The sequence below is a fragment of the Myxocyprinus asiaticus genome, chromosome 46 (assembly GCF_019703515.2).
Source record: "Myxocyprinus asiaticus isolate MX2 ecotype Aquarium Trade chromosome 46, UBuf_Myxa_2, whole genome shotgun sequence".
NCBI classification, from domain to species: domain Eukaryota; kingdom Metazoa; phylum Chordata; class Actinopteri; order Cypriniformes; family Catostomidae; genus Myxocyprinus; species Myxocyprinus asiaticus.
The window spans coordinates 2,055,858-2,200,036 of NC_059389.1; the positions used below are offsets into that span (position 1 = coordinate 2,055,858).

Here is a 144,179-nt window from a genome sequence, read left to right on the forward strand (position 1 = left end):
TATGTATTTATTGCGCCCTCTTGTGGACTAAGGAAACAACGTTTCCAGGTAAAAAATTTGAATTTAGTATCTCTGCTCAATTGACAGCCCTATTACCATCATGCATCGCAACATGAGTTAAAATGGCTAATTAATTTGTGTTTTTTATTGCAGTATTTGCACTGGTGGTGTTGTGTTTTTGTTTCTATTAGGATTTGTGTCATGTGAGTGCATCTATTTCCAAAAATATGATTGTTTGAGTGTCACTGTCATTGTGGTTTAGTGTTGGATGTTAAGGGCCCTGCATGCATAGTTGTAATACTTGATTTAAAAGTCATCTGCAAGATTTCATCCTTTATTGCTGAGACTAAAAGCTCACAGCTTGCTACACCTGTGGCTCAAAGAGTCGAATAATCTATTGAAGTGCATTGAAATCTCAAGCCGTTTTTAGTCTTATTCGCGACATATTAAAATCTAGAATTGTTTAAAGCAAGCAAATGTTATTATTGGCATCTTACATACAAAGCAATTGCTATATTTCGCTATATTTAATTAATTAATAAAAAAAAAATCTTATTTGATTTGTACCAAACAACTGTGATTGGTCCATTCAGAGCAGCGCTGAGAAAAGTAACACCTTTAGGATCTTTATGTTGTCTGGTTTCTTGAAGTAGACCAGAGGCTATTTAGCTAGAATAGACACATCCTCTGTACAATTTCAAAATGTTAAATATTTAATTAAATATTCAAATGTTATTTTTATTCATTGCATTTAATTTACATGCTAACCCTTTAATGCATACCTCAGTTCTTTAGCGAGAAATTAGTACTATATTCATACAAATAAATATTACATCTCATTGATTTTCTGTGTGACAATGGTGAATATTCAGTATTCTATATGCATCTACACATACATATTATACATGTTATTTGTTACTCAAGGTGGCGATGTGCTTGTTTAACATTTGTCATTGATATTGAAACAACGTGTAAATAAACTATAGCACGTTTAACACATGAGCAGTATGATTTGACTATTGTCATTTGGGTGTACTACTGAAATTAAGTAAGTTGTGTGTCTATCTAGACCCAAAAAATGCCTGAGAAAATAAATATGTGATATGTAAAAATTTGACACTATCATTTTGTAGATCCATTTGTGATAGATATACGTGCCGGGTCGCTAAAGGCTTGAGTATTTATTAATGTTCGGCGAAACACCCATGCATTTAAGAGTTAATGTAATGTGTTACAATATGGGAATTAATGTATAAAATCATACCAAGGAAACAGATAAATACACAGCTTTAAGAAAAGTACAGAAATCCCCCCCAAAAAATGTTTTATTATTATAAATCTTATTTTTGTATTGTAGACAAACAATTTCACCTAAGAGAAATTAAAATGACTGAAATCTCATATAACCTTGGCAGAGACTGACATATATTTTTATTCATGTAAACAATACCTAGTAAATCTGAACCTAATGCTTTGAAGAGAATTGTTTGTTGACAAATAAAAAGAATAGAAAAGAATAGAACAGTATTATAATAATAAATCAGGCATAACAAAACAGAACAGAATAGTGTAAAATAGAATAATGCAGAACAGAATAAATAAGAAAAAGATAGAATTGGAAATTATATGGAGAGTTTAATAGGATATTTTTGTTACAGTTATTTGCAAATAAATAAATAAATAAATAAGTGAAAAATAATTGTTCATGTTTGTATTGTGAGTCATTAAAGAAACATATTTCACAAGGTGACAAGTGGTGCCGGTCCATTTTGATCTGTTCCCTGATAATTATTTAACCACCATGGAAGACTGTATATTCTCAGTCTGTAAATGTCCTATGTTTGTCTCTAAGGTGTAGTGTATAAAGGGCCCACGGCTCTGGTATGTACATGACTCCTGGATATTTCTTTTGTAACACCTTGTCGTTCCACAGACACGCGACCCAGATGGTTACTAACATGAGCGATACTGCAAAACTGTACAGCAGGAAGAGTCCGTTACTGTCTGGAATTAATCCTTTTCGTTTCTGGTGCACAACTGTAGCCATCATGGCAAAAAATGTGAAAATGAACGGGATGAAGATTTGTCCTTCCGTCACGAGATACCTGAGGATTAGAAAACAATGAGAGAGATCGCTAAGTGCAGTTTAAATCAGTAATGACCAGTTTTTCAATTTTTAAAAAAACACTTTTAAAAATGCATTGAGTTGCAATGTATGTAGGGAAATATTGTCGAAAGCAGCAAATTATCGGGGTGCGAGCAGTTTGAAAAAGTGGAAAAAAATGACCAAATTTGAAAAAACAGGTCTGTCAGAGGCGAAGTAATTTCATTACTAAGTACTCTAGTTACTCCTAGACCGTAAGTCCGATTCGCACAAAATTTTCCATGTATCATCTAGCAACCCTCATGACACAATGTTATCAAAGTAATTTTGATTCGTTATATCGTTTAGAAGATACAAGCCAAATAATTTTTTGGCCGGGGCCCAAATGGACTTATCAACCTATACCTTCTGAACAATTTAACAATTACAATTATTTTAATAACTTTTTGCCTAAGTGTCTAGGGTGTCTAGAAGATACATGCAAAATTGTGTGCAAATCAGACAAAGGGTTTAGGAGGAGTTCAAAAGTTGTTATATACAATATTTAATTCTAGCCCATACGGTTGCAGAGATATTGGTGAAAACATAAAAAAAGTGTATTATAGCGCCACCTAGGGTCAGATGGGTGTGTATGTGTGCACCTGAGTAGTTGGGGGGATTTGGGACCATTCTGCCAAATTTGGCATCTCTAGGACATACGGTTTTTGCTGTCCAGACACTTTTGGGCCAGAAAAACAACTTTTTCGGCTGACGTCACATAGGTTGCTCAAACGGAAATACGTCACTACATAGAAGTAAAATAGTGCCATTACATATTTTTTTTTCCATACAATAAACGTGAATGGTGACTAAACCAACCAGTCTCTAACATTCTGCTAAACATCTGTTGTGTTCCACAGAAGAAAGAAAGTATTATGGGTTTGGAATTACACAAGGATGTGTAAATGGCAACAATGATTTTTTAAAATTTTGGTGAACTAACCATTTATTTATAAATTAAACTATTTATTGAATATCTGTATCATATTTCTGTTGCCACTTTTTTTTTTTTTTTTTTTTTTTTAAAGAAAGATTTTTGAGGCTGCACATTATAGCGATTTTACCACATTTAAGGGGGTTTGAACGCCACCTTTCCTGTTTAATCAGTGTAACCCACTGCCTCAAGTGGCTTTATGGCTTTAATTAATCATTCATCTATTATCTAACATTATCATCAAAGTCTATAATAAGCAATGAAAGTAAATGCCATGCAGTGACCTGGCATGAGTTGGTGTTCTAATGTAAACACACTCTGGAAACAATGTTTACACTTGACACCGGAGCTCACGGGTGTTTCCTCTTTTTTAACTCCTCGCGGCATACGGTCACTGCCGCACAACACATGATACGACTGCTGTCCGTTTTTAAGAGCTGAGGTTATAAATAATTCTGCTGGGATGGAGAGTTGAGTTTTACTGTGATGAATAATGAATCAAGGAGCTGCTGTTGAAGAACAGGTCAGCGAGTCGTTGAGGATTTGGAGGGAACAGATGCTGGTATTACAGGGGTTTGGCTGTACGGTTATTCTGTTGACCCTAGGGATAAACTGACCAGTAATAAAGGGTAGTAGGACCCAATAGAAGCCAAGCAGAGAAGGGCATCATCCTCTCTTCTTTGACAATAGTGAAACAGCCAGTGAAATAGAGGAATAAGATGAGAAATAGTGGAAAACACCTGTAAAACAAGAAACAAAAAGGACAGAGGATAGAGCCATGAGGTAAACTCAACTACACCATTACATTTAAGCCTATTTAATATAGATATAGCAATATAGATATAAATTCATAAAATAAATTATTATACTTTCAATATTCTGTATACAGTATATACCTTATATATATATATATATATATACACACACATACCGTGGCAAGAAAAAGTATGTGAACCCTTTGGAAGCTGGTTTTCTTCATTAATTGGTTATTAAATGTGATTTCATCTTCATCAAAGTGACAAGTATAGACAAACACAATGTGCTTAAGATAACAACACACAAACAATTATAATCTTTCATGTCTTTATTGAACACATCCCATTAAACATTCACAGTGCTGTGGAAAAAGTAAGTGATTTAATAACTGGTTGATCCACATTTGGCAGCAAGAACCTCAATCAAGTGTTTCCGGTAGCTGCGGATTAGACCTGCACCACGTTCAGAAGGAATTTGGGACCATTCTTCCTTACAGAACTGCTTCAGCTCAGCTATATTTTTAGGATGTCTGGTGTGAACGGCACTCTTGAGGTCATTCCACAGCATCTCTATTGGGTTAAGGTCTGGGCTCTGACTGGGACACTCCAAAAGGTGAATTTTCTTTTTTTGGAGCCATTCTGTAGTGGATTTACTTTGATGTTTAGGGTCATTGTCCTGCTGCATCACTCAACTTCTACTGAGCTTCAGCTGGCACACAGTCACCCTATTATTATCTTGATAAACTTGGGAATTAATTTTTCTCTCGATGATGGCCAACAGTCCAGGCCCCGAAGCAGCAATGCAGCCCCAAATCATGATGCTCTCTCCACCGTACTTCACCGTTGGGATGATGTTTTCATGTTGGCATGCAGTGCCCTTTTTACACCACACATAGTGCTGCGTGTTCTTCCCAAACATTTCAACCTTAGTTTCATCAGTCCACAAAACATTTTCCCAGTAGCGTTGTGGAGTGTCAAGTCGTGCTGCAATGTTTTTGTTCGAAAGCAGCGGCTTCCTTCATAGTGTCCTGCCATGGACACCATACCTGTTTAATGTTTTCTGTATAGTAGACTCATGAACAGAGATGTTAACCAGTTCCAATGATTCCTTCAAGTCTTTATCTGTCACTCTAGGGTTCTTTTTGACCTCATTGAGCATTCTGCAGTGTTCCCTTTGAGTCATCTTGGCTGGACGGCCACATCTAGAGAGAGTACCCACAGTACTAAATCATCTCCATTTATAGACAGTTTGTCTAACTGTGGACAGATGAATATCTAATCTCTCAAGATAACTTTGTGACCCTTTCCAGTTTTATGCAAAGCAACAATTCTTGATCGTAGGTCTTCTGAGAGTCATGGTGCACGTCAGCAGATGCTTCTTGTGAATAGTAAACTCAAAATGTTTGAGTGCTTTTTATAAGTCAAAGTAGCTCTAACCCACACCTACAATCTCATTTCATTAATTGGATGCCAGGTTTGCCAACTCCTGACTCTAATAAGCTTTTGTTGATGTCTTTAGCCTAGGGGTTCACTTACTTTTTCCACAGCACTGTGAATGTTTTATGGGATGTTTTCAATAAAGACATGAAAGATTATAATTGTTTGTGTTGTCATCTTAAGCACATTGTGTTTGTCTATACTTGTGACTTTAATTAATTCATTGAAATTAAAGGGATATAATACATTTCTTTATATCTTTTTTTTCCTCATGAGGTCTACTTTTAATGCATGTAATGTTTTTGTGCGACAACCATTTTCCACCTTCTCTCTGGTCATTTCAACTAAATGACAAAATCATCACAAGACTTTACCACATTTTACTTTTATTATCTTTAGTTTTTCTGGTGTTTAGGAATAATATTATCTATCAAGACATTTTTACAGCTTAGTTTCAATAAATGCTCTTTTTGGACTGAATTCACTGGATGTTTTCATAGTTCAGTGAACTTACTGTATGTCTCAAAATATCAATGAAAACTTGATTCCTTGTTATATTCATAATTCAGTGCTGGAAGTATATAGAATATTTTACAGCTTACCACATACAATGTCCCAAACTCTCATCATAAAAGTGCAGCAAGTCAAAAGAGTCGATCTGTCAGAAAACAGAAATATTCTCACATGTACTGAAGTGAAATATACTTAAACTGTATTAACATTCAAACCATATTTCTGTTTATGCCGTGACAGCCAATCAGAATTCATGAAACTGATGATGTGAAACAAAGAATGTTTTTTGTCAAGTGGTTAAGTGCACTCAACAGGTACCAGGGTTTGTGGTTTGATGTTCCTCATGATCGGATTCTCTCTGACGGACAGGTGTAGCTGGTATCCACTGAGCAGCAGCCGATGGTTGATTGAGTCTCCGACCAGGTGTATACTGGCCCCCATCACAAATGTAATGATGCACAGGTAAACCGCAGAGCGAGGTAACGTCTTCGGGCTTCGCTCTATGAGCTGGAACAGAATGGTAGAGAAAGTTGAAACCGATGCATGACTTTGGATATGTTAAGAATAGTATACTACTACTCTTACTATTCCTGAAGTATACAGTATATATACTGTGCATAGTATGTGAACTTTTAGTAAGTACAGTATACTATAGAATACCCAGATGAGCTACTTTTGCCAAAAATATGCAGTATACAACAGAGCACACTGCACGAGATACCACTTGACCTAATGAACTGACAATATTATTAACAACTGTGATTTTTAACATTATCTGATCAGACTACCAGAAACGAGGGTATTTTAACAGAAAATTGCATTAAAAAAATGCCAAACATACATAGTTATTGTTGAGATGATACCTGTATGCTCCTCTGTGAATTCAACATGCAATGTAGTAGGGTCATGCTACAATAATGTAGCATTTAAAGTAACAAATTGTTTAAATTAGTTAAATTATTGCCAAAGCAAATTTAGTAATAAATAATTTTGTTTACTAAGTTTTAAAAGTTTATTATCCTTATTCACTTAATTAAATACCTACAATTTATTTTGACTTCATAATATTCATAACAGCAAATTTTCTAATTAAATTTTTTTAATTATTATCAAAACATTTTAATTTTTAACAAAACAATATTTTATATACATTTAATACGTTCAAGTTTTATTAACCCTTTAAGCACACCCGCCGGTGGGCCTGTGAGAATTTTTTTTTCTTCTTCAAAATATGAATAACTACCATCTTGACCAACACAAAATAGGTGTCATTTGAAAGCTTAGAAGCTCTACTTTACAATGCATGTAGGCATTATGACCAAAACTGAACAAGTGCTTTGCAATTTGCAGATAAATCAGAAGTGTTCCCTTTTGATAATTTATAAAAAAAATTGCACTATATATATTATTGTAATCAGTAAAAACACCAAACTGATCAAATAGTCATGTGTTATATGTTGTTGGAAAGCTCTTAAAGAGTAGAATACAACCAGCCTATTTGTTTTACTCACAGACAAAAATACAGTGAGTAATAGCTAAGTATATGTCTTTGACAATTATGTTTCATGTGAACAGGTGTTGCTTAATTGCTTATAACTTCATGAAAAATAAACAGAACACAAAATATCATACCATAATTTAGAGGAGGTGATTATCTTTCAAACGAGCCCACACACAAGGTAATCGGATGCATAGATCATTAGATAATCCACATGAAGCACAATGTGCACACAGCATCTGGCAATCTGGCATCTTGCAATTTGGCTGAAAACATGTTAGATGTCCTGGATCAGATGACATCATCTGAAACGATGTAATGCCATGGAATGCTTATCTAATCAGATTGAGTTCAGATGGATGAAAAAAATCATCCATATTTGGGCAGAGAGACATGTGATTGGTGACAGTATCATGTGGCCACCAGGAGATGGCGCCAAATACATGACACAGACTCAATGATGACTCAAATGACACAGAATGAAACTCATTCTGTGAAATCTCATTACTAAAATCATGTCTGCATGCTATGCAAACCTTTAGTCATTGTTGTGTTTGCATGTTTAATGAGTTATCATGTACAATTATTATGTTTTATATGTTTGGACTATTTATTTGTACACTAGGATAAATTATTTTTGTTTCTTAGGCTGATAGTCTCAGAACTGATCATAATCTATATTGTTAAAAAAATTGTTACGTTTTCTTTACAGTAATGCAAAACACTTGACACTCCTTTTTTTTTTTTTGTCGAGTTATAAGCCTTTAATTTTGGGTATGCCACTGAAACAGAAAATCTTTAAAAACACCTTCAGAGCTTAAAGGGTTAGTTACATTTTTGTTAAAGATTATTGAATTCAATTTGGCGGAAATTTGTATTGAAATGCGTAAAATCTTAAAAATAGGCTAGAATTTTTTTTAATGTATAGTATCATTAAAATAAATAATTTTAAGGTTTAAGCATTTCAGTTTTATAACAAAATTCCATCAAATTAAATTGAATAATCTTTCACAAAATAATATAGAAAAATTCAATATTTAAGTTTTATTAACTTCATTTTGTTAAAGATAACACAAAGATTCAATTTGAAGGAATTGTGTTATGAAATTGAAATGCGTAAATCTTAAAAATAGGCTAATATATATATATATATAAATAACAAAACAAAACTATATATATATATATATATATATATATATATATATATATATATATATATATATAATTTTATTTTGTTTATTATTTTTATTTTTATTTTTTTGTTACAACTTGATTTTTAAGAGACCAGGCAATTAATTTAGACCTCAAACAATTAATGCGTCAAGAAAACAATGTTAATAATCTCGACTGAAATCACCTCTGTATTTGTCACACTGAAAATAGAAGGTGTTTCTGTGAACATACCCAAATTTTAGATTGTATATACAACTCAAAAACTCAAAATCATGTCTTCAACACAGAACTGAGAATATTTTGAGAAGTTCTTATTGGTTTTTGATCATTTTCTTGATGCATGAAATCCATCTCATGAATCATATACCACCTGTAGTACTTTGAGACAGAGATGAACCATCAATTCACCCAAGAAATGGTGTTTTGGTTCATTCAGAAGAAATATTCTGCTGATGTGAAGGTCAGCGTTGCTTATTATGAACAAGTTACGGTAATGCATCATTTCAATGACACAGAGCTGTGCTCCTCGCAGTAACAGGTCATAAATATCACCGTGCTTCTGAATTTTCTGTGCCCTTTTGAGCTTTAATCAAATGTCTGAGCTGTTTGCGCGCCTCACATTGATAAATATGACACTGACAAAGCGTCCATCCTTACCAAAACCAAATATAAAAGCCATCCATCACTGATGCTGAAGTGCAAATTAGCAGGATCCAGCAGGTCTCTTTACATACTGAGAAAACTGAGTGGACCTTTCGCATTTTAAATGGTATAATGAGGCCACATCAGAACACCCAAGTAGACTTTTAGTCCAACAGAACTGGAACGCCCATTATTCATAAAGTTTTACATATTCCACTAGACATTTGCATGTTTGTTTATTACAGTTAAAGTACCATATGTTTTCGAGAACTAGACCTGGTGATAGTCCATAATAAGCAGTTTGACTAACCTTGAGCAACAGGAAGGGAGTAGTGATGATGTACAGCATGTGGAGATAATCGCCAGCGGTGGGTTTGTTCAGAGGAAACCACTCCATTGGGCAAAAGATCTAGAGAAACTCACACAAACAAACATCAAAAATCACCAAAAATATATGTCCTATTCTTTAAAAATTCAACACTTAAATGATTATGCATACTGTAAAAATACTGTGAAAGCCTGTTATGTGGTTAATTGTAAGTTAGCTTACCATATATGAACAAGACAATTCATGTACTTACAGTAAAATACTGTTAAATGTATATGTTTGTAAATAAAAAGTAAGATTCACCTGATAATTTACAGTAAAAACAATAAAAATATGTTCCTAAAAGTCCCTCCTGATGCATCTTATACAATTGTTTAATTATAAGTTATATATGGTGAAAAACTTTATTTGTTTTAACAAGACAATACATGTAATTTTGCTGGGAAATACTGTCATTTAAGTACAAATAATTTAAGTAATGCATAAAACATTTAGTATGAATTACCTTTTAGACAATACGTGTAATTTTGCTGTAAAAAATAAATAAATAAATAAATAAAATAAAATAAAAAAAAGTAGTAAATTAAGTAAAAATAAATTAAATAATAAATTAAATAAAAAGTGTAAATTACCTTAAAATATTTGGTGAAATCACCTGATAATTTACACTAAAAAAAAAAAAAAAAATAATAATAATAATAATAATAATAATAAAACATTCCAATAAAATCCTGTGTGACTGTCTTATTTATATTTAATCTAAATAGTTATTGTTATGTTATATGTATTCAATCAAATTTATGTGATGCTTAATTCTTAAGTTGTTTTGTTACCATGACAACAGGCCTGCCAAAGTCCAGCAGCCAGTTCTGTACCGTGAAACAGCACCAGAGGTCCAAATGAAACTGAGCGTTCTTCAGGCAGGAGTCTGTCTCCCTCCACATCTGTCTGTTTACACAACACGTATCACAAGATAATATAAAATGCATATATGCTTTGATGAATTGGGTCATTCCTGTTCTGCAGTACATTCTGACCTCATAAACTATGGTTGTGTTGTAATTTAAAGAAGTATTTCTATAAAAAAAATATGCTCTGGTCAAGTTCATACACTTACACTTAAAATATATGAGTCATAGTAATAGTGTCTCTTGCTGAGCAAACATCAATTTAAAGTGCAAGTGAAGTATACTAAGAGTTTAGGATGCAATACTGAGTAAGAAGGAAGTGCACAGGGCGGATAGAGACAGTCTTATGGACCGCTGTGGGAAACATGCTTTAATCTCATCCGATGTGTTGCTCTCAAATCCCCAATAAATATCTGCTGCAGGGCGCTTTGGGAGCCTTCAAAGGGGCTTTTGGCTTTTCAATGTGATTCTAAGGTGGATTCATCCCAAAGCAAATCTTTTAAAATATAGTTATATTATATATTTGATTCTTTTTTTTTCTTTTCTTTTCCTTTTTACAATTAGGCTACTGTATTTAGGTTGAACTACAACTTCCCCCTTAATACAGAAATACTGCAATTGTTTTACTGTAATATAGTCAAAAATTACTCACCATTGAGAGTAATGAAAAATAATCAAAGTAAAATATGAGTATAATGTTTCTATAAGTAAATATAGGTTTTAATAAATATATTTTTAAATAAATATACAATAAGTTAAAATATAAATAAATATATGGTTAAAAAAATGACCATACATACAATTTTGTATTATAGTGATGATAATTATTAGTATTATTAGTATTATTATTGCATAACAATAATGAGAATTTGTGATGGGAATGTGCTTAAATACAATTTTTATTAAATATGATTTAAAAAATACAAATTAAAATATTAATAAAAATACATTTGAATAAATATTACTATAAGTAAAATTATGCATTACAGTAGTAATTTATTTTATTTTATTTTTTGTATAACATTAATAAGAATTTTTGGAAGGAAATGTGCTTCAATGTACATTTTAATAAATATTATTATTTAAATAAATTTACGTTAAAATAAATATAACTATAAGTGCATTTTTAAAGTAATGAAATTTTGTGGGGGTGCTTAAATATAAGTTTTATATATGATTATTTGTTAAAAATAAATTAAAATAAATAGTTCTATAAATACATTATTGCATTACAGTAAATATATATATATATATATATATATATATATATATATATATATATATATATATATATATATATATTCATAATAGAAATTAGAATTTGAGGTGTTAGATTTCTGGGGATCTAATATTTATAAATATTATTTAAAAAATATAAATACATTTAATAAACAATTTTTGAAATATAATACAATGTATTATAAAAATATAATATATTAAAATATAAATAATAAGTTAAAATAAATTTTGTGTATCAGTAATGAGAATATTTGTGGGGTAATTGTCATGAAGTTAATGACACAATTAATTGCCCATAAAATGCGCTTAATTTTCTTCAATCAAACTATAATTCCTTATTTATTTTTTATTTTATTTTCGGGGTGAAATATGACCTGGACATGTTTTTGTGAGATTCCCCCGGACACTTCACAGTATGAATTTACCTTAACTCATCTTATCTTCACAAAACCAAACTGAACAGTTATTTCTGGTAGAAATATATTTAAATTAATATATCAAACGTCTGCTGTACAAATGGAGAGAAATAAAATACAAGAGTTTCAAACCTGGTCAGAAAAGCAGCGTGCATGGCAGAATTCTGTCTCTTGCGCATGATGGATGGCATTTCAGTTGCACCATGAAGATTTTCGGCTGTTCATCCACACTGGAGACGATTTATCTCTGTGACTCTCCCCTGACCTCAGCTGGCAGGGGTCAGATACGAAAGGAAAACAATTATTATGGTTGCATCAAACCATGTAAGAGCCCTGATCCCTCAAGAATGCCCTGCTTGCACAGTTGCAGAATACTCATTTCAGGAAGTGTCCGGTGTAGCTTTGTAACACAAGAAGATGAGCTGTGAGCCGTGGACATTTACCTTGACTTCTGACATGTGAGTATTCATAAAATGTAACAAAATAATGACTCTTTCAAGATATTAACAGTTGATTAAAAAATAGGAATACATAAAACATGTCGGTTCAAACACACAGTCCAGTAAAGATTATGTTTTGTAAGCTTCAATGCATTTTTATGGTGTCTGCGGTTTAGTTTGCAGATAAACCTTTAATCCAAATCCCCTCCCTTTCTGTGAAACGTTTCAGAATTTAAGCTTTCCGTTGAATATACATCACCGTGTGTTCCTAGTAATACACTTCAAAACCTCATAACAGAGATTTCAATATTTGTCTGAAACATGAAATCTTGACAGTTCAACATGTATTGTCTAATTTCCTCTTTATTTTTTAAAATATCTCTGATATCTCTGAGCTCCCCATGTCTATATAGGCCTAAATATTTTATGGGTTTTTTTATTATTATTTTTTTATTATTAAAATATAACATCACTTGTTACAAAAAAATAAAAATAAATAATAATAATAATAATAATAATAATAATAAAAAAAAAATATATATATGATCTTTAATTGCAGATGGTCATATAAACAAGGAGTTTTTTTAATAAGAAAATTATTTTAATTATTAAGATAATAAAAATTAATTTGTAATTAAAATTCATCACATTTACAAATGTACTATGGTAATCAGTTTGCTGCAAAATATTATAGTGACAAAAGTCATTATAGAAATTAAACTAAACGTTCTGAAAACGTCTTAAAATTGTTTGCTGGAGAACATACAGATTTATAATGGCTTACAGTAACAATAACTGTAGTAACTATGGTACACTAAACATAACTATATAATTTCTATTTTATTATTTTTACGATTTTATAACCGTAATTATATGGTAGCCATTGTATATGTATTAAGGAAATAGAGAATTGATATAACCTTCAATCAAATTCTCATAGAATAGCATCAGAGATCTATACTGATATAAAAAACCTCCGCACTTGTATCATACGAGAGAGCGGAACGTTCAACTAGGGTCGTGTCTAGAAGGTAACCCTCCAGTTACCTAAAGTCTCGCGAGAGCCGCATTGCATGTTTACACACTGTATTTTTTGTGTTTATTTAGAGTCCTACAGAAACCGTACACCGTCCCCTACCCCTAAACCGATCCCTACCTTAAACCCTACCATTAAATCGAAACCTAAACCTAACCTTATTAACAGCTAATGAGATTCTCGCGAGATTTGGGATGCCGGGGGGTTACCTTCTAGACACCGCCGTCACATTAAATCTGTTTTGGATTTTACTTATCAGCATGTGTCATTTGGTTTTCATAATTATGAAAGAGAAGGCAGTTGGAAGTATTATGCAATTAATCTCATGTTTCTGTTGGCAAAGTATCACATACATAAATACAAATTTAAATGAACTGGAACAATATCATACTACCACAATCTGCTCCAAACACCCTAAAGCGATTAGAACTGTGCTTCTGCTGTCGTTTTACCACATATGTTAATGTATTTTTTCTCTCTTTCTTTTTACTGATGTAAATGGCTTTATTTATTAATATACCCTTTCTTATCCCCTGGTAATTTGTATGCTGAGTTATATTTGTATATATGTATCCTTCAATAAAAAAAATAAAAATAAAAGACACCTCCGTCACGACAGTAAGTCACCGTTTGCGGATACCACACAAATGAATGGTGAGAGCCGTAAACTGACACCAGCCTGTCGCAAAATTGTCCGAGACTTCTATTATAAAGAAGCAATTTTATCGTCGTAAATTCCACACGCAGTTCATCCCAAAAGGATTGTTGAATGTAAAACATGTTGAAGATTAGAGGACAGGCGGTCAATTAATTAAATGATAAGCTGTTTATTCGGCATCTCCTCCATAGAAATCCATTCAAAAAACAGCATCTGGTCTCTTCGCCTGTATGTATATCTACAGTATGTCCTCGCCAGTGTTCCGCCCATAGAATACGGGACCACCGCGTTATGCATGGCTTTGCTATCCTTGTATGGAGTTATATATGTGCCACAATTCTGCACGCGCAAAATTATATTTTGGGCCCACAAAAATGTTCTGCATGCGCAAGATGAAATTGAGCCCACAAAAAGTTCTTTTACGCACCCAAGATGATATTTAGAGCGCACAACAAATTTTTTGCATGCACAAGATTATATTTTTAGCGCACAAAAAGTGTTCTGCACACACAAGATGAAATTTTAAGTGCACAAAAAATTGTCTGCACGCGCAAGATGAAATTGAGTGCACAGAAAGTTATTTTGCATGCGCAACATGATATTTTGAGAGCACAAAACATTTTCTGGACACGCAAGATGAAATTGAGTGCACAGAAAGTTCTTTTGCACACGCAAGATGATATTTTGAGCGCACAAAAAAATTTCTACACGCGCATGATGATATTTTGAGCGCACAAGAAATTGTCTGCATGCGCAAGATGAAATTGAGCACGCAAAGTTATTTTGCATGCGCAACAAGATATTTTGAGTGCACAAAAAATGTTCTGCACGTGCAAGGTGATATTTTGAGCACACAAAAAATTTTCTGCATGAGCAAGATGATATTTTGAGCGCACAAAAAATGTTCTGCAAGTGCAAAATTATATTTCAAGCACACAAAAAAATTTCTGCACACGCAAGATGATATTTTGAGTGCACAAAAAAAATTTCTGTAATGCAAAATTATATTTTAAGCACATAAAAAATTTCTGCACACGCAAGATGATATTTTGAGCGCACAAAAAATGTTCAGCAAATGCAAAATTATATTTTGAGCGCATTTAAACATTTTCTGCAAGCACAAGATGATATTTTGAGTGCATAAAAAGTTATTTTGCACGCGCTTGAACTCTTTTTAAAGGTTATATTTATAGAAGGGCTCTGATAGCGTCATACGGGACTTTTATTTTAAAGAAAAGAAAGCAGGAAGTCCATATGACGCTTTGCGTGTTCTTGCTGACTTCATTTCCGGGCGTCGCCACTGGCAGAGGTGAAAGGAAACAAACACATTAAGCAGATTTAAGGTTTAATTTCGACTTTAACGAGGAAATCTGGATTTATTCCGTTTTTATTTCCGAGAACTTTGACACGGAGGGACGTACATCTGCAAAAAACAAAACAACAACAACAAAAAACAGCATAAAAATGAAGAAGCTGGGCGAAGAAACTCCATTCTTATGAAGTGAAATTGAAATGTAACTCATTTATAGTGAATTAATAGTCAAATCCACATTGAAACTGTAATTATATAGAGTCAAATTAACTTCACAGCAGATATTACACTATTAAACATCTTTTGAATGCAGTATCTTATTATAGTAATAATCCTGGAGTTATCATAAAATAAACTAGTATTACTAAATGCTAATGGATTATAAAATATATTGTTAGGAGTTTTGTTGTCATTATAACATTAGATTAAATTAATATAGCCTAATCGATAATTATAATATATAGATTTAATTGCAATGGTAGTAAATAGCTCTTTCGGATTAAAGTGAAAAATAAAAAAATCAGATTACACACACACACACACACACACACACACACATATATATATATATATATATATATATATTAAATGTTGTAGAGATTTAGTGTAGTGGCAGTGAGACAAACATTAGTTTCATATGTGATCTATTTAGGTCATTTGGGTGAAAATCAGATTATATCCTGTTCACATTAGAAATTCAATAATCCAGCGGGATCCAGTATAATGTCTGTTGGTGGTACTGAAAGTGCCCATTAGTTTCCTATATGAGGCGCTGAGCACAAGTGGGTGTTTTTTAATGGGAGGCGGGTTGATCTGCTCTGAGATCAGTGGGCGAATCTTGCACAGATGGTGGAGGTACCGGCTCTGGCCCGGTTGGAGTCCCTGGCCCGGTATGTTCACAAAGCAGCCAGTGAGGGGCGAGTCCTGACCCTGGCTGCCCTTCTGCTGAACCACTCCACGGTCCAGACCCGATACCTGCTGGAGTTTGTGACCCAGGTGGCTGGACAGAGATCTACACCGCTCATTATTGCTGCTCGGAACGGACACGACAAGGTCGTCCGGCTGCTTTTGGATCATTACAAGGTGGACACTGAACAAACTGGGACTGTCAGGTTTGACGGGTGAGTTTAAACGGTTAGGTGATCTTCAAAGTCTTATTTTTTCTTCATATTTTACCCCTAAGGGATAGTTCACCCAAAAAATGCTGTCATTATTTACTCGCTGTCATGTGGTTCCAAATATGGCAATGTTTGACAGCCTCAGTCACCATTCACTTTCATTGTATGGAAAAAAAAACGCGATGAAAGTGAATGGTACGGAGCCCCTATTCTGAAATAGTTTTGCGTTCCCTCGCAATACATTTACCATGGTTTTACAACAGTAACCATATTATAACCTTGATATTTGTAGTAAAACCAACTTGATAATACAGGAAAACAACTTTGGTAATAAAAATAATAATTTTGTGGTTATTTAGATTTTACTTTGTAGTAAAACTATAGTAACCACAAGATTAACTATGGTTACTATATGGATGCAGTATACTATATTAAAACCAAGGTTTCTGTCAAAAATATAAATAAAAAATAACGGTTAGACTACAACAGTCATGGTTACTACAATATTACGATAGAAAAAAACATATTTTCCGCCAAAAACTATGGTTAGTACAGTCTACAATATTGGTAGCAATTTATTATAAGGTTAAATTTGTTAACATTAGTAAATGCATTAGGTACCATTAACAATGAACAAAATATTATTTACAGTATTCGTTAATGTTAGTTAATATAACAATGACAATTTTTATTTTTGTTTTTGTTAGTTCATAGTGAATTAATTAATGTGAACATACACAACTTTTGATTTTAAAAATGTTTTAGTTTATGTTGAAATTAACATGAACCAAGATTAATAAATGCTGTAAAAGTATTATTCATTGTTAGTTCATGTTAACTAAAGTTAACAAATGTAACCTATGATTTTTATTACCATATTTTACTGTATTATCACTATGGTTTCACTACAAATATCATGGTTAAAATATGGTTACTGTAGTAAATCCATGGTAAATTTTGTTCAGCGTTCCCTCGCAAATGACTTAATAAAATATAATAACTATATTCCGAGTGAACGCAAACTTTATTTGCGAGGCAGTTCAAAACATATTCAGAGTGAACGCAAACCTTATTCTCAAGGGAACGCAAACCTTATTCGCGAGGGAACGCAAACCTTATTCGCGAGGGAACGCAAACCTTATTCGCGAGGGAACGCAAACCTTATTCGCGAGGGAACGCAAACCTTATTCGCGAGGGGACGCAAACCTTATTCGCGAGGGGACGCAAACCTTATTCGCGAGGGAACGCAAACCTTATTCGCGAGGGCACGCAAACCTTATTCCGAGGGCACGCAAACCTTATTCGCGAGGGAACTCAAACCTTATTCGCGAGGGAACTCAAACCTTATTCGCGAGGGAACGCAAACCTTATTCGCGAGGGAACGCAAACCTTATTCGCGAGGGAACGCAAACCTTATTCGCGAGGGAACGCAAACCTTATTCGCGAGGGAACGCAAACCTTATTCGCGAGGGAACGCAAACCTTATTCGCGAGGGCACGCAAACCTTATTCGCGAGGGCACGCAAACCTTATTCGCGAGGGCACGCAAACCTTATTCGTGAGGGAACGCAAACCTTATTCGCGAGGGAACGCAAACCTTATTCGCGAGGGAACGCAAAACGTATTCCGAGGGAACGCAAAACGTAATTCGCGAGGGAACGCAAACCTTATTCCGAGGGAACGCAAACCTTATTTGTGAGGGAACGCAAAACGTATTCCGAGGGAACGCAAAACGTATTCCTTATTTGTGAAGGAATGCAAAACTATATATATATATATATATATATTTAATTCCCACCCTGTCCTCTAAGGGGCTCTGTAGAATGGTGACTGAAGCTGTCATTCTGCCTTACAACTCTTTTTGTGTTCCACAAAAGAAAGTCATACGTGTTTGAAACAATATTGCTGTAACTAAATGATGACAGAATTTTAATTTTGGGTGAAATATCCTTTTAAATTGTATTTTTTTATTTTTTTTTATAATACAATAGACACTACAAACATATTTCACCTAAGCATGGAAATTCAGTCATCATTTACTCACACTCATGTTGTTCCGAACTTGTATTACTGTCTTCTGTCAAACACAATAGATGTTTAGATGAATACGCTGCTCTTTTCATCACAATGAAATTGAATGGTTACAGATGCCATTTTTGAGCTCCAAAAATGATGTAAAAGCACCATTAAAGTATCATAAAAGTAATCTATACAACTCGTGCATTATATTCGTAGTCTTCTAAAGTCATGCAATAGATTAGTGTGAGGAACAGACCCAATTTTAAGCCATTATTCACTGAAAATCTTGTTTGTGTCTGAGTATATTCAAATATGGCACGTGAAGACGCGTGACACCAGGTTTGACATCAGTAGTGCGATTCTCATGAAAGTAAGCTTGTTTCTTAAAATAATCAAAAAAATTTTGGCCATTAAATCGATGTCATTATATTGAAAGGCGCATCTTGGACAGAAGTAAGTCATATGGGTTTGAAACAAACATGAGAGTGAATAAATGATGACAACTTTCATATTGGATAAAGTATTTCTTTTAAGGTTATTTATGTTTCATTACAGTTACGTTGTAGTTTACGTGCCTGTCACTTTTACAGGTATATCATTGATGGAGCCACGGCTCTTTGGTGTGCAGCTGGAGCTGGGCATTTCGAGGTGGTACGCTTGCTGGTCTCGCACAACGCCAACGTGAACCACACCACGCTCACAAATTCCACCCCTCTCAGGGCTGCGTGCTTCGACGGACGACTGGACATCGTACGGTACCTCGTAGAGCACACCGCAGACATCAGCATTGCCAATAAGTACGACAACACTTGTTTGATGATAGCGGCCTACAAGGGCCACACGGATGTTGTTTTCTTCCTGCTTGAACGTGGCGCGGATCCAAATGCCAAAGCTCACTGCGGTGCCACCGCGCTGCACTTTGCTGCCGAGGCCGGGCATCTGGACATCGTGAAGGAGCTTGTACGATGCCAAGCAGCTATGGTGGTTAATGGTCATGGAATGACGCCCCTAAAGGTGGCAGCAGAAAGCTGTAAAGCGGATGTCGTAGAGTTGCTGCTTACGCACAAGGATTGCGACGTAGACAGCCGCATCGAAGCATTAGAACTGCTTGGCGCATCCTTCGCCAACGACCGCGAGAATTACGACATTCTTAAGACCTACCACTACTTGTACCTGGCCATGCTGGAACGATATCGCGATCCAGAGAGGGTCACCACCAAGGAGTTGTCGGCACCTGTTGAGGCGTACGGAGGACGGGCGGAATGCCAAAGTTTGCAAGAGTTAGAGGCCATTAGGCATGATCGCGATGCGTTACACATGGAAGGCCTGATGATTCGCGAAAGAATTCTGGGTGCGGATAACATTGATGTGTCGCATCCCATAATATACCGTGGCGCCGTCTATGCCGACAACATGGACTTTGAGCAGTGCATCAAGCTGTGGTTGCACGCCTTGCACTTACGTCAACGAGGAAAACGCAACACGCATAAAGACCTCTTGAGATTTGCACAAGTGTTCTCGCAAATGGTGCATTTAAAGGAGCCGGTCCAGGCGTGGGACGTGGAGCAAGTTTTGCGTGCCAGCATCCTGGAGATCCGCCTCAGCAAGGAGCGTGTGCAGACCGCCACAGATGCAGAATTGCCTGCGGCCACCGACAACTACGAATCCAACGTGTTTACCTTCCTCTACCTTGTTTGCATCGCCACGAAAACGCAATGCAACGAAGAGGAAAGAGCGCGTATTAACAAACAGATCTACGACCTGATACGACTCGATCCGCGCTCCAGAGAGGGGTCCTCACTTCTGCACCTAGCTGCAAGCTCTAGTACGCCCGTAGATGACTTTCACACCAATGACGTGTGTAGTTTCCCCAACGCACAAGTGACAAAATTGCTAATAGACTGTGGCGCAGAGGTCAACGCAGTTGATCATGACGGAAATAGCCCGTTACACCTCATAGTACAATACAACCGGCCAATCAGTGACTTCCTCACCCTCCACGCCATCATTATTAGCCTCGTAGAAGCCGGTGCGCATACAGATATGACCAACAAACAAAAGAAGACTCCGCTTGATAAAAGTACGACTGGTGTTTCGGAAATCCTTCTGAAGACACAAATGAAGATGAGTCTGAAGTGTCTGGCGGCTCGTGCCGTTCAACAACATAAGATCTTGTATCGCGACCAGATCCCTAAAAGTCTAGAAGAGTTTGTCGAATTTCACTGACATTTAATTTTATTGTCGCCAAATCTGGTTTTATGTTTTAGAGTTTGATCTAACTTGTGAAATGGTGCTGAGGACTCTTGGATTGAGGTTAGACGTTTCTTTATTTATGAACTCGGCCCAAATTTCGTAATTGCAGAATATGCACATCCTAATTTACTTGTTGATCCAGTTGGAAGATCTGTTGAATACCACCTCTTGTGTTTTTTTTTCCAAAGGAAATGGCGGTTCCTGGGATATTGACACTTTAGAAGGTTTGGTTCTTTTTTACAAATCCAAGAGGACATTGATACTTCTATATTGACAAGCAGCGGCAAAGACTTTTATTTTGAAATATTGAATTCCTCGTTGGGTTTTTAAAAGCGCCAAGCTGGATTTTAACATACGTTGAACTTGGTTACGATAAATGAACGGCTCTTTTTAACAGCTGCTTTTTTTGTCAACTCATATTGTTTTGTTTTCTTAACATATTTTATTAGAGGTTTATTTAAAAAAAAAAAAAAGTCTAAAATGTCTATTTTATAAGGAATCAATGGCCATGTGTTGATGTCCTAAAGCTAAACTCTTCTGTACCAGGCAATTTGTTTTATTTGAATACTAAAATGTGCCTGTAACTAGAAGTTGAACATTTATTATTATTGGTTCCATTTTGTTTATTTTTTATTTTCATTTAAACATGAAGCCTCTGTAATGGCAATTAGCGAATAATTTTGACTTGCATTAACAAACACTTTGCTGGAGCTCAATTTGATTCATGGGGCCTTAATTTGAATGGTGCTGTGTGTGTGTGTGTGTGTGTTCCTGCTTTTAGCTGTGTGTGCTTGAATGCATGTTTGCATGGATGTGTTGGAATTTGAATGTCAAGGTTTTTTAAAACTTCTGTGTTTGCACCATATTTTACTCTTTAATAACTGGAGATTGCCCAATGTGTCATCGTGTTTTTATTTCCAAACCAAATCAAACAAGATTAAAAACAAAGATCAAAGACTTACGTCAGGTTCTGTGATATTTTTTTTTTAATGTATTTTGTTGACACTTGATTTAAAACTAAGAGGTTTTGAAATGGTCTGAAATGGTCATTTATATGCCTTGAAGGGATAGTTCACTCTAAAGTGAAAATTCTGTAATTTACTCACCCTCATGTTGTTCAAACCCATATGACTTACTTTCTTCTGTGGAACACAATAGTAGATGTTTGGCTGTGTTCGTCTCAGTCACTGTTCACTTTCATTGCAGCTTTTTTTGCGCATACAGTTAAAGTGAATTGTGACCCAGGCTAACATTCTGCCTTGTGTTCACTTTTGTGAAGACAACTAAATGATGACACTTTTTTTGGGGTAAATATATACTTCATTCAGTAGCATTCTAAGCACATTTTACATGTATTTTACATTTTATATTACAATGAAATGGAAAAAATCCCGCACACTATCCTGGCTTGCAAAGAGTATCAAAATTTATTCAGCAACGTTTCGGTCACTCAACCTTCGTCAGGCATTTACAAACAGAGTGCAACAGAACCAAATTTAAAATATGTCATGACCAATCAACACATCTGATGACCATGACATCACAACTAATGACAGTCAATAAAATAGAGAACATCTAGTAAACACCTAAAAATACAGGAACATTTTACATTACAAATTATATTTCTGACACACTTTGAGTGAAAAGCTATTTTCTATTTTTCGGGATCATGCGTGTAACTCCGTCGACTGTGAACTGCCACTGGTCCAAAAACATTAAAAAAAATAAGGCTGGGCATAGAAATGCATCAATTCTTGGACTACAAACCCTTCAGACATGTTTAGTCAGTTCTGTTCTCTGTTTTGTGTGCAGCTGTGTTGTGTTCTGTTGTCACTATCGCTGCTTTTAGATAAGCAAAACGAGTTTTCGCTTGAACGCCCCAATGTCGTGAGGGTGCTGTGTGAACTGTTGCTCTCGTGCCCTATCATGAACGCACACAGGAGATCAACGGTCAGTCAACATTTTCACTAAATAATACATTAGATTTCAGTTTGTTTCTCACCAAATCTTATCGTATACTTTCAAAACAATCATGAGTCTCATGAATAATTTATTAGACTTCTGAATTATACTTTTGTGTTCTTTTGAAGCTTGAAGAGGTGGTCACCATAAACTGCCATTGTATGACATCACTGAGCACAACATTTCTTCACAATTTCTCCCTTTGTGTTCAGAAAAAGAAAGAAAGTCATATAGTGTTATAACAACACAGGGGTGAGTAAACAATGACTGAATTTTAATTTTTGGGTGAACTATCCCTTTAAGTCAGATTGCGAATACCAGCGCATATATCTCCGAGCCGCCGAACACTCTGCACTCAACAGAGACGGTTTAACACTGTCAATCACATACTTATTTCAATAGACCACAACAGTGCCCGCCCACTTTTGCAGCCATCTTGGTTCCGGAAGTACTTATTTTTTGCATAGGTTTTTCATAGAATCCTCCATAAAAGAGTTGTAAGCTATGAATCAAAGAAACCAGGTCTGAAGTGAATCACAACTAAGGATGCACCGAAAAGAAAACCCTCTGGCTTTTATTTTGACATACTAAACTCTCCAGGAAGTCCTGTATGTGTCTGTTTATAGGCAAGTTTACGGTAGTTTAATTCGCTGCTTATTCAAATTCTGGTAAAATGCTCCTACATCTGAGATGTTGCTCGCGAGTAGCGCTCAAATATTGCACACCACGTGAAGAGTGTCAACAGAGCAACGCCATTCACTAACGCGCTGGCGCTGCGCGTGCATTTTATATATTTACTTATTAAACACAGCCTTTTGTGATTCGTAGAGCAATCGCACGTCTACAAGTGGCTTTGAATAAAATGCACGAGTCATATGAACTGCTTTAATGGTGTTTTTATGGTTCTTTTATGTCATTTTTGGAGCTTGACATTAAAGAACATGACTAAAGCCCAGTGCACACTCTACAATTTTGGCCATGATTCTGCCGTCTGAGACAAATTTCGGTTCACAGAGGCCGATTAATAGCCTTTGCGATGATCTTTAGCCTCCAAAGTTCTGGCAGTGTCAGAAATTTAGCATCGCAGTCGTATAGTGTGACTGCAATTACGACTTTCAGACGAGATATTCCGCCCCCCTCTCGCACCCCAATTCACTTGGAAAAAACCCTGATCCGCATCTGCACCACCATAGCAACATTCGTTTTTTTCTTTACATTTATCATGCATTTTCTTTACAACTTTATTTTAATTACCATTTTACTTTTAATAAATTTACTTTAAACGTCTGTAAACATCTTTAATTAAGATTCACTTCTATTCTGCAACGCTCCCGTAAAATGTGAGTCCCGTTCACTGATTGGGACCACAATTGGCTACGATGTGTATCGTACAGACTCGCATAATGTCGCACAGTGTGCCATGGCAATATCAATACGTTCATATCGTACAGTCTGACAAGCAACAATCTTAAAGGACTGTAAAAATCCTACAGTGTATAGCAGGCCTAAAACACAGTATCGGATTTGGATCGGGCTTGTCGGACCAATAATTGATCCGTCTAAAACGTCAGTATCAGAGCCGATTCAGGTATCAGCTTGGTGTCATCCCTAATCACAACATTACAAACTTTTTTTGAGGCAAAAAAAAAAACAAAATAAAAACGTCAACTACAATCCTAAGAAGCATTGCGAATGATTAAAAAAACGATGGGAATGTATAAAACTACTGGTTTTAGGATGTTGATTATAAGTATAGAAACAATATATTTTATGTTTATTGCTAAATATTGTGTTATGTACATATAGTTTAAGGGTGAAGGGAGACTGACTTGGTTACATCATTCACAGTGCAACCTGGGAGTGGCCAGTCGCTCCGAGACTCGTTTCACGCGCTTGGTTGGCTGCGGTTCTCTGATTGGGTAATGTAGTTGTTTACGGGGAATTCGGCTATCAAACTCGATTTTTAAACAATGAAGTTGACAACGCAGACGGATGGCTTCAACGGAAGCATACACTGATCAGTCACAACATTAAAACCACTGCCAGGTGAAGTGAATAACATTGATTATCTCATTACAATGGCACCTGTCAAGGGGTAGGATATATTAGGCAGCAAGTTGAACAGTCAGTTCTTGAATTTCATGTGTTGGAAGCAGGAAAAATGGGCAAGCGTAAGGATCTGAGTGACTTTGACAAGGGCCAAATTGTGATGGCTAGACAACTGGGTCAGAGCATCTCCAAAACGGCAGGTCTTGTAGGGTGTTTCCGGTATGCAGTGGTTAGTACCTGCCAAAAGTTGTCCAAGGAAGGACAACCGGTTAACCGCCCAAGACTTATTGATGCGCGTGGGAAGTGAAGGCTAGCTTGATCCCACAGAAGAGCTACTGTAGCACAAATTGCTGAAAAACTTAATGCTGGCCATGATAGAAAGGTGTCAGATCACACAGTGCATCGCAGCTTGCTGCGTATGGGGCTGCGTAGCCGCAGACCGGTCAGAGTGCCCATGCTGACCCCTGTCCACCACCAAATGCACCTACAATGGGCACGTGAGTGTCAGAACTGGACCATGGAGCAATAGAAGAAGGTGGCCTGGTCTGATGAATCACGTTTTTCTTTTAGATCATGTGGATGACCGGGGGCGTCATTTTCCTGGGGAAGAGATGGCAGCAGGATGCACCATGGGAAGAAGTCAGGCTGGCGGAGGCCAAGGGAAACCTTGGGTGCTGGCATTCATGTGGATGTTACTTTAACACGTGCCACCTACCTAAACATTGTTGCAGACCAGGTACACCCCTTCATGTCAGTGGTTTTCCCTGATGGCAGTGGCCTCTTTCAGCAGGATAATGCACCCTGCCACACTGCACACATTGTTCGGGAATAGTTCAAGGTGTTGCCCTGGCCTCCAAATCCCCCAGATCTCAATCCAATTGAGCATCTGTGGGATATGCTGGACCAACAAGTCTGATCCATGGAAGCCCCACCTCACAACTTACAGGACTTGAGGGATCTGCTGCTAACGTCTTGGTGCCAGATACCACAGGACACCTTCGGAGGTCTTGTGGAGTCCATGCCTCGATGGGTCAGAGCTGTTTTGGCAGCAAGAAGGGGACCTACACGATATTAGGCAGGCGGTTTTAATGTTGTGACTGATCGGTGTATACCATCGATGAACAACCTCAGAGCTCACAGTAGGTCTTTAAAGGTTTATAAGCTATCGTTGAAAATCAATTCGGCTATGGAAAAAATGAATGGGATTTTTTCTTCCAGAAGTCCCTCTTTTTGGAGAGCTCAACCAATCATCATGTAGACAAATTGGCTTTCAGGCCGGCAAAAATGATTTGAGAGCCCAGTGTCTAATAATCGGTTTATGAACAATGAGCTGTGAAGGTGTTTACATGCAACGCGAAATCTGAGTAATGGGCAAAAATGACCTGTGTCTATCGGCTTATTCTTGCGTCGTTTATGACCTAACACTGATAAAGGAAAACATGTCAGTGTGTTTACATGACCACACATGCTGAATCTTTGCTCCGGTGAAATCCAATGTTAAAGGTGTATGCTACTTCTATTGACATCCGTGCAGAAAATACAGATTGCGTTACTTGAACGAACAGAGCGATATTATGTGTATTGAAATGCAAAATGAGTAATGTAATTCATACAGATTATTTGTAAATGGATTAATTCGTCATTGCCACATTTTGGGGAAGCCATGCTTCCCATTTGCATCTCCATTATATCGGTTAAAACATGACTCAGAACGACTATTTTTCACTCCGACATAGCAAACTGTCTTTTTATTCTGGTTTAGACTCTTATCTCATGTACATGGTTCAGTTTTATATTAATTGCCTCCTTCATAAGTGCAAACAAAGATACTTCTGACACATTCAGTTGCAATCTGCAATATAATGTCAACATTTGCATTTGTCACATGAATTTAAACGACAGCAGATTTAAAATGAGTGGCTATAGAATTGCCACAGTGCCTTACACTATAACAGCGGTCAAGCCATGCCATATGACAATAAGGAGAATATTTGGATTTCTATAGTACATGCAATATGTTTAGAAAGTTGCAAGAGTGACTGTTTTATTCAAAACAGTGGTCATGCTATACTTTAAAACCATTTTAAACAACATTTATCTCATTCTTAACTCTTAATTTATTAACCTTTAAACAAATTTTCTTTTAAGATCATGAGAGACATAAATTAAGTCGTGTTTCCAAACTTTTGAGTAGTTTACATACAAGTTATCCTCAAGTATGGTAAAAAATAATAATAATAATTTCCATGTTTTACCCTAAAGTACCTTTTATTATTCTGAGGTTCTGATATGGGATAAATCAACATAAATAGATGTTCTCTCAGAAAACTCACACTGTATATAAATGTAAAATTATCACCGGATGAAAAAGCACATTTCAGATTCATTGACCTGTCCAGCTGATGTTGTGGCAACAAAATGCATCATGATATTAATAATTTTATGGTTAAATATTTTATCATTGTATTACATCATATTGCTGAACTCTCTTTTAAAAAGCACTTATATTTACAAATTTCAAGTGCAAAGTGTTTTTACAATGTGCAAGTGTCTCAGCCTTAATTTAACTGAATTATAAACAATATTCATTCCACAATCTGAGGTTTGCTGCATAGTTCACAAACATTTTGATTGGCACCATAAAGACAAGAAAATTCTCGCTGTAGTGGATTTATTTGTCTAATCTGACTTTTTCTCAACCATTTAAAACTATTCCTTAACCGTCATCCATTACACTTCGTTCTGTTTGGCAAATCGAAGTTTTAGACTAGTTAAAAGTCGAATAAATAGCGACTTCTGTCTTAATTGGCACAGCGATTAAGCAAGCTGATTGGTTCCTCATTAGAGTGCAGGAGGGCGTGGCAGTGTATAGGAGCAGCTGATTGGCTGATTGCCACACACCCGCCTCTGGAAAGTCCCTGAGTGATTGGCTGTGGAGGAGGTTGCCATGCGGTTGACATTACCAATCCTCGGCTGTCTTGTCATTAGTTGATTGTTCGCCCTTCTTTCTCTTTTGTCTGTGGAAGAATCCAAGCTGTGGACGACAGGAAAATTATCAATTATAATTGTTTGTTTTCCTCAAACGGTGGAAGAGTCTAATGAGATGTGAACTTATTCTCTAACATATGTTTATGTTCTTATGTAAACTGTTTGATATGTAAATTTAGCTCTACTTAAAAAAAAAGTAGCACAAAACATAGCGACACATTAATGGACAGACATAAGGCCTTTCTGGTATTTCAGATTTATATTTGGGGAAAAAAACAAGAGAGATTTGTAGGTTTGTTTCTTTGTGGCACTATTAAATAAAAACACTTTACCACCATTTTTGACACTTAATGCTATTTACAATCTCTGGATAGTGCACTATGGTAATACAATGCTTTTCTCGCAACAATATACACTACATAATCTCATACTATCCCAGTAAATGTGACAGAAAATGGTCCCAGACCTTCCAGAGCGCGAGCACTAGCAGGGCGAGAAGTTGCAGTCCACCCAAAGTGCTTCCAATAATCACCCAGATGGGAATTCTGTAATCTTCCTCCTTCCTGACCTCTAGGATTATCTACAACAACACAAACCAAAACATTACAGTCACGTTCTTTGAGGAACTTGATGTTCCAGATCTGACCTTCTATGTACAAATTAAAGGGATAGTTCACCCAAAAATGAAGATTCTCTCATCATTTACTCACCCTCATGCCATCCCAGTTGTGTATGACTTTCTTTCTTGTCTATAACACATAGAAGAATATTTCAGCTCTGTAGGTTTATTCAATGCAAGTGAATGGTGACCAGAACTTTAAAGCTCCAAAAAGCACATAAAGGCAGTTTAAAAGTAACCCATAAGACTCCAGTGGTTTAATCCATGTTTACAGAAGTGATATGATAGATGTGGCTGAGAAACAAATCAATAATTAAGTCCTTTATAACTATAAATCTCCACTTTCAGATTCTGGAGATTTATAGTAAAACAGGATTTAAATATGGATCTGTTTCTCACACAAAACGATTGCATCGCTTCAGAAGACATGGATTAAACCACTGGAACAATATGGATTACTTTTATGCTGCCTTTATGTGATTTTTGGAGCTTCAAAGATCTGGTCACCATTCACTAGCATTGTATGGACCTACAGAGCTGAGATATTCTTCTAAAAAACTTCATTTGTGTTCTGCAGAAGAAAGGAAGTCATACACATCTGGGATGGCATGAGGGTGAGTAAATGATGAGAGAATTTTCATTTCTGGGTGAACTATCCCTTTAAGATTCTTAGATCATGTGTATATAACTAATGCTGGTTTTACAGTCTTCTGGATCTTATGAAGAAGTGTTTGGGTTAGATTTCACCACAAAATTCTTAAAAAATGCTCTTTTGATTTTGGAGACAAATCTGAACATGTTCTTGACCGATTTCGTGAGATTGACGCCTAGTCGCCTTTTGCACTGAAGATCTCGTGTGTTTGAGCATTGTTAGCCACAAGAGGGAAGTACATGTACAACTTGAGATTTTTTCCAAAAGTTCCCAGAAGTACTTCTGGTCAATTTAACTTCTGACAGTCAAAGAGGACTCAAGAATGTATTGATCTGTTGTTCTGAACAAAACCAACACTTCATGGAAAAACTGATCAGTTTTATTTACTGTTTTGCAACACAATACACTACTTTATCTTCTAAACACTGCACAGAAGGTACATAAAAAATATTCACAAGTACATTTAAGACAGCTTAAATGCATAAAATCAATCATAACATGTGAATACTTCCAAAGCTGTTTGACTTTCTTCTGTGAAACACATAAGGAGATATTTGCCAGTTCCTATCGTGTTCCTGTTGTGTTCCACGGGTTGGAACAACATGAGGATAAGTAAATGATGACAACTGACATTTTCTATTCATTGACTGTGTTTTACAATGTTATGGTACTCACGTGTCTCATGGGTCTCTCCTCATGAAGAAATATCGGACTTGAGGAGCTCAGCTCTACTGCAGCACTCAGCATCAGCTCTAACCTTTTAAATTTCACCTGTACAATCAAAAGAAGAGTGAAAAGTCTTCCCTGCTTGAAAAACCAGCCAAAACAAGCTAGTATTCTGGAACAAGGTAGGTGGTTTGTTGCTGGTCCAAGGAGGTCTACCAGGTCAAAATCAGGTCCAACAGCTGGTAGTCCAACTGATCACCATCTAAGACCAGATAATGGCCATAAATGACCAGACTGAACCTGAGCTGGTATTTAAAGGGTTTCGAAGTTGGCTTATATATACCAGATGAGATACTCACAGCTAATAATGCATGAAGGTCAAGCCATCCTGCTGCGAATATGCTAACATCTCCTTGTGGAGGCAGGTTGATTCTACACTGCGCAAATAATGCGTCACTGGTGGTAGGGCTCTGAAAACACAAATACACTACATTAAACGACATGCACACTGCATCTGCCCATGCAATGGCATTTGGAAACAGAATATCCAAGAGAGGAAACTGTGAAACTCAATCCAAACTGCATCAAACATTTGCTAAAACTGTGAGAGTTAAATTCAAACAAATGGGTTTCCAATTTGGAAAAGCCAAAATAACTGCTTCACTGCAAAAAAATAAATAATAATAATAATAATAATAATAATTTTCTTAATTAGTATTTTTGTGTTGTTTTCTAGTAAAAACATCTAAATATCATTAACCTCCTGAAACCCCCGCATGACTGCTGTGTGCATTTTCCATTCCCCTTTTTGATTTGTAACTAGTAACGGCTAAGAAACATGGCAAAATAAAAAAATATGTTTTTGACCAAATAGTTTTACTAAAAATTGATGTCCTCATATGTGGACATCAGGACTAAGTTGTGAAATTTTAAATAATATCAAGCTATAGAAAGTCTGATTTTTTGTTAAATCAAATTGTTCATTATGTTTCCAGGAGTGTTGATTATTCATGTTTTTAGATGTTACAGACATTACATCAGAAATTAGCATAATTAATTCAGATTCAAAGTAATGTCCAGCATCATCCAATCACTGTCAATCATGTTAAAATAAAATGATACATTATAAATTCTGAATCTATGTACTGATTATCATTGTCACATGTCTGTCAAACATGTTGAGTGATCCAAACATCATCTGCAGCCTGAAACTGAACTTTTGATCAGATTTTAGGAGTGAATGCACTTAACTGCATAGAGAGCTATAGGATGCTCCCTTGCTCCCTATTTAGTGAATGACTTAACCTCCAGTGTGCTGTCTGTCTGCACTGGTCTCAGAACAGTTTGAAATGCACCTTATTTTCATCCTAACTCCATATAAAGCCTCTGAAAGACACATTTTACAGCTTTTAGATGCATCCATTAATTCTCCTTGTGATAATGTACAGTGAATATATGATATCTGAACTGAAACTGAGCCTATAGTCCACGAATGTGGACATTGTGTTTAACAGTGTGCCGTTTCGCGATAAATCACTCAAATTTTAGAAATGGCATATCGGATGAAACTAGAGACTCTAATCTTTTTACTCAAACAGGTTTCAATGTAAAACCTTCATTAGGTTTCTTACCAGATGTAGTTTTTTGGGCGTTTCAACCAAATTTAAACTCCTCTGCGATCGCCGCTACCACGTTGTTTGGTCACATGACTCCGTGCGTCGAAAGTTTAACCCTTTACTAACAGAACAGAGTCTCCTGAACTGAGATCAGTCGGTTTAAATTAAAGTAAATTATGTGTTGCATATAGCGAAGCCAAAATACAACGTCCACGCATGTGTACATGTGGTCGCACAAGGTTAATACAAGATAAATTTAAACCAGAAATGTGTATGCTATAATTACTTGTTTTTAGAGAATATACCTTGAAGTTTATTTTTCTTAATGCATTTGCAAATAGCTGTTTTTCTTTTTTTAAGCATAAATCTAACAATTTAGTGAGGTTTCTGCAAAGTTTTATGCAAAATGAGTTATAAAAAACTTGCCACAAATTTCCCACTCATTGCTGTCACAAGTAAATGAGCTTGCGATTCGCCGCAAATGTTTGCCTGAAGTTTGCAGCTCTTCACCAGTAGTGGTGATCCCGCAGCAAACTTTTGAAGAGTTTGCCGCAAAGCTCATTTGCATGTGAAAATAATGAGTGCCGAATTTGCGGCACTCTCGATTTCTCGAAGGGTGTAGATTTAACACATTAATTTAACAGTGTGTTTAGTTATAGAAAAAATAATATGTTAAAAAATTAACACAATTAATCAAGTCCTCAGACCGTAATAAGGAATATTCCTAAACATCGAAGCAATCCAAGCACCACCTGTTTTCAGCAGGGGGCAGTAAGCGAAATTCCAGCTGTACATGCAACAAACCACACTCAGGCTTGTGCGACACTAGCGACAGGACAAGATGAGGATGTATTCTTGTGTTCAAACACAGCTGGACAACAGCAGGGATCTCCAGATGTGTTTTTCTAAGATTCAACTTTATTTAACTTGTCACAGTGACCTAAAAACAGTATGTTTATGACACGATGCAACCAAAGTGAGATGCTCCAAAAGCGAAAAAACTGATTAAGAAAATTATTTTTTTTTGCAGTATAAAGCAGGTGGGATGGTTTATTTTCATCAGGCTTGTCACTACTAACTTCTGTTGCTTTGTTACCTGACAGATGGAAGTAATTAACCATTCGCAGAACTTTTAAAGGAGTTTGGACGTAGTGTAAGAAGCAAAGTTTACCATGTGTGTGTTAAAGGAGAGATCTTCCTGTGAGGAGGAACCAGAGGTGATGACACGAGGAACGTTACAGTGCGATCCAGACATCTACGAAGAGCAAAACACGTCTTAAACAGTCATTCTGGATACTAAAACAAATGAAGATTTACTCACAAAAACCTCTTAGTTACTAAAACAGAATTACTGATGGAACACACACACAAAAAAAGAGCTAAAACATCTCTGACAACTTGACTTATGAGACGGGCTTACAGGAAAATCCTGGAACCCCATTAAAGTAATCGTTTCTCATTTAACAATTTAATGAATATTTAATATAAATTGTGGACTGGGGCTGAAATTAAATAGATTAAATATGGTTAACATGAACAATTTAAATCAAAAGTCCACCTGGTCGATAACCAAGTCTGAGAGATGCAAGAGAGCGTTCGCATTTACAGTCACAGCAAAGACATTTAGAGTGAAGAGAAGCTCAGATACAGGGAACAGGCCAAGATTCTGGATCTGAAAAACAAATGGCTTGGATTTGGTTCCATTTAAGGAGAAATACGGTTTAGAATTCCAAAGGAAATATTTTCTGGAGACAAATACAGCATCTGAGAAACTGTGCTCAATTGCAGCTCTGAAAGAAGTTGCCCACCTGATAGGAGAGGTTGAAGGCGGGTCCGGATCCAAGGGGGACATTCTGTGCCAGCTCGGGTTTGATCTCGAAACGGGATGGGCTGGAATCTCTGAGAAAAGAGAGAAGCGTACATTCTTCATTTCTGACTGAAAGCATAAAAAACGCCCATGAGAAGTGAGCAAATGACTGAAACATTTCTACTGTGTTACCTTGTGAAAAGAATATCTGCCTCATATTTCAAGGTATGATAGATATCATTTATGTTGTCCTCTGGAGAAATCTCTTCACCATCACTGAAACCAAACAAACAAGAGTTCTCTAAGGGGCCGTTCACACCAATTATGTTTTTCACATTCTGGTCTTGTAGAATCACGTTACTATACCAAAGTTTTTAGAAAATGGCATTTACGTGGCTAGTAGTACGTATTGCGGTAAAATGAACACTAGAGGCACTAGAACAACAATTACTTTTATTCACTTTCAAACAAATCACGAGTAAAACCAGTTCATAAACACTTACTTTCGCCCTGTTCCTCACACAATGCTATCTTATGACATATAAACACTTTTACTATAGCGCATGACTCATTTTAACATTTAACTACATTTACAAGCTTGTTCGAGTGTGATCAAATTGCGTGGCAGCTCGACTGATAGAACGTTGCACTTGTGATGTAAAGGAGCGGGATACGAGTCCTGAAGAGCACGCATTTTGACACGTGAACCGAATGTGTCACAGAAGCAGCACAAAATGACGTGGTTGTATTTTTCACATCACATTTGCTTTTTCTGACACTATCGGTTAGGTTTAGGTTTAAGGTTTAGGGTAGGGAGGTCGGTTTTGTTGATATAAAACTCCATCTGTTTGGGAGGACATTTAACTCGCTTTTAGCGCCACACAGTGGACATTTCACTTTATAACTGCCGCCATATGTGTAATGAAACACATGTCGCTTAGCATTAAATTGTTTTTCTACACAAACACTATGCACTAGACGGACATCTTTGATCGTTGTGAAGCATCTTACTGTTTATTCAGTGTCTCGTGCAGGAGTGCTGAGTATTTTAGTCGCTGTGTCATGTTTAAAAGGACTTCGACTTTTAAAATGCGTTTCAAGACACCTACATTCAGTTCTATTTGTTGCGCTCGATCTAGCTGTTTTTAGCACAACAATGTGTTCAGTCTGAACATTTCATATAATTTAGTTCAAAGGTCATGGCCTCACCTGGACACCCTTAGAATGATCTGAACATAGTTCAAGAAGACCGACCTGCTAAATTCGAACTCAAGACGAAAATAGACCTGTTGAAAAAACAAACAAGCCATTAATGTAAACAAAACACTTCAAAAAATATAAACAAACACAATCTTCTCTTCTACTAAGTCTTTTATGGTGTCTGTGTTTCTCATTATTGTCTAATTTGAACAGTTGTGATTAATGGATTTTCTACTTTGTTCCAGATTTGAACAGAAGGTGAAGAGAATTTCAGACAGACCCCAGAGACGGGGCGGAATGCGAGTAGTCAAACGAAGCGTTTGGGGCGACGCCAGCACAGCGAGAGCAGAGGAAACCATTAGCAAAGAAAAACTAAAAGGGTCAGATCACAGAATGTGCCTGCAAACTTTTCGAGGAGAAATCAAAGCAATAAATGGTGATGAATCAAACTCATGTGGCGTATGAGAATCAGCCGATTGGCATGTGGAGAGATGATGGTTTATATCGGTCTCATTCTGCCAGACATAAACATCTGCACATGAAGAGAATTTGGGGATTTCACTGTTTTCCACTCTGTTGCTTCTGTCAAAGTCAGACTGGTCACTGATACTTTTTCAACAACCCCGGGCTTCTGTTTTGACACGGAGTTCGTTTTTCTCTCAACTTTGAACTTGTGACATTTTATCAAGAGGTCTGTGATTTTGACCACAGTTTTCACCAGCAAACAAGTACCAAAATGTACCATAGTGGTACTATGTTTTTTTTTTTTTTTGGACGTGTTACCATGACAATACCATGTTTTGTTTAGTTTTTTGGAGATGTTCCATAATATTCTTTGAAGTAACTTAGAGTACCATGTAAACATCATTGTACACTGATGAGCCAAAACAATATGACCACCTGCCTAATATGCTGTTGATCCTCTGCGTGCCACCAAAACAACGCCGACCTGCCAAGGTATGGACACTTGGAGGCCAGGGCAACACCTTGAACTCTTCATCATGTTCCTCAAACCATTCCCGAACAATGTGTGCAGTGTGGCAGGGTGCATTATCCTGCTGAAAGAGGCCACTGCCATCAGGGAATACCGTTGACATGAAGGGGTGTACCTGGTCTGCAATGATGTATAGGTAGGGGGCACGTGTCAAATTGACGTCCACATGAATGGCCGGACCCAGGGTTTCCCAGCAGAACATTATCTAGAGCATCTCACTCCCTCCACCGGCTTATCGTCTTCCCACAGTGCATCCTGGTGCCATCACTTCCCCAGGTAAACGGTGCAAACGTACACGGCCATCGACGTGATGTAAAAGAAAACAGGACTCATCGGACCAGGCGACCTTCTTCCACTGCTCCAAGGTCCAGTTCTGATGCTCGTGTGCCCATTGTAGGCGCTTTTGATGGTGGACAGGGGTCATCATGGTCACTCTGAACGGTCTGCAGCTATGCAGCACCATACGCAGCTGGGTGCGATGCACTGTGTTGTGACACCTTCTTCCCGTAACCATTCTTAAAATTTTCTGACTTGTGCCACAGTAGACCTTCTGTTGGTTTGGACCAGATCGGAAAGTCTTTATTGCCCTCGCCCATCGATGAGCCTTGGGCACCCAACACCCTGTAGCCGGTTTGTGGTTTGTCCCTCCTCAGACCACTGTCGGTACTCACCAATGACCTTGTTTCAGAGATGCTCTGACACAGTCGTCTGGCCATAACAATTTGGCCCTTGTCAAAGTCGCTCAGGTCTTTACTCCTGCACATTTCTCCTGCATTCAACATTTTTGACTACGAGAACTGATTGTTCACTTACCACCTAATCTACCCAATGATATTCACTTCACCTGTGAGTGGTCATAATGTTTTGTGTGATCGGTGTATAGTTATATGGTTATCCTTCAGTGGCATGATATGTGGGGTCAATGACATGATGCTCATTTTTTCAAAAATATATACATTAAAAATGCTAAAAAGTAGTCTGACCATCCAGAGACAATAAAGTAAAAGTCTCATTAAAAGTTTTTGAAATAAGAAATGTTGGCATAAGTAGTGCAGAATAATATTGTATTATTATTTCATAAAAAATAAAATAAAAATAAGAAGTAAAAATTTTGGGTAACACTTTACAATAAGGTTGCATTTATTAATTATACAAATTTTGTTTTAAAATATTAATATTTGAAAAACTTTTGTCCACCAACTGAAAGTCAGGTGGTGCAACCAACATGCAGGTAGCCATTCTGTTGTAATGTGACAATAAATAACAATAGTAAACAGATAAATAAAACAGAGATGATTCTGTTTTTATGAAGAGGCCCATTTTGTTCAGGTCAAATGGAGTAACCCTAAGAAAAATTAAAACATTTTTGAATTTGGTTGAAAACATTTTTAAAATGAATAATTAAGTATTTAAATACCTTTTACTTGATGGTTACACAACTTGACATTTTTTAAGTCATTAAATATATATATTTTTTAATATAGAAAATGTTTTACATATGTAAAATGAATGAAACCAACATAGACAAAGATTACTTTTCTGCAAACTTGACATGTGTTTGATTGTTTTTGGTAGTGATGGGGTCACAGATGTGGATATTCTCACCTGTGCTTGTGATCTCATAAACGGTGCACTGACATTACAGGTAAGGTGACGATTTGGATCGTCAGAGTTCAGACACTTGATTGTGACATCTGACGGAGCCTGAAAAACATGACAAATGTTTTAGGAGTGCATTTAGGAGCAATATTTATGTGGCTGTTTCAATTCAGTCCCTTATCTATCAGTTCCATTGTGGTTAGGATGCTGCCTTAGAAGGTAGCTGCCTATGTAGACAGCTCACTAGAGTTTAGAACAGAGCCACATATGCAGACTCAGTGTTTACCCGGAGTTGACATTTACTCTTGGGATTTTCTCCTTTCTCATGTTCGGACTCCTTCTATAATCCCTTAATCTCTCATAAATACAGATGAAGCTCAGGTTTAGACTCTGGATTAGGATCAGAGTTTCGTTTAAACACAGACCTTCACCATCAGACTGGAGAACTGAAGGTTTGGAGAATTGGTCACGTGCAGTAGCGTGTTGTACGCATTCTCTCCTCTGTTCTCCAAACGCGCCTCCACGAGGACTCTCTTTCGGCCAGCCTCCACAACACGCTCGTCGCTCGCTCTCGTCCTCTGATGAACACACAGTGGCCACGTCGCCCGCTCGCGCCGCCCGCAGAACTGGCTGAGAGAGACACAGAGAGACTAAAGAGTTTATCAGTAACTACGTTTCCAGCCATGTATTTTTGGCAAAAATGTTTTAGCGCATCAAAATAAAGCTGATGGAAAATCAAATTATCGCTCAAATTTCACAAGTGTCGACATAATATTTTTCCGTTTAACTCTAGCGCATAAACTTTATGTCGATACATCAAATGTCGCGAAAAACTGGTTTGGAAACACTTTTTGACGAGAAAATTGGCATTAACGCAAAAATGTAGTGTCACATGATAGAATTTGCCCCAATCGTTGCCTGTGTTAATCATGACGACAAGGTACAGGATCCTTGAAAGCCAATTTATTGTACGTGATTATGGATTGATCTTAACGGCATATAGATCCGATCACTGCAAACATGACACTTCCAGGAGTGCCAACACAAATATCTCGTATCATGCACCGGTCATCGAAAAGTGCAAGGAGAACAAATGAATGGCCACTGTTTGTGATTAATTTAATCATGGTAGACATCCGTTTATTTATTAAAGTTGCTTTTCCACACCATTCAAAGTAATAGACGGCAGTCACGGAATTAGCCCACAATACAAAAAATATACATACATATAATTTCTGTGCACAAAGATGTTTTAAATTAAAAATAAATACACAATACTAGGAGAAAACATATAACCCAATTTTATTAAATTATTGTTTAGCATTTAAAAAAATGCTGGCAAAATTCCCTGTATTAAATAAAATAAATGACCAAACAAAAATATATATATATTTTTAGACCTATATATGCCTTTTCTTTACACAAACTTAAATTAGCCGTACCCTGTTCTGTAGACGAATAAAGTCGTTTTTTCTGCACTTCAGAACTATTTGTCCAATGCGGAGCTCACTTTCAGAAAACGAGTTTTTGAACCTTTTAAAACGTTTAAATATTTTAAATATAACCCTCTTTACCTCGGATCACATTTGCTGAGCTAAGTGTTTTTTTAGGCATGACGTCATCACGCACACCATTTTTATCGATAAAAGGCCATTTGAATGGAAACAGGCAGAAGACGGCAAATTTTGCATACAATTTTTATGCATTTTCACTTTGTCGATAACAAAATAGCACGAAAAGTGGATGGAAACTAGGCTAGTGTGTGAGGAAGAGAAAGTGTGAGTGTGTGTATGAGGACACACCTGCGATCTAATAAGTCAGAGCTGCTCTGCAGAATAAGGTTTGAAACACACAGATCGTCATTATCACAACCATTCCAGAATGGAAGCTAAAGAGAGAAAAAAATAAACAAAGAAGAAACTCTTGAAATGCCACCGATCAACTGAAGAATGCAAAAATAGTGTGTATGTGTGTGAGAAATCTATCTATCTATCTATCTATCTATCTATCTATCTATCTATCTATCTATCTGTCTGTCTATCTATCTGTCTGTCTGTCTGTCTGTCTGTCAATCTATCTGTCTGTCTGTCTGCCTGTCTGTCAATCTATCTGTCTGTCTTTATATCCATCTGTCTATCTAGTACTGTATATCTATCTGTCTGTCTGTCTTTCTATCCGTCTGTCTATCTAGTATATCTATCTTTAAGTCTGTCTGTCTATCTGTCTGTCTGTTTGTCTAACTTTCTGTTTATCTGTCTGTCTGTCTGTCTAACTTTCTGTTTATCTGTCTGTCTTTCTATCCGTCTGTCTATCTAGTACTGTATATCTGTCTGTCTGTATATCTATCTGTCTGTCTGTCTGTCTTTCTATCCATCTGTCTATCTAGTACTGTATATCAATCTGTCTGTTTGTCTAACTTTCTGTTTATCTGTCTGTCTTTCTATCCGTCTGTCTGTCTAGTACTGTATATCTGTCTGTCTGTATATCTATCTGTCTGTCTGTCTGTCTTTCTATCCATCTGTCTATCTAGTACTGTATATCTGTCTGTCTGTATATCTATCTGTCTGTCTGTCTGTCTTTCTATCCATCTGTCTATCTAGTACTGTATATCAGTCTGTCTGTCTGTCTGTCTATCTGTCTGTCTGTCTGTGTGGCTGTCTGCAGTATCTGTCTTACCTCTGCTGTGAGACTGGTGGGCCACCCGTCGTCAAGCACCGGTCCCTCCTCTGTGTTCTGTAAGCCGATGTTAACAGTGAAGATCAGGGGTCGTGTGTAGTCTGTCACTTCCTGTACAGACATAAACACATCTCACCTCAGTGTCAAAACATAACCTTTATTAAATTCCAGACTGAACTTTCCAAACCATCATATCCCATTTTTAAAGGCCGACACTTCTTTGATATTTTATTTTGGAGTGTTCAAATACTTTTTTGGGTCCACAGTATATTGAGTCAGAACTGGCAGAGTGTTTATGTCCACCGAAAAATCAATATTGTGCTCACATGTACGTGGAAGTACACTTGCTGGCAGTATTCAGTGTCCGGCTGCATGTTGACGTCTCTGGGCTGCTGTAGTTCTGTGCTGTCTAACACAGCTCTGGGGAAATATCCACTCTCTTCAAAATCACAACTGTACCTCAACGCTGAACAGAGAGACAGACAGTGAGACACACATATTACATTTTTAAAGACCCTTTAAACCAAAGTGAAAGTGTTGCCAATAGATCACCTAATAAAGAGGAAATATTTTTTGCCTATTTGTCTGGGTTCTGATAATACTATACCCTACAGATGTGAAAGTAAATGTTGATATGTTGCCTGACACAGTTTTATGATGGTTTCCATGACTTCTCTCTCTAAGCGACAGGATTAAAGTGTTTTTCCTCTGGCTTGAGGCTTTATGCATTAGGAAAATACTGTTCCAATTTTAAGAAGTGACCTTTCGAACAAACATCTGACAGAAATTACACAAGCATAGAACACTGGAAAATACAACTAATGTGCATATATCATTCTGCCTTCTGATTGGCCGGCAGTGTTTTTGATGGACATACCGACTGTTTTTGGATCCAACATTGGTGTCCGTGCAGTGACGTTCAGACAAACATTGGCCAACATACACGACACCTCTCGCCCTCCTCGAATGCAGTCTTTATTAAACACATTAATCTTTGACGGCTCAAACTTCACACTGATCTCTACACGGACAACCGTACGAGACCTGTGGAAAAACAAGGAAAATGTTTTTATCAGAGGTTCCTCTTTCATATAACTCAGAACTCCATTAAGTCTCCAGAGATGTTTGTCTCAGATGTTTCTCCTAAAATAAATTCAAAACTAGTTACACTACAAGCCACTAGCTAACTTCACTGAAACTATCTAAATAAGAAAATATTTTTAGATACAGTTGTGCTCAAAAGTTTGCATACCCTTGGAGAATTGGTAATATATGTACCATTTTTAAAGAAAACATGAGTGAGCAGGCAAAACACATTTCTTTTATTTCTTATGGGATTCATATTCAACTGTAGGTTATAACAGAATGGCACAATCATAAAACAAAACATGGCAACAAACAAAAAAATGAAATGACCCCTGTTCAAAAGTCTGCATACCCTTAGTTCTTAATACTGTGTATTGCCCCCTTTAGCATCAATGACAGCGTGCAGTCTTTTGTAATAGTTGTCTATGAGGCCCCAAATTCTTGCAGGTGGTATAGCTGCCCATTCGTCTTGGCAAAATGCCTCCAGGTCATGCAAAGTCTTTGGTCGTCTTGCATGAACCGCACGTTTGAGATGTCCCTAGAGTGGCTCGATGATATTAAGGTCAGGAGACTGTAATGGCCACTCCAGAACCTTCACCTTTTTCTGCTGTAACCACTGGAGGGTCAACTTGGCCTTGTGCTTAGGGTCATTGTCATGCTGGAAAGTCCAAGAGTGTCCCATGTGCAGCTTTCGTGCAGAAGAATGCAAATTGTCTGCCAGTATTTTCTGATAACATGCTGCATTCATCTTGCCATCAATTTTCACAAGATTCCCCGAGACTTTAGAGCTCGCACACCCCCAAAACATCAGTGAGCCACCACCATGCTTCACAGTGGGGATGGTATTCTTTTCACTATAGGCCTTGTTGACCCCTCTCCAAACATAGCACTTATGGTTGTGAACATAAAGCTCTATTTTGGTCTCGTCACTCCAAATTACAATGTGCCAGAAGCTGTGAGGCGTGTCAAGGTGTTGTTGGGCATATTGTAACTGGGCTTTTTTGTGGCATTGGCACAGTAAAGGCTTCTTTCTGGCAACTCAACCATACAGCTCATTTTTGTTCAAGTACCGTCGTATTGTGCTCCTTGAAACAACCACACCGTCTTTTTCCAGAGCAGCCTGTGTTTCTCCTGAGGTTACCTGTGGGTTTTTCTTTGTATCCCGAACAATTCTTCTGGCAGTTGTGGCTGAAATCTTTCTTGGTCTACCTGACCTTGGCTTGGTATCAGGAGATCCCCGAATTTTCCACTTCTTAATAAGTGATTGAACAGTACTGACTGGCATTTTCAAAGCTTTGGATATCTTTTTATATCCTTTTCCATCTTTATAAAGGTCCATTACCTTGTTACGCAGGTCTTTTGACAGTTCTTTTCTGCTCCCCGTGGCTCAGTATCTAGCCTGCTCAGTGCATCCACGTGAGAGCTAACAAACTCATTGACTGTTTATACACAGACACTAATTGCAATTTAAAAAGCCACAGGTGTGGGAAATTAACCTTTAATTGCCATTTAAACCTGTGTGTGTCACCTCGTGTGTCTGTAACAAGGCCAAACATTCAGGGGTATGTAAACGTTTGATCAGGGCCATTTGGGTGATTTCTGTTATCATTATGATTTAAAAAGGAGCCAAACAACTATGTGATGATAAATGGCTTCATATGATCACTATCCTTAAATAAAAGATGATCAGTCATATTTTCAAAATCAATGCCAAAATTTCACAATTTCTGCCAGGGTATGCAAATTTTTGAGCACAACTGTATATACTGTAATAATAAGATTATATTATTTAATTCTGCAATCAGAAGTTCTGATAAGGATGGCATTCCCTTATGAAAATTAACCATGGTTTTACTACAGTAACCGTAGTTTAACCATGGTATTTGTAGTAAAAATATAGTAACTACAAAATTAACCATTGTTAGTACAGTCATACTACAATATTACTATACTATGGTTAATTTTCATAAGGGTTAAACAAATAGTGACAACATTAAACTGAACAAAAATGAATACTTAATATACACTAGTAAAACTATATAACGCATCGAAATATAATGATAAACAGCAGTAAATAACCAAATATTTAGCTCAAAAAAAGGCAAGGTCCCTTTAAGGCTGCACAAGGCTCAACTGAATCAGTGAATCATTTATGTGAACACATTCATTTACATGAACCGTCCGAAAGAAACGACTCACTAAAAGATTCCGATTTCCCAGCACCACGTGAGAGTGGACGGTTTAGGTGAGCGCGTTTGTTTACTTCATCGGCTCCATTGCTGCATTTGCAATATAATCGCACAAATGTAGCTTTTTGTAATGCTACCGCGCTGTTCGCTGGACAATATAGTTCGTTACTAAAATCAACCCACTTGAATAATTCTGACAAATTAATGTATATTTCAGGAAATACCTTTAAGCACAGATGGGAAGAAAAATAATGATCAAAATATTAATAACTACATTCTTGACCAACACAAAATAAGTATAATTTTAAAGCTAAGAAGCTGTACTATCCAATGCATGTCGGCATTATGATCTAAGTGCTTTGAAATTTGCAGATAAATCAGAAGTGTTCCGTTTTTATAATTTATTAATAATTTTGCACTACACATAAAAAACATCAAACTGATCAAATAGCCATGTGTCATATGTTGTTGGAGAGCTCTCAAAGAGTAGAATACCCCAATTCCAAAAAAGTTGGGACAGGATGAAAATTGCTAATAAAAACAAAAAGGAGTGATTTGTAAATTATATTCACCCTTTGCTATATTGAGAGCACTACAACTACACATAATATGAAGTTTTACCTTGTGAATTTCATTGTTTTTTTTTGTTTTTTTTGTTTTTTTAATGTACAGCAATTTCAAATCAGATGACTGCAACACACTCCAAAAAAGTTGAGACAGGAGCAATTTAAGACTAATAACAATTTGACGAGTTAAAATAACAAGGCGATGTGAAACAGGAGATGTTAAACAGGTGAGGCAATCATGTCTTAGTATATAAGGAGCCTCCAAAAACAGCCAAGTCCTTCAAGAGCAAGGATCATTCGAGACTTGTACATTTTTCAACAGATGCTTCAGCAAATAATCCAGCACTTTGAGAACAATGTTCCCCAAACACAAACTGGAATAACTTTGGGCATTTTACCTTCTAAAGTGCACAATATAGTTAAAAGATTCAAGGAATCTGGTCAAATCTCTGTGTGTAAAGGGCAAGACGAAAACCACTTCTGAATGCGCGTGATCTCTGATCCCTCTGACATCACTGTCTTTAAAAAACATAATTCATCTGTAATGGACATCATGAACATGGGCTTGGGATTTCTTTAGTAAACCTTTGTTAGTCAACACCACTCACCGCTGCATCCACAGATGCAAGTTAAGACTTTACTATGTAAAGGAGAAGCCATACATCAACACTGTCCAGAAGTGCTGCCTCTCTGGGCTCGGTTTCATCTTAGATGGAAAGTAGATCAGTGGAACTGTGTTCTTTGGTCCAAAGAGTGCACATTTAAAAAGGTTTTTGAAAAACACAGCCGTTGTTTTCTTTGGCCAAAGAGGAAAAGGATCATCCAAGCTGTTATCAGCATCAGGACTAAAAGCCAGTGTCTGTATGGGCCAGGGGTGTGTCAGTGCCCATGGCATGGGTAACTCACACATCTCTGAGGGAACCATTAATGCAGACAGATATGCACAAATTTTGGAGCAACATATACTGCCATCCAGCACCGTCTTTTCCAGGGACGTCCCTGCATTTTCCAGCAGGACAACTTCAAACTACATACTAGCCGAATAGGCAGAAAGCGTGGGTGCTAGTTTGGCGTGCCTGCAGATCTGACCATCTCCAATTGAGAATGTGTGGCGCACTATGAAGCGAATAATATGCCAATGAAGACCCTGTACAATTGTGCAGCTAAAGACCTACATAATGGATGAATGGAGGAAAATTCCACTTTCTAAACTTAAACTTGTGTCTTCGGTGCCCAAATGCTTAATAAGTGTTTTAGAATAAATGGTGATGTTTCACAGTGATGTTTTCCCAACCTTTTTGGAGCGTGTTGCAATCATCTGATTTGAAATGGCTGTCTGTCTATCTATCTGTCTGTCTGTCTGTCTGTCTGTCTACCTTTCTGTTTATCTGTCTGTCTGTCTAACCGTAAAACATCATATGATGTGTAGTTGTAGTGCTTTTAATATAGCAAAGGGTGAATATAATTTACAGATCACTCCTTTTTGTTTTTTAAATATCACATACCATTACTTAGAGGAGGTGATTAGCTTTCAAACGAGCCCACACACAACATAATTGTAGCAATGAGGGAGGTCACGAGGGCAGGATCTAAGAGCAGCTATTTTAATAAGAATAAAACTAAATACAAAACAGGATGAACACCGAAACAGGGCAAGACAGGAAACCAGGATGCAAAAACAAACAGGACTGAGGAGAAACATTAACAACTGACAAAGGTGAACAGAAAACAGGGCATTATATACATGAGGGATAATTAGGTAAATGACACACAGGTGGAAACAATAGGAAAAGCTGGTAGGGATCAGGACAGGGAATTATGGGAAGTGTAGTCCAGGGGGACACAGATGACAGAGGCAAAACACAGGGCAAACAACAGAGAATCGTAACAGTAATCAGATGCATAGATCATTAGATCCATGCACACAAAGCACAATATGTTCATAGCACATAATGTGCTATCTGGCTAAAAACACGCTTTCCTGGATCAGATGACTTCATCAGAAATTATGTATTACATTGTCCAGTGTCATGGAATGCTAAACCAATTATATTAGGATTCAGATCATTGCAAACAGAGGTGGAAGTCATCCAAATATAGGCAGAGAGGATTGTTCACTCTAATTACATATGGCCAAAAGAAGATGGCACCAAGTACATGACACAGACTCGATAATGACTCAAATGACACAGAATGGAACTGAATGAGATGTGCCCGCATGCCCGCATGCCTTGGAGAGAGAGAGCATACCGTTAGTCATTGTTGTGTTTGCATGTGTAGTTAGTTCTTATGTACAATTATTATATTTTATTTGTTTGGAGAGGCTTTTGGACACTTGGAGACATTTTTGGACACTAGGATAAATAATGTTTGTAATGCTATAACTTTTGATTGCTTTGTCGTATCGACACAAAATTTTACTCAGTTACAGTTGACATGACTGGGAACAAAACAAAGGCAGTTTTTCGGAGCTACCTTATTTACACCCTGATATATAATGTAATATCAGAAAAATAAGAAACATTTTTTTTTTTTTTTGGTCAAGTTACAAGCCTTTAATTTTGGGTATGCCACTGAAACAGGTAATCTTTAAAAACACCCACAGAGGGGCCTGGGTAGCTCAGCGAGTATTGACGCTGACTACCACCCCAAGTTTGAATCCAGTGCATGCTGAGTGACTCCAGCCAGGTCTCCTAAGCAACCAAATTGGCCCGGTCGAGTCACATGCGGTAAACTCCTCGTGGTCGCGATTACGGTTTCTCGCTCTCAATGGGTCGCGTGGTAAGTTGTGCGTGGATCGCAGAGAGTAGCATGAGCCTCCTGTGCTGTGAGTCTCCGCGATGTCATGCACAGCGAGCCGTGTGATAAGATGCGCGGATTGACTGTCTCAGAAGTGGAGGCAACTAAGACTTGTCCTCCGCCATCCAGATTGAGGTGAGTAACCGCGCCATCATGAGGACCTACTAAGTAGTGGGAATTGGGCATTCTAAATTGGGAGAAAAGGGGAGAAAAAAATGTAAATAAAAATTAAAAAAAATATATAAAAACTCACCAGAGCAGAACTGCGGCCCCTAAAGAGCCCACAGACAGATCTATGAGCCCATCTCCATTCATGTCCATCATTCCATGCACACTGCGGCCAAAATAACGAAGACCTGGGGAGAGATCGCTGCCGGATATTCTCTGTGAGAAACAGCAACAAGAATTTATAATTAAGTAAAAAGTACAAGAGTGAATATAGTTGCGGCTAAATGTCAATGGTAGTTTCGCATCATAGCTGTTACTATATTGTGTAGTTTACCATGACTGGAACATGGTATTGACCAATCAACATCCAGGAACTATCCATTTTATACTGAGTCTTGAGTCTTACCTGTTTATATTTTGGTTGCATGCTGTTTTGCCGTCCATAGCACAGATAGATTGCTCCCTTGTGGTCATCCTCCAGCGGCGCACCCACTACCAGCTCACTGAATCCATCGCCGTTCAGATCCGGAAGAGCAGACATGGCCGCGCCGAACCGGGAATCATGAGCCTGTTCAGACGGACCAAGAGTTCCATCTAGTATAAAATTTCCCTGTAGAAAAGTGAAAGTGAGAAACTTAGGGAGACCAGAAAGTATTAAAATACTCATAATATTTAATGCATACTGTGACTCTCACATGTGAGTTGATGGTGTAGCTGTAGACGCGCCCTTTCTCCCAGCCGCTTTGGAAGTACATGGGAGCGCCGACGAGGAGGAGATCCGTCAGTCCGTCATCGTCCAGATCGAGCGGAGACAATTCACTGCCGTAATACGACCCGATCTACAAATAACAACAAATACTCTATCAGCATCTGAGATCTGTTTAATCGGGTATTTAATAAGACACTAAAACAATGATATAATGTAGGACACTAATGAAACAGCTACTGTTTATAGTACGACAGTCACACTCAGTATGGTGTATAGAAGGTTCATGGCTAAATAATGTTTTGGTCGCTTCGGCCGGCAGCGTTTGAAACAGTGAGTGTTTATTGCATGCTCAAACACACATATGAGATGCACATGTGTGGCAGAGATGCCTGCCATCTGGAAGGGGGTGACTGAATCTAGACCTTCACACTGTGTCTCCTGTATGCACACATGTTCTGCATTAATTCACTGATCTGCCTTGGCAATCAAACGCACTAATGTTGCACGCGGAGAAGGAATGAACGAAAAAATGCAGACAAACAGATTTAAGAAGAAGAGAAGGAAACATTATGGTTTAGTCAAAGTGCATACTACAAGACACAAGTTTGTCACCCTATGCACATTTAAAGACTTTACAAAGCTTACTTTCATTGCAAGAAAACAAAAATGCATCTTATGCATTAAGCACTCGCAATATAGTTTAACCAGGTGCTACTTGCGCTTATATAGCGCTGCGCCATGGATATTTAAATTAAGTAATTGTCATTCTTTTCAGCGCCAGCACTTCTCATTTCTACGTAAATTAGGCTGATTGCACCTTATTCACAAAAGTCAGCACTATTTGTCTGCCACAATTAATGTTGCACTAATAGCACCTGTGGAAAGCAGTCAGTAAACTAACTTTTGTTTTAAAATGTTGTTGAAAAAAAGATGTTTGTTTACAGTTTCTAGCAATAAAATGTTTTCACTTTTTCAGATGCATTTTAAAGAGCTGATTCAGATGTCTGGATCACAGTGGTGTGGCGATGCTGTGCAGTCACAGTAAAGTATTCCAAATCACGATCATATGCGTTGTTTCCCGATTTGCGCAATTTGTTTTGTGAATCGGGTGCTATGATCCCAAAATTCAGTTCTCAAACAAAGGCTATTTAAGAGTTGATGCCAGATAACGTCTACAAATTTGAGGGAAGGGATTGCATTCGTTTTTTGTTTTTGCACTTTCTCGCAATTTTATTGGAAATTGCAATTCATTGCTTTTTAACTATTAGGAACAGTGTGCAGACTGATCCGCTAGTTCAAACAAAATTTGATCATAATGCAACGATCTGCTTCGCCAAGGTGCGAACAAAAAGATTCAAACAGATGGGTTTAGGAAGAAGAGGAAATGTTAAGGTTTAGTCAAAGTGCAAGTGACACAAGTTCGTCACCCTGTACACATGCAAATCCACAAAACTTACTGTATTTCAACACAAAAACCTGCCTCTTATTCACAAACCTCTCGCAATATTGTTTAACCAGGTGCTACTTGCGCTGATATAGCGCTTCACCATGCATTTTTAAAGTTTTTCAGTGCAAACACTCCTCTTTTCTACGTAAATTAGTCTGATTATAGATTGCACCTTATTCACAAAAGTGATAATAGTGCAATGAACACTATTATCGCCTGTGGAAAGCAGGGGGTAAACTGAATTTTGTCACCTGTTATCGGTACATGATTTGTGCAATTTCTTCATTGAATCAGATGTTACGATTACAAAATTCAGTTCTCACTCAAACTCATGCATATAGCTATGCTATTATAGAGTATATTCTTGATAACGTCAACAAACAAAATAAAGAAATAATTATTTTTTACGCTTTTTAACTTTCTCGCAATTTTATTGGATATTGCTCATCGTTGCTCTCTCGCTAGCTTGACCGCTGGATTTCAAACTATTTTGAAATTTAAACGTATCGCTGCATTTTACAAGTGCGCACACTTGAAGATTGTTGGCAGTGGGCAAGCGCTGCAAGTTGGCTACGAATGTAGCTTTTTGTTGCAGACTAGTCGCGGACTTTACACATGAAAGGGTGACATGCTTCATTCTAGTAGTGTACACTAGGCTTTACTTGCTGTCCGTGAAGGGAGTGCAGGATGGTGAGGTTTCCACTGTTGGTCAGGGTGAAGACGATGACTTTCCCTGTGTGGTTGAATCGAGGAGCTCCAGCGACATACAGCTGACCATGTTGGGCTGAGACCACAGAGGACACCATGTACCCTACAAGCAAATTAACACCTCATTGAAATAACACCCAAAATATAAGCTATCTGTAACATTACTTTATTCTGGAGAACATCCACAATTCAGGGGTGCATGAATAATGTTTTTTCTGGTTTATGCTAGTTTGTGCTTGTTTGATGCAGGTCTAGTTGTTACACTTAGGGGGTCAGGAATTGGCTGGTTAGCAGGTCCATGTTAGCCCCTGCTGGTAGATGCTGGAACTACATCACCTGATGGCAAAAAGCATGTTTCTCCATAGAAAGCCATTCAAAAGTAGCCATGTTTTATGAAGAAATAAAACATTTTCCAAGAACCATTTCAATTCAGATTATTTCATTGCATTATAGTACATTGTCATCTGGTTTTTGAAGGGCTCTTAAAAGCATGAAATTGATTTATATTTTTCCCTATCTATAGCCATTGATGAGTGATCAGTCACGTGACACTCGATCCCGGAACTGAGCGCCTATGAGCAAAGATGGTAGCCTCCATTTTGCAAGCTTCCTGGGAACCCTGCGCTAGCTGAGCACAGCCATAGATATGAATGGGGATGCTAACGGATAGCTCTCTCCAGGTATTTTATAGCTCTGTGGGTACACCAGCAGAGCCAAACAGTACAACACATCTGAGTAGTCGTTGAGTCCAAGCCTCATCAGGTGCAGCTGAAAACGGACTGATTGTCTCACCCAAATACGCTCCATGGTTCTTCAGTTCCTCTGGGAACTCTTTCAGGTAGGAGGACTTGGGCGGGATAACTTTACCATGACGGGTCTCCTTCAGAACTGCCCCATTCCAGTCATATGCCCCGACCGCACCAACCAGAATCCCGTCCTACAGAATAACAGGAGACATCTTCATTCAGAAATTTTCATTCAGACTATTTCTACTGAAGCTTCTTTGAGAGAATATCTGCATCTTCAATTGTTTACATACATAAATGAATTACTAAATCATCATATACATTTTAAGTAGGTATAATGCTATTCCTGATAGTGTAAGAGTACCATGGTATTACCATTATGGTTATGTAAAGCACAGTATTAATTTTTTTCATGGTAACACACATGCACTCTTTCGTAAGAGGTTTGGGTTCATATACCTGCAGGGAGTATTATGGGATGATGACAAACTGTTTGGCTGTGACTTCAGTGGTATAGAGAAGAAAATGCAAATAGAGAGTTTTCCAAACCTCTCCTGCGCTGTTCTGAGGGCTACTGCCAAAAAGTCTAATGCACTGCATTCACATCTGGAGCTTTAGAGCTCAAAACCCGAAATGAACTGCATCATTCCTGACCAATTACACCAAACCTTCAGTCCAAAGTTACTTCCTATTCATAGTTGGAGTGAATGTGCAAAACTAAGGAATTAGATGAGTGGTGCCTGCTTGTGAAAAACATCCATCCTAGGGTGTTCTAGGTGGTTGCTGGGGCATTGCTACTTGGTTCCTACGGTGTTCTGAGTGGTTGCTAAAGTGTTGCTATGCAATTGCTAGGGTGTTGTGATGCAGTTTTTCTTAGGCATTCTAGGTGGTTGCTAGGTGGTTGCTAGGGCATTGTTATGCAGTTGCTAGGGCATCCTAGTGGTGCTGGGATGCTCTGAGTGGCTGCTAGGGCTTTGTTTTGCAGTTGCTAATGTGTTCTAGGTGGTTACTAGAGTGTTAAGGGTGTTGTCTGCGTGTTACTTTGCGGTTGCTAAGGCGTACTGAGTGGATTTAGCACATTGCTGATGCAAGCCCTTACAACAATCAATAGTTCATGGCAAATTTGCTGCAAATCTGCATTTGAAAATAATGAGTGGCAAATTTGCAGCTAGTTTGCGGCTAGTTTGCCAGAACTAGATTTTTTGTAAGGGAGAGTATTGTGAGTGGTTATTAGGTCATTGTCATGAAGTTGCTAGGGTGTTTTAGGTGGTTGCTAGGGCATTGCTAGGTGGTTGCTATGGTGTTGCCTGGGTTTTCTGAGTGGTTAATACAGTGTTGCTTGTGTGTTCTGAGTGGTTGCTAGAGCATTGCTAGGGTATTTCTAGAATGTTGTGGTGTTCTGTGTGGTTTTAGCACATTTCTATGCAGATGCTATGGTGTTGTAGGTGATTGCTAGCAGGGGTGTTGTTATTAGTTTGTTAGGGTGTTTTAGGTGGATGCTTGGACATTGCTAAATGGTTGCTACGGTGTTCTGAGTGGTTGCTAGAGCGTTCTTAGGGTGTTCTGAGTGGTTGCTAGAGCATTGTTAGGGTGTTCTGTGTGGTCGCTAGAGCATTGTTGGGGTGTTCTGTGTGGTTGCTAGAGCATTATTGAGGTGTTCTGAGTGGTTGCTAGAGCATTGTTAGGGTGTTCTATGTGGTTGCTAGAGCATTGTTATGGTGTTCTGAGTGGTTGCTAGAGCAATGCTAGGATATTCTGTGTGGTTGCTAGATCATTGCTAGGGGGTTGCTAAGGTGCTGGGGTGGTTTCCAGGGCATTGTTTTTGCCAGTGCTAAGGTGTTCTGAGTGGTTTTAGCAAATTGCTATGCAGATGCTAGTGTGTTTTGGGTGGTTACTAGGACATTGATAGTTGGTTGCTATAGATATAGCTCACCTTAGCAAATACTACACAAAGCAGGCATCAACTTCAAGAAAAAGAAAGACTTGGACAATGTGCGGGTTACTGCAGAGGAAAGATATTTGAATAAATACAAATTGTGGTCATAACAGATTATAGACCATCTTGCATAATTAAAGGTATAGTTCTCCCAAAAGCTCATGTTGCTCCAAACTGTGCACATTTTGTTCTTCTGTGGAACACAAAAGGAGAACAGAAGGATAGCAACAGAATGTTAGTCTCAGTCACCATTCACTTTCATTGCATCTTTTTTCCACACATTGGTAACTGAAGCGGTCATTATTTTTGGGGTAAACGATCCCAACACAGCACAGAAAAGTCTCTGGATGCACTGGATCTAGCCCTGCATTCATGTGTGAATCTGAAAGCGGGCCTAAAACTCGCTGCCAAAGTTTTCCTCATGCGATGTCGACGTGGACACTTGACAGAGTTCCATGGCACATTTGCACAATAAACTCACTCTAATAGACTGTGTATTGTTCCGTTCACTTTTATTAGTGGTTCTTGCTAAGGCAAACCCCTGAACAAACCTCTAACTCTTAAGTATTAAAAATTCAATGTGTAACTTGTCCTGCATTGTTTGTGCTACAGATATGAATGATACCTCAAATCATGTGTCTTGTTAAGGAGAGGCAGGATATTACTTTACTTAGAGATTAGACTTTAGAGGCCATTACTATGTGGTTGGTAAGGTGTTCTGGTTGGTTGCTAGGGTATTACTATGTGGTTGCTAAGGTGTTCTGGGTTGCATTTTCCAAAAGCATCTTAAGCTAAGTAGATCGTATAAACTACTGGCGCCAGTGGTCTCTACGATCAGCTTAAGCTTGCAATGCTTTTGGGAAACGCAGCCCTGGTTGGTCTCTAGAGATGACTCAAATCACTCCTTCAATGTAAGTCTATTGAATTTTATCATCCATCAGCAAAAATCGAAATTCTGAGTTACACAAAATTTAATACTTAGTGTATTTGTGGTTTAGAGATTTGTTCAAATAACTAACACTAACTATGAGTAATAGTTTTGACTTTGCAAACACCACTAATGTACGGAGCCCCTTAGAGTACAGGGCGGGAATTTTTTTCTGAAATAGTTTTGAGCTATCGCGTTCCCTTGCAATAAGTTTTGCGTTCCCTCGCAATAGTTTTACGTCCTTCGCAATAAGTTTTGCGTTCCCTCGCAATAGTTTGCGTTCCCTCGCAATAAGTTTTGCGTTCCCTCGCAATAAGTTTTGCGTTCACCTCACAATAGTTTTGCGTTCCTTCGCAACAGTTTGCATTCCCTCGCAATAAGTTTTACAGTCCCTTGCAATAGTTTGCGTTCCCTCGCAATAAGTTTTGCGTTTCCTCGCAATAAGTTTTGCGTTCACCTCGCAATAGTTTTACGTTCCCTCGTAATAAGTTTTACGTTCCCTCGCAATAAGTTTCGCGTTCCCTTGCAATAAGTTTTGCGTTCACCTCACAATAGTTTTGCGTTCCTTCGCAACAGTTTGCATTCCCTCGCAATAAGTTTTACAGTCCCTTGCAATAGTTTGCGTTCCCTCGCAATAAGTTTTGCGTTCCCTCGCAATAAGTTTTGCGTTCACCTCGCAATAGTTTTACGTTCCCTCGCAATAAGTTTTGCGTTCACCTCGCAATAGTTTTACGTTCCCTCGTAATAAGTTTTACGTTCCCTCGCAATAAGTTTCGCGTTCCCTTGCAATAAGTTTTGCGTTCACCTCACAATAGTTTTGCGTTCCTTCGCAACAGTTTGCATTCCCTCGCAATAAGTTTTACAGTCCCTTGCAATAGTTTGCGTTCCCTCGCAATAAGTTTTGCGTTCCCTCGCAATAAGTTTTGCGTTCACCTCGCAATAGTTTTACGTTCCCTCGTAATAAGTTTTGCGTTCCCTCGCAATAGTTTGCGTTCCCTCGCAATAAGTATCGCGTTCCCTTGCAATAAGTTTTACGTTCACCTCACAATAGTTTTGCGTTCCTTTGCAACAGTTTGCATTCCCTCGCAATACGTTTTACAGTCCCTCGCAATAGTTTGCGTTCCCTCGCAATAAGTTTTGCGTTCCCTCGCAATAAGTTTTGCGTTCACCTCGCAATAGTTTTACGTTCCCTCGCAATAAATTTCGCGTTCCCTCGCAATAGTTTGCGTTCCCTCGCAATAAGTATCGCGTTCCCTTGCAATAAGTTTTGCGTTCACCTCACAATAATTTTGCGTTCCTTTGCAACAGTTTGCATTCCCTCGTAATAAGTTTTACGTTCCCTCGCAATAAGTTTCGCGTTCCCTTGCAATAAGTTTTGTGTTCACCTCACAATAGTTTTGCGTTCCTTCGCAACAGTTTGCATTCCCTCGCAATAAGTTTTACAGTCCCTTGCAATAGTTTGCGTTCCCTCGCAATAAGTTTTGCGTTCCCTCGCAATAAGTTTTGCGTTCACCTCGCAATAGTTTTACGTTCCCTCGTAATAAGTTTTGCGTTCCCTCGCAATAGTTTGCGTTCCCTCGCAATAAGTATTGCGTTCCCTTGCAATAAGTTTTACGTTCACCTCACAATAGTTTTGCGTTCCTTTGCAACAGTTTGCATTCCCTCGCAATACGTTTTACAGTCCCTCGCAATAGTTTGCGTTCCCTCGCAATAAGTTTTGCGTTCCCTCGCAATAAGTTTTGCGTTCACCTCGCAATAGTTTTACGTTCCCTCGCAATAAATTTCACGTTCCCTCGCAATAGTTTGCGTTCCCTCGCAATAAGTATCGCGTTCCCTTGCAATAAGTTTTGCGTTCACCTCACAATAATTTTGCGTTCCTTTGCAACAGTTTGCATTCCCTCGCAATAAGTTTTACAGTCCCTCGCAATAGTTTGCGTTCCCTTGCAATAAGTTTTGCGTTCACCTCACAATAGTTTTGCGTTCCTTCGCAACAGTTTGCGTTCCCTCGCAATAAGTTTTACGTTCCCTTGCAATAGTTTTGCGTTCCCTCGCAATAAGTTTTGTGAATCCTCGCAATAAGTTTTATGTTCCTTTAAAATAAGATTTGCATTCCCTTACAAAAAGTTTTGAGTTTCCTCACAATAGTTTGCATTCCCTCGCAATAACTTTTGTGAATCCTCGCAATAAGTTTTGCGTTCCCTCGCAATAAGTTTTGCATTCCCTCGCAATAAATTTACCATGGTTTTACTAAAATGACCATATTTTAACCTTGATATTCATAGTAAAACTCTAACACTACTACACAAAAACCATAAAATCATAATTTTGTGGTTATTTTGATTTTACTACAAATACTTTGGTATTTGTAGTACAACTATAGTAACTACATGATTAACCATAGTTAATCTATAGTAAAACCATGAATATATGGATACAGTATACATTATTAAAAGCATAGTTTCCGCCCAAAAAAACATGGTTAATTAACTTACTATACTACTATAATAAAACCATGGTTTCCATTAAATACTTAAATAAATAAATAAAAAACAACAAGAAAACGTTAGCCTCCAACAATCATGGTTACTACAATATCACTATAGATAAAACATGTTTCCCACCAAAAACTATGGTTACTACAGTCTACGATATTGGTAGCACTTTTATATAAGATTACATTTGTTAACATTAGTAAAAGCATTAGGTATCGTAAACAACGAACAAAATAATTTGTACAGTATTTATTAATCTTTGTTAATATTAGTTAATAAAAATACAATTGTTCATTGTTAGTTTGTTAGTTCATAGTGCATTTACTAATGTTAATATTTACAACTTTTGTTTAAAAAAATGTTAGTATATGTTAACATTAATCAAGATTAATAAATGCTGAAAGTATTATTCATTGTTAGTTCATGTTAACTAAAGTTGTTAACTAATGTAACCTTATTTTAAAGTGTTACCACAATATTACTATAGTACAATCATGGTTAAACTATGGTACTTGCATAGTAAAACCATGATACCCACAAAATTATTATTTTTATTACCATAATTTTCATTTTTCATATTATCATTATGGTTTCACAATGAATATCATGGTTAAAATATGGTTACTGTAGTAAAACCACGGTAAACTTATTGCGAGAGAAGGCAAAACTATTTTAGTTTCTCAGGGGCTCTATACTAATGAGACCTAGAAATTACTTCAAATTAGTTTGACTCTTTAAAACCTTCCAAAACAAAAACAGTGAAATCGAGTTTACCGTGTCTGTGTTTTTTATTAGCATCTTATTAGATTTTATGTACTGCAGCTTTGATTGACATTGAATTCTTTCTCTTATAAAAGATAAAAAAATCAATCCTTTAAAAAATTTCCAGCCCCAAGCAAATAAAGCCAAACACTTCCTTTACAAACACAGTCACATGTACAGCTTCACACATAAAACACGAGGGCACGTGAAGTGTGAGAGTATTTGTGTGTGGGTCCCTCGCTTAAAGAAGCCTAATTCAACAAAACCATATGTGTTCTCTGGAATTCATTCCTTCTGAAGTGAAATTTCTTTTCAAAGATGTTATCTTCCCTCTCAAATTGCCACTGTCAAGAGCAGCTCCAGAGATCCGACAGTGAAAGTTATGAAAGAAGTGTTATTTTTCTTCGGGTAAATTGTCCTTCTAACACAAAAGGTCTTTCGTTCATAGCCCTCACCTGCACAGAATTATTCCAACCGAGAGGTTTTGTATCAGACCAGGCATGCAAAATAGTCCTTTAAATTTCCTCAGGAGAGAGGCTAAACCATTTTCATGCTGCTCACAGCGTGTGGAAAAGCTTTAGACGTAAACAAACCTTAATTTAATTCAAACTAGAAGTATTTCAAACTTCTTTCGGCACCTTAAGGGAAATGCCATGGGAAAAGAATGGTAAACAAATCATTCTTTCAATAACTCTTTATTTTGACTGTAACGGCAATGTTTTTGCTCATTGCAAATGGATGAGTTTAAACTCAATCACAAAGGGAAAAGAGCATGATAACAGCATTTCACACACATCACTGAGGACTTGATCAATTCTCTGCACATTAGCAATGTTGCCTATATTTATATTTTGTCTGCTTGGAACATGTCGGGATGCACTCACTTCCACGATATGGGAGGAGAATCCAGCTTGGGACATCTGCAGACCGAAGGCCGTCCCATTCTGGTTTGTTCCTGCCAAAAAATACAATAGCAAAATCTATTATTTGTAGCCAACTTGCAGCTAACTTGTGAGAAATTTGCTACAGACAAAATAGTTCAGCACAAATCTTTGTCACAGGAGTTTGCTGGGACACTAATTATTTGTTCAGATATTTGTACTATATTTTACTATATTTTCTGAAAAATTAAAAATAAAAATGTGAGTAACACTTGCCCATGCAAAACTTGCCACCACGTTGTTAAAGTTGCTGTAAGCAATATTTTTCCTGGAAGGATATGCAAAAAATGTTCCTACTCCCTGAAAGATATTAATGAAATAAGTGTCCTGAGGTATCTCACTGGTCTCTGTAGACTCTGTAAAACAAAAATGTGTCTGCAGTCCACGGTCTCTGATGCTTTCTGCCTGTCAATCATTTTGTACATTCTCATTGTATTGTAGTTGCAGCGAATTATTGAGGCTTAATGCCATTTTTATGCCATGTTGCTCATAACAGTTGTCAGTTGAGGGCGCTATTTTGCTGCTGTTGTTTTTAACAGTTTCTGCATGTCGGTCTCAATAAAGCTCATTTGGCTGGCGATCTCCAGCACGTGCTGAGTGACTCCAGCCAGGTCTCCTAAGCAACCAAATTGGCCCGGTTGCTAGGGAGGGTAGAGTCACATGGGGTAACCTCCTCGTGGTCGCTATAATGTGGTTCGTTCTCAGTGGGGCGCGTGGTGAGTTGAGGGTGGATGCCGCAGTGGATGGCATGGAGCCTCGACACGCGCTACGTCTCCACGGTAATGCTCAACAAGCCACGTAAAAAGATGTGTGGGTTGATGGTCTCAGATGCGGAGGCAGCTACGCCACCATGAGGTCTTAAAAGCACATTGGGAATTGGGCATTCCAAACTGGGGAAATTCTTAAAAAAAAAACATAAAGCTCATTTGGTACCTTTGAAGTCCTTGGCGTCGAATGTTGTTTTTTGTGTGTTCTGCAAATTGTATATTTGTTTGTGTGTATAATAATAATAATCATAATAATAATAATAATTATAATAATGCGACTGCTTTGTGCTACTCTTTAGTACAGACAATGCCAGGCACATGAACAGACAAAACACACAGACTCAGACTGTTCGCATGTCTAGAAATACTGGGTTGCACGCGACATTGAGCGCAGATGATGAAATTTGTTTCATGCTGTAGACTTAGCGGCACGCCAAAAACCAAAGTATACTTTGCCCAAGTGCTAAGCAAATGGACCATGAGCCCATATGGTCATGTTCAACGGATGCGCACTACGTCATATGCCAACGATGTGATGTGCGTCACGCGTACTGTGCAAGAGACGTACCTTCACTCAGACAACTGAAGTACACTTTGGCCTTTAGGGTGTTATGGATGGTTGCCAATGTGTCCTGAGTGGTTTTTAGCATGACACTATGCAGTTGCTGCAGTGTTCTGGGTGGTTGATGATGGGCTCAATGAGAGTTGAAAATGAACGATTATTTCACAAATACTGCACACATACCCTCCAAACTGAAGATCTTCTCTCCAAGAGCATCAACGATGTCCTTCAAGGCAGACTCGTCGGTGACGCTGAAGAAGTGCTCCTCAGGATCGGTGGCGATGAACTTGATTTCTCTCAGAAAAGCTTCAGGATTGATTCCTCGCCGGTTATAGGAGCCAAGAACCTTCAACAACATTGGATATCCAAACTATGAGACAGTGGCTTCAGGAAATATCATCAGCTCTCAACACCTGTGCACGTTTTTGAAAGGAACATCAGTGATGGACCATGGCAAACATCTGAAGAACATATCTGGAAGTTTCTGGAAGTAACTGGAATTTAAAATCGACTCACAGCGATTCCATACAAGGTGATATTGTCTCTTTCGCTTTCCTCCACAGCGTTCTTTAGATCTGGGCTGTCGTGTGATTCCCCATCAGTGATCACAATCATGACCTTCTTAGCATCTGGTCGACCTCCATGTTTGAATGCTTGAGTTCTGATAGAAATGCACATTAACATGATCTCATCTGTATTCGTAGATATTCATATGCAAAGTGCGGTTCTAGCACAGTTTGAATACACATAAAATTTCAACGTATTGACAGATTTGTTGTCTATTTGTTGTGATATTGTACGTTTCAGTGTCTTTCCGAACGTACAAAATTGTACTTATGAATACCTACAAATACAAATGAGATCAATGTGGCCACACAGTAGGCCTAGTTGTTGGTACGCAATTTTGGTACACTTATTTGTCTGGTGTTACCCCATTACAATTGATATGGTACCATACCGAGCCATGTTAATTCCGAGCGCCGTTCGAGTTTCTTCGCCACCGCGCTGGTCGATGTCCTGTGCCGCAGCTACTACCTCCTCGACCGTACGAAACTCATTCAGACGAAACTCATGGACCACTCGCTCGCCGTACTGAATCACACCCACCTGAACAACAGATGGGACACAACACACCTGGTGAGTCTTTCAGAAGATGATATGAACTTGCTGTTAATTATAATACTATTAAGCAATTCTCGTAAGTTGCAAAATTACTTCAGATCTTTCCCATACAGCAGATAAATAAATATAATAATACTAATAATAATAATATATTTTAAATATAATAATAATAATAATAATAATAATAAAATACATTTAAGATAAGTAATAATATATATATATATATATATATATATATATATATATATATATATATATATATATATATATATATAAAAGCCCAAATTATATCTGGGAAACATACTGCTAATACATTAAAATATATTTAAATAAACATATTTAATATATACTTTTTAGGTAAATTTATATATTCAATTTTTTAAATAATTTATATAAATGTCTTTTTTAATACATTTTAGCTATTTATTTTCTAGATATATATTTTTGAACATTATATATATTTAATATAAATACATTTACAGTTTTATTAAATCAAAATATGTAAATATTGTCCAAATTATATTGTATATATATATATATATATATATATATTATATTTCATCAAGAATAGAAATTATCTTTTTTATCTTAATGTTTTGACTTTTTTCCTGCTTGTGTAGTACTTTTTTTTATTTGTTGGATGAAACAAAATATATGTTCTATTTAGAAAATATGTTTATTATATACACGTGTTTACAACATATTGGCCATATTTTTTTATTTATTTGTATTTTATTTATTTATTTAATTTTTTTGACATATGGGTTGTAACTACATGCATTTGTATAATGCATGAGACAGAATTTTAACTACATATTTAAAATGTGTCACAAGAGCGACTCTCTTTTTTACTGTTTATAATAACAGCTTTCTCATGCATGCAAACTGTCTGATGTAGTATATCTTTCCATGGGATTTTTCATCATTTTTATTTATTGCTTGAATTATCAAATTTGTTTGCAATGTATAGACTGAAGTGACTGACTCTCATAAATAAAACGTCAAGTACTTTTTGGGAACATCCATGTATAAATCATGATCATAACAGGTCAAATGGATTTTTCAGGTCGTAATTCCAACGCACCTGGATCTGTCCTGGACCGATGTAAAACTTCTGTAGGACATTTATCAGAAAATCCTGAACTTCATACCAGGGGTAGATGGAATTGGATCCATCAAGAACGATCACTATATCCATGTAGGTCTCACATCCTGTGGAGAAATTGTTACTGTCAGTATCACCTGATCTGTAATGCCGCTGGCTAATTGTGAACCTCAAACACAAGTAACTGTATCAATTACTCTTTATCAATCCAAAGAAACTGGATAGAGCACAGCCATCAGTCCTTAATATTTACTCAAGCAAATGGAATAAGGAATTGTTTGTAGTGGAGCACTGGAATACTATAGTTTACTGTTCTTTACTTTGAAATGCTGGAGCGATGCTGTGGGTGAATTTGAAGGTGCTGTTGACTCTTGAACAGATGCCGGTACTGTAGTAGGAACTTCCACATTCATATGACCACAGCGGACCACACGCCTACAACACAACATAAAACACTGTTCACAATTTAATCAGCTTTAGTTGGCAACAGTTTACATTGAAGTGTCCATGTTACTCTGTAATGTAGAGATGTGAACTACTTTGAGAAGTAATTTCAACATAAACACACTTACCACAAAACTGTTGTCCTTCGGGTTGGAAGCTAGGGTCATTCCCAACCTCATTCTGTCCTTGCGCTCCGACACGTTGTTCAGGGATATCTTTCCTTGAAAACAGCCGAATGGCGAGAAGGAGTCGAGACAAACAGAGAATGTTATGTTACATAATGTGCAGGGTGATGATAATAATAACAGGTTTTATTTATAGTACTTTTATGCATGTATCAGACAGGTGATATAATACCTAGATGCAGTCGTGTGCAGTTTGTGACGGGTTTGCTGTCAAGTGGACATCTGTAGACGTCACCTGTCTGGTGTGCACCACTGCTCTCAAAGGGAGCACCAACCAAGAGCCTGAAATACATATTATACTTCCTGAAATACTTATATATATATATATACAGTGCATATAATGCAAGCATTGTTTGATCATGTTTAAATGCTTGCTGTATAGCAACCCTAGTAACCGCATAGCAATGGCCTAGCTACCACCTAGAACAGTGGTTCTCAACCAGGGGGTCGGGACGCACTAGGGGGCCTCAGCACACTTCCAGGGGGGCCTCAAGGTCTCTTACAATTATTTAAAATATGATAGATTATTATAATTTTTACTGAACTTACTGAAAATGCTAAAATGTAATAACTTTCTTCAACAGCTTGCTTTATATGAAGAATATACAGTTCTAGACATTTCTGGAATCACAAGTTTTAAGGAAATATCTTGTAATAGATATATCTTATAATATAAATCTCTAATCACCTGCATGGGGGGCCTTCAAATTTTTTCTCCGACAATGGGGGGCCTTGGAGTCAAAAAGGTTGAGAACCACTGACCTAGAACACCACAGTAATCACATAGCAACAGCCTAGCAACCACCCATAACACCCTAGTAACTGCATAGCAACAGCCTAGCTGCCAACCGTATAGCAACGCCCTCATAAACACATAGCAGCTTAGCAACCACACAGAACACCCTAGTAACTGCATAGCAACGGCCTAGCTACCACCTAGAACACCATAGTAAACACATAGCAACCTAGCAACCACCCAGAACACCCTCATAAACACATAGCAGCTTAGCAACCACACAGAACACCCTAGTAACTGCATAGCAACAGCCTAGCTACCACCTAGAACACCATAGTAAATACATAGCAACTTAGCAACCACCCAGAACACCCTAGTAACCACATAGCAACGGTCTATCTACCACCTAGAACACCATTGTAAACACATAGCAACCTAGCAACCACCCAGAACACCCTAGTAACCACATAGCAACGGCCTAGCTACCACCTTGAAAACCCCAGTAACTGCATAGTAACAGCCTAGCTGCCAGCCACATAGCAACGCCCTCATTAACACATAGAAACCTAGCAAACACCCAGAACACCCTAGTAACTGCATAGCAACAGCCTAGCTGCCAACCGCATTGCAATGCCCTCATAAGCACATAACAAACACCCAGAACACCCTAGTAAACGCATAGCAACAGCCTAGCTACCACCTAGAACACCACAGTAAACACACAGCAACCTAGCAACCACCCTGAACACACTAGTAACCATTTAGCAACGGCTTAGCTACCACCTAAAACACCCTAATAACTGCATAGAAACAGCCTAGCTGTCACCCAGAATACCCTAGCAACCACATAGCAATGCCATGACAACCATCCATAGCACCCTAGCATCATGGGGGTGAACAACTAAAATCTAGTTTTATATAAACTCATTTAATGTATATTTTAATAACTTTTATATATTACTAGTAGTTTAAATAACTTTTTCTGTTTTTATTTCAGAAAAACTGCAGATATAAAAATTTGAGTTACAGTGAGGCAAATGGTACTTCAAACAATAATTTTATAAAAAACACATACAGGATCACAAGTTCAACATTCCAGCAAAGTTCCAAGACTCCAATCAAAATAATTCACTCCCTGATAGGAGGAAAAGAGTACATGAGCCGCCATCATGGACAGCATTTGATTTTTCCAGCTTCTGAGGTGCATTTGAGATGGAGCCAATACCAAAAACCAACTGCAGAACACAGTAATGCTTTCGCGTTCAAATCAAAACGTTGAGAAGTGCGACGACAAACCGCAACCCAGAGTTTGACCTGTGAAATCCATCCATGTCAATGTTTACATTCCTACACTGACACTGCGACCTCTGTGTTTTCAATCACAGGAATGTTTCTGTCAGTCAATTTGCAGTCTTGTCATACCCTGCTGAAAGAAAAACCAGCTTAAACCAGACTTAGGTGGTTTGCTGGTTTTAGCTGGTTTTCACTGGTCAGGCTGATCTAGTTCAGTGGTTTTAAAGGGGTTTTGGCCATTTGTCAGCTGGTCAGGCTGGAAGGCCAGGCGAACTAAACTAGCTAAGACCAGCAAACCACCTAAGGTTGGTTTAAGATGGTATTTTAAGTAGGGAAACCCAACTATATTATTTAGCTAAGTCCACTGTTTGTTTTTCTACACGTACCATGGTAATACCATGGTCGTCTTTAAAATACCTTGGAATACCGTGTGAGTATCATGGTAACTTAATATGGTAATCATTTATTTCCATGCTTTATTTCAAATAGCATGGTATTACCATCTGATACCTTCACTGTACCATGGTACCACCAGAGTATGTTTGTTTTGGGGATGTGCAGACCTCTCAGTTCCCACAATGCACCACTCTCTGAACGACTAGAATGAACTGTCACTCTCTGGCACCCACAGTGAAGGTTTAGTATTTCCTGAAGAATGTCTTGTTAAACCCAGACTTTTTCCCGAGCAATCCAACATGCCAGAGCTTTTAGAATAAATTGGAGATCAACCGTCGAATGACAGCTCAATCTTTTATTTAAACAGTTTCTCTCTTACCTTAAACAACCTATGAGTATCCCAACATACCCTTAAAGGAATAGGTCACATTTACTACCCCAATTTATTAACCCCAAACCATTTAAAACAGACCAGCCGACACTGTAAAAAATAATTTGTCAGGTAACTGAAAAAATGCTTCATGTGCTAACATCTTAACAGGGTTGGGAAGGTTACTTTTAAAAAGTATATTTAAAGAGTACATGCGGTAAAATGCGCTTTGTAACATATTCCGTTAGATTACTCAAGGTCAGTAATGTAATCTAAATACTTTGGATTACTTCTTCAGCACTGGCAGATTTGTTTTTTCACTTGTTTTGACCATAAACATGTAAATAAAGTAAGAAAATACACTTTACTGTACAAATATGTTCTCTGAAAAAAGCCTAAATATCTTATGCATTTTAGATATTTTTACAGAAAAAATAAAATAAAATGTAAATTCTCACTAAGAATACAATTTAAATATCCAAGGTCAAAAGTTATGCTCTAACATTCATTTTAAAATATAATCACGCCTGGTAACAGATGCATGTAAAGGCAAGAAATAGCATTTTAGCTTAGCATAAAGCTAAATGTTTACATGACCATTTATAAACTATTTTTGCTGCTCCAAACTTTAAAACCCCACAGCGTGTACACAACAACAACCTATTCTGATCATATGTGGATTCTGTTTATAGAATGAGGCAGAAAATATATTATTTGTAGATTTCTATCCGATGTTAAAGGCTACATTGGTTAGCATTTCTTGTAAAAATACTCTAAACGCACAAAAAACATCGATAAGGCATATAATCACGTATTTATTGGATTTATGTTTCATCTGTCAAAGCGTTTTGAACTGTTAATTGTTAAGCTGTAGAAACATGATGTAGCTCCTCTATTAAGCTCCTCTATGATGTCATATCAAGAGTCATTTCAATCGACGGCATTTGTGGCATAATGTTTATTTCCACTCAAAATAATTTTGACTCATCGCTCGTTTAATACACTTACAGTGGAAGTCAATGAGGTCAATCTGTAAACGTTAAAATACTCACTGTTTCAAAAGACATAAACAATATGTGTGTTAACATGATGTTAATGTGATAAAATCGTTTACTAACCTTTTCTGTGTAAAGTTATATCCAATATTACAATTTCATTTCCATGATGATGTAACACCAGTAAACCCTAAAATCTATTGTTCCACTGTAAAATTATGTTAAAAACATTATTACATCGGTCTTTAGAGACCCGGCACGCATATCTATCACAAATGGATGTACAAAATGTCCAGATCGTGTCAAATTTTCTTATTTCTTATTTTTTATTCTGATATATTTTGATGTTTTATTTTTCATATATCAAAGAGATGATCTAGAACAGGATTCATTTCTTCCACACTGAAATTTCACAAGACGCAACTGGCTGCCAAACACATATTGAGTTACACATAATCTACACATAAACTACATATATGCATTTTCTAATGCATTTATTGAGTTTAAATAGATGCACATCTTACATAATTTCAGTAGTTCACCCAAATGTCAAAAATCAAATCATTCTGTTCATGTGTTAAACTTGCTATAGTTTACTTTCACATTGCTCCTTCATCAAATAGAAAATGTCAAATGTAAATCACTAAAACATCAGCGCCCCCTTGAGTAACAAATAGCATGTGTAATATATATGTGTACACGCGTATGGAATACTGATAATTCACCATTGTCACACAGAAAATCAATGTGATATTGTATTTATTTGCATGAATATTGTATTAATTTCTCTTGTAAAAAAAATAGAAATATGTATCATATGCATCATAAATAGAATTTACGGAAGTGCAAAAAAAAAAAAAAAATCTCTAATGATCCAATACACTCTTAAAAAATTTTTTGGGCAAAATTATTATTATTATAATTTTTATTTTATTTTTTTGCATTTTTTTGCCATTTTTTTGTTACACTATTTAGAAAAGAAATGTTAAAGAATAAAAGAATGGATAAGGTACAGGACATAAAATGAGGTCCTGGGTCGCTAAAGACCCAAAGTATGCATTAAAGGGTTAAAATGTAAAATGTTTTGAAGGAAGCCAGAACACCCAACCAACTAGGCCTGAAAAATGTATTCAATTGAAAAGTCATTCTTACGAGTAAACAGGATGCAATAAGACATCAGGGGGGCATTTTTTGAATAGCATTGCAAGAATGAAAGCAATTTTGGATGCATGTTTAATCAAGTAATGAACATATCCAATAATAATTAATAATAATAATTTTCTTTATTTATCACACATTTGCACATATACGGTGAAATTCTTCTTTTTCACATATCCCAGCTAGGCTGGGGTCAGAGTGTAGGGTCAGCCATGATACGGCACCCCTGGAGCAGATAGGGTTAAGGGCCTTGCTCAAGGGCCCAACAGTGGCATCTTGGTGGTGCTGGGGCTTGAACCCCCAACCTTCTGATCAATAACCCAGAGCCTTAACTGCTGAGCTACCACTGCCCTGCAATATGAACACCCCTTGCGCTTGAGTAACATTCTACCAAATTAAAAAAAACTAAATTCCTCTCTCTCTCTCTCTCTCTCTCTCTCTCCTGCACAGTAAATCACATTCCGAGAGGAACGCCGCGACACGCGGTTTGTCTTGATCCGCTGTGATCCGCCAACCTGAGATGGGATGCACAGGAGGGGGTTTTGGAATTACAAGCCACAAAACACATACTTTCCGGTGCGCGCAAGTGCTGCGTGAACGCTCGCAGACAGGTTGAGTCAAGTGCAAATACTTTCCACTTACAGTATTTACCTGCGCACATCAAAGGCCATGAGGACCACGAGTTCTCCATCAACGATGACAAACCTCACGATTAACAAAGAGGAAGCTGGCGTCTGGATTTGGGGTTATGGTGCGATAGGAGTGTAGTTAATGATGTTTATTGTTCGTATGTCTGGGTTTTTATGACTCAAAACAATACCCTGTGTTTTAAAGGGCTGTAAACTGTGACAGTGTAATGTTTAAGACTAAATGATTGGCTTTAACATGAGTTACAGTAAAAAGCTAGCAGGGTTACAGTAATGGAGGACAACAGGAAGCTTCAGTTTCTCAAACTAATCGTCCACAATCACAATATACTGTAGATCTGCTGTAACTCACAAGGCCGTGATAAATAGAACTCATGTCATTGTTTTTTATGGTGAATATCGGTTTATCGGTTTTGTTTGAAGTTAAGTTTGGCATGTTAAGAGGAGCAGAGTTTGATTTATTTCTGTGAGAGCAATATGTCTTCGTGCTGGGAGAATTTCAAGGCCGATTCTGAGACATCGTCTTTGCCAGCAGACAGCAGAACCAGAATGTGTGTCTCAGTGTGTGCCATTGCATTTCATAACAACATTTCAACGGAAAAAGTGAATGGATAAAAGTATTCACGAAGACTCTCCTGCAAACGATTACTGAAGTTCTGCTTTCCCCTACTGCTATCAACAATAGCACAAATGAGATCTCTTTAATATCTCATGTGTTTCTCTTAAACTACAATGAAATTAAACGGACAGCAAATTGAGACTTTTGAGAGTTTCAGAAGAGATCTCAGCGATGTCTCAAGTTGTGCTCAGATTTACCAAGATACCAAAGTCTGCAATCAAAAGTCAGAGATCTCAATATTCGAATGTCTACTATTCACATTTATTTTATTGCAATATACTCTTACACTCAAAAAATATTTCGCCCATTTTCAAGAGTTATGCATTTCAATTTCACAACAAAATTCAATAAAATGTGTAATTTTTAACAAAATTAGATGAATACAATTTAAAATTAGGACTGTCAATCGATTACAGTTTTTAATCGAATTAATTACATAGTGTTCTGATTAATCAAATTAATTGCATATATAAATATTTGCTGATATAACAATAATTAAATAATGATTAAATAATTATATATAGGTATTTTTAAATAATTATGCATAACAAATACATAATTAAAAAAATCAGATAATTAAAATGCATTACATTATTTTGGCAGACGAGTAAATTGATAAGAAAATACAAAAAGTGACTTTTGAATCCAATGTATTGTTTATTTGCATATTATTGAACATAAGACTATCATAGTCTTACAGTTCACAGAAATCTATTTTCAAACTGAATTAGTCAGTCAGTCCGAGATTTATTAAAATGGCTTTTCTTTTTTCTTTTTCTTTTATCTCCTTTTCTTCCAATTTGGAATGCCTAATTCCCACTACTTAGTAGGTCCTCATGGTGGCACGGTTACTCACCTCAATCCGGGTGGTGGAGGACAAGTCTCAGTTGCCTCCGCTTCTGAGACCGTCAATCCGCGCATCTTATCACGTGACTCGTTGTGCATGACACCGCGGAGACTCACAGCATGTGGAGGCTCATGATACTCTCCACGATCCATGCACAACTTACTACACACCCCATTGAGAGCGAGAACCACTAATCGTGACCACGAGGAGGTTACCCCATGTGACTCCCCTCCCTAGCAACCGGGCCAATTTGGTTGCTTAGGAGACCTGGCTGGAGTCACTCAGCAAGCCCTGGATTCGAACTTGCAACTCCAGGGGTGGTAGTCAGCGTCAATACTCACTGAGCTACCCGGGCCCCCTAAAAGGGCTTTTGGAGCGTCTCATTTTGGTTGCGTCGTGTCATAAATGTACCGTTTTAGGACACTGTGTCAAGCTAAATGTAGTTTGAAACTTGTGTGTTTGGATTTGCGCTCCATTAAGCTGTGTTTAAAAGCAAATATGCGTTCTTATCTTGTGCGCTCTGCTGAAGGGTTGGTTTGTTCTCTGTAAAAGCTGCGCATTGCCTATACAGCTGGAGTTTCGCTTACTGCCCCCTGGAGAAAACAGGTGGTAGCTTAAATTGCTCCGATGGTAGGAATATTCCTTATTATGGTCCGGGGACATGATTAATTGTGTTCATTTTTTTTACACATTATTTTTACTATAATTAATCGCACTGAATTAACACGTTAAATCGACAGCCCTACTTAAAATATTGTTATTATTTGTATTTATTTATTGTAAAAGATTACGCTGTTCAATTTGATGGAATTTTGGTATGGAATTTAAATGTGTAAATCTCAAAAATATTTTCTTGAGTTCTAATGACTCAGTTGTATCTATTTTCATTTCTCTAAAGGAATTTTAGAATAAACATCGAGACCAAGTTGATACTTCAATGACACATTACTGAGAATTTGATAACGTCTCCTGAGCCACAAACAAACTCAAACTGGGAATATAAATTCAAGAATGCCGTCATAAGTTTTCATACTGAACTTTTGACAACTTTCATCTTCTCGCTGATCAATATGTTTCGGTTGACTGAATCAGAGAAATCTTTTCAGATAAATTAAATCCAATAAGAAGATCTTACCATTTCCGGCCCCTGGCCTCATGTTGTTGGACCGTATATCCGAACTGAGCCTCCTTCGAACCCTGGATGATTTTTGCGTGTCTTGTGTCGATGTTAAAGCAGCTCAGAGGTCCTATAAGAAAATAAAAATCATGCTTAATTGAATTCATTCTTCTTGCCTTTGTAATGGTATTTGGCATAAACATTTTGAACGGTTCATTGACCAAATGTCTAAATGCTACAGTATGTTTAACCAAACTGCTTTAATCAATGAAAAGGAACGCTGATTCTGTTAAAGCCCACAGTTCTTTTGTATGGAAAGTTAAGAAAGTACAATTTATCTCACATGTTCCAGACGATAAACAGCCTATAGTATATGACCACATGAAAGAACAGAAGGGAAAAATACAAGTGAAAAGCCATCGGCAAAACGGATCAAAGGGAATTCTGTCTTTTTAAAGCCCATTCCACTTCCCTCGGAATTTAGACGGCCAGTTGCAGTGGCTCTCAACAGTTGAGGCCTCTGGATTTCATTAAAATGTTTATCAGAAAAGGCCACTTGGACGCGAGGAGAGGATATGGTATTGCAGGAATGATGTCACATCGACTTTCAAGTTGAACTTCCTCAGAAAAATTCAGAAAAAGGGTCAAGATGGACATTTCAATCATAGTCTCTCTATCTTTCAACATTTGCTCCTGTGGAGAAGTTTTTCACGCTGAATTATTATGTCTTTCTTCCGTGAAGGAAAAAAGGACATATATTGTAGAATGTTAACGCTGCTCTTGTCCATACAACAAAAGATGTGAATGGGTATGGGGGCTGCCGAGCTCCAAACACTGCAAAAGTAATTTTTTTTACTGAGTATTTTTGTCTTGCTTTGCAGTAAAATTATGCAAATATTCTTAAAAACAGGATACATTTACCCGAGAAGCAAAATTATACTTGTCTTGTTTAAATCTAACTTTTAAGCTTATAACAAGAAAAGGCTATTTGCCAATGGGGTAAGAAAAAAACTCGATTCAAAGGGAAAACAAGTTTATTTTTCTTAACCCATTGGCAAATAGTTTTTTCTTGTATTAAGCATAAAATCCACCAAATTTGGTTAGATTTCTCCAAAAACAAGACTTAATATCTTATGCCATTTTTCATCTTTTCTTGTTTGAACGTTGTTAAGTTATATCTACTGGAAAGTAAGACAAAAATACTCAGTTTTCAGATAATATCCACTCTTTTGTCTTTTCGAGAGCTTGATAGATGCGGTCACTATGAACTGTTATTGTATGGAAAAGAACTGCATGAAGATTCTCCATTTGTTCCATATATGGTGCTGGGACAGCATGAGGGTGAGTAAATAATGACAGAATTTTCTTTAAGGGGTAAACTTTTCCTCAAAATCCACTTGTCGTACTTTTACGATAGAATGACTATAACGGAATCCATGTGCTCGAAATCCTCTGGACTGCTGCGAAGATGTGGTAACACTAGAATCATGATTCACATGGATGATTTAGTCATGTGTCTTTCAGTGTCTTCAGGGAAAGCTCTTGCTTTCACAAAGAGTGAACTCTAAAACATATTCTTTTCCATACATTGAAAGTGAATGGTGACTGAGGTTGTCATACGGGTTTGGAATGACATGAGGGTGAGTAAATGACAACAAAATTTCCATTTTGGGTGAATTAATCCTTTAAGAGCTCCTGTCAATCATAGATGGATGTAAACAGTCTATATCTATGCTGTAAACACAACCCTCCTGCAATTCCATCCTTAAAAACAGTGGTTCCTCAACTTTTCAGATCTTGGCCAAACATTCACATCTATGTATTTCTGTCAACAGTCAGCTTATGTAAATTATATATATATATATATATATAATTTTTATATATTCCCTTTTCTCCCACTTTGGAATGCCCAATTCCCACTACTTACTAGGTCCTTGTGGTGGCGCGGTTACTCTCCTCAATCCGGGTGGCGGAGGACAAGTCTCAGTTGCCTCCGCTTCTAGAGGCTCGTTGTGCATGACACCGCGGAGACTCACAGCATGTGGAGGCTCATGCTACTCTCTGTGATCCACACACAACTTACCACGTGCCCCATTGAGACCGAGAACCACTAATCGCGACCATGAGGAGGTTACCCCATGTGACTCCACCCTCCCTAGCAACCGTTGCTTAGGAGACCTGGCTGGAGTCACTCAGCATGCCCTGGATTCTCAGCGTTGGCTGAGAAAATGATGATTTTTAAAAATGCTTTTTATAGATCATTCTGAGGTGGATTTCTATTCACAGGTATGCATCCTTGCAATTATCAGTTTTTATTAAAAATAACTATCCAGTATAAAATGTCTCCAAAGGGATATATGATTCTGTGTTCAAGCATCAAGCGCCCCCTGCAGGAATAAAACTTTGTGTCTCACAATACACAGTCAGTGGCTGACAACGTGCAATTTTGGTCTGTATGTCTGTTACCCACACAAAACCTTCATATGAATTTAAAAAACATGAAATATATCACGAGTCATATGTGGAGTCAGTGGAGATGTTAAAGGCGTCCATAGAAATGATCAGTTTTTTTTTTTTCCGTAAATCTTTCTAAGATGTTTAGCAGATATTAATTGGATAGTGATGCTTTCCAGATGAAAGAAATCTCAAACAGACTTTTGGGAGATGTACGTATGCTGTCTGAGTTATGAATGAGCTGGGTCAATGATTCAATGATTCACTAATATGAAAAATGCAGACTTGTGGTCACTGGACGAAAAATTCCCAACACTTTTTGGATCGCACAGTCTTTATGAAGTAACTACATCTCAGATGGAAGAAATCAGGCTCATGTAAGACATATGCTCTCTTGTTTAAGTCCATTACATAAGATGATTCACTTTAAATGAACGTGTAACTGAGTCCATATTGTGTGTGTAATCCATGCACTGGATCCTGCTCATAAAAGCCCATCTGGATTTTCTGGGTGAAGGTCATGACACAGACGTTACATGCACATTACTTTATTAACACGATATTCACAGAACTTTGACAGATTCACTTTTTTGTGAACTTTAACTCAGCTAGTAGGGGTTAAGCACCTGTCAAGTGGGATTTCACTGCTTTGTTTTTTAAAATAATAAAATAACAAAAGATTATTCTGCAATGCTCATACCAACATTCCTTTTTTCAAGTATTTCCACTTTTAATGAGACTTTTTTTTACTGTCTCTGGACGGTTATAACACATTACATTTTTTTACTTTCTGGCCCAGAAAAAAATCTCAAAATGATTTTGAATATTCAGTCATTGAAAACATGCTCAAGGTGTAATCAAGTAATTGTTTTGTGTTCATTGAATTTACTATGTATTTTCAAATAATTTAATAGCTCTGGACAAAAAAATAAAATAAAAATAAAAATAGCATCATATCATTGACCCTTGTGTCTATTTGTATTTCTTGTAATAATTTTAGGAGAAACATCTGAGACAACAGTCAGTACTTTATATTGTATAATATTTTATATGTCAAATCAAGAAAAACACAGAAAGACACACATAGACATACAATTAGAGATGGAAGTGCATGCTTTATACGTATATTAAATATCTTTAAATCGCAACTCACATGTATTCACCCAAACTCATACTACACAGATACACACACGCTCGCACACTCACCTGGCAGCAGAGAAGTGATCCACAACAGCAGGATGTACTCCATAAGTTCATACGTGAATGAATCAGTCAGTCTATGTGTGTGTGTGTGTGCGTGTGTGTGTGTGTGTGTGTGTGTGTGTGTGTGTCAGGTCCTCTAAGTGAGAAAATAGAGTCCGATCTGATTTAATTCAGAACGGCAGCAGAACTACATTTGGGAAGGAGGAGCTGACCGCTGCCATGAGGAGGAGAAGCCATGAGGAGGAGAAGAGAGCGAGTGACCATACTCAAACACAGAGAGAGAGAGAGAGAGAGTGCATGATGAGGTGATTGAGATTTGAGGGCATTATTGTCAGTGAATCCTGTTCCATACACAAAGATATATTGGGAACACTTGGAATATAGCGCACGAGTCACATGGACTACTTTAATGCCACTTTTTTTGGTGTCGAATTGACCCCATTCAGCACATTCTTTATCAGCTTACTTTATCTAAAACACAACAGTGGCTTTTAAAAGTTCAACTTTGGACAGAAACACTAAACAGCTGAATGATTAGTTGTGTAATTTAATGCGGTGACTCAGTGTGTTTAAGAGATTCCAGACCGTTTTGATACAAGACTCGATAGAAAAACAAAGTAGCATCTAATTAACCAGCAAGATGGTTTTTGATAATAAAAAGCAGTGAGAGGTGGATAAAGAAACTTCCCTCTCATGATAAGACACATTCTTGTTTTCAAAAATGGGATTACAGCTAGTAAAAATCATGATTTTTTTCATCTGTAGCTACATTTTCTATTGCAAGTCTTTTTCGATATTTAATCATGTGCAGGATATGAATTAGAGATATCTACAATACATTTTTTATTAAAAATTATAAATTAGTGAAAATGCTAATTTATATAAAACATGACATCCTTACTCGCGGAAATACAAATTTTTCTATATAAAAATGGAATTACAGCTAGTAAAAATCATGATTTTTTTTTAATCGGTAGCTACATTTTCTATTGCAAGTCTTTTTCGATATTTAATCATGTGCAGGATATGAATAATTGATATCTACAATTAAATTTTCACTAGTGAAAATGCTCATTCTTGATATTGACAATGTAATTACAACTAGTGAAAATAATTTTTAAATTAGTAAATAGGTTTGTACCTGTAAAAACGTTAATTCTTGATATAAAAAAATACATAATTACTTGCAGAAATACACATTCTTAATTTCAAAAATGGAATTACAGCTAGTAAAAATCATGATTTTTTTTAATCGGTAGCTACATTTTCTATTGCAAGTCTTTTTCGATATTTAATCATGTGCAGGATATGAATAATTGATATCTACAATTAAATTTTCACTAGTGAAAATGCTAATTTATATAAAACGACATCCTTACTCGCGGAAATAATTTTTTTTATATAAAAATGGAATTTCAAATAGTAAAAATCTATTTTTTGTTATATCTGTAGTTGCATTTTCTATCGTGCGCCCTTTCGACAGTTGATCATGTACAGAATATGAATAATAGATATCTACAATAAAAATTTTACTAGTGAAAATGCTCATTCTTGATATTGACAATGTAATTACAACTAGTGAAAATAATTTTTAAATTAGTAAATAGGTTTGTACCTGTAAAAACGTTAATTCTTGATATAAAAAAATACATAATTACTTGCAGAAATACACATTCTTAATTTCAAAAATGGAATTACAGCTAGTAAAAATCATGATTTTTTTTAATCGGTAGCTACATTTTCTATTGCAAGTCTTTTTTGATATTTAATCACGTGCAGGATATGAATAATTGATATCTACAATTAAATTTTTACTAGTGAAAATGCAAATTCTTGATATTGACAATGTAAGTACAACTAGTAAAAATAATTTTTTAATTAGTAATTAGGTTTGCACCTGTAAAAACTTTAATTCTTGATATAAAAAAATACATAATTACCTTCGGAAATACATGTTCTTTATTTCAAAAATGGAATTACAGCTAGTAAAAATCATGATTTTTGTTTTATTTTTATCTGTAGCTACATTTTCTATTGCAAGTCTTTTCGATATTTAATCATGTGCAGGATATGAATTAGAGATATCTACAATACATTTTTTATTAAAAATTATAAATTAGTGAAAATGCTAATTTATATAAAACATGACATCCTTACTCGCGGAAATACACATTTTTCTATATAAAAATGGAATTACAGCTAGTAAAAATCATGATTTATTTTAATCGGTAGCTACATTTTCTATTGCAAGTCTTTTTTGATATTTAATCATGTGCAGGATATGAATTAGAGATATCTACAATTAAATTTTCACTAGTGAAAATGCTAATTTATATAAAACATGACATCGTTACTTGCGGAAATACACATTTTTTATATAAAAATGGAATTTCAAATAGTAAAAATCTATTTTTTGTTATATCTGTAGTTGCATTTTCTATCGTGCGCCCTTTCGACAATTAATCATGTACAGAATATGAATAATAGATATCTACAATAAAAATTTTACTAGTGAAAATGCTCATTCTTGATATTGACAATGTAATTACAACTAGTGAAAATAATTTTTAAATTAGTAAATAGGTTTGTACCTGTAAAAACGTTAATTCTTGATATAAAAAAATACATAATTACTTGCAGAAATACACATTCTTAATTTCAAAAATGGAATTACAGCTAGTAAAAATCATGATTTTTTTTAATCGGTAGCTACATTTTCTATTGCAAGTCTTTTTCGATATTTAATCATGTGCAGGATATGAATTAGAGATATCTACAATTAAATTTTCACTAGTGAAAATGCTAATTTATATAAAACATGACATCGTTACTTGCGGAAATACACATTTTTATATAAAAATGGAATTTCAAATAGTAAAAATCTATTTTTTGTTATATCTGTAGTTGCATTTTCTATCGTGCGCCCTTTCGACAATTAATCTTGTACAGAATATGAATAATAGATATCTACAATAAAAATTTTACTAGTGAAAATGCTCATTCTTGATATTGACAATGTCATTACAACTAGTAAAAATAATTTTTAAATTAGTAATTAGGTTTGTACCTGTAAAAACGTTAATTCTTGATATAAAAAAATGCATAATTACTTGCAGAAATACACATTCTTAATTTCAAAAATGGAATTACAGCTAGTAAAAATCATGATTTTTTTTAATCGGTAGCTACATTTTCTATTGCAAGTCTTTTTCGATATTTAATCACGTGCAGGATATGAATAATTGATATCTACAATTAAATTTTTACTAGTGAAAATGCAAATTCTTGATATTGACAATGTAAGTACAACTAGTAAAAATAATTTTTTAATTAGTAATTAGGTTTGCACCTGTAAAAACTTTAATTCTTGATATAAAAAAATACATAATTACCTTCGGAAATACATGTTCTTGATTTCAAAAATGGAATTACAGCTAGTAAAAATCATGATTTTTGTTTTATTTTTATCTGTAGCTACATTTTCTATTGCAAGTCTTTTCGATATTTAATCATGTGCAGGATATGAATTAGAGATATCTACAATACATTTTTTATTAAAAATTATAAATTAGTGAAAATGCTAATTTATATAAAACATGACATCCTTACTCATGGAAATACAAATTTTTCTATATAAAAATGGAATTACAGCTAGTAAAAATCATGATTTTTTTTAATCGGTAGCTACATTTTCTATTGCAAGTCTTTTTCGATATTTAATCATGTGCAGGATATGAATTAGAGATATCTACAATTAAATTTTCACTAGTGAAAATGCTAATTTATATAAAACTTTTACTAGTGAAAATGCTAATTCATATAAAACATGAAATCCTTATGGAAATACAATTTTATTTTATATAAAAATGGAATTACATCTAGTAAAAATCCATTTAATTTTTTTTATATCTGTAGCTGCATTTTCTATCACAAGCCCTTTCGACAATTAATCGTGCAGGATATGAATAATAGATATCTACAATTAATTTTTTACTAGTGAAAATGCAAATTCTTGATATTGGCAATGTAATTACAACTAGTAAAAAAATACTTTTTTAAATTAGTAATTAGGTTTGGACCTGTAAAAACTTTAATTCTTGATATAAAAAAATACATAATTACTTGCGGAAATACATGTTCTTGATTTCAAAAATGGAATTTCATCTAGTAAAAATCATGATTTTTGTTTTATTTTTATCTGTAGCTACATTTTCCATCGCAAGTCTTTTCGATATTTAATCGTGTGCAGGATATGAATTAGAGATATCTACAATTACATTTTCACTAGTGAAAATGCAAATTCTCGATATTGGCAATGTAATTACAACTAGTAAAAATAACTTTTAAAATTAGTAATTAGGTTTGCACCAGTAAAAACTTTAATTTTTGATTATAAAAATGACATCATTACTTGCAGAAATACACATTCTTGGTATCAAAATTGGAAAGTCAGCTAGTAAAAGTTTACATTTTTGTTCTGTAACTGCACTGATAATTTCACAATGCACTCCTATTCAAAAAATTTTTTATATCATTAATTATTTTTACTTGTACAAACCCGATACCAACAGCTGAACTGAAACGAGCAAAAATGTAAATTTTTCAAATTTCGATTTATTTTTAACATGTTAAATTTAGTAATTCAGATATTTGGAAATTAAAGTTAGATATAATTCAATTAAAAAGTACTTCTTACTGGTTACAATCACATTACAGATATCTGAAAGTAACATGAATCCTGTAGTACTAGTAGCACTTTTCGTACTATTGATTCGTTATGATGTATTATTCCTCTTTTGTAAGTCGCTTTGGATAAAAGCATCTGCCAAATTAATAAATGTAAAAGTCCTATTAATGACCTAATTAAATCCATTCAAAATTAGCATTTTTACTAGTTGTTACATTGTTGTAACCAGAAACATTGTAATTATTTCTATCAAAAGTTGACATTTTTACTAATAAGTAGTGCAACTAGAAGGAAATTAATTATACTGTAGATATCTGTAATTACATTTTCAACAGGAGCGAATGACTGAATATTGTAAAATTTGACTAGTGAAAATGCAGTTACAGATATCAAAAATGCGACTTTTACTACTTTAAATTCCATTTTTGATATCAAGAATGGGTATTTCCATGAGTAATGATGTCATTTTTTACATCAAGGATTAACGTTAGTGCAGACCTAATTACTGATATCAAAATTTTGCATTTTAACTATGAAAACTGTATATCTATATTCATATCCTGCAAATGATTAAATATCAAAAGGGCTTGCATTAAATATAGTGTGCGAGTCATATGGACTACTTTTATGATACGTTTATTATACTTTTATGGTGCTTATTTGTAATTTTCGGAGCATCCAGTTTCACTGTATTGAAAAGAGCAGCATGAACAATCTTCAGAACATCTTGTTTTTCCACAGAGAAAGAAAATCAAGAGTTTAGAGCAAAATAAGGGTGAGTACAGAAGGACAGAATCTTCATTTTTGAGTGAACTGTTCCTTTAACACTATATAAAATTAAGTCTAGTGTAATGTATGTGATTCATAGGTAATACATTTGTTTTACTGGAACAGATGTGACGTCATCAAAATATTCTGGAATATCGATCAGCAGAAGTTGTGGCTTTTAATCGCAGTCAGGCCACTATAAAGTCTTAACACATAAATTGTGGGTGTGTTTGGTCTCAGCTAATAATGTTCACAGCCAAGATGGCGCAATTAAACCTGCGTCAAATTAACTGAGACAGAAACCACGAAATGAGTCATATGTGTAAAAATAACATGTATAGGCCACATCAAACAAAAATGAGGCTGGTTTGAAATATTAGCTCATCTGGTAAAATACGCTGGCTACCACCCCTGGAGTCCGCTAGTTCGCTAGTTCGAATCCCAGGGCGTGCTGAGTGACTCCAGCCAGGTCTCCTAAGCAACCAAACTGGCCTGGTTGCTAGGGAGGGTAGAGTCACATGGGGTAACCTCCTCGTGGTCGCTATAATGTGGTTTGTTCTCGGTGGGGCGCGTGGTGAATTGAGCGTGGTTGCAGCAGTGGATGGCGTGAAGCCTCCACACGCGCTATGTCTCCGTGGCAACGCGCTCAACAAGCCACGTGTTAAGATGCGCAGGTTCACTGTCTCAGACGCGGAGGCAACTGGGATTCGTCCTCCACCACCCGGACTGAGGCGAATCACTATGCGACCACGAGGACTTAGAGCGCATTGGGAATTGGGCATTCCAAATTGGGAGAAAAAGGGGAAAAAAGAAAAATCCCCCCCCCCAAAAAAAGAAACACAGACGTGGGACAGGATGGAAGGATGTCATCAGGTAAGTCGATGCGAGGACGTTCGTTCTGATGGCATCGTTTTTGCTCATCCGGGCCAGACAGCTGGATCCGAACCACAGTGTGAAGACCAAACAGATGATGAGTGTGTTGTCTTTGCCAGATCAGGTCTGTTAAAGATTAGTGTGTGTAGGTGTTTTCATGTGTGTGCACATGTGCTTGTTGACATGTTGATTCGTGCAAGTTTATCTAACGCAATTTTTAAATAGTCGCAGATTTATAAATGTAGTTTAAGAGAATCGCTGAAATCATCACTTATATTTCGAGACAAAAAATTTGTGAGATTTTCTATGTAGTTCAAGGTGATTAAAAAACGTTTTATGTCACCTTGGACGTACAGTGACACCTAGTGGTGTGGATGCAGCATCATTTAAACGCAATCGTTTTCAGTTACCGCTTCCATTGTAAAAATTAACTATTCACAGTCAGACATGATTCATTTAATCCAATTTCTGAGATTGAGTAGTATTCGACTGGTCATGTGATCAAAACATGGCCGCCCCCATGAGGCGCCCCTGCCCCGTGTAGAATAAAACCGGTTACTGATATGAGTCTTCATCTCATGATTTTATACGTATGTTTCAAAATTACCATTTATTTCTTTAGGAGTCAAACTTGGAAAAATTACTGCGTGCACCTTTAAATATATATATATATTTTTTAATAACTGTAGAATAATAAAAGGGTAGTATTTGGGGTGAAAAGCCCCTGAATTAGTATGTACCTATAGGAAAAGTTCCCCAAAGGAGATGTTTAGCATAATGTTAGCCTCAGTCACCATTCACTTTCATTGTATGGAAAAAGATGCAATCAAATTAATGGTGATTAAGGCTAACAAAATGAAAGAAAATGAGTCAATAATGATAGAATTCATTTTCTTTTACCTAAAGCAGTTGGTGACAGTTGCATTTCTTCTCACAGCCACATGAGAGCGGCAGATATCTTCTGTAGTCTCTTCTGATCATAAAAGAAATAAACTGTCCTGTGAAGCTTTCATTCTAAAAACAAGACGTTTACTAAAGTATCACAGCTGGACTGTACCTACACAGACATGAATTCTATTACAATTCCATTAAAACACTTACTAGTGTAACCACATGCTTATTCAGAGCAGGGCTGTTCACAACACACCGTCACGATCCGTTCAGTACTGAAGTTGAAATCAAAATAGCAGATTTCACAAAAAGCTGGTTTAAGCTGTTCAGGCTTGTCTTCCTGCTTGGCCAAACTGATATTCACCTGGTAACTCATGCCCAAAACCAGTAAAACAGACCAGGCTGGGAGACCAGCTAAAACCAGAAAACCAGTTTAGGCCAGTTTAACCCTCCTATGGTTTTGAAAAAGGGCGGCTCCCTTTGGCATTCACAGTCATTTTGGGCCGGAAGGGTCAGATGTGGAAGCTTTTTTTTTTTTTTTTTTTTTTTTGATGATGATGATGATAATGATACCATTTCTTCTTCCCTGAAGTGAGAACAATAAAATGATGCATTTCTTTTGGGTTTTTATGCTATTTTGATCTTAATTACATGTAAAATTCTCAAATTTACCATTAATTTGCATATCAATTATTTTTTATTCAGAACCTACACTTCTATAAGTTGAAACATGAAGAAAATATGAGAATGTGACATAAATTGGAGGCAGATCGCTGCCATCTGGTAAACAAAATATAAATAACATGACTTGAAAACCATGTTATGCCAGTAACAGCCAGTGGATGACTGTAACCACTTACCTGTGTAGTCTGATGACTTGTTGTAACCTAATGTCATATTTTATCACAAGATATGCATTTGGATATATATATAGACATTATCAAACTATTATTTGTCAAAGTTTGGCATTTTAAATCGATTTGAAGTGTCTGTTTTTACAGTAAACGTCATTATGCTTGCAATCAAACCTGACCATGGTGTTACAAAGAGATTTTAACAATAATTTATTTCATATAATTTATTGTGTGTGTGTTCTGCATTGTGAGTGTGTTATCGTTTCACCCCGTCATTTCTGAGTTTGTGCGTTTAGTATTATGACTGATTTATTGCTTCTTTTTTTTACAAATGTAAAAAAAAAAGCCTCTGTGTTATAGTCTCACCAGTTCATTTTTGTGTGTTTGTGTGAGTTTGTAAGTTTGTGTGTGAGTGGGTGTGTATGTTTTGCACTGAGGATGTTTTAGAGTCTCACCCTGTAATTTCTGTGTTTTTTTTTGTTTTTGTTTTTCTGCATTGTGGCTGGTTTATTGTTTGAATTTGACAGATATTTGTTTTTTTTATTTTTCCCATTCTTTTTTAATGGTTGGTCAATTTTGACCACGAATACCAAAAGTGTTGCTTTGTTTTATGACCACTTAGACATTGAATCAAGCCCCCTTTTTTTTTATTTAAAAAAAAAAAAAAATTATGTTCAGTTGGCAAATGGAGGAAAATTCACCAAGTCTTGTACTGCTCAGATAAAGGAAGCCATTTTTATTAAATGAGGAAAATGTATTTCAGTCAAAAATGACCGTATACCATAGCAGCTTAAAAAAAAAAAAAATATATATATATATATATATATATATTTATTTGTGAAAAAAAAACAGAACATGATTAAGAGGGATTAAAGAGAGCTGATTTTATGTTGACAGTCAGACACATGTTGTTATGTAATCACTAGTGATGGAGAGAGAGAGAGAGAGAGAGGGTGGAGTCCTATATACGTAAAGCATGCGTGCTTGTGTTCTAAATCACAGCCACAGTAACAACAGCTCATTGCTCTTATGCAGAGTTAAACCCAGACGCACAATTTCTGTCTTTCTCATTTAACTTTTCTTCATTCTGGATCATTTGGAGCTTCAGTACAGCGGATCTTCATGACCAGAGTTAAGGTAAGACATCAGTTTGAATGAAGATGCTGGTTATAAATGGTGAGGTACTAGCTGAGCACCCTCATGGGGAGCCTGGAAATATCAGGCAATTTTAAAATGGCCTGGAAAAGTCATGGAAATTAATTAAAGTTATTAAAAATTCTGTAGTGAATATATTTTTGTATTTTTCTTAATTATGCTAGAACATAATGTGCACCCCAGGTCACTATTGGGCCATTCCTATGTAGTTTCTCTTTACAAACTAACTACTGTATATATCATTAGAAATGTTTAAGACTCAAGCTCAATTGCTTATGCAGCAATAAATCGATTTCTTAACGAGTAAATTTTGTTTTCCACTTTATCCTTATTTTTCTTCCTAGTTCTTAATAGATTTTTTTTATGTAACTTGTATTTTCTTTATCATTTCTATGTACTTTGAATTTCCATTGTGTATGAAATGTGCTAAATAAATAAACAGCCTTAAACACCATTAAAACAAATTAAAATTACACGAGAAGGAAAATTGTGCATGATATTAAGACTAGCTTTTATTAACCTCACTATATTTCTTAAGATTTATGCTTAAAACTAGAGAAAACAATATGCTAAACTAGTGAGAAAAATAAACATAATTGAAAGATCAAAAATGTATTAAAACTTGGGGGTTGTTGTTGCAATGTGTTTTGCTGTCCACTTCTGCATTTCGCGGCCCCCTTCATCATATCGTGGCCCATTTTGGCATATTGCGGCCCCGTTTCGGGAAAAGTCCCGGTTCTCCCGATGGCCAGTCCGCCTCTGCTTAACTTCAATATTTATGAACACCAAGTTAAGTGAACTTAATTGCACAAGTTTTGGAGATGCCATTACTCAATTCAACTGAGGGAATGAATTTACTCAGTCATTTGAGTAGAGTCAACGTATTAGGGTTTTCAGTGTACTCAGTCGAGTTAATTTGATTTAAAGGATGTGTATATATTTACTGGAAAACAAGACAAAAAATACTGACTTGGAAAATGATTTTTTGCATTGTATACAATGATCATTGTTGCTTAAAAAGTGTGGAAGTCCTGTGGATTTGCCCAAGTTTGAACTGTGATCTTTAATTGGAGTTTCTTCATTTATAGAGCTGCAATTTAACGAGTTAGTTCATGATTGTGCAGTTAGTGCTCCTCATGTTGTCTTGTTTGGAGATAGGAATATAATTCACTTCCCTTTTTGAGGGTGCGGATGGATTCCCATTGTGTTTGAATCCCTAAAGATTCGGTTAAAGTCTTTGTGTGTGCAAAAAAAGGAAACACGGGGGTAAAGCAGGAATTGAGCTGAAACAATACCAAACAATGTATACAACTCGCAAATGGGGAGTCACTTTCAGAGAGGTTACTGTAAATAACTCTATTGTAAATACTGTAAATGGCTCTGTTATATTCTCGCTGAAAAAAATTACTAGCAAGATTTATTTCGCAAGTACATTTTAATGGTATAAAATTAAGTAAAATCTACTTCACTTCATGTCATAATATTGATTAAAGTGAGTGAGTTTAATCATGTACCACATGCCATACAGGAGCATTCCACATGGAAGTTTAATGCATGCAGACCTCAACATTTGGTGCACAAAACACGATGACGGTGACAATCAACAGATCATTTTTTTAATCATGAACGGGTCATTTTGAGTAGAAAATGCAACCATGAAACCATGCAAGATCATTAATTATTCAAGCCCTGTGCGTTACATCAAATTGACTTATTATATCTACCAGTGAAATTTTTCTACTTTAGGATACATGATAAAGAATTGTAAATAGAGGTCGACCGATAGTGGATTTAGCCTATACCGATAAATAAGGTGGTAGAAAAGGCCGATAGCCGATCAATCGGCCGATAGTTTTTAAAAATCAATTTATAGAATGATCAAATCATTCTTTCTTTACTGTGACGGGCACATGCATCAGGCTACTCCCAAAAGCAGTTTATTGTGCAACCAAAATCTCAATAATAACCAGAACAATTCAGATTTGGTGCATAACGCGGGAATTTCAACTATAAACAAGCCCGAAACACACGGGGACTCTTATTTTGAAATTATGGGGACTGCTCTATATGGAAGTATTTACCAAATAAAGCTTTTTATAGCCGATATATTCACCAGATAAAGAGTTTTTATGTATGTATATATTTCACAGGATGAGGTTTATTGATGAGGAATTTAAAAGAAGAGAGAAAAAACTATCGGTACAGATTAATCGGTAAAACCGATATATCGTCTACCTCTTATTGTAAACAAACAATCGTAAGTAATATTTACTTATAAACTAGAGCACTAATTTTTACATGTTTGAATTGAGTACAAATGTAGAATTTACTTAATATTTTCAAGTTCACATTTAAACTAACTTACTCAATGTTGAAAGTACTTAATCTTCTCTGCTATATTTACCTTACCAGAATTTATTAACATTCATTTGGCAATACCACTTTTTTTTTTAAATAAATTTATGTTGACACATTTTTGACAGGTGAAAATCATAAATCTAATCTTTTAGGAAAGTAAAGGCTACTGCTGAGAGTACGCAATGAGGATTATTTGGCATTTGGAAAGAGTTTGTTGCGATGCTACCAGATCCTCACTTTCATCAAAATGAGTTGCACGTGTCTCTCCGTTTCAGCCACCAGATTCAGAGAGAACGACTCACTCATCAGACAGAGAAAATAGGTCATGTTGTACGTGCCGTTTGATTTGTGACGTCTGAACATGTGGGATGTGACAGCTGTCAAACTGCGCCGCCTACAATAAACCTCTGGCATACTCACAAAATATAAACACACCACAACTCAAACCTGCAAGAGGAAAATTATAACATTTATAGAAGTAGCTTCACGCCAAAATGAAAATTCTGCCATTATTTACTAACCCCTATGTTGCTCCAAATCTGTGTGCCATTCTTTCATTCATCTAAGGAGATCTTCGACAGACTCTTAGCCTAAGTCAACATGAACTTTCATTGCTTAATTTTTTACAATTTAAGTCAATTACATTTAATATGGGACAATGAAACATCTCTAGCTTTGGTTAAAGCTTACATAATATACTATTTTATTCTGCACCCCCCCCCCCCCAAACCTGATATGTCAGTGGTGTAACTGGTGTTTTACTGTGTCTTGAAAGGATTCTGTTTGTGTTTGTAGATGTCATGGCAGTCGACGTACAGAAGTTCAAAGTTCCGGCATGTTTATGGAAAAGCGGGAGGCAGGGAGCAGTGCTACGAGGGAATCCCTGTCACACACAGTGTCCATGACAATCACTTTTGTGCCGTTAACCCCAAATTCCTCGCCGTCGTCACAGAGAGTGCTGGAGGAGGGGCGTTCCTCATTATACCGCTTCATAAGGTACCACTTTAACACGACTAATCTATCAACCAACCAACCAACCAACCAAAGCATAATCATTCTATACATTCTAAAACAAACTAGTTTAACCATCCCAACCAATTGCAGAATAACCATACATGTTGCATATTAGGATAAAACCATTTACACTATTGAAAAAGACTATATACTGTATAATTATGCTTTGGTTTAGTTGGTTAAATTAGTTTATGTTGGTATATACAGTGTGGTTATGCTTCAGTTGGTTGGTTAATTAAGTTAGTTTGTTTTAGTATGTGCTGTATGCTCAGGCTTCCATTGGTTGGTTAGTTAAACTAGTTTGTTTTAGTGTACAGTGTGGTAATACAGTGTTTCCTCTATATGCATTCAGCAGCAGCTCAAGGCTGCTGTTGCATTGAGCACCGCTGCTGAATTTTGTCATGGTTCATTAATATTCTTGACACAACGAGAACAATATTCTTTGTTGTCATTTGTGGGGAAAACATTCATGATGCTTAAACACTCTGCTGAAGTCTCTTAGTAGATATAATTAAGTATAATTAGTAGGGATGTAGACAGTTAGCCGATTAACCAACATTAACAATTTGTTCGACTCATTCTATCAGTTAAAAATTAACCCGAGAGGTTAATTAAAGAAACAACAGAGAGGTAATTTGATGGGATTATCACGTAGGGCATGTTGTTCACATGAGGGAATTTATGTATAAATTTGTCATAAAATCTGGTTACAATAATGAACAAACACAATCTGTTTTAAGTAATAACACACACATTATTATATTGTTCTTGTACATATTGAATACATCATTCAAACATTCACAGTGTTGGTTGGAAAATGTATGTGAACCCCTAGGCTAAAGACATCAACAAAAGCTAATTAGAGTCAGGAGTTGGAAAACCTGATATCTAATTAATGAAACAAGATTGGAGGTGTGGGTTAGAGCTACTTTGACTTATAAAAAGCACTCAAACATTTTGAGTTTACTATTCACAAGAAGCATCTGCTGACGTGGACCATGACTCTCAGAAGACCTATGATCAAGAATTGCTGCTTTGCATAAGGCTGGAAAAAGTTACAAAGTTATCTGGAAGAGTTTAGATATTCATCTGTCCACAGTTTGACAAACTGTCTATAAATGGAGATGATTTAGTACTGTGGGTACTCTCACTAGAAGTGGCCGTCCAGCCAAGATGACTCAGTGAGGTGAAAAAGATCCCTAGAGTGACAGATAAAGACTTGAAGGAATCATTGGAACTGGTTAACATCTCTGTTCATGAGTCTACTATACAGAAAAAATTAAACAGGAATGGTGTCCATGGCAAGACATCATGAAAGAAGCTGTTGCTTTCTTTCTTTTTTTTTCAATTTTCTCCCCAATTTGGAATGCCCAATTCCCAATTTGCTCTAACTCCTCATGGTGGCATAGTGACTCACCTCAATCCAGGTGGCAGAGGACGAATCTCAGTTGCCTCTGTGTCTGAGACAATCAACCTGTGCATCTTATCACATGGCTTGTTGAATGCATTACTGCGGAGACCTAGCGCTTGTGGAGGCTTCATGCTATTCTCCATGGCATCCATGCATAACTCGCCATGCACCCCACCGAGAGCGAGAACCACATTATAATGACCATGAGGAGGTTACCTCATGTGACTCTACCCTCCCTAGCAACCAGGCCAATTTGGTTGCTGGAGTCACTCAGCACGCCCTGGATTCGAACTCATGACTCAAGGTGTGGTAGCCAGCGTCTTTACTTGCTGAGCTACCCAGGCCCCCCAAAGCCACTGCTTTCTAACAAAAACATTGCTGTGCACCTGAAGTTTTCCAAAGACCACACTGACACTCCACAACGCTAAACTAAGGTTGAATTGTTTGGGAAGAACACGCAGCACTATGTATAGTGTAAAAAGTTCACCGCATACCAACATGACAAAAATCATCCCAACGGTGAAGTACAGTGGAGGGAGCATCATGATTTGGGGCTGCTTTGCTGCTTCGAGGCCCGTACCATTGCCATCATCGAGGGAAAAATTAATTCCCAAGTTTATCAAGATATCCTACAGGATAATGTCAGGTTGGATGTCCACCAGCTGAAGCTCAGTAAAAGTTGGGTGATGCAGCAGGACAATGACCCTAAACATCAAAGTAAATCCAGAATGGCTTAAAAAAAAAAGAAAATTCACCTTTTGGAGTGTCCCAGTCAGAGCCCAGACCTTATCCCAATAAAGATGCTGTGGAATGACCTCAAGAGAGCCGTTCACACCAGACATCCTAAGAATATGTCTGAGCTGAAGCAGTTCTGTAAGGAAGAATGGTCCAAAATTTCTTCTGAACGTTGTGCAGGTCTAATCTGCAGCTTCCGGAAACACTTGGTTGAGGTTATTGCTGCTAAAGGAGGATCAACCAGTTATTAAATCAAAGGGTTCACTTACTTTTTCCACAGCACTGTGAATGTTTAATGGGATGTGTTCAATAAAGATATGAAACATTATAATTGTTTGTGTGTTGTTATCTTAAGCACATTGTGTTTGTCTATACTTATGACTTTGATGAAGATGAGATCACATTTTATGACCAATTAATGCAGAAAACCAGATAATTACAAAGGGTTCACATACTTTTTCTGGCCATTGTACTAGAATAAACTGGTTAACTTTGTGGGCAAAATAGTCATATTAAACTCATGTTGTTTAAAAGAGATCATGTGGAAATGCAAGACGTTACTCTTAATAATCCATACGCTTGCATGCACAGACACATTCATGTGGATGAGTTTAAGATGCACTGATATAAATGTGAGTTGTGGAGAGAGAGAGAGATAGAGAGCTGGAGATGTGTGTGACGGGTACAGACACTCAATCTCAAGAGAGACTCTGTTCTAGTTCTGATGCTGGTTATTTCAGGCCTCAAGCAAACACAAACTGAATTAAAACCACATAATAAATGTGTTCTTTATGAAACAACAAATGAAGTGTTTGTGGCTCCACCTTCTGGTTGAAATAAGAACTGCAGCGGTCATGTTTGTTTACATACAGAAATACTGTAAGTGACACAAATGCCCTCATGTGACAACTAGATCTTAATAACATTGTATAATATAAATATTCTCTCTCAGCCCGGGCGAATAGGCCCTCATTACCCGAAGGTCTGTGGCCACCAGGGCAATGTGATGGACATCAAATGGAGTCCCTTTATGGACAACATCATCGCATCTAGCTCAGAGGACTGTACGGTGAGAAATGAACCAAATTAACAATAACGACCAAGATGATTAACACTGATGATAATGTAGCTGTGACCTTTGAACTCTAGGTGCGAATCTGGCAGATTCCTGATGGCGGTTTGAGGCGGAACATGACGGAAGCTCTGATGATTCTGATTGGTCACAGCCGGAGGGCGGGGCTTATTGAGTGGCATCCCAGTTGCAGCGGAATTCTTCTCAGTGCTGGATATGACTGCAAGGTAACCACGTCAAACAATTGCCCCCTCAAATAACCAGTAGAAACCTGTCAAACTAACTTATAGTAATTGTTTTGTTGGTTTACTCAACAGATCGTGATTTGGAATCTTGAGGAGGGCGTGGCTGTGAAAATGATTGACAGTCATCCAGATGTTGTGCTCTGTATGTCCTTCAACACAGACGGAAGTTTACTGGCCACGAGCTGCAAAGATAAAAAACTGCGAATCATCGATCCCCGTTCTGGGAAAGTCCTTCAAGTGAGTGCAGCTGTTTATGTGCACCAATTTACGTCTCTTTTAATGAAATATATGATTACTGCTGTTTATCACTATGTTTTCAGTTCAGTTATTTACATTCAGTCACTTTAAAGTACTATAGTATAAATAATTTATTTGGGATGTGCACAATTAATCGACTAATCAAGTACTCGTTCAGCATCAGCTAATCGACTATTAAAAATACTACTTGAAAATCGCAAAGAATTTTTTTGCACATTTGCCTTTTGCACAATGCTAAATTATACTGTACTTTCCCTCTGAATGTCTCACCAAATTTTGCAGTTACAACTGAGTCATTAATGCATTGTGAATTGTAATGAAATGTAATTATAATTGAATTAATGCATATTTAGGGGCCAAGCACCGAAGGTGCTATGGCACCTATTGTGTCCATTAGTATTATTATTATTATTCTGGCTGGGAGTCTGTGGCAGCCCTATGAACTGTACATAGGAAAATGATGAAATTTGGCACAGTGATAGGGGTGGTCATGAATAGCCCCAATACCAAATTTGGGGCCTCTAGGACATACTCTATAGCGCCACCACCATGTCAAAAATGTAACTTTTCTTTTGCATGTATCTTTTGATCCGTTTGTCCTAGAGACACAATTCAACTGATTTGACTGATTACTCTCCTCTTGATGATTCAAATGGACCCCTTAAATGGACCCATTAAAACTCCTATGTCAGTGGCCGCCATCTTGGATTATGTCATTCATCATTTTTTCACTTCTGCTCCTTCAAACTTTGCCTGATTTACACACAAAATGGCTCAAAATAATCTCCAGATCGAGCTGCACAGAATGAATAGTACAGAATTTTGATATCTGACTTGGTTCAAAAGTTATGCAAACACATAGTTAACGAGGTGGCTGCGAAAAAGGATTTGAGACTGTATCTCGGCAACGCTGTGTCCTATCAAAACGAAACTTGGTATGCCTCATGAGGACTTTATTTGAACTTACTAAATTATTAGCAGCTTTTAGTTTGACATATCAAAGGTTCAAAATAAATCCAACAACTCTTTAATAATGCATTTAATAAATTTAAGTCACTACAAATTAATTTTGGATATTGTGTATAATAGTCATTTTAACAATATGCAAATTGTCTCATCTATTTTGTATTTTCACAATGTTTTTTGTAGAGACACATTGTTACAGGTTTTTCTCTGCCTAATAGTAAAGAAGCAGCTATTTTTAAAGGTTTCTAAATGTGTGTTTGTATAATTCATTAATCCACACAGGAAGCAGACTGTAAAAATATCAAAGTGAACCGAGTGGTTTTTCTGGGTAATCTGAAGCGTGTGCTCACGACAGGTGTATCGAGATGGAGCACCAGACAGGTGGCTTTATGGGATCAGGTGAGATTGAAAAAGTTGTTTAATTTCAGAATACTGTAAATAAAAACATTTATCTTCACAAGCATTTTCAAGATAAAAGTAAAAGTGTTAGTTTACTCAGAAATTTACATTTTTATTCACCCTCATGTTCGTCAAAACCAGTATGACTTTCTTTTCTTGTGCGGAAAACAAAAGGAGATTTTGTTTAATGGATATTGTGGGGTGTCTTAAAACAAGGAGAGGGTCAAGTGTTTGGTATCATTGTAAAGAACACGTTAAAAATGTTTTAATATATATATATATACTGTATATAGATTATGATAAATTCTGAGACTCTCAGCCTAAGAAACTGCTGATAAATCACATAAAAACTTGCCAAAAACTTTTTTTCTTATTTTTCTTATTTGACATTATATATCTCTGGATGTAAATAAGGTGGCTCAGAAAAACTGATTTTGTTTTGTTCCCAATCATGTCAACTGTATCTGAGAAAAATTTTGTGTTGATACGAAAAAGCAATCAAAAGTTATAGCAATACAAATATAATTTATCATAGTGTCCAAAAGCCTCTCCACACAAATAAATCATAATAATTGTACATTAAAGAACTAATTACACATGCAAACACAACAATGACTAAAGGTTTGTATAGCATGCAGACATGATTTCAGTAATGAGACTTCACAGAATGAGTTTCATTCTGTGTCATTTGAGTCATCATTGAGTCTGTGTCATGTATTTGGCGCCATCTCCTGGTGGCCATATGTAACATTGTGCTTCATGTGGATTATCTAATGATCTCTGCATCTGATTACCTTGTGTGTTGACTCGTTTGAAAGATAATCACCTCTTCTAAATAATGGTATGTGATATTTTATGTTCTGTTTATTTTTCATGAAGTTATAAGCAAAAATGCTGCATATAAGCAACACCAACATAATTGTCAAAGACATATACTTAGCTATTACTCGCTATATTTTTGTCTGTGAGTAAAACAAATAGGCTGGTTGTATTTTACTCTTCAAGAGCTTTCCAACAACATATGACACATGGCTATTTGGTTAGTCTGATGTTTTTACCGATTACAATAATATGTATAACGGAACACTTCTAATTTGTCTGCAAATTTCAAAGCACTTGTTCAGTTTTGGTCATAATACCTACATGCATTGGAAAGTAGAGCTTCTGAGCTTTCAAACGACACCCATTTTGTGTTGGTCAAGACTGTCATTATTAATACTTTGACGGCACCCATCTGAGTTTAAAAGGCTGAAAACAGACCCGAAAGTCATAAAAGTAGTTTATGCGACTCGTCCGTCATACTCCAAGTCTTCTGAAAGTGCACGATAGGTTTTGGTGAGAAAAAGTTAAAATCAATGAGAATATACAAATGATATAATAGATATCAATATCAAAATATTCATCTTCACAATCATTTTCCATACAAAAATAGTAGCAAAACAAGTTAGTCAGGTTTTATTTGTATTATATATAGGAGGACTTGTCTTCACCCATCACAGAGGAGGAGATTGATGGATTGTCTGGCGTTCTGTTCCCCTTTTATGATGCTGACACACACATGATTTATCTGGCTGGAAAGGTGAGTGAATTAATTCAATGGATCACATGTATTTAATAATATTGTACTATTTGTTTTGCCAGTCTACTACTAAACTAACAGCTGACACTAACAAGCCAAACCTCGACCCCCAGTGTTGATATGTAGTTTTGAAGTGCATTCATGTGTAATCAGGATTATCTCGTGATCTACAGGGTGACGGGAACATCAGATATTATGAGGTGAGCAGTGAGAAGCCGTACCTGCAGTTCCTGATGGAGTTCAGATCTCCTGCACCTCAGAAAGGACTAAGTTAGTCACACAACGTCATAATCACCACAATACATACTGCTTACAGTAACACTGAGGGGAGGTTTCACTAAACGGTTGCGCTACTTTTGCACAAAAACCTGCATATTATTCACTAATCACCTGCTTAATCTTGTTTAAGCTGGTGCGTTCAATAATAGCACTGTTAAATGAAGTTTCTGTGCAAACACTCCTCGTTTCTATGTATATTAGTGTCGTTATAGATTGTGCTTTATTAAAAAAAACACCTGTTTGTGAATTCTCTTCTGCATAGTGCATACAATAAAAAATGGTTTGTGAAACAGTATGCATATTACAGCACTAAACGTTTCAAACATTGTCACATGACCTTGATGTATTGCATGTTTAATACAGTTAGTTACGTCCAGTTACAAAGACATTTTTAATCCAATTTTGTGTAAAAAAAATAAAATAAATAGCTTTCGTATGTGCAAAAATAACTTTTTGCAAGAAAAATATTTAAAAAATAATTTTGCTCTGTTTGTCACATTAGAAATAGCACACTAAATAAATAAAATAAATAGCACAATGCCATTCCAAACATAGCCATCAATCTAATATCAATATTATAATATAGATAGATAGATAGATAGATAGACAGATAGATAGATAGATAGATAGATAGATAGATAGATAGATAGATAGATAGATAGATAGATAGATTTTTAGAAGAATATTTAAGCTCCGTATGTCCATACAATGAAAGTCAACAGTGGCCAAAACTTTGAAGCTCCAAAAAGAACATAAAGGCAGCATAAAAGTAATCCATATGACTCCAGTGGTTTAATCTATGTCTTCAGAAGAGATATGATAGGTGTGGGTGTAGCAACTCATTATGTAATAATAAAGCATAATGTAATAACTGCACATAATGTAATAAGTTAAATGTAATGAATGTTCATATTGTAATAATTTTCTCAAAACGTTATAAATATTACAACATGCGGGGCCTGGGTAGCTCAGCGATCGTTGATGCTGACTATCACCCCTGGAGTGCTCAGTGACTCCAGTCAGGTCTCCTAAGCAACCAAATTGGCCCGGTTGCTAGGGAGGGTTGAGTCACATGGGGTAACCTCCTCGTGGTCACGATTAGTGGTTCTCGCTCTCAATGGGGCGTGTGGTAAGTTTTGCATGGATCGTGGAGAGTAGCATGAGTCTCCACATGCTGTGAGTCTCCGCGGTGTCATGCACAACGAGTCACGTGATAAGATGCGCGGATTGACGGTCTCAGAAGCGGAGGCAACTGAGACTTGTCCTCCACCACCCGGATTGAGGTGAGTAACTGCGCCACCATGAGGACCTAGCTAAGTAGTGGGAATTGGGCATTCCAAATTGGGAGGAAAAAAAAAGATTTTTTAAATAAAAAATATTACGTTATGCAAGAGCGCATAATGTAATAAAAAATGTTTGCTAAATGTAATAGGTTATTACAATATGAGAAATGTATTACAATATGAAAACACTGAAAACATTCTAATAAAAATGTAAAAATTGTAATATCATAATCATTTTCAAAACAATAGTATCCTTTTAAGGCATAAAAAACATTGCAATTCCTTTACAAGAGTACATTTTATATCTAAATCTAGTCTTAAACTACCTATGAAATACACTGGATTGAAATATTCATAAAACATCATAAGAATATTAATAAGAATGATTATAAAGAAAAGAAGTATAATACGTATGATAAGAAGACGTGTATAATATGATGATAATAAATATAATATTTAGCAACAATAATAGCAATAGGATAAAGAATGCCATGAGCTTCTTTTTGTGTTCTCCTACAGATATTGTATACAGACAATTGTTATTTATTACAATACATGGTGCGCTACCAATTTGAGTCTTAATGACTAATAATTGAGTCTCAAAGAGCCGTTTTTGGAGAAATGCGATTATAAGAAATAGACTTAGATTAATGTATTGTTTCTCGTGTAATCGCCCAATCTGTATTTTAACCACAGGAAGATGTCATTAAAACAGCTTGTGGACAACCTGTCACCTAAAATTACATTTTCACCTAAAAGCTCATTATTAGCTCGACAAATTAACTCTATAGAGGAGCATATCTCTAAAATTATAAATGCATTATTAATATATGCAGAATATATATATATATATATATATAGGCTATATTATTATTATGTTTTGTGCACATAACGTTATTATGTTTTATATTATAAACATTATGTTTCACTTATACACTGTGTGCTGTTATTACATTAATACAGTGAGTTCGTAATGTAATAAATGTCCTGTAATATAACCTATAACATTATGCAAAAAAACTGTATTACATTATGCACTCAGACTTGTATTACGTTTTGAGAAAATTATTACATTATGAACATTTATTACATTTAACTTATTTCATTATGCTTTGTTATCACATTATGAGATGCTACAGTGGGTTAGAAACAGATCAATATTTAAGTCCTTTTTTTACTACAAATCTCCACTTTCACTTTCACATTCTTCTTTTGTTTTTGGCGATTCGCATTCTTCATGCAAACCGCCACCTACTGGGCCGGGAGGAAAATTTATAGTAAAAAAGGATTTAAATATTGATCTTTTTCTCACCCACACGTACCATATTGCTTCTAAAGATATAGATTTAACCACTGGAGTCGTATGGATAACATAAAGAAAAAGAGATCATAAAGATAATAATGTAAGCCGTTTTTTACTATAGATCTCTACTTTCACTTTCACATCTGAAAGTCATGTGGCGCCTGTTTAGTTTCACTCTCACACCTGAAAGTAAAAGTGAAAGTGGAGATTTATAGTAAAAAAAAGGATCTGTTTCTCACCAATCGTATCGCTTCTGAAGACATTGATTTAACCAGTGGGGTCGTATGGATTATTTTTATGCTGCCTTTATGTGCTTTTTTGAGCTTCAATGTTTTGGACCCTGTTGACTTGCATTGTATGGACCCACAGAGCTGAAATATTCTTCTAAAAATCTCAGTTTGTATTCAGCAAAAGAAAAAAGTCACACACATCTGGGATGGCATGAGGGTGAACAAATGATGAGAGAATTTTAATTTTGGGGTGAACTGCCCCTTTAAATGTGAAATACAGTAGTGCCATCTAGTGTCTATGTTTGGATGACCACTTGACAAAAATGATTGCATCTCTGAACTTAAATCACTGATCACACTGATCAATAAGATCTTGATTAGTTAAAGCTGAAGTGTGTAATTACTGCTCTGCTTCAACAAACAGAATTGCCCAAATTCACTGTTTATAACAGGGTTATGCATCATTCAGAATTGAATAAAGAATGCCATTGCAAATCCAATTACAGAATTTGAATTGAGGAAGCAACCCGGATATATAATTTGAATTTAAGGAAGCCTAAAATGTGTATGTGGTTTAGTCCCATTCACCCTCTTACCAGCATGCACTGGGGCATGAATATGGTTGCATTGTTTGGCCATTTGCATGGCTTAATTGGCATTGTTGTTGATTTTGTTGACACAGTAGGTAACATATTGTCTTGTGATGTCAGGATAAGTTTGTTCCTCTATTAAAATGATCAGTTTGCTGATTGTTACCCTTGTTGAGTTTCACATGCAAAGTGTTGAGATTTTTGTGTGTCACAAGTGCTCGTGTGATGATTAATAATGTGATATCACTGTTTTAAGACAGTAAGCACATCACTCCCCATGACATGTACATTTATAGAAATGTAAATGAAATGCTCATAATATTGTACATTTTAAACCCGTGAAAATAACGGATGCAATTGTCATAGGATTATAAGTTAACAGAAGTTACCCACGTTAAATATCTATTTGTTAAATATTTAAAATAATATGTGGCATGCACCATGTAAAAGTAATGGCAGCCTGACAATTAAGTTAATTTACTTCAAATTAAGTAGATTAATAATAATAATTTAAAAAAGCCATGCAAACTGTTAACGTATTTAAGTTTTACAAACACATCACTTTTTACATTATTAATAATCAATAATAAATATAATGTTTAAAATGCCACTTATAGAAATTATTACATTTATTTCACTATATTTATTAAAACATTTATTTATATGAAGTTATCAGAAAACAACATGGTGCGCCATTCCTGGTGCCAAAATAAAAGTCTATTTTATCTAATCTATCTAAATGTAAATTCCACTTCCTATTGTTCTAATTCAAATTCCAGCTCAACTTCCTGTGGGGAGTGGCCAATTCAATTCAAATTCCAACTCATAAATTGAAAGGGAGTCAGTTCTGAAATTCTGAATTTTGCTCCGGCCTGGTTTACAAACGGGTTTCGCAAAAAGCTCTCCCTGTCCTCCATTGTTTAGACAAACAGTTAGTTTTGCCCCAAACGTACTTTGTTATTTGGTCGTTGAGTCAGAAGTTGACATGTCACTCAATCAAATACAGCAATGTTTTGACAGTGGAATCATTCTTTGAATAGTTTTCATATTAAGCTGGGAAAAGAAATCCTAAAGAATGTGAATCCATAATGGATTTCTAATGTTCAGTTCTCTGAAAACGTTAGAGGAGTGAGTTACAGGTGAATGATTGTGTTTATGTGCAGGTGTGATGCCCAAACGTGGTGTTGATGTGGGCAAGTGTGAGATCTTCAGATTCTATAAGCTGGTGACTCTGAAAAGTCTGGTGGAGCCCGTCTCAATGATCGTCCCACGCAGGGTGAGAAAAGTCTCAAATCTCAAACATACACATCTCCCATCCATATTGTGATGACTTTCTGGGTGAAACGGAATATTCAGCTAAAAGTAATACAAGGTGGGACTTGAAGAATTTATCCATCAGGGTTGAGATAACTGTGAAAAATGGGCAATGATATTATTGGTCAACCCTTTAAGATCTGAGGGTGTTTTTTAAAGATTTCTTGTTTTAGTGGCATATCCAAAATTAAAGGCTTATAACTAAAAAAATAAAAAAATAAAAAAGAGGAGGGTCAAGTGTTTGGGATCATTGTAAAGGAAACTTTTCACATTTTTAATGATATAGATTATGATCAGTTCTGAGACTCTCAGCCTAAGAAACTGCTGAAAAATCACAAAAAACTAAAATAAAATAAAAATTGAGCCAAAAATTTACTTTTTTTCCCCCCTGATTTGACATTATATATCTCTGGGTGTAAATAAGGTGGCTCCCAATCATTGTTTTGTTCCCAATCATGTCAACAGTATCTGAGAAAAATGTTGTGTTGATACGACAAAGCAATCAAAAGTTATAACATTACAAATATAATGTATCACCTCCATGTGTCCAAAAACATCTCCAAACAAATAAATCATAATAATTGTACATAAGAACTAATTACACATGCAAACACAACAATGAATAAAGGTTTGCATAGCATGCAGACATGATTTCAGTAATGAGATTATCACAGAATGAGTTTCATTCTGTGTCATTTGAGTCATCATTGAGTCTGTGTCATGTATTTGGCGCCATCTCCTGGTGGTCATATGTAACATTGTGCTTCATGTGGATTATCTAATGATCTATGCATCTGATTATCTTGTGTGTGGACTCATTTGAAAGATAATCAAAATAATGGTATGTGATATTTTATTATCTGTTTATTTTTTGTGAAGTTACAAGCAAAAATGCAGCATATAAGCAACACCAACATAATTGTCAAAGACATATAATTAGCTATTACTCACTATATTTTTGTCTGTGAGTAAAACAAATAGGCTGGTTGTATTTTACTCTTTGAGAGCTTTCCAACAACATATAACACATGGATATTTGATCAGTTTGATGTTTTTACTGATTGCAATAATATTTACAGTGCATTTTTTTAAATAAATTATCAAAATGTAACATTTCTGATTTGTCTGCAAATTTCAAAGCACTTGTTCAGTTTTGCATTGGAAAGTAGAGCTTCTGAGCTTTCAAACGATACCAATTTTGTGTTGGTCAAGACTGTAGTTATTAATATTTTGAAGATAATTTTCTTTCTCACGGGTCCGCCGATGGAAAGGGTTAATAATAATTTTTCCCTGACTACATGACCTTGATTACATCAGCAGAAAAGAAAAAAAAATTGGCATTTTGGATAAATGGTTCCCAGTAAGACCAGGAGTTGTTCTGAGCAGATAGTTAAGAGTCAATAGGAAATTCATTCATATTATCGGTAATTGTCACGTTAGTTATTGCTATACATTTTACATAATGTTAAATTCTAATAAAATGTCATATAATCCTTGATAAAAAATATTTCTGGCTGTAGTAATTGTATATTTTAAAATATGTCAAAGAATTTCTTAATTTTTTAATTTAAAAAGAAATGGTAAATAGGATGTACCGTATATTTGTCTGTATATATATATATATATATATATATATATATATATATATATATATATATATATATATATATATATATATTTAAATGCATGAACAGTTTAGAAGTAAATAATGAGTTACAATATGGTTTTAGATGAAAATAATTGGGTCAAAACTGACCCGCTAATGCAAAAGCTGTATGCAGATTCTGAATGGATGAGTGTGAATATGAGTGTTAAGAGAGTAAATAGTCTGTTTAACATATCATGCCAAATAATGTCATGTAAACAAAAATTAATTTCGATGTTCTAACTTTTAAGCAGTTTTATATTAAACTGGCACAATGTGAAGCTTTTACAGTAACAAAATGCATATGAATCGTACATCATGTGAGATGATTTGTTTTCAGTCAGAGTCGTATCAGGAGGATATTTTCCCGATGACAGCGGGCACAGAATCGGCTCTGTCTGCTTCGGAGTGGCTCAGTGGAGTTAACAGAGGTGAATCGTCAATTTCATTATGCATACATACTTTTACTGATATTAACAGGTTTGCATGAGGTTTAGGGTATATAATATATCATTACATCTGTATTAAAAAACCATTGCATCTTGAGATATCCTTAGTGATGAAATAAAGGTGTGTTTATACAGGGCCTGTGTTGATATCTCTTAAGGATGCTTATAAGCGTCCAAATGCAGCTGATCTGAGAGCAGTTAAACAGGACAGACGGACAGTGAAGGGTATCGACTTACTGGCAAACATTTCACCAAACACAGACAAGGAGGTGTGTGCATTCACTTGATTTAAACTTCATAATGATTGAATCTAACTCTGTTTTGTACATTTGTGTAAAACATTTGGTCCATCCCATTTTAATTGTGCCCTCTCTGAGAAAACGCCCCACATTTAACATAATTATCCTATTAATGCACTTCCATGGTGTGTGTGTGTGTGTGTGTGTGTGTTTAGCTCCTAAAGATGGTCTTCAGACAACAGGAAGAGCTGAGAAAACACAAGGATGAACTGAGAGAAAAAGACAACAAAATCCAACAACTGGAGCTGCAACTCAAAAACATGAAAAACACATGATGACAAACAAACAAATAGGGCTGCAAAACCTCAAAGATCGTTTTTATAAAGAATGCACTGAGAAGATTTTCTTTTAATCCTTTTATTGAGATATTATGTATTTTATACTGAATTAATAATGTTATTCGGACTATTCTATTTTACATTACAGCACAGAAGATGGATATATGTCTGTACTGCTGAATTTAAGATACAGATGTACATATGAAGTCTGATCAGAAAATACTCTGAATCTTGAAAATGTTAAGAAATGGATTTGTTTATTCCTTTTTGGAGAAAGCATGTGACATTATTGAGGTAGTCAGCCAACAGATGGAGCCAAATGAGAGAGCTCCTCTAGTCTGAACGTCCAAAGATTTTATTTGTCTTAGTATTTAGTGCTTGCATGTACATACTGTATTATAGTGTCTGTTTTACCTTAATTAAAATGTTTAACAAGATTATCGTTAAATAATTTTTTTCCATTTATTTGTATTGTTCTCAGACGGCTAAGTGCTTCACAAATAAAAATGACTTGACTTGGTTTAAGTTGGGGGGGAATGACTGTGAAACTGATATTTTCCTGTCAACTATGGCAAGCCGAATTGACTTTCATTAATGTTCAGGAAATGAGTTATAGAGATCTTTAATACAATGTTCTTCTTTTCTTCATTTCTACTGAAAATGCTCATTTTTGATCAGTAAGTAGGTTTGTACTTGTAAAAAAGTTTCATTTTTGATGTAAAAAATGACATCATTACTCACAGAAATGCCCATTCTTGGTATTAAAAACTGAATTTTGACTATTAAAAAATGTATTGATATTTAAAATTGAATTTCAGCTAGTAGAATTTCACAATTATCTATCGTCTCATATTCAGAAAGAATGAACAGATATCTATAATGTCTTACTAGTTCAAAAAATCAATTTCACAAATTAGCAATGCACTAGTATTTTTCTTACTAGTAAAAATAATTTTTGATAGCAATAATTACATAGTTAATGGGCTACAAATATCCATTCCCTATATCAAAATTTAGCATTTTAACTTGTAAAAATGTTATTATTGATATCTATAATTCATATCCAGTATTGCAAGCTGAATTGGCATTTAATCATGTGCAGGATATGAGTTATAGATATCTATAATTACATTTTAACTAGTTAAAATGGTAATTCTTGATTATTAGGTTTTTAGGTTTACACTAATAAAAATGTACACAAAATTTATAAATAAAATGTAGTTAAATAAATAAATGTTAAATATTTATATTTAAAATAGTTAAATAAAATGTCAATATTAAACAAACATTTATTGATATAAAAAATGGAATTTCAGCAAGTAGAATTTCACAATTATCTATTATCTCATATTCAAAATGAATTTACAAATATCTATAATTTCTTACTAGTTAAAATTCCAATTTCACATATCAGCAACGCACTTCTTACAAGTAAAAAATATTTTTTCATCTCATAGCCGTGTGATTAAATGTTGAAAATGCTTGTCAGACCATTGAGAAATGTTTATATTGAAAATACATTTACACAAATCAAGAATTGTCTTTCACTAGTTGAAATTCCATTTTTGATATCAAGAATTAAAAAATGTTTCTAGTGCAAACCTAATTACTGATATCCAAATCAGCACATCACTAGTAGTAATCCCATTCCTGATATCACGGATTAACATTTTAACTAGTGAAAATTGCTTGCCATAGTCAACTGCCTTTGAGATAAATGACACTTCTAATGGATTTAATTCCATTTATTATAGACCTCCTCTGTACAAATGGCTTACATCTTTGCAACAGATGAGTTTCAGAACATTTGTGGTGCAGTTGTACAAATAGTGACTGTTTTTTTTCTTTATAAATAAATGATTCAGTTCAGGGTTTGTCTCAGAGTAGACCTCAAACAGCTGAAGTATAATGTCTCTCCTGCTCTCTCACTCTTTATCTGCTCATCTCTATGCCTCACGCCGGCTTCAAACGGAAGGGAAGACGATCTTTTACGCTCGAAGCTGCGAGGAAGGAAGGTCATTAGAAAAAGCTCTAGTTCACCCCAAAATCAAATATCTGTCTTTAGTTACTTACCCTCATTTTGTTCCAAACACTGTTAATTTATCAGTGGAACGAAAGCATTTTTGAAGAAACTTCACACAGCTTTTTTCGAGATGTCAACCGATGTATCATTTTTAACGATTAATCATCATTTGTAACTATCGGATATTGGCAAAAATCAACGCTGATAGTTTCCGATAGCTTGTTTTTTCTGCTGCTGTTGTTGTTGTTGTTGTGTTTTTCCTCCATGTTCCTCAATGGCCAAAGACATCATTCACAGTAGCACCATCTTTGAGTTTTGACAGGAATGAAAACAAAGCTGTGAGTGACTTAAACTCTTTTCAATGACATGCACTTAATAAAGCTATCATAAAGCTTCTAGATGACATCTAATTTTCCACAACTCCCCTTACGAAAATCGAGAGTTCATGGCAAACTTGCAAATTCACCACTGATAATTTGCACATGCAAATGAGCTTTGTGGCAAGCTTGCGACGAATTGTCCATTGTTGCCAAAGGTTTGCCGGTGGTTGACCAATACCGGCGAAGAGCTGCAAACTTATTGCAAACATTTGCGGCGAATCAAAGGCTCATCTGCGTGTGAAAATAACAACCCGATCTTGTGAAAAGTGTTGGCTATTTCATATGGTCTCGCACGATATTGGTCGCATAAACTCGTACGACTTCATCACGTGCAAATTCCCGGATGTCTAGTGCGGAAGTAAGCGTGAGTTCCTCGCACGAGGCGTTAAGGACATACTTATTAATATTATGCCCTTACCCAAACCCCTTATCTAAACTTAACCGATCAGTAGAGTGTGTAAACATGATAGCAAGCTGTTGTGTGTGACAGAAGCAAGTAATTGTCGCGTATTAGATGGAAACGATGTCCAGAGACGTCATTGGCTGTAGTGAAAGTCGTGGGAATTAAAATGAGTGCAGTCGCACGATATCATACGAATTAGCCAAATGTATAAACGTCGTACGAATCCTGAAGATTTCGCCGTGAGAGTGTGTTGGAAAATAATATGTGGCAAGTTTGCAGCTAGTTTAGATTTTTTGCAAGGGCCATGTTGTCTGGAGTTTTTGTCTAGTGAAATTTCTTGGAAAGAGATTGGTCAATGTTTTGTCAGCGGAACGATCCATAACCATTTTAAACAACTGTACAACCCATTGAAGAGACCGTACAGTAGGTCTAGATATCTATGCGTAGATACAGACATGCCAACGCGTCCACCATCTTGGAACAGTCAACATTCAACCACAATAGACAATCCTATTGTTTACAAAGTTTTCAGTGCATGCGCAGTACGTGGTGGCAGAAAGCCGATAGACTGCTGTGTTAGATTTGACAGATTAGACGATTAAACGAAAGTACCACAAAACCATCATAAATACACAAATATTCTTAGCTATACAATTATTAGAATGATATGAGTTAATAACATATCTGTAATAATGTTCACTTTATATGTTTGCCGCAAAGCAGTGAGTTGAAATGATCTTCTCAGTCCAGTTAGCTCTGTTGATGGCTTGAAGCCACAGGCATCTACGAGAACCCTCAAAATAATTTTTCAACAAAGGAATCTGATAAAAGTTTACTGTTTGCTGACGATTTCTGCCAGTGGTGACGTGGTCAAAGGATTGGTCTATAATACTTTTCACTTAAAATGCCACAACAATGTGCTGCCTACGGTTGTAAGAACCGCAGAGATATAAATTCCAAATGAAATGGGTTAATCTTTCACAGGTGAGAATGTCAAGCTCAAGCAATCAGGCTGTTGGGTTCTCTGATAACTTAATTTATTTTTTTCTCCCCAGTTTGGAACGCCCAGTTCCCAATGCGCTCTAGGTCCTCGTGGTGGCATAGTGACTCGCCTCAATCCAGGTGGCGGAGGACGAATCTCAGTTGCCTCCGCGTCTGAGACCGTCAATCCACGCATCTTATCATGTGGCTTGTGGAGCATGTGTGGAGGCCTCACACTATTCTCCGCAGCATCCACGCACAATCACCACGTGCCCCACCGAGAGCGAGAACCACATTATAGCGACCACGAGGAGGTTAACCCAACGTGACTCTACCCTCCCTAGCAACCGGGCCAATTGGTTGCTTAGGAAGCCTGACTGGAGTCACTCAACACACCCTGGATTTGAACTTACAACTCCAGGTGTGGTAGTCAGCGTCTTTACTTGCTGAGCTACCCAGGCCCCGGGTTCTCTGATAATTAATAATATTTATAAGAGCTTTAACCATTTCATTTCTATGTAAAGTCATTTTTATTATCTACAATATTTAGAATTATTTAACGTTAATGACAAACTAAATCTTGTGAAAATCAACTGCCAACAGCTGTTGCAGATGCACGGTCAAGACGCCTCTGTACATAAACACACAGTCTGCTTTCATGTGTTTATGTATGGACTTTGACCTTTCCAATATGGTGGACATCTAATGTATAGTGGCACACAGGAACAGCCGCTAATGAGGCATCTGTGTATGTATATCTATCGGTCTACCCCTCACAGCCTCATTGTCATTCTCACCAAAAATCAAAGATGGCGCTGCTGTGAATAAGGTCTATTGAACGACTTTGTTTCTACTGCATAATAGCTGACTCTAGAGACGAAATAAAAACAATCACTGACTCCGCATCCACTTGACTGTTTCTGGGGTTTCAGTTTGTTACAGTAAAGTACAAAGAGATTTTGTTGTTAAGTTAATCATAATTTCTTGTTAATGTTCATGTTGATTTTCTCTGATGGTGTCCTAAGAGAAAAGGAAAAAAAGTATGTTTTTATATTTATGCAGACACTTTTATCCAAAGCGACTTACAGTGCACTTATTACAGGGACAAATCCCCCCAGAGCAACCTGGAGTTAAGTGCCTTGCTCAAGGACACAATGGTGGTGGCTGTGGGGATTGAACCAGCAACCTTCTGATTACCAGTTCAGTGCTTTAGTCCACTACACCACCACCACACTACATAATACTGGGATACTCATACAGTATTTATTAGCCAATATGACTGTAATGCAATGTAGAAGATTGCAAGAGTGCATATTTGTTTCCCTTATGTGTTTGTGTGAGCTGGGAGCACAGATATTTCAAAATAAGAGTCCCCGTTGATTAACCCCCCGCTGAAAAATATTTATGCAACAAATCGTATTTTTTTATTTTGATTGCACAATTAACTGCATCTTGGGTTTTGAATCATTTAACATTCAGTAAATCAATTTTAAAAACTACCAGCCGATAAATCGGTTATCAGCGTTTTCCACCAGCTTAGTTATCAGTATTTGCCATATACTGACATTGCATTGTGAATTTGTGACTCGATCTGTTAAGCTCCAAAAAATATTGCGCATACAATTTGTTTGTTACATTCAAATCTGTTTATTTAATCTATTGCCTTGCATTTGGTTACAATGAAAGAGGTAACCAAAAACATCTGTGGCTATGTTTGAATATACATATTTTTCTGCAAATTTTAGAATATCGCATAAAATAATACAATAAAAAAAAAATGCTGGATGGAAATAAAATCTTCAAAGCCTCCAACATCTTGCACCAATTTCCCCAGAAGTGAAGATTTTGTTCTTTTGAACACATGGAATGGAAACAATTTATTCGTAAATTGTTTTGCGATATTCATACTTTTTGCATAAATTCAGTTTGGCTGGTAACTTGGATAGAAAGGTGATGCCAAAACTGTCACTGCGCTATTGTTTTATTTGGACACGAATGCTTTTCAGTAAAGAATATTTAAATATCTTTAAATATTACATTTCAGACTTGAATTTCAGTCTATTCCTCACTCAAAGATATCCTACAACTTCTACTTTTATGGCGCTTTTATGTTGTTAATTTGACCTTGAATGATTGTTTTATACGGTACAATAAAAGCTCACGTTTATGCTAATGAGAGTCAGAGACATGACAAAAATGTCCACAACCTACGCCCATCCGTTAAAACTTAACACTCGTCTGGGATTAACTACATTGTGTCTTTATAAATGTCTTGGCAGCTTCACAGACCGTAATTTCTCTCAGATGGAGTGCACACGAACACAACATTCAGATTTTATATGATCACTGTCGACTCTGACCAGCAGCAAAAGCCGATAACATGAGTGTAATCAATCCCCGCTGCTGTTAAAGATCTGTAATGTCTTTGTAATGAGTCAGTGAGATTTTAGTTATGAGATGGGGTCCAGATAATGGCTTCATCAGATTTGAGGGACAAAAAAAAAAAGAAACTATGTCATTAATGCATAAATACATGGAGACTTCTTACTGTAATTTTGTCTGCAAATTACAGGCATAAAATGGATTAGAAAAAAAGGGTACGCCCCGTGATCATTGGTAAGACGTCTTAAATGATGGGTTTCTACATTTATTCGGCAGGCGATTTTGATAATGTGATTGGAGTGCCATTAGACGCCTGGTAATAACGGAATTAATGACCGGAATGACTGGCGTATTACATAATTGGAAATTGTTCCACGTCTAAGCGAGACAGAGTAATGAAGTAATAACTTTTGGTAAACATCAGTCTTGGGCGCTGGGGGAAAAGATTAATGCCATTTTAGTGTTGGGGAAAAAATCTGCCTCATCTACAGTTGAAGTCAGATGTTTACATATTTCGTAGAAAACATTCCCTGTCTTAGGTCAGTTAGGATCACTACTTTATTTTAAGAATGTGAAATGTCAGAATAATAGTAGAGAGAATGATTTATTTCAGCTTTTATTTCTTTCATCACATTCCCAGTGGGTCAGAAGTTTACATACACTTTGTTAGTATTTGGTAGCATTGCCTTTAAATTGTTTAACTTGGGTCAAATATTTTGGGTAGCCTTCCACAGTCTTCTCACAATAAGTTGTTGGAATTTTATCCCATTCCTCCAGACAGAACTGGTGTAACTGAGTCAGGTTTGTAGGCCTCCTTGCTCACACATGCTTTTTTCAGTTCTGCCCACACATTATCTATTGGATTGAGGTCAGGGCTTTGTGATGGCCACTCCAATACCTTGACTTTGTTGTCCTTAAGCCATTTTGCCACAACTTTGGAGGTATGCTTGGGGTCATTGTCCATTTGGAAGACCCATTTGCGACCAAGCTTTAAATTCCTGGCTGATGTCTTGAGATTTTGCTTCAATATATGCACATAATTTTCCTTCCTCATGATGCCATCTATTTTGTGAAGTTCACCAGTCCCTCCTGCAGCAAAGCACCCCCACAACATGATGCTGCCACCCCCATGCTTCACGGTTGGGATGGTGTTCTTTGGCTTGCAAGCCTCACCCTTTTTCCTCCAAACATATCGATGGTCATTATGGCCAAACAGTTACATTTTTGTTTAATCAGACCAGAGGAAATTTCTCCAAAAAGTAAGATCTTTGTCCCCATGTGCACTTGCGAACTGTTGTCTGGCTTTTTATGGTGGTTTTGGAGCATTGGCTTCTTCCTTGCTGAGCAGCCTTTCAGGTTATGTCGATATAGGACTCGTTTTACTGTGGATCTAGATACTTGTCTATCTGTTTCCTTCAGCATCTTCACAAGGTCCTTTGCTGTTGTTCTGGGATTGATTTGAACTTTTCACACCAAACTACGTTCATCTCTAGGAGACAGAATGCGTGTTCTTCCTGAGTGGTATGATGGCTGTGTGGTCTCATGGTGTTTATACTTGCGTACTATTGTTTGTACAGATGAACGTGGTACCTTCAGGCATTTGGAAATTGCTCCCAAGGATGAACCAGACTTGTGAAGGTCCACAATTTATTTTCTGAGGTCTTGGCTGATTTTTTTTTAATTTGAAGGTAGGCCTTAAAATACATCCACATGTACACCTCCAATTCAGTACACCTCCTATCAGAAGCTAATTGGATAATTGCCTAAAGACTTGATATAATTTTCTGGAATTTTCCAAGCTGCTTAAAGGCACAGTTAACTTAGTGTATGTAAACTTCTGACCCACTGAAATTGTTATATATTCAATTAAAAGTGAAACAATCTGTCTGTAAACAATTGTTGGAATAATTACTCATGTCATGCACAAAGTAGATGTCCTAAACGACTTGGCAAAACTATAGTTTGCTAATATGAAATCTGTGGAGTGGTTAAAAAATGAGTTTTAATGACTTCAACCTAAGTGTATGTAAACTTCTGACTTCAACTGTATCTAACGTGAAAAGCAATGCCTGAAATATAATTAAGAATAAGTCATATTTTTGTTTATTATTTTCATTAAACTACCTCCTTCTTTTCAACAGCACAGTGGCTAAATGCAAATGAATGCAATTAAATAAATGCTGTCTGTAGTTGACATGAGGGTGTGTAAATAATTACAGAGGTTTCATATTCCTTTAAGATATTTATGAAGGTTGAAACATAATCTACGCAAGTACGTGAACGCAGTCGCTTCTAGCTACAAAAGCTTGATTTCGTGCATTTCAAAATGAGTCAGAACATAATTCATAACACAACACAAGTACACATTGCATTATCAGCGTTGCCACAAGGGGCACTATGGTGATATTAATGTGAACTGTGCGATTTTACGGTAAGTTTTCTCTTTCAATCCAACTACTGTCATGGCAGAGCAACAGTTTGAAGAGAATATTACTGATCTAGTAAGTAAAAATCAAGATATTTACAAGAACTTACCTAAATAATAGCATGTCCAGTTTAACAGCACAGACGTTTGAAGGAAACTCTATCATCCCCTTGAGCACTGAGGTTTGTTACCGCCACAGTCATGCAAAAATGCATGTTAAGCTCATTCCACTGAACTGCGCGGACATCATCGTGTGCGAACTAGCGTAAAGTAAGTTTCTTTTATTAGCTAGCTAGCTAGCTGTGATGCTGTTTGGTTCGTATAATCTGTTGATGAAAATGTTACGTAATCGCTGATTGTGGATCTCATCACATTAGCTCCAACGCATTCTCATAATATGCTAATTTATAGTTTAGGTCGATACATAATCTACACAAGTGTGTAAAAGCAGTCTCTTCTAGCTACAAAAGATCAATTTCGTGCGTTATTGTGTTCCAAAAAGTGTCAGAACACAATTCATAACGCAGCGCAAGTACGCATTGCATTCTCAGCGTTGCCACAAGGGGCGCTATAGTGATATTAGTGTGAACTGTCCGCTTTTACAGTGAGTTTTCTTATGAAGGCAAAATAGTACCTAAATGATTTCCATGTGCAGAGTAAGATTTGTAAAAGTGTAAATGAAGTTACAAGAGTGATAGAAAAAATTTGCATGCGCAGAGTAAGATTTGTGAAAGCGTAAATCAAATTGCAAGCATGAAAATAAATTGTATGTGCACAGAACGTTTTGTAAAGGTGTAAATCAAGTTGCAAGTGTAAGAATATTATCAATACTTCAATACTTTGCATAAGTGTAATTCATGTGTTGTGAATCTGTAATTGCGTATTACCTCAAAGTAAATTTGGTGTGTATTCTTCTGACTTCCTTGCTTTCGCGCTTACAATTTCGAATCTATTGCAAAAGTGTAAATGACTTGTGTTCGTGGCATGCATTTTTTCCAGAAATAATCTGAAATACAATTCTGTCTTCCCTTTTAATATTTCAGTTTGATATTTAAGAGAGGAGAGATACCCAGAAGAATGACGCTGAGCCATCTGAAGAAGAAACTGTCTGTCACGTTATTAAACCAATCAGGTCATAGTAAATAAAGTTTGATTGGTTACTAGAAGCAGATAGACCCGCCTTCCCCCTTCCACTTGCAAAACTCTTTTCAGTCAGAAATTTGTGCCATAAGTGTGAGCACAAGGAAAGGAAGACGGAACAGTGTATATCAGATTATTTCTGCCACAAACACAAGTCATTTACACGTTTGCAGTAGTTTATTTTACACATAAAGACTGATTCTACACGGTCAATCCATTTTGCTGTTCATGACACAATTTCATTGCTTGAATATCGCTGATTGCAGGTTTGCAATGTTTTTGACCATGTTTTGGTGCAAAAAATATTTGTAACAACTATAACATCCAGGTTAACAGAACAGACTTTTGAAGGTGACTCAATTGCCCCTGAAGCAATGTTGCTGCAACAGTAACGCAAAAATGCACATTAAGCAATGCGTTAGCCAACCCTTACGAAAATCGAGAGTTCATGACAAATTGGCCACAGATTCGGCACTTATAATTTTCACATGCAAATAAGCTTTGTGGCAAACCTGCAATGAATTGTCCATTATTGCAAAAGGTTTGCTGGAGGTTCACCGCTACCGGCGAAGAGCTGCAAACTTCTGGCAAACATTTGCGGCGAATCAAAAGCTCATTTGCATGTGGAAATAACGAGCGGCAAATTTGCTGCTAGTTTATATTTTTGTAATGGAAGTGCGCAAATGAATAACAAATGTTTCTTTTGTTAGCTAGCTAGCTGTGGTGGTTTGTGGTTAGTGTAATCTGTCGCTGATTGTAGCTCTTGAAAAGCCTTGCATTTGTTTAACTTGAATGAACCAATTAATGATAAGTACAATTTTTAAAGTAAAATTGATGATTATTGGTTTGCCCACACTCAGGTTTTTGTTTAACGTAAGGATGATATCGTTTAAAAAAAAAATAATTTTTTTTTTTTAGGAGAATGTGAATACCAAGGTAACCATAATGATTTTTGTATGTACTTCAACGATTACGTTTTTTTTATTTTTTACTGGTGGTTAACTGGAATTTAATTCTACAGAAGACTTTAGTTTTCTAGACGTGTCTCAAAAGTGCTCATGAAGTTCTCTACACAGTATAAAATCATTTATGAGATGCGAAAAGGTCTTATTGGGAATATTTTCAACCGCTGTGAAAGGGCAGGCGGAGTTCAACATGGGAGTTCGGCAAGGAATTTCACAATAGGTTGATATTTTTCGACTAGACAGATGTTTTGTTATGAATATTAGTCTCTCAGCAACCATTCTGCTAAAACCATCTACAGCAACAACAACATTTGGTAATAGACCAAATCACGCATAGCCATGACTGTTATGTTGCTGTTCTTTATTGTGAAGCGTCCTTGAGCTCTGGAAAGGCACTATACAAATTAAACATATTATTATTATAACATTGCCATGTTTTACAACACCAGATTCAATGCAACTGATTTTTTTTAATCAGTATTTTTGTATTGTTACATCTAAACAAGATCAATCTACTTGAAGAGCAAAATTGTATGATTTTTTTAGAGAAAATATCTTGAATCAAGTATATTTTTCATACCCCACTGGCAAATTTCTTTTAAGCTTAATTCACACTAAATTTTGCATGTATCATCTAGAGTCAATCATGAATAAAATATACCGAAAGAATTTTGATTTGTCAAATCGTTCAAAAGATACAAGCCATTTTTGGCAAATTTTTGGCCGTGTCTCAATACACTTATTAACCTGTATATTCTGAATGATTTGACGAATCAAAATTATTTTGTTGACATTTTGTATTGAGAGTCCCTAGATTAAACATGCAAAATTTTGGGCGAATCAGACAAACGGTCTAGGAGGAGATCGAAAAAGTATGTTTTTCTGAAAACCTTTGTATGTATCCAAACAATTTGCAAAGGACAGTTTACTCGTAATACAGCAGTGCCACAAATGTGAGTTAGCATTTCAAGTGTTTTAAGCATAAGATCAACATTTCCTTTGTCCTTTTAAGAACTAATTAAAGTTTTCCTGTTTATTTTTTGACTTCCTCCGTCTGTCCTGATGTGTAAACAGGCATCAACTTGAGAGTCACGTTTTTCTGTTATGGGAAGTGGTTGATTTATAACATTTGTGATTTATTATCCAAACTCTATCAGTTTTGGTTTATATACAAAAGTGAGTTTTCTGACTGAACTAACAGTGAAAACTACAGTATAAGAACTTCAGAGTTTTAGTTTTAGGATATCAGGTGAAATGTTGGAACGCCGGGTCGACTCAACAAACATCTTCGCCGCTGGACGAAAGGTCGCTCCCTGACCACACACAATGACATTGGATGACCAGGATGTATGATGCCTGAAATATCCTTTTCCAGGCATTGTGAACGAGTATGCTCACTGTGAATTAAAGAATGCATGGAAGGATGTACAATTAACCGTGAATATACATTCAGTGTTCAGCCAAGGACTTTGGGGGGAAAAAAGTCAAGATGTGTTTTCTACGATTTTCCCAGTTAAAGGTTCAAATCAATGTCGTAACATCTCTGAACTTTATGAAGCATAATCAAGGCTCTAAAAGACTTTTCACAGGATAATGTTGTCTATAACTGCTTTAAGTGCAGGACGAGGTGGCATCAAATGTGCTTTCATAACTTTGTTACTTCTCTTTTGTGGCCGGTAGCTCGTTCGAAGATGTGCCATCGATTACGGAAGACCTTTTGACTGATATTTTAACTGATGTCTGAGGTATAAAATGACTAGAGCTGGATATACGGTACATTTTATGATCCCAGCACACCTGAGAGAGAGTCTAACTTCATTTTGGAAAGTAATATCGATTCCTGAGCTCTGGGAGTACTGTGGGAACATTTTAAAATGACTGTAATTTTTATATATGTTATAAAATAATAATCTTTAATAAAAGAGTCCTTTGTAATTTAACATTACTGCGTCAACATTAGTCTGAAGACCTATTCATACTAAGAGTGAATATTAATGGTGAACAACATTTTTATTTTTTATTTTTTTCTGAAAGATTATGTTGAGGGTTTTGTATGTTTGTTAGTTGTTGTTTTTTCCTCTGGTGATAAAAACTTAAAGACCAATAAGGTTTGAGGTTTGGGTCACATGTGCTAAGCGCAATTGATGGTGCTAAAGCACCGAAAGCTATTTTGTGACATTAAAGGAGTCATATCATTGTTTTCTTCCTGTAAACTTATACTGTCCTTCACGTTTTTAACCACCAAAAAATGTCATAAATTTGGAAGTTTTGAGTTTGGTATGTTTTCATAGTGCAGTGAACTCTTCTGTTTGTAAAGATCAAGGAAAATCCAATTTCTCATGATATGGCAAAACCTTTTTATATTTCTGTTCATGTTAAAAGATTAGTTCACCCAAAAATGAAAAGTCATTCATTGTTTACTCACCCCTGTGTTGTTATAACACTATATGACTTTCTTTCTTTTTCTTAACACAAAGGGAGAAATTGTGAGAAAAATGTGCTCAGTGATGTCATACAATGGCAGTTTATGGTGACCACCTCTTCAAGCTTCAAAAGAACACAAAAGTATAATTCAGAAGTCTAATAAATTATTCCATGAGACTCATGATTGTTATGAATGCATACGATAAGATTTAGTGAGAAACAAACTGAAATCTAATGTATTATTTAGTGAAAATGTTCACTGACCGTTGATCTCCTGTGTGCGTTCATGATAGGGCACGAAAGCAACAGTTCATGCAGCCCCCTCGCGACATTGGGGCGTTCAAGCAAAAACTTGTTTTGTTTATCTAAGAACAGGTCCTCCACAGCGATAGTGACAACAGAACACAACACAGCTGCACACAAAACAGAGAACAGAACTTACTAAACATGTCTGAAGAGTTTGTAGTCGAAGAACAGATGCATTTCTATGCCCAGCCGTATTATTTTTTTTAACGTTTTTGTACTGGTGCCAGTTCACAGTGGACGGCGTTAACCGCGTGATGCCTAAAATAGAAAACAAGCCATCGATAGAATGTTCCGTCACTCGTCACTGCTGGTTAGGACAAAATCTCTGATTACCATAAAAAATATACCTTTTATCGAGTGTCGTGTGCCATCAGGTTTGGACACGGTGTGACTGTGGTAGCTTGTAGCCTCCTCTATGTTTCTGTTTGATTTCTGAGTACTCCGTTAAAAAAGATAAGGCTGGGCATAGAAATGCATCACTTCTTCGACTACAAACTCTTCAGACATGTTTAGTAAGTTCTGTTCTCTGTTTTGTGTGCAGCTGTGTTGTGTTCTGTTGTCACTATCGTTGTGGAGGACCTGTTCTTAGATAAACAATACAAGTTTTCTCTTGAACGCCCCAATGTCGTGAGGGGTCTGTGTGAACTGTTGCTCTTGTGTCCTATCATGAACACGCACAGGAGATCAACGGTCAGTCAACATTTTCACTAAATAATACATTCGATTTCAGTTTGTTTCTCATCAAATCTTATCGTATACTTTCATAACAATCATGAGTCTCATGAATAATTTATTAGACTTCTGAATTATACTTTTGTGTTCTTTTGAAGCTTGAAGAGGTGGTCACCATAAACTGCCATTGTATGACATCACTGAGCACAACATTTCTTCACAATTTCTCCCTTTTTGTTAAGAACAAGAAAGAAAGTCATACAGTGTTATAACAACACAGGGGTGAGTAAACAATGACTGAAATTTCATTTTTGGGTGAACTAATCCTTATAACATACTGTATGCAATTGCTATTGGAAAGCACAATGGATTTGCAATATAAAAGTTCACACATTGGTTTTAGATTACAAAACCAGACTGCATATTAGATTGTGAAAACAAAACAATATAATTTGTCACGTGCAAGTACAGATGATTCCTGCAAAAATAAACAACTGAACCTCAAGCTATTGCTGTGATTTATAGTTTCTGATATGTGGGGGTACGAATTTATTATGAAGTCCACCGAGAAGAAAATATTCTGTTTTACATGCAGATGCTGTTTGGCCAAGGAGGAAAATTACGCTGGCTGCAGAAGACAGTCTATCCATCACGGCCACGCCAAAACACAGATGAGATGTAGTTTGAAGTGTCCACAGAAACCAGTTATTACAAAATGTCATGTTAGTATTATAATGTGATATCAAATCTAGTTCTGAGGCAATTTAGCGAGTTAGTTTCCTAGTGAGTAAACAAGCCCAAGTAATTAACAAGTCTTAATGAAAAATGGATTGAAACTGCAATAGTTTTTATTGTCTGATAGTGTCTGCAGATTGAAGGGTCCACATTAGGTATATTTTAAAATATTTATATATATACTGGAACCAAATTATTCTAATCACATTTGATTCCCATGGTGGTTTTTGATCTCATGTTCATACAATAACAGTTAAGTAACCATGAACTTCAAAAAGGACAAGCAAAAATCACCATTTAAGTACCATAAAAGTAGTTCATTTTATTTATGCGCTTTATTCCAAGTCTTTTGTATTCATGTGATAGCTTTGTGTGAGGAGCAGGTCGAAATTTAAGCCACTATTCATTGAAAATCCTTCCCTCCATCAAAGATCTCTCGATCTCATTCTCCATCTTTGCTTATTCAAAGTGTCGCATTACGTTTGTTTACGTTTTTTTTAGCAGAAATGGGTAATTCTGTTTTCCTGTATGACTTATGAAGACTTATCACACAGGTTGAATGGACTATTTTGATGTTGTTATTTTGACTTTTTGGAGCTTCACCATGACCGTGAACTGTTGTAGCATGGAAAAGAGCTTCTTCGTGTCTCCTCTTGTGCTCAACAGAAGAAAGCGAGTCATGCAGGTTTGGAACAAAATGACTGTGAGTAAAAGATGAGAGGTTTTGTTTTTGGTTAAACTGTCCCTTAAGATTTTAGTCTTGAGACTGACCATTTTGAGATGAATCTCAATAGGTTTTCAAGGGGAAAACCAATATGGCCATCACTCATTGGTTTTCCATGTTGAGGTAGAATCAATCCAAAAGTTAGGACAGAAAATGGCACGTGTCCTCCCTCAGTCAGCAATAAAATCAACAATGAAAGGCTCATTTCCACACTTGCGCTTTGTTTTCCATTGTATGTGTGTTCACTGGCCGAGGTAATGACATTTCAAGCACAAATTCCCCCAACCCAGCGAAAGGTCAATGTTCCTAACACAGGTACTTGCTGAGATGCTGTACATGTGCAGCTACGAATATTAACGGCCGGGTCTGATAATCATGTGGAGTTCTCAGAATCAGGGTCAACAGACTTGTCATGGACGCCAACATCTGCAAAGCAGTTATGAAGTTCTCAGCATCTGCAGATGAGTGAAAATCTGGTTGCCAGCCAGAGGCAGAAAATGGCAAACCATGTGACCAACCGGACGGTAACAAAGTGATATTGCCAAAGACCATGAAAGTAAACAAACTTTGAAGTCGAATTATAAGGCATTTAATGCGTTTAATACATCATTGTATTAATGTTGGCTTGACAAAGCCAAACACTGTTATTCTACAAAGTTGGTTTAAGTTTTTTTTTTTTTTTTTAAATCCCTAAACCAAGACCAAACTTTCTGACTCTAACTCCTCTTAGAGCTTTCAAGCTACATTCACCAAACTTGGTACAACTCTTCAGACTATTTTGACTTAGTGTTTTTTGTCTTTTCCAACTGATCGGACTTACGGTTGTCCCATTACAGACTTTCAAAATGGTGTAAAAATCCCACAGACTTTCATTGATGGAATGTTCAAACAAGCCGATGGAATGCTTGTAAATTCAAACTCTAACTCTCAAAAAATTCAAATGTAAATAATAACACAAAAGACCTTTAATCTGCTTTGTATCTAGCTGGCTGGCTGTTTGTCTTACTATAATGTCTGAGTAACCATCAAACTTTCATACTTGGTCAAGCAAACATCAAAATTTGTCTTGTCAGGGGGCCTAGGTAGCTCAGTGGCAAAAGACGCTGGCTACCACCCCTGGAGATCGCTAGCTTGCTAGTTCAAATCCCAGGGCATGTTGAGTGACTCCAGCCAGATCTCCTAAGCAACCAAATTGGCCCGGTTGCTAGGGAGGGTAGAGTCACATGGGGTAACCTCCTCTTGGTCGCTATAATGTGGTTCGCTCTCAGTGGGGCACGTGGTGAGTTGAGCATAGTTGCCGCAGTGGATGGCGTGAAGCCTCCACACGCGCTATGTCTCTGTGGCAACACGTTCAACAAGCCACGTGATAAGATGCACGGGTTGACAGTCTCAGATGTGGAGGCAACTGGGATTTGTCCTCTGCCACCTGGACTGAGGCATATCACTATGCAACCATGAGGACTTAAAAAGCACATTGGGAATTGGGCATTCCAAATTGGGAGAAGAAGGGGGAAAAATAAATAAATAAAATAAATAAATATTTGTACACGACAAACTTTACCTATCTTTACATAGTTTTGTTTGATGTTGAATGTTTGGACAACCAGCGACAAAGGGGGGATAAAGTGACGTAATGTATATTAACAACTGAGATTGTTGCATATGTTCTTGATAAGCAGTCCACACAGGCTTTGCTGGTTAGCTTTAGCAGTTAGCCCCTGTTGGTAGATTCCATAAATACACCATTATCCATCGAAAGCATGCTCCTCCATTGCTGGCCAATTAGCAAGATATATTGAAACTCCTTGGCTGTGACCATGTGCATGTGACAATAAAATCTACATTTTTAGTCCATGTCTGCCCCTGACCAGAGCCTGATGGGACCTGTCCAACCGTCGAGTTTCGGGCTGGGTTTGGAACAGTTTATCATGTATACCTTCAAATTCGGGTTTGTAAGTAATGACAAAAATAAATGATATACATTTATTCTACTCTTACTGCTTCTATTTCGAAAGTTCAGTGGCAATGGGTTCAAAGTTGAAATTGTTTAAACTTTGAGCGCTTCGTCGACATACTGCACAACAAGCTAACCTCCCTTACGAAAATTGAGAGTTCATGGCAAATGTCATGGCCACTGCTAATTTTCACATACAAATGAGCTTTGCGGCAAATTGTCCATTGTTGCCAAAGGTTTGCCGGAGGTTTACCACTACCGGCGAAGAGCTGCAAATATCTGGCAAACATTTGCAGTGAATCAAAAGCTCATTTGCATGTGAAAATAACAAGCGACAAGTTTGCTGCGAGTTTATATTTTTTGTAAGGGCTACCACAGTGATCCCTCATCTGGGTCATTTATCAAAAAGGTTCTCCAGCCAGTGTCCAGAACGGAGCTAAATAAAATGTGATAATTGTGAAAATTGGAAACTGAAAGAAAATCAACGCGTTAAACATTTTAAATTAATCACATGTGTTAACGCATTAATTTTGACAGCTGTAATATATAGCCTAATATATACATATATACATTTTTTAAATATAAAATAGGCTACATTTATCTAATATACATTATTTTTTAACTTTAATGTGTCTTTTTTGGTGCACATGCTCTCACTAAGATGTGGGAACACACGAGTTAGAGGCTGTTCACACCTAACGTGTTGAGATGCATTTTTAAAACGTGACACGGTGTCTAAAAATCGTGGTAGTTCTGCACGAGACGCTGAAAATACAGCGAGATGTGGCGCAACGGTCAAAGACATCCATCCATTATAGTTAACATAGAAAAACGATTGAAAAAAGCTCTTACTCTGCGTGTTGACGCAGAATATAATGACGCAGCGTGTTCCGCCCCAACGTCCTGTTTCAATAAGAAACACGTCAACACAGAACAGAAAACTGCACTCATCATTCCACAAAAATACTAGTTTTTAAATCAAGTCAAGTATGCCATGTGGGACAAGTCACTTTGGATAAACACCTACATACTGCAGTATTATTACATAGGCTACCATAAATAAAAAAACATTTCTTTTTTTTTTTTTTTTGTCAGCTGGAGTTATTAAATAAAGTGGGTTGCAGCTGCTCAGCAGCAGGGATGTTACGGTGCATTACACGCTTTAAGACCGTGAAAATCTTTACATCAACATTTCTGCAGATGTTCAAGCATGGACTGTGTGAAATGTGCATCACATTGGCCCATATATCATGGAGTTCTTATACAGTCAGTCATGTTCACTGGGAAATGTAAGGCGGGATAATTTTTCAACATGGATCTCCATTTGTATGTCAAGGAGGTGAAAGGAAGAAATATATGACATTGTTAGAAATTTGAGTGTGAGGGCTTTTGAACTGAGTATTCCCTGAGTTTGCCTCAAGGTAGATTTCTTGGCAAGCTTTCCGTTGATTGCTTTATGATAAGACGTCTTGTGATAAATGAAAGCTATATGGAGGTAAATTGAAATCAAATCATTCCTGACCGCTAGCTCTTCTAAGCACAAGGAAAGTTGAGTCAGGAGCACATCAGAGTGGTTTTATCGTTTGATTGTGCTGCAGTGTTATCAGACAACTCGAGGGTGAATATTGCTTGAAGACAGTCTGTTGGGTAATGGATTCCATTTTTCAGAAGAGCCCGTCCGTCGGTTTGACCCTCTCTCAGCCTCAAACACATCAGCGAGGGATGTCTGGGGTATTACACAACCATCTGTGTTTTCAAGGATAAATGTGAAACTTGCACATTAATTTATTTTTTTTATTTTTTTTGCCTGTAGCACTTAAGTCAAGAGTGTTTCAGAGACTGATTTATTACGATTCACTTAATAGTTTAGGTTCATTAAGGACATTATGAACAATTCTTTCAGAACTTGAAAAAGAATTGGTCCTATAATTTGTTGAAGTGGTCATTTAAAGAATATTTGCTTACTATATACTTAAGTTATTAGACTGATTCAAGTCTCATGAGTGTTATACATTACCGTTAACATTCATTTCGAGATGAAATTAATAACTTGCTGTTCAGTGAGTAAGTCAAGAACAACTCTGACAGATTTACTCAGTGAGTCATTAAATGTTTCAAACTGATAATTTTTAAGTTCAAGACTGATTTTTGCATCTTTTTAACTGTTTGATTTAAAAAAAGAACCGGATCATAAGACTAAACGGAGCTGTAGAGGATGAAACTCGCTCATTAACTTTGCATGTTACACTCGATTAAATTGCTTATGCTTCATGGAGAAAGTCAGACAAAAGTCGTTTACATGTACATACTAACAACATGTTGAAGCATGGTGCAGGGGAATGACTGAACCATTGACCTCAATAGGCTTGTTTTTGTTGTATCCCCGAAATTAACACCAGTATGCACTTGGGCATGTGAAAACGCATCGTATTGAGAAATGCTTACAACCTAAATTTGTTGCTAAAAAAAACTGGTGTAATATGGAAAATATTCAAGCACCAGGGCATGTGAGCAAGCATTTCTTCTGTAACCTCACTGCAGTGATTAGCAATTTGTCTCATTCACATGGGGCCAATGGCTGAGCATTTAGCGTTAATAGCGTGAGGGCTGGCAAAGATGCTCGGAATGAGCAGGTGGGTGAAATTGCCCCCGCTTTCTCAGCGCCAAAACAAACCAGGAGCAGGTGGCTAATGGCAGATAGACAGACAGAGCTGATGCAACTTCATACATGGTTTAACTGACAGGAACATTGTGCTAAAAATTAACCCATTTACAGAATAATGGCAGAAGTGAAAGACTTAATTCTGGATTATATTTTCTTATTTTATTGAGTAAAGATGAGTGGTTTTTGCCCATACAAAACTTGCTGCCAACATGCTAGGTTGTTGTGAATGGTTGCTAGTGCATCGCTATGCGGTTGCTAAGGTATTTAGAGTGTTTATAGCATGTTGTTATGTAATTTGCTAGTTGTTCTCAGCGATTACCAGGGCATTGCTATGTGGTTACTAGGGTGTTCTTTTGGTGTGCTTCTATGAGGTTGGTAGGGGTTTCTAGAGTGTTCTGGGTGATTGTTAGGGGATTACTGGATTGTTAAGAATGGTTTCTAGGGGGTTGCTAGAGTGTTCTGCATTGCTGTTAGGGGGTTGCTGGAGTGTTCTTGATGGTTGCTAGTGCGATCTGGGTGGTTGCTATGGCGTTGCTGCTAGACTGTTTTAGGTCATTCCTGGAGCGTTCTGAGTGGTTGATTCTGGGTGGTTGCTAAGGTGTTGCTAGAGAGTTCTAGCTGGTTTCTAGGGAGTTGATAAAGCATTCTGGGTGGTTGCTAGAGTATTCTGGGTGGTTGCTAGGGTGTTTCTATAGAGTTCTAGGGGGTTGATAAAGCATTCTGGGTGGTTGCTAGAGCAGTCTGCGTGAATTGCTATGATATTGCTGCTAGTGTATTTTGAGTTGTTGCTGGAGCATTCTGAGTTGTTGATAGAGTGTTCTGGGTGGTTGCTAGGGGGTTGCTAGAGCATTCTGGTTGGTTGCTAGAGTGATCTGGGTGATTGTTATGGCATTGCTGCTAGAGTGTTTTGGGTTGTTGCTAGAGTGTTATGGGTGGTTGTAAGGAGATTGCTACACTGTTCTGGGTTGTTGCTAGAGCATTCTGGGTGGTTCCTAGGGGGTTGCTAGAGGGTTTTGGATTGTTTGCTAGAGCGTTCTGGGTGGTTCCTAGGAGGTTGCTAGGGTGTTTTGGTTTGTTGCTAGAGTGTTCTGGGTGGTTGTAAGGAGATTGCTACAGTGTTCTGGGTTGTAGCTAGAGCATTCTGTGTGGTTCCTAAGGGGTTGCTAGAGTGTTTCGGTTTGTTGCTAGAGCGTTCTGGGTGGTTCCTAGTGGGTTGCTAGAGTGTTCTGGTTTGTTTGCTAGTGTGTTATGGGTGGTTGTAAGGAGATTGCTACAGTGTTCTAAGTTGTTGCTAGAGCATTCTGGGTGGTTCCTAGGGGGTTGCTAGAGGGTTTTGGGTTGTTGCTAGAGCGTCCTGGGTGGTTTCTAGGGGGTTGCTAGAGTGTTTTGGTTTGTTGCTAGAGTGTTCTGGGTGGTTGTAAGAGGGCTGCTAGAGTGTGTTGCGTTGTTGCTAGAGCATTCTGGGTGGTTCTAAGGGGTTTGCTAGAGTGTTTGGGTTGTTGCTAGAGTGTTTGGGTTGTTGCTAGAGTGTTCTGGGTGGTTGTAGGGGGTTGCTAGAGTGTTATGGGTGGTTGCAATGGGGTTGCTAGAGTGTTCTGGGTGGTTGCTAGGGGGTTGATAGAGCAGTTGGTGCGGTTGCTATGGCATTGCTGTTAGAGTGTTTTGGGTGGTTGCTATGGTGTTGCTAGAGAGTTCTGGGTGGTTAAAAAGGGATTGCTAGAGTGTTTTGGGTTGTTGCTAGAGCATTCTGGGTGGTTCCTAGGGAGTTGCTAGAGTGTTTTGGGTTGTTAATAGAGCACTCTGGGTGGTTGTAAGGGGGTTCCTAGAGTGTTCTGGTTGCTAGAGCATTCTGGGTGGTTCCTAGGGTGTTGCTAGAGTGGTTGATAGTGCTTGTTGTTTTGTATGACTAGTATCATAAATTTAGTATTTCCAAGCAGCTAATTGTAATAACTTTAAAATGTATTAGACTTGGAAACTTATGCACTTTTATTGTTAGAAACAAGATAGAAAACTATGGGTTGAGGGTATAGAGTTGGATTGAAACCTGTGTCACCCATTTAAGCACAACAGCTCAATGTTCTTGGAGCTCTATCCACTAGGTCACGGTTTTATCCTGATGATATACTGTAATTTGTTTCATGTGTCCTTTAACATGATTGTGACCTGATGTAACCCACTCATGTGGGTTCCTCTAGGAGAAATTTTCACTGTTTCCTCATGAAAAACAACATAAAAGAGGCTCAGTCACATGGGCGAGAGATGCAGATGGGTGAAAACGTTTAACAGATGGAAAGAGGCAGCAACATCTAAATCTGACTGGGAACTGACAGCGTCCCATGGAGTCATTCACTGCGTCTGAACTTCAAAGCAGTATCTGGACCAATATCTACCAAAACCTCCTTGGAAATACATCCTCAGCGGGCACAGAGAGAGATTTGATTCATTGCACAGTTTAAGTTTTTAATGTCCCCTGAGCAAAACAAAACAGCTTAATCAAGAAGGTGCCTGTTAACAACAAATCCATCTCATATTTTACTCTAATCTGGATCCAATCAGTCCAAATCATTTACATTAACATTTATTCATTTGGCAGACGTTTTTATCCAAAGTGACAAATCAATGCTACATTTCCAGATTTCAGGAAGATTTTTATTTTGTGCATCAGTTTTTATTAAATAACTGCATAGCAGAATTTTCTCTTTATAATTTTCAACAGTCCAATGAAGATTTCCTTTCCATTACTGCCGTTACAAGTTTAAGATAGTCAACTAGTATTGGAGTGGATTTACCGTAAATATATTCACCCTAAACATAGGCCACATCCACTTCGATTTTGCTTCGTGTAATCCTCTCAACCACACTACAACAGAGTTTTCCTCCACATGTTTCAAAAACGCTCTCTTTTACCACATATTTTGAAAAAACAATGATGTTGGGAAACTGAAAATGGAGTTTACATATGAAAACAGATTAGTGTAGACGTGGCCTCAGAGTGACCATGGCGTGCACATTCTGACTTGTTTTTGGGGCTTTAATTATTTACAAAATTAAAAGTAAACTGCTGTTGAAATATAAATATTTTCCTCTTTATTAAAGTTAAGAAATTGAGATGTATTGTAGAACTAATAGGGGAAAAGTAGATTACAGAACCTCAAGGGGGTTTAGATGGACTACTTTGAATAACAAAAGCAAAATCACCAAGTTAATGTCGTTGAATCATAACAGCATAGCCATTACCATGACTTCAACAAGAATATTTATGACTCATTGGGAGATTTGTGGCATATTTATCTTTGAGAATAAATGCAAGGAACCAACAAAAATGTTTGTAAATAATAATTCTGACAAGTACAAATAATCTAAAACCGTTGGTCGGAGTTTGTTTAGTTTTCTTAAGTATCATGCAATGATCCAGGGATTTTGCCAACCCAATTTAGAGTCTTATGTGGTTGAAGAGTTTATCCGCTACAGACTGACACTTGGTTGGAATTATACTTTCAGACGAAAACTGCAGTAGCTTCTGTTTGGACTCATATAGTAAAATAAACTGAAAATGTATTTGCATGAATATTCTGCCCTGTCTAATACAATTACAAATGTGTGAAACTTGAATCTAATTTTCCAAAATGAGTGAACCATTTTCATGCTGGTTGTTCATTTTACTTAAAGGGGCAGTTCACCCAAAAATGAAAATTCCCTCATCATTTACTCACCCTCATGCCATCCCAGATGTGTATGACTTTCTTTCTTCTGCAGAATACAAACAAAGATTTTTTGAAGAATATTTCAGCTCTGTAGGTCCATTCAATCCAAGTGAATGGTGACCAAAATTTTGAAGGTCCAAAAAGTGCATAAAGGTCGCATAAAAGTATGACTCCATACGACTCCAGTGTTTTAATCCATGTCTTCAGAAGAGGCCCAATTAGTTTTGAGAGAACAGACCAAAATATAACTCCTTTTTCACTATAAATCGGGACATCTGCAGTCTCCTTGGTGATCATGATAGATCCATACAATGCAAGTGAATGGTGACCAAAATTTTGAAGCTCCAAAAAGCGCATAAAGGTCGCACAAAAGTAATCCATAAGACTCCAGTGTTTTAATCCATGTCTTCTGAAGCAACCCAATTGGTCTTGAGTGAGAACAGACCAAAATAGAACTAATTTTTCACTTTATATCTTGACAGCAGTCTCCTTGACGATCATGATTTCAAGCTCGATTACACTTCCTTTAGCACCATCTAGCGCTCTGCGCATGCATCAAGCACTAGGAATCAAGCTTGAAACCATGATCATGTCTAGAGATTGCAACAACAAGATATGCATTGGAAAAGGAGTTGTATTTTTGTCTGTTCTCTCTTCAACTAGGTCACTTCAGAAGATGTGGATTAAATCACTAGATTTGTATGGATTACTTTTATGCTGACTTTATGTGATTTTTGTAGCTTTAACGTTTTGTTCACCATTCACTTGCATTGTATGGACCTACAGAGCTGAAATATTCTTCTGAAATCTTCATTTGTGTTCAGCAGAAGAAAGAAAGTCATACACATTTGGGATGGCATGAGGGTGAACTATCCCTTTAATTTTGACTATTGGTTTAGTCTGTAAAATTGTTCACAGTATTTAAGTCAACATGAAATCAAAATAGAGTCTTTAAAAAATCTAAATGTCTTTCTTTGACAACTTAAAATAACGTGCTTTGCCTCTGAAACTACTTTGACGTTATCAAGCCCTTTTATTTTTCAACTACCTGTCATATAGAGACCACTTTTCACCATTCAATCAATTCTCAAGGGACAATTTTTTCCCCACTTTTAACTATCCTGTTTCATTTGAAAATACATCACATTACAGAAGTAAAACTGGTTGTGAATGACACTTCATGTTCATTTTCTACTGATATTTTGAGGCTATTTAATGAAAAATTACCAGGTAGGTATTTTCACAACAATTCTAGAATGTTTTTTATTGGTTGTATATTTTTTTCAAAGTTGCAATTTGGTATTGATTATGTTTTGTACAGTACTGTATATCTAAATACGGAAATGTCATAAATTTTAGGTGTTTTTTTTGTTTTGTTTTGTTTTTTGAGTTTTAAAGGAGTGTTCCAGGTTCAATACAAGTCGACAGCATTTGTGACATAATGTTGATTACCACAAAAAATTATTTCGACTTCGAGGTTACAATGAGACACTTATAGTGTAAATGAATGAGGAAAATGTTTGGAGAGCTTAAAAGGCAGAAATGTGAAGCTTATTATTTTATAAAAGCACTTACATTCATTCTTCTGTTCAAACTCATGTATTATTTGAGCTGTAAAGTTGTTTAATCTCGTGCGATCCTGCGTCCACATTCATGGACATTGTATTTTGACTTCACTATATGCAACGCATAATTTACATTAATAAAAACCTGAATATTGTTCACAAGACTCTAGACTGTCATTTACAGTTTTTCTCAATCGATTTGGCACATTAACTGAAACAAACGTACAATTGTCAAAACTCGAAGTACAATCCTCACATCACGTGGTACATTTAGCACACCTGCTAAAGGTGATTACTCAATCAAAAGAATTAACTCATGTTTCAAATGTAAATAAATTCATCAATGAATAAATCATTGTCATCAAAACAAAAGGTTCCTTTGTTGATGCTTAGACCAAGACAGTCAAAATGCAAAGACATCTTGTCAAATGACAGTGTACTCTGAAAGTGTGATAGTTACCCACTATGTAATATTGTCCAATTGCTAACATTGTATATGTAGGCAGCTGAATAGTATTGATGTCAAAAAGTCATAACACACTATACTTTCAACAAAACATTTATTCAACATTTCTCATCATTGTATGTACTCACTTTACAGCCAACCGAAAATACATAAAGAAAGCTTGTACAAAAAGGATATATACAACAGCAAAAATTCAGGAACTACAATATGTGCAAGAAAAAAGAAAATATGCTGCAAGTTCATCAACCTCATGGGTCTTCCAGTCTCTCCTCTCTGTCTGGCCACAACATTTTATCTACATCGCACCTGATATCCTCCCTTGCAATGCCCCTTTGGCATGACGCAGCCACCCCCTACAACATTCTGCTGTGATATCCTCACAACCAGCATCCATTGCACCCAGTAAGGACAACTGGTCGTGAGGATGGTGATCATAGACCTTCCATCTCCATGCAGAAAAGAACTTATGCTGAAAAGAAGAGTATTCGGAAATCAAACTGTGGCAAACCACAGGCAGCCACAGTCACACAGTGTCCAAACCTGAAGGTAAAAAATATGCAATAAAAGATATATTTTCTATGGTAATCAGAGTTTTTATCTTAACCAGCAGTGACGAGCGACAGTACATTCTATCGATCACTTGTTTTCATTTTCAACATCGCGCGGGCAACTCTGTCCACTGTGAACTGGCACCGGTCCAAAAACGTAAAAAAAAAAAAATAAAATAAGGCTGGGCATAGAAATGCATCAGTTTTTCAACTACAAACTCTTCAGACATGTTTAGTAAGTTCTGTTCTCTGTTTTGTGTCCAGCTGTGTTGTGTTCTGTTGTCACTATCGCTGTGGAGGACCTGTTTTTAGGTAAACGAAACAAATTTTCGCTTGAACGCCCCAATGTCGTGAGGGTGCTGTGTGAACTGTTGCTCTCGTGTCCTATCATGAATGTACACAGGAGATTAACGGTCAGTGAATATTTTCACTAAATAATACATTAGATTTCAGTTTGTTTCTCACTAAATCTTATCGTATGCTTTCATAACAATCATGAGTCTCATGAATAATTTAACAGACTTCTGAATTATACTTTTGTGTTCTTTTGAAGCTTGAAGAGGTGGTCACCATAAACTGCCATTGTATGACATCACTGAACACAACATTTTTCACAATTTCTCCCTTTGTGTTAAGAAAAAGAAAGAAAGTCATATAGTGTTATAACAACACAGGGGTGAGTAAACAATGACTGAATTTACATTTTTGAGTAAACCTTAAGTGAAAGAGGGCTGTTTTAGCACAGCGTGTGTGACATTAACTACCATATAGAGATACCATCAGTGATCATGTAAAATGATTTGAATGATGCATGTGCTAATATTTAACAGATGTGCTCAGCTCCTCTTTGAATCACTGTGGAAGCTCAAAGCATTGATTTCACTCCACATGTCTCTTGAGGGTTTAGAACGTAATCCAAAAATAAATATAAACACTGTAGATCAGACCGTGAGCGAGCAAAGCGCTGTTGAGGCCAAATAAATCACGCAAAAGCTCTTCAGAGTTTAGTTAGACCTGCACTTAAATTCCATGTACGTGTATAAACACCAGCATCACGCCAAGTATTCGGACGTTTTTTCAAATCAGATTATTTGGCCCAACACAGGAAAATATATAACAAGCACTGCTTGTATAATCTATAAAACTTGGAAACAAAACAGATTGCAATTTGTAAATGAATGTTGGACATCAACATGAAGGCGTTCGCAACCTACTTTGTTTTTCTTCTTCTTCTTAAAGTTCTAGATTTTTGCTGAAGAAAGTTTGAGTGGTGATTTCTTGGTGGAGCATTCTAGATGGTTGTTTACTAGCTAAAGTAAAAAAAAAAAAAATGATATTATGATATTCTGGTCTCTAGATATGACTCGAAGCCCTTGAGTAATAATAGACATTTCAACTGTTTTCTTTCCTCAAAAATGTATAAAACTTTGAGGAACTTATGAAAAACAGTAAGAGAAAGCTGTTCATGCTGCAAAGGTCATTTCATGTCACCTCAGTTATAAAATCCATCCGTCGGGACCAAGGAGTGTGAAACTCTTGCTGCTTGGAGACTCCATTGAGATGTTATAATACCATCCATTACATATTTTATGAATATGAAATACCATCCTGCACAAATGGAGATGGAATCCAGATGTGTCTGAAGTTGAGATTTTGCTCTTGCAATATTATTATTAAGTGGAACAGTGACAGCCAAATATGTAAACATGCTTAGATGCTTCACAGATTTCCAGCTATAGTTGTGTGGCCTTATCCACACTGTCCTGATGTTTCTCCAGAGCTTTTGGCAGCTTCACGACAGCAGTGTTTAGTGCACAGATGGAATTCCGAACCCCCTTCCTGCCTCATATGTCTGAGACATTATGTAATTCCCTCTCACTGAATCATTACTTCTTTCATATACTTATTTTTCATTTACTGAAAGATGTTTTGTGAAGTTAATTCACCTCTGAACATTTGTTTTCATGTATCTGTTCCTTCAGTAATCTATTTCTGTCCAAAGCTCTGCTGACCTCAGGATGTGGCCCCTATATGTGAGAAGATGTGAGGAGCCCTGGAGATGTCGATAGTTTTTTTACACGGCTCTCAGGAACTGCTGTGTGAGTATTTTATAAAACTGATGAATCTTCAGGACCGATGTGTCCACTGTAAATCACAGCTTCTAGCGTTAAAGAGCTCTGTCAAAACACAAGCACGTGTTCTGAGCAAACAGCCCGTAAAAGCCAATGGAGCAACTCGACCCTGTTTCACGTGTCAAGAATTATACGGATTTTTGGTTTTTGGCTACTTTGCATGGTTGCTCAGGTCTGGCTAAGAATGTTTTATAGTCTGAAGTTGTGTCCAAACAGCAATAATTTAACAGAATAAAAATATAATATCTGGCAAGACACTCAGGATTCGCCACTGTGGCTTCAATGGGCTGGACGAAAGTTGTGATGTTGCAAATTTTCTACCAATAATTGTTTGTATATTTACATTTTTATTAGGCATACATTTGGTTTGGCCCAAGCTGACAGGCATAGAATCGTTTATCTTCTGCAGATTAGTTGCTTATAGGGGTGTAACGATTCACCCATCTCACGATTTGCTTCACGATACTGTACTCACGGTTTGGTTCGTTTCTCAATAAGCCTGAATCAAGAAATGTTAACATTGAAAGTTTTTATTTTATTATTACTTTAAAGACATATGCAAAACAGTTCCTTTCCTTTAAAATGTATCAAAAAGTACTGTTCTTAAAAGTGCTATATTATTTATCAGAGATGTACTGGTACTAAAAATCAGCCCAGAACAGGGCAATAGTGACAACAAATGGAAAAATGTGTTAATAGTCTAATTCTGCTTATTGAAAATATGTTAGATACATACTGTGGCAAGACAAAGTATGTGAAACCTTTAGAATTAGCTGGTTTTCTGCATTAATTGTTCATAAAATGTGATCTCATGTTCATCAAAGTCACAAGTATAGACAAACACAATGTGCTTAAGATAACAACACACAAACAATTATAATCTTTCATGTCTTTATTGAACATATCCCATTAAACATTCACAGTGCTGTGGAAAAAGTAAGTGAACCCTTGGATTAAATAACTGGTCGATCCTCCTTTGACAGCAATAACCTCAATCAAGTGTTTCCGGTAGTTGCAGATTAGACCTGCACAACGTTCAGAAGGAATTCTGGATCATTCTTCCTTACAGAACTGCTTCAGCTCAGACATATTCTTAGGATGTCTGGTGTGAACGTCTCTCTTGAGGTCATTCCACAACATCTCTATTGGGTTAAGGTCTGGGCTCTGACTGGGACACTCCAAATGGTGGATTTTCATTTTTTTTTTGGAGCCATTCTGTAGTGGATTTACTTCGATGTTTAGGGTCATTGTCCTGCTGCATCACCCAACTTCTACTGAGCTTCAGCTGGCGCAGAGCAACCCTGACATTATCCTGTAGGAATTCATTTTTCCCTCCATGATGGCAAGCAGTACAGGCCTCGAAGCAGCAAAGCAGCCCCAAATCATGATGCTCCCTCCACCATACTTCACCGTTGGGATGATGTTTTCATATTGGTATGCGGTGACCTTTTTATGCCATACGTAGTGTTGCGAGTTCTTCCCAAACAATTAAACCTTAGTTTCATCAGTCCACAAAACATTTTCCCAGTAGCGTTGTGGAGTGTCAGGTTGGTCTTTGTCAAACTTCAGGTGCACACTAATGTTTTTTTTTTTGGAAAGCAGCGGCTTCCTTCATGGTGTCCTGCCATGGACACCATACCTGTTTAATGTTTTCCATATAGTAGACTCATGATCAGAGATGTTAACCAGTTCCAATGATTTCTTTAATTCTTTAGCTGTCACTCTAGGGTTCTTTTTGACCTCAATGATCATTCTGCGGTGTGTCCTTTGAGTCATCTTGGCTGGACAGCCACTTCTAGGGAGAGTACTAAATCGTGTCCATCTAAAGATAATTTGTTTAACTGTGGACTGATGAATATCCCTAGATGATCTTTAGATCAAGCTGCATAGATGATACCTGAAATTTTTTTGAGTTTCATAATGTTAGCACAAATGTTAAGGAGGTCGATATAAAACAGGAAGTCAGGATGTATCTTGGCAATGCTTTGTTTTATCGATCGCTTATAGGACCATGATCTACATACAAAGTTTGAAAATGCCACTTATGGTTCAAGAAAAGTCAAAAATGGCTATTTTTACCCATAACTTTTGAACAGTTTTCAATCTTAATATTTGTGTCTATGGATTCTTTGGGTCATGAAGATTTCGACGAAATAAAATTTTCTAATATCAGCCATATTGCATCTCTGCCACTTTGCCTCTTTTAAATGCTCTGTCGGATTAAAATGAAAATGAGTATGTGTCATTGAAATCATGTCATGAGGGAACTTGAACAGTTTGGAGACAGTGCCAACTATAGTTCAAAAGAAAAAGGTCTGTTTAGCATGGTTGGCATGCTACATGCTATGATAGATTAGCATGTTAATTGTTATCATGCTAACTGTAGGTAATCTATCTGTTTAGGCTAAAAGATTACAATGCTATCTGTAGGCAACATTAGCTTAGAGACATGCAAACCAACACGTAGGTGTGCTGACTCATGTCTTTTTGCCATTGCTGAAATGTGTCAGCTGAGTGGCCTAGTGGTTAAAGCATTGGACTATGGTTCAAAAGACTGGGTGTTCGAGACCAGCAAAGCGTGGTTTTAAATATTGTACTTCTGTTGACCTTTGTCAGTGTAGGCCCATACTTCACTTTGTAATTCCTGCTTCAATTTAAAACCCCTTAGCTTTAACATCATTTTCTCAGTAATCGTTTTGTACTCTCATATGGAATGTCTCTTTGACATCACTTAGACTAGTGATGGGAAGTCCGATTTATTTCTGCAAACCGGTTCTTTTGGACAGTTCATTCCATGAACCGGTTCAAAAGCCAATTCAACAGTTCTTTTACATCAACATGTAATGACGTCTCTAGCACGTAATTCTAACATCCTGGAGTCATGGTTTTCACACTTTAACATTTAAATAAAGCCAAATGTTAATGCACATTGCTGATTATTACCTATAATTCAATTCAAGTTATAATAATAATGCCGTTTATTGTCATCAGTGTTTCATTCTGTGATCCTGCATGTCGAATACGACTGATATTGATTACATCTTGGATAAGTTAAATTACATGAAAGTCACTGATGCACAAATGCAGATATGTTCTACATGTCTTAAATTGTATTTAATAAAACTATTTATGCAAATATTTCCAGTACGTTTTAGTTGTCGTTAAAGAAACTTACAGTTCGCTCCATGCTCGTTCATGTCCTCATTACACACATGCTCATAGGATCAGCAGCTCCTCATTAAGACTCCTCAGTAATTCTCAGCAAACTTCGACAGTTCGTGGACCTGCTCTTCCGGTTCTTTATGAGTTGGACATGACCCGAGGAGCTGTCAATTTGATTCCTTCATTTTGAACGGGTTTTTTGGTTCAGTAACTGGCCTAGTAACTCGTGAGTCCAACTCGTTCATTTCGAACTTGGTGTCAGGCTACTAGTCTTAGTTAATGAAATTTAGTTTCTTGAAAATGCCCATCACAGTTAGCTACACAATTCATGGTCTAATTAAAAAATAAAAATAAAATTATAAGACTAATATGTTATTAAATATTTGTATTAGTAACATAATCGAGTAAAAATGCCTACTAAGACCTTCATTTGCAAATTAAGAAACATCTGTTTTATATATCTGTTTTATTTGTTTTATAAATGATTTATTCTGATACTATTTTTTTTATCCCCTTTTCTCCCCAATTTGGAATGCCAATTCCCACTACTTTCTAGGTCCTTGTGGTGGCGCAGTTACACACCTCAATCCGGGTGTCGGAGGATGAATCTCAGTTGCCTCCGCGTCTGAGACCGTCAATCTGTGCATCTTATCACGTGGCTTGATGAGCGTGTTACTGTGGAGATGTAGCGCATGTGGAGGCTTCACGCTACTCTCCGCGATCCATGTACAACTTACCACGTGCCCCACTGAGAGCGAGAACCACTAATTGTGACCACGAGGAGGTTACCCCATGTGACTCTACCCTCCCTAGCAACCGGACCAGTTTGGTTGCTTAGGAGACCTGGCTGGAATCACTTAGCATGCCCTGGATTTGAACTCGTGACTCCAGGGGTGGTAGTCAGCATCAATACTCGCTGAGCTACCCAGGCCCCCTGATAATCTCAGACTTACTCTGATTAACAGAAAGACCAAAGGCATCTGAGAACAGTTTGAATGCCTCTAAGATAATGGGGATCTGCCATTTATCTTTCATAAACATACAGGTATCATCTGCAAGTTGACTGATTAAAATAGTATGGTCTGATATTTGAATCCCCATGATATTCGAACAGTGCACTGTGTAGAGGTTAAGGAGCTCTGCGACCAACAAAAATAAAAAGGTGAAATAGGACATCCTTGTCTAATGCCTGTCCCAATGACAAAACGTGGTGAAGTCCCGTTAGACAAGGAAATGTTACTAGTAATGTCTTTCTACAGGGTCTGTACAGTTTTCTCAAATTTTGGACCAAAGCCAAATCGTCTTAAAGCATCATACATATAAGCATGCTCATACAGTGTCAAATGCCTTGTAGAAATCTAAGAACAAAATAAATGCATCCTTATTAACCAATTCAGAGTAAACTAAAAGGTCTAAAACAAGACAAATGTTATTTGAAATGTGTCGATCTTTCATGAAGCCAGATTGTGTGTGAGAGATAACTTCTTCGAAACAGGCTTTCAGTCTCCTAGCATACATTGCAACTAACAGATTGTAATCAGAATTAAGTGAAGTTATTGGGCGCCAAGTATCTAAAAAAATCTTGTCTTTATTTGGTTTTGGTATTAAAGTTATTAGGCCTTGCTTCATCGATTCAGATAGTTCCCCCCATCTAAACATTCCTTAAAAACATCTAAAATCAAATCTTTTATATCATTCCAAAACGATCGATAAAATTCAAATGGCAAACCGTCAGTGCCCGGACTCTTATTAAGGGGGGTCTCTGTAATTACAATGTCCAATTCCTCCACAGTTATCTCATCCTCACAAACAGCATGACTGTCTTCATTTACAGTTGGAATGAATGACTCCACCTTAAAAAACTTAGAAAAATGTATTGGAAAATCCTGAGTGAAAGGAAGAAGTATAGAGACTCTGATAAAAATCAGGGCTGTGGCTCAGGTGGTAGAGAGGGTTGTCCACTAATCACAGGGTTAGCAGTTTGATTCCTGGCCCAAATGACTCCACATGCCGAAGTGTCCTGGGCAAGACATTGAACACCAAGTTGCTCCCAATGGCAGGCTAGTGCCTTGCATGGCAGCTCTGTTGTCATTGGTGTGTGAGTGTGTGTGTGAATAGGTGAATGAGACACATTGTAAAGTGCTTTGTAGGACCGCTAAGGTTAAAAAGGTGCTATATAAGTGCAGACCATTTACCAAAAATCAGATACAAACTTTGAGATTTTGTTTTCATCAGATGTCAAATTACCATCAATATAAAGGGTAGAAATCCTTTTTGAGTCTCCTCTTCTCTTTTCTAAATTAAAAAAATATGCAGAATTATTTTCTCCAAATTATTTTGTATTTATAACCATTTTGCCCTTGATTCGATAAATGCACCTTTGACCTTCTCTGCATAAAGAACATTAAGATCTTCCCTCAGTGAATACAACTTCTCCTGGTTCTGTTCACTAGAAGAGGATAGACACAAAATGTGATTTATTTTCTTTATAATCATAGAGCTTATTGACTCTCTTGCCTTAGAACGTTGTTTACCAAACTTTATAGAGAATTTCCAACACTCATATTTAAATAGTTCCCACTTTGTGATTGCAGAATCTAATTTGGTTTTAAAAACTTCAATAATGTTCTTAATACCTAAACAATATTAAGAATATTGTAAGAAAGAAGTGTTCAGTTTCCAGTATCCAGGCTGTCTCCAAGAACTGCTATAAACCTCAGATATTTCAAGGTCGATGCAAGCATGGTCAGTTAGAGGGGCAGGAGGAATTGTACAGGAACTAATACATGAAACTAGCCAGTCAGATGCAAGCCAAAGGTCTATTCTAGATTTTTGTGTCATGTCTGCTTTGAACCATGTAAGTGCCATGAGGCACTGCTTCCATGGATGTGTCTGTAAGCATCTAGCAAAGAAAGACTGCTACAAAAATCATTTATAACTATGTTAAGACTGTTAACATTGAGTCATGGGGGAAATCTGTCTAAATGTAAATCACCTCTCCCACAATAAATGCAGCTGAAGGAAATTTTAGAATTAAAGCAGAAAGTTTTGCAGACAAACTTTGGAGAAGAATACTGTTAAAATCAGAGCTGTTAAAGCCATAAATATTACATAAAATAACAATAGTCTCCCCAGACTGAACAACGGCTTTTCTGAAGAAAAGTGTGACTCAACAATATTACCATTAAAATTATGATTAAGTAAAATTATAACTCCACCAGAATAAGTAGAACCATGTGAAAATAATATTTTAACTCCACACCGAGCTGACCAAAATCTGTAGGTTTATTCAGCTACTGCCATTACCATCTCAACACATAGCAAGTCCTCAGTAATCCTCGTCAAACTCTGGCAGTCAGTGGGACCGTTCGACATGCTGCGTAGCCAGTATTTACTTCAGCTGTGCATCTTGCGCCATCAACCCAGGACTAAAGTTCGATTCAGTCCGATGTTGTGAACCGGCTCGACCGGTTACATGCCAAGAATCAGCTCAAAAGAACGATTCATTCAAGAATTGGACATCACTGATTTAGACTTGTCGATTGTGTCACGAAGTGGACTGTGTCTCCAAAGATTGCGAGTTTGAGTACAGCAAAGTTTTTCAAATGTTGCTTCTGTTGACCTCTGAGCAGTGTTAATCTTGTCAACAAAACTGCTGACAAAAACATTTGTTGATTAAGGTTTTTTATTTTTATTTCATCAACTATAATAAATACAAGATGGAGACTATCACACCTGGAGTCATGAGTTTGAATCCAGGGTGTGCTGAGTGACTCCAACCAGGTCTCCTAAGCAACCAAATTGGCCTGGTTGCTAGGGAGGGTAGAGTCACGTGGGGTAACATCCTCGTGGTCACGATTAGTGGTTCTCGCTCTCAATGGGGCGTGTGGTAAGTTGTGCGTGGATCATGGAGAGTAGCATGAGCCTCCACATGCTGTGAGTCTCTGCGGTGTCATGCACAACGAGTCACGTGATAAGATGCACAGATTGACGGTCTCAGAAGCGGAGGCAACTGAGACTTGTCCTCTACCACCTGGATTGAGGTGAGTAACCGCGCCACCACGAGGACCTAGTAAGTAGTGGGAATTGGGCATTCCAAATTTGGAGAAAAGGGGATAAAATAAATAATAATAAATAAATACAACATGGAATCATCAGATAGAAACATCATGACAATTATCAAACTATTTTTATTAAAGCATACTGTATAACAAATAATACTCCAAGATTAACTTTAAAAAAAAAAGTTGATAATACTTTAGTGTATTCATTATATGCAATTATTTCAGGTACTCAGGATTTCACAACATGGACAGCTATACATTATTTTGTATGTAGACCATCTTTTACATGTTTAAATTAAGAAAATGTTTATGAAACAAAAAACGAGGTAAAAATGTTAACACCTCTGAGTCTTCATTTTGTGGTTACTACAGTGTAGTCCATACTTCACTGCATAGTTCCTGCTTTAATTAGCTCATTCAATGCATCTGGTGGTTCAAATTTTATTAAAAACATTATTTTTGAAGTCCACCATCAGCTTGCTTTCGATCTTTATGAAATTTGGGACAGATAATCATTAGATTACAGTCATAAGGTATTAAATGATTTTTGATGTACCAAACCGTTCATGTGTAATGCTTCAACGAATTTGACGGCGAGGACAACAAACAGAAAGTGAGGCTGTATCTTGGCAGCAGTTTGGCATATTGAAACGAAACTCGGTGATTGTAATGGCCACATTGCCCTGAGGATGCATGACAGGTTTGAGGACATTAAAACATTTATATTTTTGTTTATGACTTTTGAATATTTAAAAACTATGTCAAACAAAGAGGATTGTTTTTGAAGAAAGGAGCAGCACAAACTATATTGAAGCTGAAAGCAAACCCACATCCTGTAAGTGAAAATTGTTACTCATTTCACATGCTAAGCAGTTAGCCAATTATAGAAGTTTCCAAAAGACAAACACGTGAATCTCAGGGGTTAAAGACAACATGAAGTCATTTTACTTCAGTATACTCTGATGTATTTCATATGACAAATGAAAAGTGGGCAAATCATAGCAGAATGGAGCCAGTAGGTTGGAAGGAATGGCTTGAAAAATAAGAGGGATTGGTGATGTCATCTGAAAAGGAAAGTCATTTTAGAAGCGAGCAAGTTATTACATTTTGATAAGTGATTACAAGATTAAAGATGTTTTTATTTTCTGAAATACAGATGAATCATTCACAATAAGACCAGGAATGCGTATATTAAGAAAGTAAATAGGTTCAATTTGGAAAAGATAATGATGATAAGATAATTATGATGTGACTCCTTAGTCTAATAACTACATAATAATTAACACAATCTCAAATATTCACATAATTGTGTTCAGACAAAGGCATTAAAGATTCTGTCAATTACTATTAAAGAACTAAACAGTAACGTTATATAAAACATGGAAGGAATGTTTTAAAATTAAAATGATGGAACCAACAAGCACACAACAACATGTCCAAATTATAACAATAAATAAAAAAAATAAAAACATGTGTGTTTCATGCTTAAAACAGAAGCACAGAATTATAACCACTAATATTAGCAGAATTATTGTCATCTTCACACCAATCAGAGTAAACACAGTCACACACCACATTGAGAGTGTCGCCCCGACTGTACAACAGAAAAATAACTTGAGTGCAAACATCAGAGTTTCTCCGTCATTCATTTGATTGAATGTGAAGGAATATTTTAAGAATGCAAGAACACTGAATGCGACTCCAGGAGAAGCACAACATGCTATAAGCACATCTGACCACGACCAAACGCTAGTAATTGTTCCAAGGATTAGTCCTAAACTCAGTATAAAAAAAAATATTTCTCCATCAACATCTCTTCGTTTTTTTCTCCGTAAAGCTGATTCTTTCTTTTGTATCACAACTGCTGTAAATGCTGAGGCCCGGGACAAATTTATTGGAACAGCAATATTTGGACTCAGAACATTTCTTAAAGTGACCATAAACACAACAGCTAAACCCAATCTTGCTAAATTTAACATTATTTGTCTGTCTTCTGTACCAGTCACAACAGCGTTCATTGAAATTATGAAAATCCATGCTACAATCCCAACGGTGCCTCCTAAAGTGTAATATATTACAGATGAGAACTGAGTTTCTTTCTTTTCTTCTTCTTTGTAAAGTATGCTCTCGATTTCTCTTAGTCTTTCCAAAAGCTCCAGCCGTTCTGTTTCTAACTGTTGAGTCATTGTTGAGTAAAATGTTTCTCCATTGAGCCAAACTAACTTGTGTATTTCCTCTAGAAGAGCTGTAGTTTGAGCAGGTTTTGGTTCAGAGTCGGTGATGATGTGAAATCGGCCTCGACATGCATCGATGATTTCTCCAACTCTCTCTGTGTTTCTGTCAGGTTTCTGTGGGTCGTTCTGGAGCAGAAGAACGATGCAGTACTGCAGAATTTGTACTCCCAGCAGCTCCTGGACTTGTTGGAGAAGATCACACTGTTCAGATTGTAGATCTTCCAGATTGAGGGTGATCAGAACAGCGTGAGGTCCAGGAGAAGAGAGAGTCAGAGCTGTTTTAAAGTCCTGACTCACTGGATTCTTCTCACAGAGGATTGGTGCAGTGATCAGCATCATTGCATGACCTTCATCTGTCATGACTTCACTCCTCATCATCTGTCTGCTGACTTTTCTTCCTAACAGAATATCTGCAGCTCTGAATGTAGAGTCACTTCTGATTCCAACAATCAAGATTCTCACATCTGCATCATGAGAAGCTGAAAGAAAAAGTGAAACCAACAGTGTGAATCCTGCATTTAAACAAGAACTTCAGTATAGATAAGAATATGTCAAATAATTGATCTGTAAACATGAAAATATTTGGTTTCAGTTACAGTACATTATGAAATCTCCTTTTTGGTGAAACTAACAATAGAGAAGAGCAGATTCACTACCTTCTAGTTGTACTGACGTGATGTGAAATGAAAGAATTAGTGTGAAGATCCAGTTTGGTTTTGTCCTTGTTAATTTCATTTTACAACCTGAAGAGTAAAGCCACAATTTATGTGATCTTAGACTACTTCCACACTAATATGTTTTCGTTTGAAAATTCATTAATTTTGCTATGTTGTGTTTAGTCACAAGCTGCAACACATGTACTTTAATACTCATGTGTGTACACTGCTTAATTTAATAAGTGTTTCGCTTTACTAACCTACATTTTCTTCAGTTATATTGTATTTATTTATGTATTTAATTTACTTACCACAACTTGAACACCTGCAAATGGTCTGTATTTTGCAAGCATTCATGCGCTCGTGTTGTCCTGTGTTGTAGCCACGCCTCACCGTAGGTTAAAGGTCTCTGTTATACAGTATAAATGCTGAATGATAATACATCGTACTTTGAACCCTTTTACAAAGCTTTACATTCCATAAAAATAAAAACATCTTGGGTTCCTAAAAATGAGTGATACCACTTCTTTTTAATAGATTATCTAGCCTTTTCAATATGGCTACTTCAAAGGCCAATGTAACCAATACAGGTACCAATACTAATACTTTAATTAAATGGAAAAGGTTTGTGATTTCTGGGGTTAAATAGATTGAGCAATTGAACATTACATACACTGATGAGCCAAAACATTATGACCACCTGCCTAATATGCTGTTGGTCCAAAGGCAAAGGCATGGACTCTACAAGACCACTGAAGGAGTCCTGTGGTATCTGGCACCGAGACATAAGCATCAGATCCTTGAAGTCCTGTAAGCTGCCGTGGATCGGACTTGTTGGTCCAGCACATCCCACAGATGCTTAATCGGATTGAGATCTGGGGAATTTGGAGGCCAAGTCAACACCTTGAACTCTTCATCATGTTCCTCAAACCATTCCTGAACAATGTGTGCAGTGTGGCGGGGTGCATTATCCTGCTGAAAGAGGCCACTGCCATCAGGGAATACTGTTGCCATGAAGGGGTGTACCTGGTCTGCAACAATGTTTAGGTAGGTGGCACGTGTCAAATTGACGTCCACATGAATGGCCGTACCCAGGGTTTCCCAGCAGAACATTGCCCAAAACATTTCTGTCGGTTCGGACCAGACAGGATAGCCTTCGTTGCCCTCGCGCATCATTGAGCCTTGGGTGCCCAACACCCTGTCGACGGACCACTTGTCCCTCCTCAGACCACTGTCAGTAGGTACTGACAGGGAGCAACCCACAAGCTTTGACGTTTCAGAGATACTCTGACTCAGTCATCTGGCCATAACAATTTGGTCCTTGTCAAAGTCGCTCAGGTCTTTACTCCTGCACATTTCTCCTGTATTCAACACTTTGACTACGAGATGATTGTTCGCTTACCACCTAATCTACCCAGACCCAGACATGTGGCCTTGTTAGGAGAGGATCAACGTTATTCCATTCACCTGTGAGTGGTCAAAATGTTTTGGCTCATCTGTGTATTTTAAATTGCTCATTAACATTACATAACTGCAACAATTGCGCTGTTTGTGACTTTTTCACTTTTCTGCATGTGTTAAGATGAAGTTGAAATAGTTTTAGTAATACACAACTATTTACAAGCAATGAAGACAACACAGTCTCATGGAAAAGTCGTACGAATTCGTACAAGTTGGGTCATCAGAATTTTACGAATTTACAGCAACCAGTCACGTCACTCTCCCTCATGTCCTTCTAAAACACAGAAATTCCTTTTATTCTGTGATACAAAAAATACTCTTTATGTGGCTTATTTGGAGTCGTTTGGGGCACGGTGACAGACGGCCCTCTCACATGCCTAATTGTCGAAAGCATCGTACCACTGGAATTGATCCTTTTCGTCCGATGAGCTGCCATGAGTGCATCCCATACTTTCAGATACCGAACCCACAGTTTTTTCAGTTTGTCACGTCATTGCTCAATGTTTCTTTGGTATCCACAATCATGAATATAGTCTTTTTTTCTTTTTTTCCCTTTTCTCCCCAATTTGGAATGCCTAATTCCCAATGCGCTCTAAGTCCTTGTGGTGGCATAGTGACTTGCCTCAATCCAGGTGGCGGAGGACGAATCTCAGTTGCCTCCGCGTCTGAGACCGTCAATCCATGCATCTTATCACATGGCTTGTTGAGCGCGTTACCGCAGAGAAGTAGCGTGTGTGGAGGCTTCACGCTATTCTCCGCGGCATCCACGCACAAATCACCACGCGCCCCTCCAAGAGCGAGAACCACACATTATAGCGACCACGAGGAGGTTACCCCATGTAACTCTACCCTCCCTAGCAACCGGGCCAATTTGGTTGCTTAGGAGACCTGACTGGAGTCACTCAGCACACCCTGGATTCGAACTCGTGACTCCAAGGGTGGTAGTCAGCATCAATTCTCGCTGAACTACCCAAGCCCCCGCACGAATATAGTCTTGAATTTGACCAAATATCTCAGAGTTCTTGTGTGTTGTATCCAGTTGTTCCTGTATACTCTCGTCTGCCCAAATTTCCAGTAAACACTTCACCTCTGCCATAGACCAAAGGGATCCTTTTGCCACTTTGTTTGTTAAATGGAACAGTCTCATCATTGACGTCATGTTTCGAGTTCCGTGCTCGGCCACGATTAGCGATCACCGTGCCTGAGCCAACTGAACCGTGCACGAGCACACCTCTTCAAGCGGACCTGGGCACAGTTCAGCGTAACTAAAAGTTAACGGTCATTCCGATTGTCCAACTAACTGAAAAAAAAAAAAAAACTAGATTATGATTGGTTATTTGGAATAATTTACTTCAAAATCTAGGCTTCATAGAATCTGGTGCAGAGGTATAGTGCAATTTAAGGAAATGTAAAATCTGGAGTCTATGTTCATTTCAGTACAATAAAAGATTAAAAAAAGTACATGTTCCAGCAAATTTGATCTATTATCGTAATCCTCCATTGACATGCAAATACCTAGGTTAGCCCATTATAACAGAGGGTGTTTACATAGAAGTTTTAAAGTAGCAATAAATAAATAAATAAAAATAAAAAATCCAAAAGTCAATCAAATGGTAAAACTGAAGCTGTAGTAAAATATATCAAATGCATCTCAGTGGAAAAAGACAACATGAAACCATTTTACTTCTGTATACATTGATGTATTTGGTATGACACTTCAAATGTGGATATTACACACCAGAATGAAGCCAGATGGTTGGAGGTGTTGAAAATTAAAAGGGATTGGTGATGTCTGCTCAAAAGAAAAGTTGTTTAAGAGGCAAAAATAAAAATAAAATTTTTTAAACATGCACCAAAGATTCATTCACAATAAGACCAGAAATGTGTATTAAGACAGTAAATAGTGTCCATTTTGAAATGATAAAATTAAGATATAAATTTTTCACAGCCTTACAACAGCATGACAATACAAACGCAAGCCTAAATGTCAGCTTAAGCATGTTCAGACAAACGCACGGAAGCTTCTGTCAATTACTATTAAAGAACCAAACAGTAATGTTATATAAAACATCGAAGAAATGTTTTAAAATTAAAATGATGGAACCAACAAGCACACAACATGTCAAAATAAATAATATAAGTATTACAAGTAAAACCTTGAGTGTTTTATGCTTAACATAGAAGCACACAATTATAACTGTTAAAATTAGCAGAATTATAACTGCTAACATTAGCAGAATTATTGTCATCTTCAAACCAATCAAATGCGACCATATTGAGAGTGTTGCCCCGACTGTACAACAGAAAAATAACTTGAGTGCAAACATCAGAGTTTCTCCGTCATTCATTTCATTGAATGTGAAGGAATATTTTAAGAATGCAAAAACACTGAATGCAACTCCAGGAGAAGCACAACATGCTACAAGCACATCTGACCACGACCAAACGCTAGTAATTGTTCCAAGAATTAGTCCTAAACTCAGTATAAAAAATATTTCTCCATCAATGTCTCTTTGTTTTTTTCTCCGTAAAGCTGATTCTTTCTTTTGTATCACAACTGCTGTAAATGCTGAGGCCCGGGACAAATTTATTGGAACAGCAATATTTGGACTCAGAACATTTCTTAAAGTGACCATAAACACAACAGCTAAACCCAATCTTGCAAAAATTAACATTATTTGTCTGTCTTCTGTACCAGTCACAACAGCGTTCATTGAAATTATGAAAATCCATGCTACAATCCCAACGGTGCCTCCTAAAGTGTAATATATTACAGATGAGAACTGAGTTTCTTTCTTTTCTTCTTCTTTGTAAAGTATGCTCTCGATTTCTCTTAGTCTTTCCAAAAGCTCCAGCCGTTCTGTTTCTAACTGTTGAGTCAATGTTGAGTAAAATGTTTCTCCATTGAGCCAAACTAACTTGTGTATTTCCTCTAGAAGAGCTGTAGTTTGAGCAGGTTTTGGTTCAGAGTCGGTGATGATGTGAAATCGGCCTCGACATGCATCGATGATTTCTCCAACTCTCTCTGTGTTTCTGTCAGGTTTCTGTGGGTCGTTCTGGAGCAGAAGAACGATGCAGTACTGCAGAATTTGTGCTCCCAGCAGCTCCTGGACTTGTTGGAGAAGATCACACTGTTCAGATTGTAGATCTTCCAGATTGAGGGTGATCAGAACAGCGTGAGGTCCAGGAGAAGAGAGAGTCAGAGCTGTTTTAAAGTCCTGACTCACTGGATTCTTCTCACAGAGGATTGGTGCAGTGATCAGCATCATTGCATGACCTTCATCTGTCATGACTTCACTCCTCATCATCTGTCTGCTGACTTTTCTTCCTAACAGAATATCTGCAGCTCTGAATGTAGAGTCACTTCTGATTCCAACAATCAAGATTCTCACATCTGCATCATGAGAAGCTGAAAGAAAAAGTGAAACCAACAGTGTGAATCCTGCATTTAAACAAGAACTTCAGTATAGATAAGAATATGTCAAATAATTGATCTGTAAACATGAAAATATTTGGTTTCAGTTACAGTACATTATGAAATCTCCTTTTTGGTGAAACTAACAATAGAGAAGAGCAGATTCACTACCTTCTAGTTGTACTGACGTGATGTGAAATGAAAGAATTAGTGTGAAGATCCAGTTTGGTTTTGTCCTTGTTAATTTCATTTTACAACCTGAAGAGTAAAGCCACAATTTATGTGATCTTAGACTACTTCCACACTAATATGTTTTCGTTTGAAAATTCATTAATTTTGCTATGTTGTGTTTAGTCACAAGCTGCAACACATGTACTTTAATACTCATGTGTGTACACTGCTTAATTTAATAAGTGTTTCGCTTTACTAACCTACATTTTCTTCAGTTATATTGTATTTATTTATGTATTTAATTTACTTACCACAACTTGAACACCTGCAAATGGTCTGTA

The 144,179-nt window shown here is 36.8% G+C and overlaps 4 protein-coding genes across 7 annotated transcripts; 2 read left to right on the forward strand and 2 right to left on the reverse strand.

The window, feature by feature from the left end:
* Positions 1 to 1,338: 1,338 nt before the first annotated feature.
* Positions 1,339 to 27,834, reverse strand: cln6b (CLN6 transmembrane ER protein b). Of its 2 annotated transcripts, none has more exons than XM_051690010.1 (8): positions 27,734 to 27,834; positions 12,119 to 12,256; positions 10,257 to 10,371; positions 9,406 to 9,504; positions 6,101 to 6,289; positions 5,872 to 5,927; positions 3,695 to 3,817; positions 1,339 to 2,105 (listed from the first exon to the last, which is right to left on the reverse strand). In XM_051690010.1, exons 2-8 carry the CDS (start codon positions 12,175 to 12,177, stop codon positions 1,820 to 1,822), a joined length of 927 nt encoding a protein of 308 aa, XP_051545970.1. In that variant the 5' UTR covers positions 12,178 to 12,256; positions 27,734 to 27,834; the 3' UTR covers positions 1,339 to 1,819. The 2 variants fall into 2 exon arrangements, with proteins under 2 accessions (XP_051545970.1, XP_051545969.1); XM_051690009.1 differs by lacking the exon at positions 27,734 to 27,834 and adding an exon at positions 12,430 to 12,797.
* On the forward strand, positions 15,415 to 21,778 carry fem1b (fem-1 homolog b). Its single transcript, XM_051689983.1, has 2 exons — positions 15,415 to 16,553; positions 19,159 to 21,778. The coding sequence occupies exons 1-2, from the start codon at positions 16,279 to 16,281 to the stop codon at positions 20,792 to 20,794; spliced, it is 1,911 nt and encodes a 636-aa protein (XP_051545943.1). The 5' UTR covers positions 15,415 to 16,278; the 3' UTR covers positions 20,795 to 21,778.
* On the reverse strand, positions 22,137 to 73,292 carry itga11b (integrin, alpha 11b). 3 transcript variants are annotated; one of them, XM_051689972.1, is made up of 30 exons: positions 73,150 to 73,292; positions 69,508 to 69,619; positions 61,484 to 61,593; positions 61,255 to 61,346; positions 61,003 to 61,117; positions 60,662 to 60,789; positions 59,414 to 59,562; positions 58,972 to 59,116; positions 58,639 to 58,801; positions 57,070 to 57,140; positions 50,114 to 50,258; positions 49,276 to 49,424; positions 47,153 to 47,296; positions 46,864 to 47,067; positions 46,543 to 46,673; positions 40,527 to 40,693; positions 39,976 to 40,115; positions 39,650 to 39,760; positions 38,776 to 38,861; positions 37,399 to 37,603; positions 36,980 to 37,078; positions 34,390 to 34,466; positions 33,373 to 33,456; positions 33,182 to 33,272; positions 32,932 to 33,045; positions 32,545 to 32,628; positions 30,117 to 30,227; positions 29,767 to 29,862; positions 28,287 to 28,400; positions 22,137 to 27,866 (listed from the first exon to the last, which is right to left on the reverse strand). In XM_051689972.1, the coding sequence occupies exons 1-30, from the start codon at positions 73,190 to 73,192 to the stop codon at positions 27,792 to 27,794; spliced, it is 3,555 nt and encodes a 1,184-aa protein (XP_051545932.1). In that variant the 5' UTR covers positions 73,193 to 73,292; the 3' UTR covers positions 22,137 to 27,791. The 3 variants fall into 3 exon arrangements, with proteins under 3 accessions (XP_051545932.1, XP_051545934.1, XP_051545933.1); XM_051689974.1 differs by lacking the exons at positions 69,508 to 69,619; positions 73,150 to 73,292 and having other exon boundaries at positions 61,255 to 61,341; XM_051689973.1 differs by lacking the exons at positions 22,137 to 27,866; positions 28,287 to 28,400; positions 29,767 to 29,862 and adding an exon at positions 29,871 to 30,019.
* Positions 73,293 to 82,210: 8,918 nt separating this feature from the next.
* Positions 82,211 to 100,816, forward strand: coro2bb (coronin, actin binding protein, 2Bb). Its single transcript, XM_051689997.1, has 12 exons — positions 82,211 to 82,356; positions 85,528 to 85,728; positions 88,845 to 88,961; positions 89,042 to 89,191; positions 89,282 to 89,446; positions 90,716 to 90,832; positions 92,307 to 92,411; positions 92,585 to 92,681; positions 97,260 to 97,372; positions 99,396 to 99,486; positions 99,640 to 99,773; positions 99,959 to 100,816. Exons 1-12 carry the CDS (start codon positions 82,342 to 82,344, stop codon positions 100,076 to 100,078), a joined length of 1,425 nt encoding a protein of 474 aa, XP_051545957.1. The 5' UTR covers positions 82,211 to 82,341; the 3' UTR covers positions 100,079 to 100,816.
* The last annotated feature ends 43,363 nt before the right edge of the window (positions 100,817 to 144,179 follow it).

Coding starts and splice junctions, on each gene's coding strand:
- cln6b (XM_051690010.1), bottom strand. CDS start 12,177: ATGCCATCCATCATGCGCAAGAGACAGAATTCTGCCATGCACGCTGCT. Junction 6,290..9,405: donor CTCCCTTCCTGTTGCTCAAG/GTTAGTCAAACT, acceptor ATTCTGTTCCAG/CTCATAGAGCGAAGCCCGAA. Junction 3,818..5,871: donor AGTTTGGGACATTGTATGTG/GTAAGCTGTAAA, acceptor CTTGTTTTACAG/GTGTTTTCCACTATTTCTCA.
- fem1b (XM_051689983.1), top strand. CDS start 16,279: ATGGTGGAGGTACCGGCTCTGGCCCGGTTGGAGTCCCTGGCCCGGTAT. Junction 16,554..19,158: donor GGGACTGTCAGGTTTGACGG/GTGAGTTTAAAC, acceptor TCACTTTTACAG/GTATATCATTGATGGAGCCA.
- itga11b (XM_051689972.1), bottom strand. CDS start 73,192: ATGGAGTACATCCTGCTGTTGTGGATCACTTCTCTGCTGCCAG. Junction 49,425..50,113: donor GAACCATGGAGCGTATTTGG/GTGAGACAATCA, acceptor ATTTGCTTGTAG/GGTACATGGTGTCCTCTGTG. Junction 33,046..33,181: donor CCTTCAACCTCTCCTATCAG/GTGGGCAACTTC, acceptor TTTGTTTTTCAG/ATCCAGAATCTTGGCCTGTT.
- coro2bb (XM_051689997.1), top strand. Junction 89,447..90,715: donor GTTCTGGGAAAGTCCTTCAA/GTGAGTGCAGCT, acceptor TAATCCACACAG/GAAGCAGACTGTAAAAATAT. Junction 97,373..99,395: donor CAATGATCGTCCCACGCAGG/GTGAGAAAAGTC, acceptor ATTTGTTTTCAG/TCAGAGTCGTATCAGGAGGA.